This window comes from Phoenix dactylifera, unplaced genomic scaffold, assembly GCF_009389715.1.
Source record: "Phoenix dactylifera cultivar Barhee BC4 unplaced genomic scaffold, palm_55x_up_171113_PBpolish2nd_filt_p 000092F, whole genome shotgun sequence".
NCBI classification, from domain to species: Eukaryota; Viridiplantae; Streptophyta; class Magnoliopsida; order Arecales; family Arecaceae; genus Phoenix; species Phoenix dactylifera.
Genome location: NW_024067680.1, coordinates 577,278 through 698,163, shown reverse-complemented (window position 1 = coordinate 698,163; position 120,886 = coordinate 577,278). Strand labels below are relative to the sequence as shown.

Sequence of the window (120,886 nt, the reverse complement as noted above, 5' to 3'; positions counted from 1 at the left end):
ATGATAATATTATTTGTTGCCCAAGGTGACAACCCAAGAGGGGGGGTGAATTGGGTCTTTTAAAAACTTTTCAACTACTTATAATCTTTTAGAGTTAATTAAGCTAAGTTGTATGGATGCATAGTGGAATTTAAACTTAGCAAGAGTAAGATTCTAATCTAATCAACTATTAAGCAGCGGACTCAATAAAAGATTAGTCTAAGTTTGCCCAAGTATGCAATTCAATACAATGAGTCTTAATGTTGTTATATTGAATGAGACTTGATTAAGTAAATTGAATATGCTTGCAACTAAAAGATGCACGGAGAAGTGTTAAGCAAGCATAGTATCTAAGTAAGTAAGTGAGTGAGGAAGTTAGATAACAAAGAGCATCACAAACACAACAAAAGTATAGTGGTTCGATGCATCCCAGCACCTACATCCACTCCCCAAGACCTCTTGGGAATTTCACTATAATCCCTCAGATTACAGCCAGTTGTTTTACAAGCTCACAACCCAACTTTTTGTTTTGCAAGATCACAACGAACTCGGTCGGTTTTCACAGGCTCACCGACTAGAACCAACTGATTGTTTTCACGGGCTCACAATCCAACCCAGTTGGTTTTCCCAAAGGCTCACCAACCACAACCTTACAACGATTGTTTTTCGGGTTCACAATCAACCCAGTTGGTTTTCCCCAAAGGCTCACCAACCACAACCTTACAACGTTGGTTTTTTCTTTGGCTCACCAACAAACCTTAACACCGTTGGTTTTTCCTTTGGCTCACCAACAAACCTTAACCTCTTGATTCAATCCCTTGATTGAATCAAGTTACAAGATATTAGACTAAGAATTTAAAGCAAATACAAGCTTCTTAATTAAGCAAATGCAGCAAATATAAACAAATAGAGTAAAAAGAAGCCCTCAACCGAGTTTTGAAGATGAAGGAGCTCGGCTTCTTCTTTACTTGACCCTCTTCTGATTTGGCACGAAGTGGAGAATCACCGAGGCAGCACACGGATGGAGAGGAAGCTTTGGGATTCACTTGGATGCTCTTCTTCTCTCTATTTTACTTTGAATGGCCCTTTTGTGCTTATGGGAGATTTTTCTTGTAATCTCTTTGAAATCTCTTTCCTAAATGTTCTTTTCCACTTCCATATCATCTTCCCTAGCTCTCCTCTTGATTTTATAGCTTTAGATGGCGTGGAAACAAGAATCTAGCCGTTAGAGACGAAAATAGAGCCGTTGGACACAGTCTGTACCTCCTGACAATATTTCCGTTGGAATCGGAGTCGACTCGCGCGATCTGGAGTCGACTCGCCTGTTGCAGGAGTCGACTCGTGCTTGACTGGAGACGACTCGGCCACTGTTCCAAATTTGAATTAATGTGCATGCCTTGTCCTCGGGTCGACTCGGACCAAACTGGAGTCGACTCGCCAATAGCTGGAGACGACTCGGGCACTTGGGGGTCGGCTCATTCTCAGGAATCCAGAGGACATACTTTCTGATTTTCTTCCTCGAGTCGACTCGGCTCTCAGAGCTCGAAAACTGATCCTCTGTCTTTGGAGTTGAACTGCCTCAGAGTCGACTCGGACTTTGCGGGAGTCGACTCGGCTCTCAGTGTCCGAAATTGTCTCTCTGACTTTTTGCCTTGCTTTTCTCTGGGAGTCGACTCTTGCACAATTAGGAGTCGACTCGCCTGACTTCGGAGTCGACTCGTGGTCCTCTGGAGTCGGCTCGATTGCAGGGTCTAAAATTCTTTATTCTGTCTTTCCTCTATTACTCTTTTGAGTCGACTCGGAAACATTGGGAGTCGACTCGGCATGTATTGGAGCCGAGTCGACTCGAATTTTCGAGGAGTCGACTCGAGAACTATTCTTTTGAATTTTTCTTTAGAATTTGCTCCTCCAATTTGAATACTTTAAACTTGAAACTTGGGCCAATAAATTGTTGCTTTCTTCCAACTTTTCTTGAGAGCTTTGGAGGCCTTCTTGTATTCATCCAACTTGCTATGTTCCTTGCAAAATAAATATCTTTCTCCTTGCAACACAAACATTAGTATTTATACTTCAAAGTTTTGTGATCATCAAAATCAATCTTTAAATCAATCTTTGGGTCATCAGTCTTCCCCTTTTTGATGATGACAAAACTTGGAGTATATGCAATATAAAATATATTATGTTCTAGAAGTAATGCATAGCTAAGTTGTTTGAAGTGGAAAAAATATATATCTTTAAAATATACTTCATGATAATGCTTTTTAGATTTAATCTTAACATAATCAACACATAAAGCAATATGAGCATGTACTCAGATATTTCTCCCCCTTTTTGACAACATCAAAAAGGTTGTAAAATAATGAATCATTAAGCACAAGGTTAATGGTACTCAAATATTTCTTTTCCTTATAGTACTCTGATTTTCAGTTAATGCATGTTAAATTATTGCAAGTATGAATCATATAACTCAAGGCAATAATGTCAGAATAAGATTAATTAGCATAGATCATAGCCAATTAAGATGATTTCAGAGCACATTATGATGAGAGCACATCGAATGTGATTCTAAAGATAGTTTTCAAATCAAGTACAGGTGGAATCTTTCTTAAGTTAATTCAAGAAGTACCACAAATGATATTCAAGGAAAGCACGAATGGAAATCTAACCTCTTTTCAATAATAAGTATGAAAGCTTGTTCATTTAAGATCTTTTGCCCCAATATATTAAGTATTTTAGCAAAAAGAGAACAATTAAACTAATTTTTAGAGTATAAGAGCAATATATTAAGTATGATTGCAAAGTTCTTTTATGGTGTAAACATATTGTGGCATAAATACCAAAACATGAATTCATTCAATTTATGATATATCTTAGAGCATACATAAAATTCAAAGCTTTGAAGGTTCTTCTAAAGACTTTATTCCAAAAAAAAATATTTTGGTACATATAATAATGAATTGGCACAAGATTGAAGTTCTGAAGAATAAGCCAATAAGAACACATTAATGAATTCCAAAAAGAGGTTTTCTAAGAGATACTCAAGAGAATTAAACACATTATTCTCCCCCTTTTTCAATAAGTTAGAGGCTCTTAAGATCAACTGTTTGAATTGCAATTTGGTTCATGATATATGCATAAGATATATCAAACAAATAACAAGCCTCAAGGTGTATCATAAAGATTTTCAGATTTTAAATTTCAGATGATACATATTGGAGAGTATTAGGATCACTTTTCATTTAGTATTCTTTCTCTCTCTCCTTTAGTTATAGATTTATGCGATTAAGTTCCATAAGATCTCTCCTTCTGAAATTTTCTTTCTCCCCCTCAATTAATCATTCTATTTGAGAGTTTAGAATTTGAAGATAATGTTCAATAAAATTGTCAATCTCGAAAATATATTTTCTATAAGTTTCAGCTTATATTCATAAGACTCAATGTTTGAGATAAGACAACCTTTATAGAACTCATCTCAAGGTATAAACTTATTATATAATTAAAGCAAGTCTTGCAATATAAGGAGGTTCATCAAAATCAATCCATAAAAATCAAGGTATGCATCAAATTAAAGTAACTTTAGGATAAGATACTGAATATCTAAAGCTCCCCCTCAAAAGATGCATTCCTCTTTAATCATTCTTTTCTATTGTTGAATTTCAGAGTTTAATGATAAACGTGAATAAAACTGAAATTCTATGATATCGAGAATGTAGAGTAATCTAGCATTATTCAAAATTTGTAGCAATTACTCTTTCTTCAAGAACAAGTTATGTTTTCTCTTAATCTTAGAGAAAATATATAGAAATATTAATAAGAAAATGATTCATTTGAAGCTCAGTTTCTTTCAAAAGCATTTACATTTTCTTTCTTTTAAGAATCATTTGAGTGAGCTAAAATATTTCTAGCTTTAAGATCATTCACTCTATATATATATATATTGATGGAAGTCTTTAAGAATGTAGGAGAGAAAAAAAAGAAGAAAAAAAAAACATATAGATGATCATTGAGGTATATATATTTATAGAACTCAATTCCTTAATCATAGTTTTTCAGCAATGTATACATGAAACACAATAAATCTTTTTAATATCAAAATACAATCATATATTTAGAAATTTTTGTTTGCAATCAAGATCATTGAAAGACACATCATTTGGACTAATATTAGTACACTTTAAAGATAAGAAATGATATGTTTCGGATGCGTATCGGAGCAATCAACCAAGGCATCAAAATTAATTCTGTTTTTCTTAAATTAAGATTTTATTTAGAAATCATATTGAGTTTAAGCTTTTATACAAAATCAGATTCTGAATTTCATAAAGATTTTCAATAGAGGCTTTCAAAGTCATAATTTGAGATATGTATCTTCCACATTGTAGCTCATCTTAAATCATTATGATTGAAAACACATATTTCAAACATATAAGAGCATATTCAGAATATTTGTATTTATGTTGAGTTTTGGTAGAAATTAGAACATTATATACCAAGGTTAGGCAAGTTGAAAGATAAACAAAATCAATTCTTTTTTTTTGCCTAAATAGAGATATTCTTCTCTTTTCCTTTTTACAAATTTATTCAACTTTCAGATTTCAAAGATGATTGTGAATGACAAATCTGAAATTTCTTTCTATAATACCAAACAAAAATTTTATGTAGTATTTTACACATTCAATCAAATTGTCCAAGCATGGAGCATTACAAAATATTGAGAACCCATAATTCAAGACATCATGCCACATGCAAAATATATTATGTGTTAAGTCATGCATTAAAATATTAAGGACAAGCATGTCAAGGATCAAAATCAATTCTTTTCAAATAAACTCCCCCTATTTAAATATAATCTTGCATTGATTTCATCCTTAAAGTGTGTTTTCAAGTGATTAAAAAATTTGACTCGATTCTTCTTATATACTTTCATTTACTTTGTCTTTCATTTTTACTTTCTTATGCTCTATACTCTATTTGCTCCCTATCCGGTGGAGTTGGAAAGAGCACGAGGTACTACCACTAGCCTCCCTCTTGTGCCGTCCCTGATATACCCTACACCGAATAGTTGGGTCAAATAGTGCCGGGTACTACCACTAGCCTCCCCATTGGCACCATCCCTATGATGAGCAATATAGAAAGGTTAAAATGTTCACTTCAAACTCTCTCTGTTTAAGTGTAATTAATTACGGATTTTATCCCTTTCACAAGTCTCATAAATGTGCCAAATATATTATGCTTGTTTTGCTTTTCCTTAAGATTGAAGTGTTTGCCTTTACTTAGATTTTACTTCTCTTGAATAATATCCATTTTCTTTTCTTTATCTCTCTCTTTTTTTGTTATTCTCAAGTAATTTACATGAAAGAGCAGAATAAAGAAATAATCTTATGTATCATATAGATGTATATCATGCAAACAACATTTTCATTGTGCTCAAGGATTCATAACTTCTCACAAGTTATTTTTCATCAAAATTTTAAGCATATACTTGTGTATTTTATGGTTATGATATAGGCAAAGAAATAATTTAGTTTGGGCAAACCATGAAACACTTTCTAAAAGTATAAGTCAATCAATACATATATAGACATGATATCAAAAATTAATAATTAAAGAATTTAATCATGCCATAATAAGATTAAGTTATTGACTTTGCTCAATTAATTTATGAGAGAGGTATCTAAAATTACCTATTCATTTTATATTCTTCAAGCCAAACTAGATTTCTTATGTGTGAACTTTTGGCTGAAGAAGGTCCTCTCTCTTGTTTGCATGTGAATGTTTATTGTATCTTATGTGGAGGTGTCCTTCAAATTGAAATCTCTCATTTTCTTGCTCAAGGATCCTGCATTATTAACAAACTCCTTTTTTTTCCTGAAAGAGAGTCATTAGTTTCTTCAAGATACAAACCATTTATCCAACATATTTTTTAACTAGGTGACTCAAAATAAGATATGACAATAGTTGAATATTGAGTCACTTTACTCAAGAGATTGCCTAAATATAAGCAAGCACATATCACTTAAACTAAAGAGATAGTTTCATTAACCCAGATGGTTCAAGGACAAGCATGTGAGGCACTAGGAAGATTTATCAAGATCAAATCAATTTCTTGTTTTCAAAATCAATTTAGCTTAGATTCTATTTGCTTAAGATAATTATCAATAAGACATGTTAGCTAAGTTTTAATCAATTTATCTTAAACAGTTGTTTCTATCAAAATTCAGATTATGAATCATTAGGGTTAGATTGAAGTCTTGCACAAGTGCACATAATGAGCATACAATCTGGTCTACTAGCTGTATGATAAAATAATTATTCTATCATGCTTCAATACAGCTTTAAAACAATAGATCTACTTTGCTCACCCTTTTCAAATTCTACAAGATGGGGCCATAGACATACCTTCTTCATGCCAATCTTCTATAAGAGTTTTCTTGTGGACTAACTTTGGTCAATGAAGATCCCCTTTCTTGTTTGTCTTAATTTGGAGTTTGTGAGAAGATGTTAATTCATTCATCATACATATTTCAAACTCACCTTGCATGAGCTTAGTAAAATCTTCATATAACTCTTCATTAGTAGAACCAAAAATAATGTCATCAATGCATACCTTGAGCAAATAAGATATCACAAATTCTTCTTTTTGATGCATAGATTTATCACTATTACTTTTTGTTAAAAAAAAGGTTACTTAGGCTTTTATATCCTGCTTTTGATGCTTATTCCAAATTATGTATTGCTTTATCATATTTGTAATGAGTGTTTTCAAATATGGTGGTTATTTAACACATATCTTCTTTAATAAGCACCTAGGAGTGCATTCTACACATTCATTTGATAGAATATAAAGCTCATAAAGCAAGCAAATGATAATGGTGATCTTTACTTCTAATCATGCAAGAATTTCTTCAAGATCTATTTCATCTTTTCTTGATTTAGTCTTTTAGTAGTTATCAATTTTTCTTCATTAAGTCCATTTCTGAAAAACTCAATTTGGTTCTAATTATTAACAAGTTTTCAGATTGTTATATGTAAAAGATTAACCATATACATATATAATTTAATTTTAGTATCTTGATAATAAATCATTAGTCTCATAAAGAATAAAATGAATTGATATTTCTACAACTCGAATCTTTTCATTGAATGTTCTATATGTATTGCTTGATGAATGATATCCAAGGATAGAAATATCTTTATCAGGTTTGGCATTATTTTTATAAGAACATATCAAGCATAACGTGTACGACTGGAAAATATGAAAGATATGCAATAGTTCATTTTCTATTTTTCAGAAGAATAAAAGGAGTTTTCATCAAAAATAGATCTAATAGAAATCATATGTATGACAAGCAGTGATGATAGCTTTTAAAAATCATTTAAGTAGATGACTATCATACACAATTGTCTTTTTCATTTCTTCAAGAATTTTATTAACCCTATTTTACTTAAGGTGTCCTTGGTGCTGAAATAATTATTTTCTGTATAAACTTTATCAGGATTTTGGTTTTCAACACTGTGCCATGATACTCTTTATCTTCACAGTTTGAAAACTTTTTTCATTTGAAACACTTTTACAGGATTTAGCAAATACAGAAAATACTTCAATTTTATTTGCCAAGAACAAATCCAATGTAAGCTTTTGAAAACTTAGTGATGGAAACAACATCTTTAGATTTAGAGATTGATTCTTGTTTGTTTCCTTAGTTAACATGCATAGCAAACTTTGACCTTTCAGAAGATAATCTAAGTAAGCCAATGGCAAGGTCTCTTGAAATTAAGTACATACTAGCATGAGTTGATTTTATAGGCCAAAGATGGTTTCTTTAATCTTGGTATTCATAGTGCATATATTCAAAAGCATACCAAGTACACATTATTATGTCTATGATCAATAGAAGATAATGCCATGGACAAAAACTCTTAATCAAGCATATAGAGAATTCATAAAGTTATTTTTAATTAATTAATCATTTAGCAACTTATCCAATAGTGAGTAGAGCATACTATAAAATGAAGTGATTTGAATATATTTTCTTTTCATACCAAAAATATCACTTATATCACAAAAATGATTAATTCTTGCAAGTTATATTTTAATCAACTAATAAAGTAATTTCAATATGAGAGGATGCAAGAATTACTTATTTCATTATTTCTTTCATTTAAATCATTCTTCTTAATTACATTTTAAATTTAATTCTTTAACACATGTCTAGAGCACCCATTATTTAGAAAACATCTTTCATTAGAACCTTGGATAGCTAGACATACTTGCTGAAAAATAATCATATTTTCAACTTAGGAACCCAAGCTCTTTTGGGTCCTTATAGGTTAGCTATAATTATTTCTTTTGGAACCCATATTTTCTTAATAGCTATTTTGTCCATAAATTTACAGATTTTACGATTACAAGGGATGTATTTCTGTATCCTCTTGTTGAATTTAACAAACATAGATCTAACATAAGTAGTAGATAAACTTTCAGTTTTCTGTTTTTGCCTTTTAGGTTCATCAAATTTGTAATGTATAGATTTAGGAATAATAGAAGAGATTTTACTTAGCTTTTGTTCCTGTTTATCAGTATTATAAGAATCTGTTTTAGAATAATTAAAAACTGTTTTAACAAACATATTCTTCAAAGATTTTTGGGTGTACCAAGGTTGATATCCTAATCCAACTTTATCAAATTCAGCTCTTTGATTATTTATCATAAGGTTCAATTTTTCAGAGCTGAAGGTAAATCTTTCAACAACAGGTTTTAATTTGTCAACTTCTTTAGTTAATCTTCTGTTATCTTCTGAAAGTAATTCATTGTTTTTCTTAAGTTTATCATGGCTTTCAGTGAGAAGTTGATTTCTTTGATTTAGTTCTTGATTTTCTTTAATTAAGATTTCAGTTTTATTAGTTAGTTTCAGTTTTTCATCTATTAGAATTTAATTTTCATTCTTCAAGTTCTTGTTCTTACAAATAAGTTTCTTATATTCTAAATACAAATTAGAAAAGGCATCGTGAAGTTCATCAAATGTAAAATTGCTTTCAGTTTCAGCATGTACCTCATGTGCCATGAAGCATGGATTTGCAATATGATACTGCTCTTCTTCTACACATGATGTTTCAGATTTGCTAGTGCATTCATATTTGTCTTCAAGCATATTCCATATTTCTTTAGCAGTCATGCAAGAAGATATGCAATTAAACTCATTCCTATCTAATGCACAATATAATAGGTTCATGGCTTTTGAATTTTGTTAAACCATTTTCTCATTATGACTAGTGTTTGTGTGTGTTCCATTGACTATAATGCTCCATAAATTATAATCAAGTAATTGTATGAAAATGCGCATGCGTGCTTTCCAATGTGTATAGTTTATCCCATTAAATAGTGGAGGTGTATCAATTAATTGTCCTTCTCCTAGAAAACTATCTATTTGAGTTGTCATGATCTTTGGCTCTTGATCGTAAGATCAATAATTAATCTTAGAGCACCTGCTCTGATACCACTTGTTGCCCAAGATGACAACCCAAGAGGGGGGGTGAATTGGGTCTTTTAAAAATTTTTCAACTACTTATAATCTTTTAGAGTTAATTAAGCTAAGTTGTATGGATGCATAGTGGAATTTAAACTTAGCAAGAGTAAGATTCTAATCTAATCAACTATTAAGCAGCGGACTCAATAAAAGATTAGTCTAAGTTTGCCCAAGTATGCAATTCAATACAATGAGTCTTAATGTTGTTATATTGAATGAGACTTGATTAAGTAAATTGAATATGCTTGCAACTAAAAGATGCACGGAGAAGTGTTAAGCAAGCATAGTATCTAAGTAAGTAAGTGAGTGAGGAAGTTAGATAACAAAGAGCATCACAAACACAACAAAAGTATAGTGGTTCGGTGCATCCCAGTACCTACATCTACTCCCCAAGACCTCTTGAGAATTTCACTATAATCCCTCAGATTACAGCCGGTTGTTTTACAAGCTCACAACCCAACTTGTTGTTTTGCGAGATCACAACGAACTCGGTCGGTTTTCACAGGCTCACCGACTAGAACCAACTGATTGTTTTCACGGGCTCACAATCCAACCCAGTTGGTTTTCCCAAAGGCTCACCAACCACAACCTTACAACGATTGTTTTTCGGGTTCATAATCAATCCAGTTGGTTTTCCCCAAAGGCTCACCAACCACAACCTTACAACGTTGGTTTTTCCTTTGGCTCACCAACAAACCTTAACACCGTTGGTTTTTCCTTTGGCTCACCAACAAACCTTAACCTCTTGATTCAATCCCTTGATTGAATCAAGTTACAAGATATTAGACTAAGAATTTAAAGCAAATACAAGCTTCTTAACTAAGCAAATGTAGCAAATATAAACAAATAGAGTAAAGAGAAGCCCTCAACCGAGTTTTGAAGATGAAGGAGCTCGGCTTCTTCTTTACTTGACCCTCTTCTGATTTGGCACGAAGTGGAGAATCACCGAGGCAGCACACGGATGGAGAGGAAGCTTTGGAATTCACTTGGATGCTCTTCTTCTCTCTATTTTACTTTGAATGGCCCTTTTGTACTTATGGGAGATTTTCCTTGTAATCTCTTTGAAATCTCTTTCCTAAATGTTCTTTCCCACTTCCATACCATCTTCCCTAGCTTTCCTCTTAATTTTATAGCTTTAGATGGCGTGGAAACAAGAATCTAGCCGTTAGAGACGAAAATAGAGCCGTTAGACACAGTCTGTACCTCCTGACAATATTTCCGTTGCGATCGGAGTCGACTCGCGCGATCTGGAGTCGACTCGCCTGTTGCAGGAGTCGACTCGTGCTTGACTGGAGACGACTCGGCCACTGTTCCAAATTTGAATTAATGTGCATGCCTTGTCCTCGGGTCGACTCGGACCAAACTGGAGTCGACTCGCCAATAGCTGGAGACGACTCGGGCACTTGGGGGTCGGCTCATTCTCAGGAATCCAGAGGACATACTTTCTGATTTTCTTCCTCGAGTCGACTCGGATTCTCTTCGAGTCGACTCGGCTCTCAGAGCTCGAAAACTGATCCTCTGTCTTTGGAGTTGAACTGCCTCGGAGTCGACTCGGACTTTGCGGGAGTCGACTCGGCTCTCAGTGTCCGAAATTGTCTCTCTGACTTTTTGCCTTGCTTTTCTCTGGGAGTCGACTCTTGCACAATTAGGAGTCGACTCGCCTGACTTCGGAGTCGACTCGTGGTCCTCTGGAGTCGGCTCGATTGCAGGGTCTAAAATTCTTTGTTCTGTCTTTCCTCTATTACTCTTTTGAGTCGACTCGGAAATGTTGGGAGTCGACTCGGCATGTATCAGAGTCGACTCGAATTTTCGAGGAGTCGACTCGAGAACTATTCTTTTGAATTTTTCTTTAAAATTTGCTCCTCCAACTTGAATACTTTAAACTTGAAACTTGGGCCAATAAATTGTAGCTTTCTTCCAACTTTTCTTGAGAGCTTTGGAGGCCTTCTTGTATTCATCCAACTTGCTATGTTCCTTGCAAAATAAATATCTTTCTCCTTGCAACACAAACATTAGTATTTATACTTCAAGGTTTTGTGATTATCAAAATCAATCTTTAAATCAATCTTTGGGTCATCATTATTGTTGATGGATTATAGATTGAAAGCTTAGGTTACCGAGGGTCTATCTTCTTTATCTTCTCTCCCTTCTTTCCAGCATACTTTTTTATCTTAACGAATTGAGGTGGGGATTCACTCTACCTTTCTCTTGAAAAAAGAAAACAAATCTCACGAACTTGGTCGGTAGGATTTTAATTCGATGAGATTTACGCTATTATGACTTATTTCTTGACAAGATACTAAATATTTTATGGTAGTCATATCATAAGGACCTTCATGGATATACCATAACTATTTTGGTATGCCACTATATACTTGTATAGAAGTTATACTAATGATAGTTTGAAAATTTTATACTCATGGATAGAATGGTTATAACATCTTTATCGAGAAATTATTGCTTTCTCTACCCCATATAGGTTTTTCCCAAGCTTAAGTTCATTTATTTTACACATATTATCCTGCAAATTTGTAAATAGAAATATAATCAAAATGGTAATTATTATATACAACTTCTTTATGCTGGTTGTAGACTTGTATTACATGAATATTTAATGAGTACACCGTAAATTTAAGATGCCTGTACTTAAATGCATATGATGGGGTTAACTAAGTTTAGTAAATACTCAAATATGAGTAGTAGAGAAAGAATCATGATTTTTCTTACTCATCATAACACTTTATAATGCAATTGTTTAAAGTTGGGTCATGCTCGCTCCTGCGCTTGACACAGATTGTTTTTTCCAAGTGAAGTTTGACTCCAAAAATTATATATGTGCGTGTGTGCACATGCGTGTGCATGTGTGTGTGCAAAGCGCACACGCATATATGTGTGTGTATGTGTTATACCTTCCTATGTACTTCCCTTACTTGTCCCACTTTGAATCACTGCCAACTAAATAACAACTATTGAGATACGGGGAAGAGCTAGCTAAAAATGGCATTTCTAGTCTATTCCTATAAATTTGGAGAAACAAAAATGATAGAGAGGTGTGATGGTTAGAAGGCATACATATCCACCTCTAAGAATTAGGAGATATGGTATTCAATAGAATTGAATCCAAAAAATAAAAGAAATAAAATATACATATTGGTTTCTTATTTGGTTTGGCTAGTTCGTGATTTCTATTTCTCAATATTTCTAAATATTTAACCATATAAAATAGAACTTGTTTCAAGGATATAATAAAAATAATGAGAAAGTTTGCTTATCCGACTTTTTTTTTAATAAAGAAAACAATCAAGTATCAATTTAGAGTATCTTTCTGTCATTGAACTGCTATTACACTTATTCTACCTTCACATCTCTCAGCCTATAAGATTTATTATGATTTGCAATCACAAGAATGATGAACAAGGATTATTAAGTCTGCCATATGATTGTAGGTTTAGCTTATGATCAATTGAAGTATAATCATGGTCTTTATCACTTCCACTCTCTATAACCATCATTTTGTTGCTTGTTATTATAATGGTGGGGACTGCGGATGTTACTCATTAAAGTATGGATCAATAACAGTGGATAAATTTCACTTTTATAAATAGAAATATGCAGAAGCTGGAGCTTTTGGTTGCCCCTTAATATTTTTTATTATTTTAATAAAGATATATCATGTTGTTGTCGGTAAGGATTTTCTCACTCTCATGTAAGTGGGATTTCCAAATACTTGCAATAATGCCTACTGAATTAGGATTTCGTTGTTTTTCTCTTTGCAACTCATACAAATATGATATCCAATCAATTTGTGATTATTTACTCAATATTTTTTGGATGCAACATGAAGGGAAAAAAAAAATTTAAACTCACACGCTATATTGCAGTGATCATCACATAAAAGATAGAGAGAACGTGCATGATCCGTATTGTTTTACAATTACCATAAGCATCAAATATTTGTTGTTGAGTGCAGTCATTTAGCTTCACCAAAGCAGACCACCAGCCCAAAATACTTATACATCATTTCTTTCCCCTAGTACATTGATATTCATTTCTTTCATAAATCTTATCCTTCCTATTATCACCCAAATATAAATGCTATCTAATGTTAGATGATATAATGATCATATAAAAGCCTCTCTTATTATCTTTCACAATTAACTCCTAATAATCAGTTAATTATCTAGTCCAAGTAAGCACTTACTTACCTCATTGAGCAAGCACTAACTCAATAACCTAACAAATCATGCCATGCACTTAAGAATCTGGCCTTAACACACTGCATCTGCTGAGTTGCACAGTTCACTCCAAGCCCTGCTACTTTGGCCGCAATATAAATTGCCACCGAGATGCCACCTCTAAACCAACCAAAAGAATGGCGATTAAATAAATTCCAAGCTGCTGTACTTCTCATACAAACATCACGATTCCAAATCTATGTGACCATCATACCTCTCTTATCCTCTCTGCCGTGTAAACGCTCTCGCCCGACCTTCTAGTCCAACTGCCAACTGCCACCATTATTAAAAACGTCACAGCAAAGTACCAGCTCGCCTCACCGTACGTGAAAATACCACGGCCACGACTTCATTAAGTGGGCCAGGCTCAATAAGAAAATATTTTATCTTAAAATCTAATAAATTAATAATAATTATTTCAATTGTATTTTAATAATAAGTTGGTAAAACAAAATAATTATATATATATATATATATAATAATTTTAAAAATATGTAATATATTTGTATAGATTAATTGAGTTAGGATCAAAAAAGAAAAAAATTGATACTAATTGAATTCGAGCCAGACTTCTTTTTTTTCTAGTAAGATACAAGAAATTTAAAATCTGACAGAGAACTTTGAGTGGCATGTCTCTAAGGAAGGTACTTTTACCTATGAGTGACTGCATCTACCCACTCAGGAAGGAAGCGGAAGGGAACAGGAAAAGCACAGTAAAGGACGGGAAAGGATGAAGATCCCAAAATGGCGACGGACATGAAACCGATTTCTTAAATGCAGTTAAATCTGTATTGAAGTCCGAGCTGCCTGTCACCCACCGTCTTCCCCTGTTTCCTCCTCCTCTATTGTTGCCACCGCGAGAGATCGTCGTGAAGGGCGGAGGATCGACACGTTAACATATCTTCGGTGACGCGACACGAGCTGCGGTCTGGTGCTCCGCCGGAGAGGGAGCCGCTGCTCTATGGACTGAGGGGCGGAGTCGGGTCGCCCGTTTGGGAGGAGGTCGACGAGATGGCGGTAGAGAACGGAAGGGCGGGGGGGACGGCGGAGGGAAAAGGGTGGGGGCTGTGCCGGCTTCCCTTCTGGGGCGGCGGAGGCGTCGGCAGCAGCGGAGGGGGGTCGTCGTCGACGAACTCGTCGGCGTCGCTGACGCAGCACAGCCACCGGAGCTCGAGTAGGAGCCAGGTGGGGCAGGCGGGGCAGCCGGAGGCGGCGGGACCAGACGCCGGCCACCGTCACGCCGGTGGGAGCACGGTGAAGGCTGTGGCACGGTCGCTGCTGCCAACCCGGCGCCGCCTCCGGCTCGATCCGCCCACCAAGCTCTACTTCCCACGTGAGTATTTCGGTTTCTATCTTAATTTTCTATTTTCAAATTGCATCTTCGCTAGATTTTTCTCTCTTGTATACTCCTGTGGAAGTTGGGATTTTTTCGCCTGGATGTTGAGTAATTCGATTTTTTACTCGGGGAGCAGGATCTCTTGTGCTGGTTAGTGAGCTTGTTATGCGATTTAAACCCTCGTAGGGTTTTTCTTCTAAATTTCCTTCTTGTAACTAATGAGCTTCTTCAATTGACAAGCAATCGATGTTGGGTACTGAAAAGGTTTTGGTTTGAATTTTGTCATCAGAATTTCCAAATAGAGCATAGAATTACCGTTTTCTTTGTATACTGACCCCAAAAAATTTTATTTGGAAGGATTTGATGGGAGTTTTGGAAGTTGATTTATGGGTTGCTTATGAGAATTTGTGGAATTGGTTGCTTTAAAAATATCTATGAGGGGATTTCTGTCACTTTCTTAGTTAAATGGTGTGTAGATGTGTTTTAAGAGGTTTGCTGATCGTTTGGTGGACTGGTTTGCGTTATTTTCTCTTATTTAAGAATAAATTTCTCTCCCTTTATGCTTGCTAGATCAGTTCATTTTTTGTGTAGTTATTTGAAGTTTGGACATCTTAATGACTTTAGCCTTCAGGCCTTTCTGGCTTACAAAGTTAATTCTCTTTTTATTGGCATCACAATAACTCTATTGATGAGATGCAGGGGTTGGAATTATGTTGTTTTCTTGTCATTGTGATCGATTGATCGATACAATTTTGTCATATCTTAATTTAAAATTTGGAAAAAAAAATCTAAGAGAAAAGAGGAGAAAATTGATCAGTTCAAGGCTTTGAGGATGGAAGGGTAGATAAGCTTCTTTGAGAAAACATTAAAAAACATCAATAGAGAGCTGACATGTTTGGAAAGTAGAGCTAACATCCCAAATAACCTACCAATATTCATTGTTATCTTCCTAAAACATCATCAGTTAGAATAACATAAAAAAATAACTTACTGATGGGCATCATTCCATCTTCCTCTTGCATTCTTGGTCTTGAAGGGTTATGCATAGTTTCACATGCCTTTACATAGTTATCAACTTATCATCATTCTGAAGACATGCTCATACCAATGACAGTTTTGCTTTATATGGTCTCCAAAACTAAGCTTTTCATCATGGTTAAGGACTATGCCTTTTCTTTTGCCTTCTAACATCTCTGCAAATGTCAAATTTTTGGTCGGAGGCATGCTTCTTTTCTTTGGAGTCTACAAAACTGGATTTGTCATGAATAGGCTTTGAAATTGAGAATCAATTTGCACAGCCTCCTCTTGAAGCCAAGCCAGAAGAACATGCTTGCAAGAAATTCATAGGCTGAAGGACCTTTACCTTAACCATGATTTTATCTTGGAGATGGAACAATACAACTAACCAAAAATGATTCAGCTGGTCCCATCACTCTCCTGGACCGAGTTTGATATTCCAAAACATATTTCAGGTTGGCATAGCTTTGAGAGTATTCCTCTTGAATCTGCATAATTGAGATATATAGCATGGGTTGGAGACTGGGCTATGACCATAATAATCCCTCTCTAGGATGTTATTTTCTTGGTTGTTCCTTTTCCGTCTTTCCTGCTGGAAACTTACCATCAAATTTAGGAAACTCAGCTTTTTACTTTTTTGGGTTTGAATGGCAATTTCACCATATCCCACTCCATATTGGCCTTGGGAACTTGATACATCTAATGGTGGCATACCAGAAGATTCTTGGACTGCAACTTCTTGATTTTGATAAAGTTTCTTGAAGTGGGAAACGACTTTCACCTATCTCCAGAAGTTGACGTAGGTTCCAATCTTGACATCTATCCTTGCTTTCAGAACCGCAAGTTCATTCTCCATTAGTGCCAAGTACATTATCCCATTAACCAAAACGATGACTGGTATCAATTGATATGGCTAGAACTGCAAGTGGGTTGGATAGGGTCAGGAATTTGCTTGATCCTTATCCAGCTTGATATTAATTTTGGGTCTAATCCAATCTGACCTAGTTTGAAATTGAATTTTGATCGGGTCAAATTGACCTTTGTATTTTTCTGTCTCAATAGGAATACTGGGTTGAATTGGTTAGAGGTGGATCCAAATCCAAACCCATACTTCTGGGGTTGGGTTTGTGTTGGGGAAAATTTATTGAGGAATTGAACTGTTTGTGGTTTATTTACTTTTAATAATAAATTGCATTGCATATATTTTAATTTCCAATACCTACATGGTCATTGTAATAACGTTTGAATAATAACTACAAATAGTTCAATTTATAATTTCAAAACTTGTTAATCACAATAATAAGAGTAACAAATTTGTTGTGCCATAACCAACAAGCCTTATCACAACTATTTGGGGTTGGACCAAAAAAAAAGAATTACTTATTACATCATACCTGGTGGGACTCATGCCCCAATTACATGATGAGCAGACAGTTCTACACGTCGAAGAATTTGACCCTCAAACATCATTATCGTGCTACGTATATAATGTTTTTATGACATTTTTAGAGATAAAGGAACTTGGAAACTTAAAAGGTGTAAGTGGGTTTTTTGTAGACCCATAGACATAATTAATTTTATGTCATGAGAAGGCATGTATCATCACATGCTAAATGTGCTAAATTGATTGGTTGACTGCTGTCATAATTGATACATGACATAGTAAATGTGCCCAAATTATAGGATGGATTACCATGAGTGGTAATTCTGTCTTAGGTTCTGTTTTGTCAGTTTTGGTTTGCTTGGGGTGCTAAGTTATTCTAGTCCATGTACTTTCTAGGGTTGCATCGGGTCAGGTCAAAGCACGGAAGATGCAAACCTGACTCCAAATGGAAATGAGGCGTAGATTTAGACCCAACCCAACCCAACCTGTTGTTTCATATGGGTCAAGGTCTTGGTTGGATCTTGAAGACTCTAATTTCATTTTCAGCCCATACAGCCTTGTATCTTAATAAAAAGATGAAGAAATATAGAAAATAGTAGAGGATTGACCACTTTGAGGGGGTTGACACATCATAGTCACCAATATGAGAGGGGTCAACCTCCTCGAAAAATTTTCCTTTCATTATCCACTGAAGCAAGTTAAGGACCCTTGTTTAAAGAACGCACTGACCTAACAGACAAACAGGGTAGGGATGTAAAATAGAGAGCTAACACCCTAAATAATATATCATTGTCACATAATTACCTACCCAAATCTCATAATTATCTAAAATAGATTTAAAAGGAAAAAGAATTGCACACCACTGTTTCAGTTCATTATCCTGGTTTCATGAAATATCCTTAATTTTCTCCGTAGGTGAATTCTGGTTATTTTTGCAAATTTTAATATTTTTTAATTTTTATTGGTTGTACTCATGGTGTTTATTTTGTCATTTAGAATTTATTGCCTGGGAAATGAATCAAATGATATGAAGTTTTGGTTGATTCATTATCCATTGAAGATTTGGACTTGTAATTGCATTTACATAAATGAATTGAGGGCCTTTCCTTCTTAGAGTACCCCTTGAATGCCATATTTTGATTTACATGTTTCAGTCAATGCAGAAGATTGACTTTATTTTCTGCTAATATTCCTAGTTTAATTACAAAAGTAAATGAGATCTTGAGCTTAACTTTGCTTTTATCTCTGGTTTTTAGCTTTTCTTTTTGATGTTATAATTTCTTCGAAGGCTGCTAGTTATCAAAATTAAAACTTTGAAGGTATTCTATTGTTCTTTTTATTAACTGTTTTCCTTAAATTATATCTGTTGAAGATGAACCTGGTAAACAGGTTAGAAGTGCAGTCAGGATAAAGAATACGAGCAAATCTCATGTAGCATTTAAGGTGTGTATGGAAGTGCCGTAGTATTTGAACTTTCATAGAATCAATCATAGTCAACGCATGTCTTATCTTTTGGTAATTATTTGTTCTACTTTGGAAATTCTTTATCCACATTTTTTTATCATTTCTTTCTCGTACCCGCTAGCTAATATTTCCACTGAGAACTTTGGTTTTGATATTTTTTTCATTACATATTTTTTGTTGGCCAAATATTGACCAATGGAATGCTTGTTAGTTTCAAACAACTGCACCAAAGAGCTGTTTCATGCGTCCTCCTGGTGGTATACTTTCTCCTGGGGAGAGTATCATAGCAACTGGTAATCTTGTTTATGTGTTTGCTTTTTTTCCTTGATTTTTCCTCCAGAAAAAAGAAAATTCGAAATTAATTCTTATAGAATTTCTGCAATAGTGTTCTTATTCTTATTTCCATATTAAATGCTAGTCTTCAAGTTTGTGGAGCATCCAGAGAACAATGAAAAGCTGATGGATCAAAAGAGCAAGGTTAAGTTTAAGATTGTGAGTTTGAAGGTGAAAGGACCTATGGAATATGTACCAGAACTGGTGAGTCTGTTTCTTTTGATTACTTCCAATTTGACAAGGTCGGTCTAAGTTTCTTTCTTCAGAGCTTTTTTTAGCTTTGATTTCGAAAAGTTCTGGCAAAAAAGAAACACGTTGACCAAGACCAGCCCACTGATCAATTGTTCAATTTGACTGGTTTCAGCCAAATATGGATTGACCATGCCATTTCCAATTCAACATTGTTCAAATATTGGGTGAAATTCTAACTTTTTTTTTGCAGGACCAACTCCTTCAGAAGAACTTGACATGTTCCTCTAGGAACAAAGACATATCAGAAAGAAATATATAACCTATTTTAGCTTTGCCATTCAATTTGTTTTCTCAAATTTTTGAAGTTTTGATATTATAAGCTAACCCACCTTGGAATGTGTACATATCTTCTTCCAGTGGGTGGAAGAAATCATGGAGGAAAATAGTTTAGGTTCACTCACTTCATAATGTTGAGAATCACTAGAAAAATTGGCTCATAAACCTTGTGAAGATGAGAATATCCTTAATCTGTAAAGACAATTCTAAATGTGCTTGACTGAGGCTTTTGTTATTTGTCATTAACAGCTATAAAATATTCTAGTACACTTAGGGCTTGTTTAGTTCGTAGGAAGCATTTTTTCTTCTAAAAATATGATTCCTGGAAAGCAAATTCCTGAGAAAAGAATGCCTGAGAAAGTACTTTTGGCATGTTTGGTTGACAATGGAAAAGTCACGGATTTTCAGAGTGCTTACATTTGGTTGACCATCCACTTTCCTAAAAAGTTATGTATAATTTCTATTATATCCTTAATAAAAATTAGGTCTTTAATGCCTCTTTAATGCTGAAGGGCTTTTTTGGAAAAAGATAAAAATGGAGTGATTTCCGGCTCACGGGAAAGTAACTTTTTCATGTTTCTCATGGAAAAGATTTTCCCATAAAATGTGGAAATCATATTCTCATGGGAATACAACTTTTCCATCTCTCTTCTTTGAAAACTCCAACCAAATAAGATGCATCTCATTACTTTTTCATTGACCACACTTTCTCCTCTTCTTTTCCTGCGAACCAAACGAGCCCTTAAAGGCATATGGACCTTGTTTTAATTTAATGCATGGTGTTAACAGTGGCCATCTGCAATTGCCTAGCTAACAAATGATGACGAAATAGACCTGGTTAGCTATGGAAATCCTGAACTGCGAGAACAACCCTGAACTTGTTGCATTGAGATTATTTATGATGGGGACTGACATATATTACTGTGAAGCCACATTATTTAAATATTGTCAATGCATATTTTTTTGCATCACTATCCATTTGAAAGGAAGTGTCTGCAACAGTTTGATGAGCAGAAAGATCAAGTTGCAGTGGAGCAAATTCTGCGGGTTGTATTCTTGGATGTGGCACGTCCCAGTCCTGTAAGCCAATCTGCAGGCATCCTTTTTTCCAGCTCTTTTCATGCCTAAGATAGTGAATTACTTGCTTAATTATTTAACATATCAAGCAATGATGTACATTGTGATTGTTGCTGAAGCAAATGGAAAAACTGAAGCGTCAGCTTGCTGAGGCTGAGGCAGCACTTGAGGCCCGCAAGAAACCTCCAGAAGATGCGGGTCCTCGGATTGTTGGTGAAGGGCTTGTCATAGATGAATGGGTAAATTAATCTTCCACATTCATGCACGAGTGAGCTATCCTCTTCATCTGCTCTGAAGCTTTTCTGCTAATTTTTTGCTCCACTTCCCTTTTTATTCCTTTTCTCAGAAAGAACGAAGGGAAAAGTACCTTGCTCGGCAGCAGGTTCAAGGGGTTGATTCAGTGTAAAGTGCGGCTTGCTATTATTGTAACTTTGTAATCCTTTATTTTGGTTGAATCAAATAATTTAGTCATGCATTGTGGAAAAAGAATCTGCCATCATCCTTCACCCCTTCATTTTCAGGCTTGTCAGGGTGACTGTTTAAAGGTTCATTGGTGACAATAACAGGCTTACATGTCACGAACCTTTTGAGACATGTTGTGCTTGACTTAGGCTTATGTCCTATTTGTAGATATGGCTTTTTACTCTCTAAGAAATAAAAGCATTTTCTGTGGGAGGAACCAGCACCATGCACCCTCTTCTCTTTGTTATTTGAGTTTATGTATTATGTTCCTCGCTCAACTTGTTTTAGTTGATAGGAATATCTCTGTTGGAGGCCTTGTAATGATTATGGACACATGTAAATGTAATAGTGTTTCCCATCAGCTGTGTGCCATTATCTTGACAGATATTGTTCTAGGGGCACAAGAATGAGTTTTTAACATTTTTTAATGATTCATGTTTGTAAGTTGTCATAGACACTTGATTCATGTGTTTCTAATGTCCGCATATATTTGCTGTCTTAGACAATGTGATCAGAGTTCTTTAATTACCTTGACTTTAATTTTTTAAAATGGTTTACCAAATTGGTGATTTCTAATCACCAAATTTCAAGTGGTTCACTGTTAGTTTACTGTCTTCTTAGTGTTCTAATATTCTTTGTTGTTTTCTTTTCACCTTTTCTTAATTAAGTTCTAGGATATTCCTTGATGTTTCATCAGCTTCTGTTCACAACTGATTAATTATATTGGACCATCTTATTGGTATGTAAAATTTCTAACATCTTTATTTTAAATAGTTACTTGGTCACAACTGCAAATATAGGCTTCGAAAGTGATTCATAGAGCACAATCTGTACATTTGTAGCTAGACACATGGAATTATCTAGATTTGGACATTATGGTTCTATCTATAATTGACCTACCAGTTAAGATCTGTTTGTTGTTATTCTTTCTCCAGTACAAGAAAGGCTACTCCGGTTACTATTTAGTGCTATTGATTCTTGAGGTATTCAATTTCTGCTCAATTCTTAATTGCCTGCAGTATCGCATGATGCTTGATTTCTTTATATTGGTCGGCTCATTATGTGGCTCAATCTGTTTGTTCTTGTTATTATGATGCTATTTCTCTAACATATCTGTATGTTGCTTGCTTACCTACTTATTCATCTCTTAAAGTTCTTTTGCAATCTCAGTCATGCTTACAGTTTGTCATCTTGTCCTGCCAGGTAAGATATACTACTGTGAAACCTAACAAGATTGGGATCTAATCTTAGATTAGGAAGCAAAATTTAGATATGAAAATCATTTGTTTTGTTTTCTCTTCTGCCCTGGTTATTAAAAATAGATTGTTCGTTGTCAATATACCTAAAAAGATAGTTTTATCAGGAGAACAAAAAAATAAAGCCTCTAATATAGCAAATAGCCAAACAGCCGGTATTAGTTAGGAGTATATTTAGTTGGAGCAAGGAACTAGTTGTTTTGGCTATGATTTCTTTCATACTTGTTCTTGAATTAGCCCTGGTTGAATTAGCTGGAGTTTGAGCCTGAGAAGGTGCATTTGTTAGCCAAAATCCTGCATGGTAAAGTTGCTCATTGGCTGTAAGGAAGTAAACACAAGCAATAAATGCTTTCCCGGGAGGAAATCTCAGGAGATTAGTGGATCTTAATTACAGGGACCTTAGGGAAGGTTGATAAGAAATAGCTTGTCTGTGATCTTTTTTTTGAGTGCTCTGGTGATTTGCCTTCCATGGGAAACTTTTGAGGAGAGCCATCTAATTCCAAACCATGGTACTACTTGAATATGCCAACAGAGCAAGCTTTATTAGCAGACAAACAAGATGCATGCATCCATTGTTTCTGCCATCTGACGGATGCTGTGAAGACTAGTTACATGGTTGGAAAGCAACTGAAACCTTCAGCATAATTGTCAGAGAAAAGGTACATGAGTAATCCCATGTATGAGTTGAGCCATGCTATTTGAAGACTATGACATGAAAGAATAACAAAAAATTAAAGAGATGGAGGGTTATTTTAGGATCTTTCTGGCATGCATCATTATTTTTCTTTTACTTATAAGGGTTTAGTCTTTTTTCCATAATAAACTGTAGCTTTATGCAACACATGAAGATTAGAATAATAGAATCTCTTGATTATAGCTAATGTTAGGGAATGTCTGCTTTTCTGCATGAACGGTTCTTATGTTATATAACTCATAGGTATTGATAAGATACATTAATTACGGATAATTGAATATAGTTGCAAGGCCAATATAGGTAGGTTTAGGAAACTTTTTGTATGCACTAATAGCTGCTCTAAAGCATTTTCCATCAATTATTAGGTTTATGCTTTGATAGCTTGGATCTCAAAATCACAACCTTATCTTACTACTTGCTTCAAAAATTTTAGATTTTAAAAGCTGATTTTTTTTTTTGTAAATATTGATTGTTAAAATACTTTAAAAAAAACAAAAATCTCAACTGTCTTGTCAGTTCTTAAAGTAAAATCTAAATTTCATATAGAGAAATTTTCCAGATGTTATGCTACCACTAAAAAGAAGTTAATCAAAATTTCACTTTATGATTTAAGAAAATACAAAAATCTCAACTGTCTTGTCAGTTCTTGGAACCAAAGAGTAATGTCCTGTTAATGGTATCTAACTGTGTGAAAGGCTACTTGGGTTACCATTTAGTGCTATCGATTTTTGAGGTATTCAATTTCTACTCAATTCTTAATTGTCTGCAGTATCACATGAGGCTCGAGGCAAACCTTGTTTATATTTGGTAGGCTCATTATCCGTTTACCTTTGGTGCATTCACTCAAATCTATTTGTTCTTGTTATAATGTTTCTATTTCTCCCACATACCTAACTTTTGCTTGCTTACCTACTTATGCTCCTCTTAAAGTTCTTATGCTTATTGGAGACCTTAAACTCTATGCATCAAGTGGTAGGATAAGATTAACTTGGAATAATAATAGTCTTGGAATATCAATTTTAATAGTTCTAAAGAAGTAAAATTATGATATTTCGTTGGAAAAATTAGGGGAAAAGTGTATAGGGGTAGTCAATTGAACTACTACCTTATAAGGGCAGTCACTGTCATGATGTTTGTTACCAAAAAAATGTTTAAAATTGTAGTCCTCTTGTCAAATCAAAAATTATTATTTTTAAAAAAATGACTATATTTATAATAAAAAAATTATATTATATATATAGAAGTGGATTTGGCTATACTTGGCTAGATTTTTACTCATCCAATTAAATTCAGATCTAAGGTCAACTAGTGTTGAACCAGTAACACAACCATATCTACACCAGAGCTGGAGTGGATGTTGCTGCATCCCCTGGCGCTTAACTTTCGGAAAGTTCAATTGGAGTCATATAAAGTTATATTTTTCACTGGAAAGTTCTCTATGTTATTTAGAATCAAAGTGGAAGTAATCATATCATCATGGAAGACGAACAAATGGAGTCAGATTCTAGTTTGAAACGTTAGAAACCCTTGATTTTTTACTCAATGACGGTTGCTTTTCATGCTCCAAAAGATAGTGGATGATTTATCTCTTGCATACTTTAGATCAGACCAAGTGCGCACGATATTAAATAAAAAGGTTTTTTTGCATGGATACACCCCTACATATCGGATTTTGTATGAAATATCCTCTCAAAATTGATATTTGCATTGAATGACTCCGAAAGGTTATTTGTTATAAAGTAGCACTTAGCTGTGATACCAAACTGAGATCTACTCCATAAACTAATATTTTCAACATTAAGATACTTGAATACCTCCAAGCTAGCCTTCTTAATTTGATTGATGATATCGTCATATTGGACTTTTTTGTATGCCCTTGCAGCTCCCCATATCTTAATTTTAAGCCAGTGTCCTGGAAATTTTGTTTGAAAGTTTTTGTACAAGTGTCTCATGCATTTTCTATGTTCTGCTTGGGGGTATTTATGTTTTACTGTTTCTTCCGGTCCCTTTTGTTGATTTAATACAAGTATTAGACCTTTTGGCGTTTGAATTGACTCTTTAAGTGCCTCCAAAAATCAAGTTCAGCTATCACTATTTTCAGATTCTGCAACACCAAAAGCAACTGGAAACAAACTATTATTTCCATCAAATGATGTAGCAGCCATCATCACACCCTTGAATTTTCCCTTTAAGTGGCAACCATCTAAGCCTATAAAAGGCCTACAACTAGCTAAAAAGCTCATACTGTAAGCTCGTAGACAAATAAAGAAGCGATGGAAGTAATGCTTATCACCAACCACATCTAATTTTAGCTTTACTACACTACCCGGGTTTTTTTCTCAAAAGCTCCTCCTTGAAATCCTCCATTCTCTCAAAAGAATCTGCCCAATTACCATGAATCATGGACATGGCAAGCTCCTTTCCTTACCAAACTCTGTGGTATGGAAGCTTAAGATGATGGAATTGCAACAATCTTCTTCTTAGCTCAATAGGCGACAGGTGACCCACTTTTCATAGCCAACCAATAATCCTATCATATATCCAAAATTGTGTAGCCATCTTGCTGCCACATTTGTTTATAGATGAGCATGTATGAGGTTCCTTCAATTTTTTAACCTACACATACAAACAGAACAATATATTAATATGTGCAATATTTTTCAAGCATTATAATGAAAAACTAACATATTTCAACCGTAATATCTGAAATGTACGACAATCACATAATAGTGAAGCATGAAATCTCCAATTATAAGCTTTATTTTTGCAATTCACTGCCATTCTACCGGGCTCACTTTTGAGAATTCTTACGGCAAATTCATTCAATATAACATACTGACTCAATGCCACCTTGAACTGTTCTCAACTTGTATATTTTGCCCCTAAGGCTATGTTAGAATTCTCAATGTCCATCTCATATGTCTCTCCCTTGTAGTTTATGATATTTTCATCATCATCATCATCAAAATTACTATTATAAATACTGTGATAGCTACTCCCAGAACCATAAATTTCAGTATCTGTTTTCTGCTCCTCTTGAAATAAAGTTTTATCATTTATCCCAACATAGTCATTATATTCAATAGCAGTAGCTAAGATATCAATGCCTATTGTAGCTAGATGTTCACTTTCGTTTTGCCTTTGCTTCTCTCTTACTTTATCCACTTGAATTTCTTTCACTCTTTTAAATCCTTGTACTCCTCAAACAAACTTATCAATTTCAGCAAAGAAAAAAACAAACTCATCAATTTTTGATTTGTGTCTAATATCATGTAAGACTTAGGCGTTTAAATATCTAATTACAAACTAAATCTTTATGGTCTTTTCAAGCTTCAAATTGAATGTATGCAGTATATCATTATATAGGTCCTTGTAGTAATAACAGTCAACATTAACTAACCAGCTTTTTTGTATTCCAAAGTAGTACTTCATTCTTGTAGAATTCTTAATCTTCTTAAAATATCCTCCAAATTTCACCTTCAATTTGAATAGTTGTTGCTCCATTTAAGAACCTGTACATTGAATGAATAAATATGCACTATATAAATTGTAAGAGAGAGTGCTTATCAACCAAAACTATGCTAACAAAATAAAAGAAAAAAAAAGGAATAGTACATAAACATCATAGCCATACTATGTTTCAACAATCAAAAATGGGTGATACTTCACCTTTCTTACCATCTAATAAAATATATAGGTATGTGGTTTAGAAGTCAAAAAATAGAACTTCAATATAAGTTCACAGTGAGAAATAGGAATAAAATAAAATCAGCTACAACAATCATTATTATTCTTTTAACACTTACAATGATTTTTTTTTTGTTCAAATTAATAGGAAAAAAAGTATACATCGAGAAAGAAGAGAGGGCAAGATAATATTGAATTATGATGAACAGAGAGGAGAGATTCTTTGGGTCCACGACTAGTGCTTTTGGAGAGGGGAGATTTGGAAGTTGGGAGGACTATGGATTACGAAAACAGGGAGGAAGGAGATCGCAATCGCGAGCCGCGAGTTGGATCGCGATCGCTGTGAAGAAGGAGATCGCGATCGCGAGCCACGAGTTGGATTGCGATCGCTGTGAAGAAGGAGATCGCGATCGCGATCCCGCTCCCGGCTTGTGAAATTTTGAAATTACGTTTTTGTCCCGTCTTCTTCCCCTGCCCTTGGGATCGCGAAGGAGATCGCCCATGGGATCGCGAACACCCGCAGGGTCACGATCGTGATCCCGATAGCAGGGGAAGAAGACGGGACAAAAACGTAATTTCAAAATTTTATTTTATTTTAAATTAATATAAATATGATTTTTTTAACAGTGTTAAACAATCGTTATATTAAGGCATTTGTATAATAACAGTGTTTTATAAGGGTATAGATACAAATATAAATTTTAAAAAGTTATTCACGCAAATTTAAATATTCAGAAGGGTATCCATGCAAAAAAATCCTAAATAAAATAATGTAGAGATAACATCTTACTGCTATACCTATGGGAAACATTTATACTTGGTATCTCAAGCCTTTCCAATAGGGCAGTTCCTGGGTTAAATCTATTTTCAAAAGTTCGTCTCAGAAAAAAAAATCCTCTCGGAAAAATCTATCTTCAAAATTAGCAACTTTTTTATTATTATTATCTTTCTAGTGATCTAGGAATAGGAGGAAAGCCGGTGGATAAAATCTTCATGCTCATTTTACCCAATCTTTTTATACCAAGGAAATGTTTTTGTTTTTTTAAATTCTAGAATCACATCTGTTATCCGCATCATATAATATCATATCAGCTGCAGTATTGATCAAATTAGAGACCTTACGTTGGTGATACATCCTAGGGGAGTTCTTATTCTCCATGCATTAAGGATAGCAGCAAATGATTTGCCTACAGTGTGGATCGTATCCTCCTCTCTAAATAGACATAGACTTTGTGAATAGGCTTATGTCCATCGATAGCTCTTAGAGACTGTTAAGTACTCAACATCCAAAGATCTAGTTAGGAAGCCTTTTAACCTATTAGGACTCGTTTAGTTCGTGGGAAGAGGTGGGAGGAAAGTATGGTCAAAAAAAAAAAAAAGAAATACCTCATATTTGGCTGGAGTTTTTAAATAAGAGAGATAGAAAAATAGTATTATCAAGGAAAATAAGGTTTCATATTTCATGAGAAAGAGAAATTCATATGAGATATAAAAATATTCAATGCTCGCCGTCAGCAAATTGGGATAATTCTTTTTTCAAATATATCCTTAACCTTTTAGATAGAATGGATTAAGATTTTTATTAACGGCATAACAGGTACTTTATACAACTTTTCCAGAAAAATTAGATGCTCAACTAAACATAAGTCACATAGTAATGTGTCACTTTTTCATGGTCAACAAAAAATACAAAAATCATTTTTTCAAGCATTATATAGTCAAACATCAGCTTTTCAATAAAAATGTTTCAGTGAAAAAAAAATCTTTCCATGAAACAAATGAGTCCTTAATTAGTTTAAGCAATGCATGGACATATGAACATGATTACAACTGCAAATCATGGTAAAAAAATCTTTAAAAAGTAGCACATAAGTTTACTCCCAAATGGTATTCTTCTCAGTATTGACATGATAAATTTGATTTTTATCACTTTATGTTCACTCTCATCTCCCAACATTTTATAATTTTAAAAACCAATGCCTCCCAGTATCAACTGCGCAGCAACACCAAACACCATTTCCAAAACGGACATATGCACCAATCTCAGGCTTTTCCGCATCGCTTTCAGGAAAACAAGGTGTCTGATCCACCTTGGATCTTCTACTTGTCCAAGTTTCTGCCCCTTTTTCTTTCCTGAACCATTCCATATGGTCATGAAATATTTTAACTTATTTATTAATTCATCGGTTTAATAATATATTTTTTACTTGGGCCAATACATGATATTCTTGCTGCAAAGCTCCAAGTTGAGTATGAGCTTAAAAGAACTTAAACTGATCTAATACTTTCCTTTGTTATTGAACTTTTGACTCCTATAAAAAGATTCCACATGAACGAGCAGGGCGAGACAAAAATATAAAAAGATTTTTAGATTCAAACCCCACATCTCTCGCCAGTACATGCGCTCTGGAGATGACAATCTAATTTAAGAAACAATCTCTTAAAAAAGTTTGTTCAGAGCAGAAACAATCTCAGAAGTTTATAAACAAAAATCCATTATTTATCTTCTGCTTCACCGTTTACCTTTTGTTATAATTATTAAAACCTTTCTTGTTTCTTTTCCTTTTTAGCTTCCCAAATCTTTTATAGTGGACCTAAGCAAGTAGGTGCTTTTCATCTTAAGCATGTTTTTGGTCATAATACTTGCTCCCAACAAGAGTTTGTGCTACTAATTCACTCAATACATTGACATGCTTTACTGTTTTATTGGCATAACAGCAGGGACACGAATTCTCTCAGGATGAGAGTTAAAAAGGAATCATGAGAGAGAAGAAAAAGTTTCGACGAAAGAAGAGGAAGCTGAATTTCTGGTAATTGGTGTTGGTAGTTGAGAGTAGGTGCTGGATTTGCCACTTGCACCATGCACTTGTGAAACCAATAACGTCTGGTAATCCACTTGCATATATTCTTTATGTTTCTTTGTTTTCTGTGGAAATAAAACAATGAGGAATTATTAGTGTCTGGCTGCCTGGTGATTGAAAGCAGCTAATCCTACTTTCTGGTTGGCCCAAAACATCACTTTAGATGCAAATTTTCAGGGAATTCCAAACCTCATGAATCATGAAAATCAAATTTAATGTTTGTTACGTGCTTCAACTTGGAGCTCCAAATGCTAAACACAGCAACTCACTCTTTTCTCTCCAACAACAGATGTTAGAGAGGCAAAGCACACCATCATAGATTTTAGCAGACAAATAAAATGCACAGAAGACTGAACAGCTGAACTCTACATTTTATTCATCTGAAAAGCTCTTTAAATACACACAAAAGCATAACAAACTTCACTATTCAAGGACCTCTAATAGCACTAAATCATGACCACCATACCTCCTAAAACTAAGCCACAAAACCATAAACCAAGGACACTTAGTTACAGGCAGTCGACTCACTCAAAGACATTCAACCAACTCTAATAAGATGGGACACATAAGCCACTATGAGATGAATTTAACCCATAATTAAGTTTTGCATTAATCTTTAACAATATATATGTATCTATATATATATATATATGTGTGTGTGTGTGTGTGTGTGTGTGAACATCTAATAGAGATTTTAGGAAACCACATTCTAAGGGCATCCCTTACTTTCTAGAGCATAGCTAATTAATGACCTATAGTTGTAAAATCATAACCAGCTGGTTCTCTTGCAACACATAAATAATATCGAAATTCTTATTAATTTCTTGGTATTGTACAAAGGTTAAAATCATGATATACTATACTAGCCCGAACTAAATGGTATGGAGCATATCGTATCATATCGGTATCCAATATAAGTGGCGTATCGACATTCGGTACATCAAAAAAATTTCATACCGTATCGATACTGTGCCAGTGTGGCTACAGACCGTATGGCAAACTTTGCCCGAAATATATATTTTGACCATCATCCGCGCTCACAAAACCTATGGGCGGGCAACCAAACTGCCTTCAGCGCCTGGTTTTCTAGCCTCCTTTCTCCATCTCTCCTTGGAGGAGTTTTCAGGTGTCTCAATCACACATCATGATGTGCAGGTGAGAATGGCCCAAAGGTTCCAAAAGAGGGGGACCAAGAGAGATGAGACAAATATAGAGCAAGACGAAACAATGCATGCAGACCCATTTGCAATCTAGGTTTCAGTACTTCTACTCCATAAAAGAGAACAGAGAGAGATAAAATAAGGGCGGCCACCCATAGAACAAACAAGACAGAAAGCGACTGATCCCATCCTTCCTTCACTGGATAAATGAACCAATGGGTCTATTAATTGCTACTGGTTTTCCCTTGGAGAAACCACTGGCACTCGGGGCCGTAGGACCACACCCTCTCTTTCAACCTCCTTTGCCCACTTGAAGCCCTATTTAGCATATATATACTAAACCGTAACCTGGTAAAGTCCCTTATCAGCCAACGTTCTGCTAACCTTCATATCCAACATTGTCTTTGCTCTTCCTAAATCTTTCTGGAAAGATGAGGCTTGCTAATAAGGCATGCATAGCTGTGGCTCTGGGGGCTGCTCTTGAACTCAAAGATCAAGTGGTCATGCCAAGCTCCTCAGCCTTCGAGAGGGGTTGGTCGTCGACAGCACAAGTAAGACTCCTCCCAAACACTGACGGCAGCCCAGACAAGAAATGCGTGCCTAAAAAAATGAAGGCTATGGCTGCCGAGGAGTCATTTAGGATGGTTTTCTATTTGAGTTGCTGGGGACCTAACTGAGGTTCTCATGTATTCTAGGCTCATCTGAAACCATCTCCACATCCTCCATGTTATGAACTTATGATTCTTTTGGCACTGAAATGAGCATAGGATGCCTTGGGAGTGCCAAAGTGGTGGTGGCAAAGAAGCTTGTGATGCTTTGCAATATGTGAGCTCTAAATTACGAAATTTCTTCTTGGGATGGGGAGGATGTGCGTTAGCGAACGATCAGAGTTTCCTTTCGTAGACTTGATTGTGCATGTAAGATATATACAGCTCTAGCTATACTGTGAATTAAGTGAATGAAACGTACTGGAATCGTAGTTTGGAATTGAATGAATGGAGTGCACTTCATAACTAGTTAACTTCGAGTATATTATTTGTGGCATGATCTGCATGTGTTCTTTAGATTTTATAATCTATTTAGTGATATTGGAAACTTCTTAAATAGTGGCTATGAGAGTGTCTTCCATAAATATTGTCATGGATTATCAAAGACATGTATACGAGTGATAAAAAACGATGTTAGCAAAGTGTTCTCAGCTAGGGTTTGCATGAGGTCTGAGTGTAAGATGCATTATTTTGCAGTTGACTAATTTCATGGCAAAGAAGGGAGTGCTGCGCGCATGTGATTTAGGAGGCAGATGATTGGAATCATTAGCCATATGTTGTTACAGAAGAAATACTTTGCATAACCATGCTTTACAGCTGAAAGATGAGACTAGAATTAACTAAAAGCAGGTGATTTTTTATTTGGAGAGGGTGGAAGGTATTTAGTGGGTGATGATGGTTAGGAGAGGCCTTTACATGCTTCTTGCGGGATCGCTCTATAGTTTAGTAAGTGAAGCAAGAAAAAGGCCAGAGGCTTCAAGGGGTAGAGAGAGAGAATGAAACATGGGTGTGCTTTATTCTGTTCTGTTTTATGCGATCCTAGATTTTTTTTTTTGTTCCGAATAAATTATTTTCTCACAATTAAAATTATATCTATATATATATATATATGATAATTTAAAATAGTGTGAATTACTTTTCTTTTTTTTTTGCTTGTCCAATAAAAAGAACCCATCCCTGCAAATACATACTTCAATTTATCAAAGTAAAATCTTCTAACTAACATATTTTGCTTTTGAGCTGGTATACAACAAATTTTGTAGACTTAGTTACATGCTTATTCACTTATTCACAACTTATAGATATATGTATGTGTTTCCATATCTTTGTATATATCTATTTATGTAAACATTTCTTTTTTGTGTAGTTCTTTCAAAGTGAAAGTCAATATTTTTAATCATGATCTATGATATTTAAAATACCTAGAAGTCAATGATTACTTATTTTAGAGGTCTATAGCCTTTATAATGCATGAATCCAAATTATCTATCTTTTTTTCATGGTAAAAAATTTCCTTATTTTGATTTAAATATTTAGAAAATTGTACTTTTATCCCTTGATTTAACTCTCGTTCTATTCATACGTCATTTAGTTTAAAAAAATTTAAATGGATCCCTCAAGTTACTTGGTTGGCTCAATATCATCCTTCCATTCATCTTTATTAACATGGTCTGCAAGAATTGTATCATGCACCTATCACATGACATTCTTAAAATGTTTTAGGATCGAAATACCCATGATACAATGGAACTTTAAACCAAAGGATCAACATGGGTTAGAAAAAGAACTCTCCTTTTTTATATAAAATATATCCTAGCCTCCTTTAACCATGTCCTCCGCCTTGTTCATTTTTGCTGCTACTGCCTCCTCCGCTACCGCCACCATCCACTTCTTTTAGTTACCTCCATCCACCCCCACACCCAGCACCCTCCTCTCTTTCGAACACGCTAAATTCCTAATCAAGCAGTTTCGACCACTACTTTACCCTCTTCTGCTTCATCCTCGACCCCAATGTATTCTTTTAGGCATTAGTTCAATACTAAACTAGTGACATTATGCCATCTTGCATCATACAAGGAATTTCTACAAGATGATCATATATAACTGTCATCTTAATTAAAGAGGACAACAGCATTAAGATGGAGGAGTCTAATGGCAACCTCATGAGGATCCACAATATCACTGAATGACTAGCCAAAATGATAGAGATGATCGGCACGACAATGATACATGATCCACTAATTACATCTAGTAAGTGAGTTCTGAAGAAGATTTGGAACAGTATTTAAACCAGCCACAAAAGCTGTAAACCCCGGACCAGATGGACCGGCATGGACCAAAGTCGGCGGTCCATCTGGTGATTTCGGGAATAAGGCGGTGGAGAACGGCAGTTGTTGAGGCAGTTAAAACTGCCTAACAGCCGCGGTCTCCACCCCTCCGAGCTGGATGAGGAGCTACAAAAGCCCATGGAGTCACAAAGAACTCCATCAACCACATCTTACCTCCCTACTCACCTTCTTTCTTCTGTGCAAGGAGCCGGACCGAGAGCAGTAGCGCCGGAGGAGGGAGAATCTCCAGCGCGTCATCGCACTGCGCTGCCGGAGCAAGCACAGCAGCTCACCGGAACGCCTCACAGCTCCTCGGAGCTAGGTAAACCCTTAACTCATTCCCCATTCATGATCTACATGCTATTAGGTTAGATCTATTCTAGCTAGGAGATGATTAACAGAGGAATAGGGGTGGGAAGAAGATGAAGAGGAGGGAGGATAAAGGTTTATGCAATGATCGGCTGTGATCCGACATTGGCCGAGGACCTTTCTCCTTCATCCGATGGTGGCTTCCCCTTTCCATTAAAACCCTAGATCTAAAAATCCAAAGATGAACCTACCTCTCGATTCATGGGGAGGGTTCTCGGCTCGTGCAAGTCAGGTTCCCATGGGTGGAACCGGCTTGATCTAGACCGGAGGTGGTCGGAGCAGACGAGTCGAAGGGGGATCTTCCCGTTGTGGCCGTCGTGACACCGTCGGGCCGACCGCAGGTGTCGTCGTGCACCACCGGCTTCGGCCGGTTCTGCCGCTCCACGACGGGTGGCCGTGCTCCATCTCCTCCGTCGGAGGTGGAGGAGGAGAGCTCCCGGTTGGGCCGTGGCTGCTGCAGGTGGAACCACGGCCGCCGCCGGTGCCGCCGGTTGGCCGCAGCACCGCCGGCTTCGGGCCGGCCTCCTCCCGAGTGCCTTCCGGGCGCCTCCCGAGCTCGCCTCCTGGTTTCATGGGAGAAGAGGAGAAGAGGAAGAGGAGCTCGGGAAGGGAAGAAGAAAGAAAGGAAGAGAAGGTTCGGGAAGGGAAGAGAAGAAAGAAAAAGGAAAAGAAGAAAGAAAAGGAAAAAAAAAAGAAGGAAAAGTTCGGTGGGCCGAATTGGGCCTGATTTCGGGTTGGGCTGCAAATAAATTTGGCTCTGGGAACCCGAAACCGGGCTAGGCTCTGGCCTGAGCCCAATAATCTGGTCAGATCTGAACCAAAATGCTATTGGCTCAGACCTGAACCGGAAACTTGGGTCAGACTCGAATCAAAAATTGTTTAGACCAAAATCAGACATTGGGTCGACCCAAATTGATGATTTGAGTAGACCCAAATCAGAAATTGAACCAGGTTTGGGACCTAAGGGTGAAGTTGAGTCCTATAGATGAGTTGAAAAATGGTTAATTAAGAAAGATTGTAGATAAATAAAGTTGAACGTGAAATTGACAGGTAATTCAATGATGTTTTTAGGTAATTGAAGAATTGGCACTCAAAATTTAAAGTTGGTAGGCAATCTAAGGTAAGTAACCCTGATATAATCTTATGGTTGAATCAAATACTTGTTTATGAAATTGTATATGGTTATTTATGTTTTCATAAAATTAGGATCAAGCATGTGTTAGCAAATGATTACATGATTTTGGATAAATAGCATCTATCATGATCATTATTATATTATGTACCCATGATTATGATGTTATAGAAAGATGCATAGAAAAATAAAGTTTTCAGCATGATCATGAATTTTATTCAGTATGATGCCATTATTCACTTTCCAATGTATCGATGAGAAAAGATTTATGAAAAGCATGATATGTTTTAAAGAACTCTCAGATTGCTATGTACGACCCCCGCCAGTGGGTAACAGTAACTAGGCATACGACCCCAGCCAGTGGAAAAAAATAACTTGGCTTTACGACCCCCGCCAGTGGGTAATAGTAACTGGAAGATGACCCTGCAGTGGTAAAGGCCTTGCCGTGGGAATAAGAGCGGCCATAGCTACACTACCATCTGAGAGTATGAATTTCAAAGTATGGAATAATGGCAAAAGTTTTTATGATGCATATATGGCAAAAGTATTATGATGCATAACCATATTTATGAAATTGCATGAATGGACTTGCATAGTTTGATTACTGGTTTGATTATAGAAAATGCTTTCTGTATTAAATTTGTTTATTCTTCAAATATTGTGTTAGCATACAAAACACTATGCTTGATCCGATAAGATTATTCTTGTTTACTTACTGGGCTTTATAGCTCACACCATTTTAATTATGTCTTTACAGATGAATAGGAGATGCTAAGAACAAGGAGCGTAACATGCTCCAGGGTTATGGGAAAGACAAATGTTAAATATTGATATTGTTTTTAGAAGCTTTGTATGGATTTTAATACCTGAACATTTAATGACTTTCATGAATATAGTTCTTTAGTAATTGAAGTTTTAAAGTGGCTGCGTGTTATTGTACGCTTAATTTGGCAATAACATGGCCGTGTCATGAACCGAATTCGGGGCGTGACATTTAGTGGTATCAGAGCAATAAGTTTAACCATGATTTAAAAAAACTTTAAAATTAATCATGGGAATGGGTAGCTAAGTTAGCTTTCATATAATTGGAGTCACAGTAAGAACAATAATGATGTATATATATATATATTTATTATTATTATTATTATTATTATTATTATTATTTATAAATAATAATAATAATAAAAGAAAATTTATATATATATATATTTAAATACATATAATATGATGAAATGAATGATGATTAATACTATATTTTGATAGGTGACGATGAGTGATAGTGAGAATGAAGTATTGGCAAACTATAAAAGAAAAGGGGTGAAAGCATTATCCCAAGGAGGTACCAACATGCCAGCCGGGCCAGCTCCAAACGCTGTAGCCACCCAAACGGATCTTACTGGGGTATGCCAAGTTATGGCTCAGCTTCTTCAACAGCAACAGCAGATGCAACAATTGATGCAACAGCAAGTGCAGGCCGTTGTCCGACCTGCACAGTTTATGGACTCCTACTATGAACGGTTCCGGAGGTTGAATCCCCCTATGTTTGATGGTTGAGCCGATCCGTTGGCTGCTGAGACATGGATTCGGGGAATAGAAGAGATGTATGATGCTCTGCAGTTTCCTGAAGATGTCAAGGTTAGGTTGGCTATTCCAATGATGAGAGGAAATGCAAAGTTTTGGTGGACAACCATGAAAGCTGCAATTGGAAATGATGACAATATGCCAACTTAGAATGAATTCAAGAAAATGTTCTATGAACAATATTTTCCTAAGTCGCTAAGAAGGACTAAGGAAAATGAATTCTTATCTTTGAGGTAGAAAGATAATATGACCGTGCTTGAATATGCCAACAAGTTCAATGAACTGGGTCGGTTCTGTCCCCAATTTACGGAGGCTGAAGAGAGCAAGGCTAACAGGTTCGAGCAGGGCTTGAGGGATAAGATTCTATCCCGATTGTCAGTCCTGATCTTCACCAGTTATGGAGATGTCCTGGAGAGAGCACTGAAAGTAGAAGCAGATCTGAAGAGGTCAGAGAAAGAAAGAGGTGATCTGAAGAGGTCCAGGACAACTGGGGATCAGAGTGCAAGGCCAAGAAATTTTGGAGAAAATGCAAACAAAAAGAACAAATTTGGGGCCTGCAATTTCTGTGGCAAGCCACATGGTGGACTTTGCCTTAAAAAGATGGGAGCCTGCTTTAACTATGGTCAGATTGGGCATATTGCACGTGATTGTCAGCAAAAGAAGAATGACCCTAGGCCTATTGGATCAGGGGATCAGAAGCAGAAGGGGACTGCTCGGGTCTTTGCATTGACTCAGCAGGATGTCAGTGCAAGCGAAAGTGTGGTGACAGGTACTATCCCCATCAATACAGTTGATACATCTATATTATTTGATTCTGGCTCTACACATTCTTTTGTATCTATCAAATTCTCTAGCTCTTTATATTGCATACCTGAGAAATTAGTGGAGCCATTATATGTTGCTACACCCCTACAAAAAACAGTAATTGCTGACATTATCTTCAAGAAGTGCATAATTCAGTTAGGAGAAAGGGAGTTAGTGGCAGACTTAATACAGCTAGACATGCAAGATTTTGACATCATCTTGGGAATGGATTGGCTGTCCAAGTACCATGCTCATATAGACTGCTTCAGAAAGAGAGTAGTGTTCCATATACCAGGGGAGCTGGAATTTTTCTTTCAAGGCGATGCACCCAAGCAATGTAAGTCTTCTTTACATATTGTTTCTGCTATGTGTGCACGCAAAGCATTAAGAAAAGGGTGTCAAGCCTATCTAGCCTATGTCATAGATACTCGAATTGAGACAAGACTAGATGATATTCCTATTGTGGGAGAATACCCTGATGTTTTCCCTGATGACCTACCTGGACTGCCCCCTGATCGGGAGATTGATTTTAAGATTGATCTTGTACCGGGGGTTGGACCCATCTCCAAGCCCCCTTATCGGATGGCTCCGGCAGAGTTGAGAGAATTGAAAGCTCAGCTACAAGAACTTCTAGAGAAGAAGTTCATTCGGCCTAGTGTTTCCCCATGGGGAGCTCCGGTGTTATTTGTAAAGAAGAAGGACGGGAGCATGAGGATGTGTATTGACTATAGGGAGTTGAATAAAGTAATAGTGAAGAACAAGTATCCACTGCCTCGGATTGATGACCTATTTGATCAGTTGCAAGGGGCGCAAGTGTTCTCAAAGATAGACTTGCGATCCGGGTATCATCAACTGAAAATTCAAACAGAAGATGTGCCTAAAACAGCATTTCGGACTAGGTATGGCCATTATGAATTTTTGGTTATGCCTTTTGGATTAACCAATGCTCCTGCTGCCTTTATGGACCTGATGAACAGGGTCTTCAAGGAGTTTCTGGATCAGTTTGTTATTGTATTTATTGATGACATACTGGTTTATTCCAAGAGCAAGGAAGAGCATGAACATCATTTGAGGTTAGTGTTGCAAACTTTGCAAGAAAAGAAGTTACATGCCAAGCTGAGCAAATGTGAATTCTGGCTGGATAGCATTGCATTTCTTGGGCATGTGATCTCCAGAAATGGAATTTCAGTAGACTCAAAGAAAATTGAAGCGGTAGTGAACTGGCCTCGTTCTACTAATGTGACGGAGATCAGAAGCTTCTTAGGTCTGGCTGGATACTACAGAAGGTTTGTGGAGGGATTTTCCCGGATAGCCATTCCGTTGACTCGTTTGACTCAGAAACGAGCAAAGTACGATTGGAGCGGAGAGTGTGAGCCGAGTTTTTAGGAGTTGAAGCAGAAATTAGTATCTGCTCCTGTCCTCACCCTACCTAGTTCTGGAGGTTTCACCATCTTTAGTGATGCCTCCAAGAAAGGACTGGGTTGTGTTCTAATGCAAAATAAAAAAGTGGTGGCTTACGCCTCTAGACAGTTGAAGCCCTATGAGCAGAACTATCCAACACATGATCTGGAACTGGCAGCGGTAGTCTTTGCTCTGAAAATTTGGAGGCATTATTTGTATGGAGAACCATGTGAAGTCTTCACTGATCATAAAAGTTTGAAGTATATATTTACACAGAAAGAGCTTAACATGAGACAAAGAAGATGGCTTGAACTGTTGAAAGATTATGACCTAAGTATTAAATACCATCCAGGAAAGGCTAATGTAGTGGCTGACGCTCTCAGTAGAAAGTCTACAGTAGGCACCACAGCTCTGCTCACCACTCAGAAATAGATTATAAGAGATCTCGATAAGATGAATATCAAGGAGACTACTATGAGTATTGGGGGTATGCTGGCTTGTTTGATGGTGCAACCAACATTACTTGAAAGAATTAAGGTTGCCCAACAGACAGATGCTCATTTATGTCAGCTTAGAGAAGATGTAGAAATAGGGTTGCGACCCAAGCTCAGTACTCATCAGGATGGTACTCTTCGATTTGGTAGCCGTTTATGTGTACCAGATCATATCGAATTGAAGAGAAAAATTATGGAGGAAGCTCACCAGTCCCGCTTCTCCATCCATCCAGGTAGCACAAAAATGTACAGAGATCTGAGGGAGCATTTTTGGTGGAGTGGCATGAAAAGAGAAATAGCCGATTTTGTGGCTCGATGCTTGGTGTGTCAACAGGTGAAAGCCGAACATCAAAGGCCTGCAGGTTTGTTGGAACCATTGGAGATACCAAAATGGAAGTGGGAACATATCACTATGGATTTTGTTATTGGACTTCCCAAGACAGTTAAGAAGAATGATGCAGTGTGGGTGATTGTTGATCGTCTCACAAAGTCAGCTCACTTCTTACCTTTTAGGGTTGGCACTCCTCTTGAAAAGCTGACACTGAGATATATTGAGGAAGTTGTGCGCCTACATGGCATACCGGTTAGTATTGTATCTGATCGGGACCCACGATTTGTATCTAGATTCTGGAGGAGCTTTCAGAATGCTATGGGAATTGAATTGAGGCTCAGTACTGCTTATCATCCTCAGACTGATGGTCAGTCAGAGCGGACGATTCAGACTTTGGAGGATATGCTGAGGTCATGTGCTGTTGATCTTGGAGGTTGCTGGGATGATCATATAGCCCTGGTAGAATTTGCTTATAATAACAGCTATCATTCTAGCATCCAGATGGCACCTTACGAAGCCCTTTATGGAAGAAAGTGCAGATCTCCTGTACATTGGGATGAGGTTGGAGAGAAAAAGTTGTTGGGTCCTGAGTTAGTGCAGGTTACCAGAGAGAAGATTTTATTGATCAGAGAAAGGCTCAGAGCAGCTCAGGACAGACAGAAGAGTTGGGCAGACAAAAGAAGAAGAGAATTGGAATTCCAGGAGGGTGACTTTGTTTTCTTGAAAGTATCCCCCTTGAAGGGAGTTATGAGATTTGGAAGACATAGTAAGCTAAGTCCCCGCTACATTGGTCCCTTTGAAATTCTGAACAAGGTAGGAGAGGTTGCTTACAGATTAACTTTACCACCAGAGCTATCGAGTGTACACAATGTCTTTCATGTTTCTCTATTACGAAAGTATATTGCAGACCCCAGTTATGTAGTAGAGTATGAGCTAGTACTGGTTGAAAAGGATCTGACTTATGAAGAGTTTCCTCTACGCATCATTGATCACAAGGAGCAAGTTTTGAGACGGCGCACCATTTCCTATGTGAAGGTCCAGTGGAGTAACCATTCTGAAAGGGAAGCAACTTGGGAACTCGAAGACGAGATGCGTATGAGGTATCCACAGCTTTTTGTAGACTCAGGTACGTAAAATTTCGAGGACGAAATTTTTTTTAAGGAGGGAAGAATGTAAACCCCGGACCAGATGGACCGGCATGGACCAAAGTCGGCGGTCCATCTGGTGATTTCGGGAATAAGGTGGTGGAGAACGGCAGCTGTTGAGGCAGTTAAAACTGCCTAACAGCCGCGGTCCCCCACCCCTCCGAGCTGGATGAGGAGCTACAAAAGCCCATGGAGTCACAAAGAACTCCATCGACCACCTCTTACGTCCCTACTCACCTTCTTTCTTCTGTGCAAGGAGCCGGACCGAGAGCAGTAGCGCCGGAGGAGGGAGAATCTCCAGCGCATCATCGCACTGCGCTGCCGGAGCAAGCACAACAGCTCGCCGGAACGCCTCACAGCTCCTCGGAGCTAGGTAAACCCTTAACTCATTCCCCATTCATGATCTACATGCTATTAGGTTAGATCTATTCTAGCTAGGAGATGATTAACAGAGGAGTAGGGGTGGGAAGAAGATGAAGAGGAGGGAGGATAAAGGTTTATGCAATGATCGGCTGTGATCCGAAATTGGCCGAGGACCTTTCTCCTTCATCCGATGGTGGCTTCCCCTTTCCATTAAAACCCTAGATCTAAAAATCCAAAGATGAACCTACCTCTCGATTCATGGGGAGGGTTCTCGGCTCGTGCAAGTCAGGTTCCCATGGGTGGAACCGGCTTGATCTAGACCAGAGGTGGTCGGAGCAGACGAGTCGAAGGGGGATCTTCCCGTTGTGGCCGTCGTAACACCGTCGGGCCGACCGCAGGTGTCGTCGTGCACCACCGGCTTCGGCCGGTTCTGCTGCTCTGCAACGGGTGGCCATGCTCCATCTCCTCCGTCGGAGGTAGAGGAGGAGAGCTCCCGATTGGGCCGTGGCTGCTGCAGGTGGAACCACGGCCGCCGCCGGTGCCGCCGGTTGGCCGCAGCACCACCGGCTTCAGGCCGGCCTCCTCCCGAGTGCCTTCCGAGCGCCTCCCGAGCTCGCCTCCTGGTTTCATGGGAGAAGAGGAGAAGAGGAAGAGGAGCTCGGGAAGGGAAGAAGAAAGAAGGGAAGAGAAGGTTCGGGAAGGGAAGAGAAGAAAGAAAAAGGAAAAGAAGAAAGAAAAGAAAAAAAAAGAAGGAAAAGTTCGGTGGGCCGAATTGGGCCTGATTTCGAGTTGGGCTGCAAATAAATTTGGCTCTGGGAACCCGAAACCGGGCTAGGCTCTGGCCTGAGCCCAATAATCTGGTCAGATCTGAACCAAAATGCTATTGGCTCAGACCTGAACTAGAAACTTGGGTCAGACTCGAATCAAAAATTGTTTAGACCAAAATCAGATATTGGGTCAGACCCAAATTGATGATTTGAGTAGACCCAAATCAGAAATTGAACCAGGTTTGGGACCTAAGGGTGAAGTTGAGTCCTATAGATGAGTTGAAAAATGGTTAATTAAGAAAGATTGTAGATAAATAAAGTTGAACATGAAATTGACAGGTAATTCAATGATGTTTTTAGGTAATTGAAGAATTGGCACTCAAAATCTAAAGTTGGTGGGCAATCTAAGGTAAGTAACCCTGATATAATCTTATGGTTGAATCAAATACTTGTTTATGAAATTGTATATGGTTATTTATGTTTTCATAAAATTAGGATCAAGCATGTGTTAGCAAATGATTACATGATTTTGGATAAATAGCATCTATCATGATCATTATTATATTATGTACCCATGATTATGATGTTATAGAAAGATGCATAGAAAAATAAAGTTTTCAGCATGATCATGAATTTTATTCAGTATGATGCCATTATTCACTTTCCAATGTATCGATGAGAAAAGATTTATGAAAAGCATGATATGTTTTAAAGAACTCTCAGATTGCTATGTACGACCCCCGCCAGTGGGTAACAGTAACTAGGCATACGACCCCAGCCAGTGGAAAAAAATAACTTGGCTTTACGACCCCGCCAGTGGGTAATAGTAACTGGAAGATGACCCTGCAGTGGTAAAGGCCTTGCCGCGGGAATAAGAGCGGCCATAGCTACACTACCATCTGAGAGTATGAATTTCAAAGTATGGAATAATGGCAAAAGTTTTTATGATGCATATATGGCAAAAGTATTATGATGCATAACTATATTTTTGAAATTGCATGAATGGACTTGCATAGTTTGATTACTGGTTTGATTATAGAAAATGCTTTCTGTATTAAATTTGTTTGTTCTTCAAATATTGCATTAGCATACAAAACACTATGCTTGATCCGATAAGATTATTCTTGTTTACTTACTGGGCTTTATAGCTCACACCATGTTAATTATGTCTTTACAGATGAATAGGAGATGCTAGGAACAAGGAGCGTAACATGCTCCAGGGTTATGGGAAAGACAAATGTTAAATGTTGATATTGTTTTTAGAAGCTTTGTATGGATTTTAATACCTAAATATTTAATGACTTTCATGAATATAGTTCTTTAGTAATTAAAGTTTTAAAGTGGCTGCGTGTTATTGTACGCTTAATTTGGCAATAACACGGCCGTGTCATGAACCGAATTCGGGGCGTGACAAAAGCAATGTCTAAATCACCCTCGCTTTCTCATTTAGTAGTACAGAAAACAGCCATCGATGAGAATTCTGGGAACTAGTTAATCAGATTAATCAGCAACAAACAAATAGAAGAATCTACATAATTTAATAAAAAAAATCTAGATTGTGAATTCAATCTCACATTGCCTCCCCTCATTGAGGAGAAAGTGCAGTGGGAATGATAATATTACAGTCCAGTATAACTAGATAATGTTGGAAACCAAGAAGAATGGCCTATCTACAGCATCAGAAACAACAAAAACAATACCAAGATCAAATTAGCATTATCCCATCAGATCAATTTATGTCAGTGATAAAAAAAACATTTAGGAAATTGCAGATCAGTGTGGGCTCAAAAAGATTTTTTTTTAAAAGAGGCACATTGGTGGGATTTATGGAAAACATGTGACTTCTGAAACAAAAAATGGAAATAGAATTTGATGAAAGCACAGTTCATTATCGAAAGGTCTCTACAACCCTCAAATAACATAGAAGTATTTGGGATTTTGTGCCCAGAAAAAAGAGATACGCTTGATTTACAAAAAGAAGAAGGAATTACAGAAAAAAATAAGACCGAATTTTTTTCTTTTTCGGACTCCTGCTACCTTCGATTGCTGTAAGATATTTATAAAATAAAAATTTACAGATGAAGATAAAATAAAAGAAAAAAAAAGTTCGGCGTGCCTGAAATTTTTTTTATATTCTAGATTCATGTGGTTTTCCTCAGCGAGATTAAAAAAGAAAAAGTCCATCTAATATACTCGTGCTTGAATTTTTTTTTTTTTTGGAATTGTTTTCCTTTGTTCTTTGGATTCATATTGTTTTTTTTTTATTTAATTTTTTATGATTATTTTAATATTTTCTGAATTTTGAAAAAGGCTTTAATTTTTCTCTTCTTTTAGTTTAATATATGTCTAGAGCTAGAGATAAGATGGTTGACATAAATTGATATCTATTTTATATTATTGAACTTCCATTATATATCTAATAAATACGCGTTTATTTGGATCAGGGGAGAAAGTTGCGGAAATGCGTCTATCCTTTGACAAAATCCACTTATGCAATGCCTACTTGCGTGGCAATATATTTCAATATATTTTTTCCGCTTTGATTCCTCACATTTCTCGGGTGGAAAATAACAAACTATAATTCGTAAGCCATACGAGCGGGAGACGATCCGATCTCAAGCCCTTTCACCCTCTATCTTCCGTATTCCCATTGTAAAACAGTAGAAAATTCTCCGGAAAACTGAGAAAGAAACCCCAATCTCATTCGCGAATCGCGTTATGAATCCCAGGCAAACACCACCGGAGCCCGATCGCCATGCCGCGCCGTCTCCGGCGGCGGTGGCGGTGGCGGCCGCGCAGGCGATCCAGCCGTCCTCCCCGCGCTTCTTCTTCTCGGCTGCGGCGGCGGCGAGCCCGGGCTCCCACCGCCGGATCGCGATCGCCGTCGATCTGAGCAACGAGAGCGCCTACGCCGTGCGGTGGGCGGTCCAGAACTACCTGCGCCCTGGCGACGCTGTGATCCTCCTCCACGTCCGCCCCACCAGTGTACTCTATGGCGCCGACTGGGGCTCGATCGACCTCTCGGTCTCCGCCGCGGCGGCGGCCTCCGCTGAGGAGCCCGACTCCGAGGAGTCGCAGCAGAAGCTGGAGGATGACTTCGACACCTTCACGACCACCAAGGCCCAGGATCTGGCACAGCCCCTCGTGGAGGCTCAGATCCCTTTCAAGATCCACATCGTCAAGGACCACGACATGAAGGAGAGGCTCTGTCTCGAGGTGGAGAGGCTCGGCCTCAGCGCCGTCATCATGGGGAGCAGGGGGTTCGGGGCCTCCAAGAGAAGCAGCAAGAGCCGGCTTGGGAGTGTCAGTGACTACTGTGTCCACCACTGTGTGTGCCCTGTAGTGGTGGTACGTTACCCTGACGATGTGACCGGTGCGGGAACGGGGGCCAGGAGATCGTCGGTGGATGGTGGTGATGGGGCGGTGGGGAAGGATTTGGGGCTGCAGCCAGTGCCAGAGGAAGAGCATGAGCGCCCTGGTGCCACCCAAGGAAAGAAAGGTGATTCAATCATCCTTTTATCTTTTAAAATTTCCAATTTTATGTTTAGAGGTAAATTAAAGTCTGCTTGTTTAGGTATGGAAAGGTAAAAACTCGAGGATTTCAATGGTTTAGAATACATTTGAAGTCATTTGCGCATATTTACATGTATTTTGATATCTTGTAGTGGTGGGGCTTAAGAGGAGTTTTATCTTTAGAGGTTTGGGAGTGGGGTGTAAATTTGTTGGAATGTCTGATGGTGATGCTATTATTTGTTTATTATGGTATGTGTGATGTTCTGTTCAATGCTACTATCTTAAACATCAAGTGCAATTATCAACCATCAAGGATTATCCAAACTATTAATGGTCATTTTTATAAATCCCTTTTACAAGTCATACCTATTAAGGCTTCCCATAATGATCATAGCATTAGGATTCATCGTGTATATGTATGTTAAAATGCAACGAATCCTGTCTTCTCTGGAAACAGTGATTTTGTCTCAATATGACTGCTTTCATACCTTACTGGGTAGAATCTTAGTACACCCAAATATGCAGAACAGCTTTTTGTTTTTATGAATTTTTTGTTTCCTTCTAGAAAAGTTGATATTTTTTTAAAAAATAATTTTTTCTGTGGGGGAAATGGAATCTTCTTAGTAGTTTTGAACTATGCTTTCTTCAGATGAAGCGGCATGGCAACATGTGTATCAATTTTAAAATTTTCATTTTGAGATGTTTTGATCTTGAAGGTTCTTCTTTTTGTATGTTTAAAATATTTGTTAGTAAAATAGCAAGTAGACCTAGGGTACCATTAAGAGGACTTCACAAATCCCGCCAACTTTTTAATTCTTGGATTTGCTTTAAGAAGTGCACTAAAACTGACTTCTCATGGGTATTTTGATGTTGGCGAAATTCCTAAGTCATTTCTTTCATCATAACATTTCCCATGATTCCAGCTATCTCCTAACCAAGCGATTTACTTTCAGTGTAAATCATATCTCTTTTCTCCCTTTTTCCATAGGCCTATCCCAACTACTCAAATGGCCTACTCTCTCTTTCTGCTTCCCTCTCTAGAGCTTGACATTGGAACCATCAGAATGGTTTAATTTCTCTCAATATCTCTTTGCTTCATTCCATCTCCAAACCAGTGGTCACCTAAGGAAGGCTATGGATCAGAGGGAGTTCCGTGACTTCCTATCGCGGAACAGCCTAGTGGACCTAGGCTTTTTCGGATTGTGGTTCACTTGATGTAACAGTCAGTCCGGCGGTGCCGGGTTTGGGAGCGGCTGGATAGGGCCGTTGCATCCACTAATTGGCTCATCAGGTTTTCCTCTTATAGGGTTAGCCATCTTTTCCGATTTGCCTCAGATCATTGTCCACTAGTGATCTCGATGGCATCAAGCTCCAGTTATCATAGTCCCTTCCGCTTCGAGAAGGTTTGGTTGTCCTACCCTCAATCTTGGGACGTTGTTCGAGGGGCATGAAACTTGCCGATTTGGGGTGATGCCATGCAGAGGGTGTCACGCAAATTGGAGTTGACCAAGAGACGGCTGCGCCGTTGGAACTGTGGAGTTGTGGGCGATATTTTCAAGAAGCTGGAGGATGTGGAGGCCGCTATTGCCGACCTTCAAAGAAAAGAAGATTAGGTGGGTGTGCTCCCTGAGGCAGACATGTTAGGCCTCCGGGGGCTCCTGGCCACCCATCACTCGATCCTGCGACAACACGAGACTTTCTGGAGACAGAAGTCCAGGATCCAGTGGGTTAGAAAGGGTGACTGAAACACGAGTTTCTTTCATCGGTCCACAGTCATTAGAAGGCAGAGGAATATGATTCGGTCTCTGCGGGATGGGAGGGGTCTCCGGGCGGAGGGAGAACCGACGATCAGCCAGATCTTGCTTGATTTCTTTCGTTCTCGTTGGACGGAGGACAGAGGGGATGACATTGTTGGCTAGGTTCCGAGGGCCGCCTTGGGAGTTGGTGTTACAGAGAATGCGTTACTGGTTCGATCGGTGATGGAGAGGGAGGTGCGGGAGGCAGTCTGAGCCCTAGGAGAGGATAGGGCTTCTGGTTTAGATGGTTTTCCACCCTTCTTTTCTCGAAGATACTGGGCATCGTTCGGATAGCAGTGGTCGAAGCGATCCCGTGCTTCTTCAGTCGGACAGGGATGCCTGACGACTGGAAGGCCATGTTTGTCATGCTGATACCGAAGCATCAGGACGCTGCGGAACCGAGCCACTTTAAGCCCATTAGCTTGTGCATAACCTTATATAAAGTTATGACAAGATTATTGGTGGAATGGATGAAGCCTTTGTTGCCCGATATTATCTACCAGGAACAAGGAGCTTTTGTGGGAGGTAGGAGCATCTTCGATAATGTTATGTTGGCCCAAGAAATAATGTGTGGGATCTTCAGCGGGCTCCGAAGCGGCGAAGCCTGATGGCTGTCAAGCTGGACATGGAACGAACTTATGACATAATCAGGTGGAGCTTCATTCGACGAGCCTTGGAGAGTCTCGGTTTTCACGAGACCTAGATCGGTTGGGTGATGGGGTGCGTTCGAGGATCGAGGTTTTCCATCCTGGTCAACGGCACTCCCTCCCCCTTCTTCAAATCTACTATGAGGCTTTGGCAGGGATGCCCTTTATCCCCATACTTGTTTATCATTTGCTCTGATGTCTTGTCTCGAGCACTACGGACTGCGGGCGCCGCTGGAGAGCTGGAGGTTTACGTCTCTGCTTCAGGGGCCCAGACGATATCATACTTACTCTTTGCTGATGACTGTCTCCTCTTGATGAGGGCCCGAGTAGCGGATGCTCAGGCTCTCAGGAGGGTGTTGGCCGACTACTGTACTATGTCAGGGCAGAGAGTGAATGCCCAGAAGTCCACCATCTCCTTCAGCCCTAGTACAGTGCCTGAGGTTCGACGGAGGATCCGGAGGATTCTGGGGATGCCAGAGCAAGACGGAACCTGGACTTACCTGGGTGTACCGATCTCGGGTAAGAGATTGCGGGTATCTGAGTGCACCGGGCTGGTGCAACGAGTCCAGAGTAGGTTGGAGGGATGGCGAGCAGCGTCTCTATCTATGATGGGTAGATTGACGCTGATCAGATCTGTATTTGGCTCCATGCCCATCTATCTCATGGCGAACATGGTGGTGCCAAGGACAGTGCTACTGAAGATTGAGCGGTTACTTCAGGGCTTCCTATGGGGCTTGCATGGAGGTGGTCGAGGGTGCACTTGGTGGCATGAAAAGCATCTGCCGCCCATTTAGTGAGGGTGGCTTAGGGGTTTTGTCTCTTTGGAAGAGATGGGAGGTGCTCTTTGCCTGACATGCAGTTCGGTACCTTTGCAAGCTGCAGGGGCCCTGGAGTCGGATCATGGCTGCCTGCTATGGGAGAGGGGGCCTTGAGGTACCGGTCCGAGGCGGGCGCCGATGCTTCTTCCTGTGGCGAGAGATCGCGAGGTATTTGCCTACTACGATAGTACACACTAGATGGCTGATAGGCGATGGACGCAGTATTGATGTGGCTGGAGACTCGTGAGTCGATACCCTCCCTTTGCGGCTCTGGCCGACTATGGTTTGTGTTGAGGCAGGGGAGGGCCTGCGCGTATGTGATCTCCTTGTCCCTAGAGGGGCTACATGGGATGAGTCTAGGTTGGTTCAGCTCTTTGGAGGGCATCTGGCGGAGAGAGTCCGATCCCTTCCGCTATCAGGGTGCGCAGGTCCAGATGTGCGGGTCTGGAGCACCTCTACCAGGATCAGTGTCAGGGCGAGCGACCTTTCCTGCATCCTTCGGCAGCAGTATGAGCGTGGGCCAGATTGCTCCTGGATCTGGCGTTTGGGTCTCCACCCGAGGGTAGCATTGTTTCTCTAGAAGGTGGTTTGGGACCATCTTCCAACGAGAGCAGTACTGAGTGGACGGAGCCTGAGGATTCCTTCGGTGTGCGGGGACTGTGGTGTGGACGAGACAGTGGACCATGCCTTGTTTCAGTGTACATGGGCTAGGGCAACGTGGTGACTGGCAGGAATCTCGTGGGAGGTTCGGGGACGAAGGGAGTTGTTCTTGCATACCATGTGTCGATGCTCGGAGTCCCTACTACTGCGCCAGGAGGCGGCTCGAGCGATTTGCACGTCCTACCAGATTTGGCTGGCTAGGAACGCTCGAACCTTTGGTGAGCACAGTATGTTGCTTTGACTGGTAGTAGAGAGTGCCTGCGTACAGGCGGCGGAGCTCAGTCTCATCACACCTGTTGAAGGGACCTTGACAGCCTAGGACACCTGGGATTCCCTTTCCGCTTTGGCAGTTTTCTGCATGGTGTTTTTCACCTGGGAGCCCCCATCCCCGAGTTTCCTCAAGGTCAATTTTGACGGGTCTTCCTTGAATAGAGGTACATGGGGTGGTGTGGATTTTGTTATTCGGGACTCGTCTGCCAGGGTTGTGGCTGCTGGGGGCAGTCAACTCTTCGACACATCGGTTCTGGTTGCAGAGCTGCGGGCCGCTTGGGCGGGCCTTCGTCACGCCCGGTGTGTCTTACGGGCTAGTTCCATTGTCTTGGAGGGGGACTCGGCCACTATCATCAGTTGGATCTGGGGGGGCCCCTATGGGCAACAGTTGCGCCCACCCATTGCTGCGACACATCTGGGCTATGGTAAGGGATGGCGGGGTCTTTAAGGCCAAGGATGTGTTTCGTGAAGCTAATGGGGCTGCGGATTAGGTGGCTTCTTATATAGCTAGCCACTCCGGTACACTCTGTGGGCTGGTGACGGGGAGTTGCCCTTGGCACTCCGAGACATTCTGTTTTTTGACTTTATTGGGTGCGTCCGTACTCGTCAGGTATGATTCATCCGCCTTAACAAAAAAAATAAAAAAGGAAGGCTGTTCTTTTGCAGTCCCAATTGGAAGATGACCAATGCCTCTACTAAGCATCACATAATGGGGAGGAATGTGAGTTTAGTTAGGGGCTTGGCATGGTGGAATGATTATGCAGTGCATGGGGAGGTGAATGATGAAAGGTAAGGGGCATTAGTGGTGGGTGAAGTGAAAGGGATAGGAATGGTTGACAAAACCATTGAAAGTGGAGAGTGGGGATGGTGGAGCAAATGGGGGTGCAGATAACTAGATAAGATAGATATTATGGGGAGGTGTGGGTCTAACCTCTCATGGAGGAATAGATCATCTCCAAGATGAGCACTGTCAAGGACCATAACATGAAGGAGAGCCTTTGCCTTCAAGTGGAGAGGCTCAGCCTTAGCTTTATCATCATGTGAAGCAGGGTGTTTAAAGTCCTTAGGGATGAATACCAAAGTGGCAGTTAGTTGATAGGTGGAGAGATTCACCTTACTGGTTGTGATTTAAGCTCATGTAACTATGAAGCATGGATACCAATGTGTTATGGATACAACATGATACAAACACATGAATATAATAAATCTTGGAAAATAGAATACAATATGGCTATGATACGGCAATGGTGTATATGTGTGTATGTTTTGCATATATGTAACCAAGCATATATTAAGCATGGTGGATTATGAAGAGAATATAGCCCATACCATTCACAAACTCTATTGTTTACTCATCATTCAAATCAATAAACCATAATCTATGCTGGATACAATAATATCAACATCATAGACTCGAAAATTGACCATTCATTATTAAAAGCTAGATATTCATCAAAAGATGAAACAATTTAAAGCCCTCTCCCTCATCTCTAGAGGTATTAGGGAAGTATGTAGGGTGTATTTTGGAAGTAACCAAAGTGATTTTTTAAATATAACATATATCCTAAAAGTATCTAACAAGTATTTTATTCATTATGGAAATAACATGTCATTGAAGCAATATTTAAAAAACCAGTACCGAGTTTGTGTCAATTTTGAACTAAAACAATAGAGTATCAATATGACACCGATGTGGTGGGTAAGGACCAAAATGTTTAGTGTCAACAAGAATAAAATGGAACTAGCATGTACTGACTCCCGATACATACTGAGTATTGGCTTTCAGTATGGATATAGAGAACTCATACTTATCCAAGTGAGAATTGGTCTTACAACTATGCCAGTCCTATTTTCTTGTTAGAATGTATGAAACCGGCATGCTAATTTGGTAGTATTTCAACAACTGTTTTGAAGTATCTGTGCTTCCTAGCAGCATGTAATACAAAAATTCCTCTGGACTTGTAAACAATCTGGAAGAAGGGGAAAGATAATAACTTTTGATGTTGGGAGTTGTGTTCAACTTAAGGCACGAAAATAAGCCAAACAATTAGCTTTAGTTTGACATGTCCCTAAACATTATATATATACATATCTATACATATCTATACATATATATCTATATATATACACGTATATATATATGTATATGTATGTATCTACATCTACATCTATATATATATATATATATATATATATATGTACATATATATATATGTATGTATATGTATATATATATGTACATATATATATATATGTATGTATATGTATATATATATGTACATATATATATATATGTATGTATATGTATATATATATGTACATATATATATATATGTATGTATATGTATATATATATGTACATATATATATATATATGTATGTATATGTATATATATATGTACATATATATATATGTATGTATATGTATATATATATGTACATATATATATATGTATGTATATATATATATATGTACACATATATATATTGATGATCCGAGTTGTTGGATGTGATCTACTATCTTTAAGCTGCTTACATATGAACAATCATGTGATTTGAAGACCTTTAGCCTATGCATTAGGTGGTCAAAAATTAGATAGTTTAATTAACATGAATCAATACATGTCTTTTGACCACTTGATCCATTAGCTAGGGCTATCCAAATTACATGAATTTTGGTTTGTAACAGTTTAGAGGTAGTAGATCATATTCAACTGCTCAAACTATCAATGTGGGGCCCCCATCCTGGCCCTATATATGCATATACATATATGGATAATTTACAATCGTGTATACTTTGCAAATGAAGTAATAGAGATTATGGGACTTTTTTTTTTCTTTTTTATGATTCATATGCTTTTCATGTTAAGAAAAAAAATCAAATTATTATGTCACATGAGCAGATGAATGGTGGATGATGATGTACTTTCTGCTGTTAACTCATTTGCTTTAGCCTTGCCCAAGTTTGACCAATAGATTATGTGTCAGCTGCAACCAAGATGTAACAGAATGTAGTATTAATTATGCTCTGATTGATGTCATGAAGCTTATATCAGCTGATACAGGCCTAAATTGGCCAATATGTCCAGATGTTTTCCCATTTTATCTCATATTAATGGTACTAGATTTCATGAAGCTGTTTCACTTTTTTTGGTTTATGAATGACAAATTAAATTGAAATTTTCACAGGATATTTCATCCCCACAAAGTTTTCATGCTATTTTACTTTCTAAATAGTGTACTTGAATACTCCCAACTTCGGTTTTTTGATGGGTTGGACGCTTGAACATTTGGGCCACTTCATGACAGTAACACTTTATTCCTACTTTTGGTGCTTTTGTAAGTTTAGTATAACAATTTTTAATTATTTTATCAATATTTTTTTGGACTTAAGAAGCAATAGGTCCAGCTCGTTAATCATTGTATGTATGCATCTATTCATATTTGCAGGTGAATATGTAAGATGTAGACATGTTTCCCTGTTTGATGCTAAAGGGTTCCCATGTCGAACTCTTATAGACACTTGGATTCTTGCACCCATATCATATATCTGAGTAACATTAAGCTTTGGAACAATATTTTGTGTAGACAAGTCCTAAGAAATACTTTATTTTGGAGATATATTTGGGGGTTGATTGGTTTTTCAGTTTTGCAGAAAAGAAAAATTGATAACACAACCTAAAATGAAGTGAACTGAAGACAAACATTTTTTTAGTTGCTTTTTATATACATTAGTTGGAGGATAGATGAAGTTTTTTAAATTGGCATCCATGGAATGCCCAGGGTCCCAAAGATCATCATATCTTCTAACATGGGTTGCTGATTTGACACTTGTAATAGTGATGGACTCCTCAAAGATTGCTTCTTACAAAATCTCAATGTTTTTGTTGCAGTTTATCTTTGAACCAATTTCTCCTGCCATAGATTTTTAATATTGGAACGTATCCTACCTAACTGCAAAATTGGTCAGATGGAGGGGGTTCACATTTTTGGTTCACTATTTGAAGAATGATTTATATGCTCTACATGGATTATATGACAAATTCGGGGCACTTGGAGCTTTATATTCTTGAATTTCTTTTTGCGGACTTAGTGAGCATATTTAAAATCCTACCGATGTGCAATAGATTCTTGAAATGTTATTTGATGACCTCTTGAAATTGTATTTTTATTCTTTTTTACATTTGCAGAGTTGAAACTTGAAGTGGAAGTTGTCCATTGCATTGCAAGGGTTGAAATATGAAGATGAAATTATTCATTATATTGCAACCATATGTGATTTATATCTATTGTTGTGAAATTATTGTGCTTGAGTAACTCATGTTTGGGCATTATACATGGTTGACTAACCTTGTTTACTAATTTTTCTGTTTATTTATTAATTGATCATTTTCTACAATCAGTTCTTTGCAGTAAAAAATTTCCTAGAAATACAAATAAGGATTAGGCTCCAGTTAAATTGTTGCACAAGATGTACTATAGAGTTGCTAGTTTTATTAACAGAATGATGAATTATATTATGCCTAATAAAATAAATCTTGTATGGAATATGTGGAGTGGTGCTTTTAGGGTGTTATGTCGCCGATGCATTCTCAGTAAATTCAGGAAAGATCTAATAAACTAGATACAACACCTGATATGTTTTTCTTTTTTTTTTTATATAATGAATATGAAAAGGAGGATATGAGAATTTGAAAAGGATGCCCATAAACCTAATATTGATAGAGCAAGGAATCAGCATTCTGAAGAAGGTTTTGAGGGCTAAAGGAGAAAGCAATGGGGAATCAAATAAAATGGTATGGCCACAAGCAAAAAATTTGAAGCAGTTTTTATTAGGGATAGGTGCTTGGGGAAAAATGTATAAAGAGGAGGTGGAGACACCAGCTTACATGAATAGAACTTGTGATGAAAGATATGGAAAGTAGTGCGCGATTGAACCAAGGATAGTGCTTTAAACAATTGATTAGTGATTATGGATTCCCAGTTGTTATGCAGTGCTTAGACCCTCTTAATATCTATGGCATCATTAGATGAATATATGTGTGTTACGGAATGATAGATTAAATGCTCTGCCATCATTCATAGAAGTTATCACCTTGCTATAGGAATTACGTATGATTTTTCTCAATTAACTCGTGGAAATCATTTTTAGATTCTCAAGCATTTTTTTCTTCTGCCAGATGCTTGAGCCTGTGGCATGGCGCTTATAATTCCAGGTAAAAGGTTATGAGCTTTTCTCTAAATTACTGTATACAATAGCCTTGTTATTTTACTGCTTTGATTAATTGTTCTTTTTAATAAGTTTTCTTGCATATTTCTCAGAAGTTCCTATGACATCACTAGCTACTAATTGCTGCAGCTTAGTATTACCATTAGGACATCCAAAAGTTCATGTTGTAGGCTGTTTAGGTACTGAACTAATTATTTTGTCATTAATATTTACCTTAAGCACCTGCAAAACATGTTTAAGTTGTCATTAGCTTGTCAAGTTGTCTCTCCCATTTCATTTTGGTGAAAGAGTACCCTTAATTTTGGCTTCTTATCTTTTCTGAGCAATGACAGGACTTTCATTTAATGTTATTTACTTTGGAAAACAAAATATGGTAGAGGCAAAAGCTTCGTCAGTTTTAATCTGCTTCACCTTCACAGATGATTCCATACTGTTTATGGGTGGACAGGCCCCACCATGAAAATATGCTTCTCAATGGGGGTTGTCATGGAGGCGATGCTTTGCAATTAGGAAAGCCAAAATTGAAAACAAATTGACCAACAGAAACCCCATCTTTAAGATGGGAAAACACCAGCATTAAACAACCAAATTATATATAGACAATATGAACATGAGAAATACAAACAAAGACTGCCCAAAAGGATGTTTGAGCTTGTGGAGATAATACTAAAGAGAACATCTTTCGGTGCACCCATGAACCCAAGGCTGTTGGTCTGTGGTAAGACCATGAATTAAAGAAATAATAGCAATGAAATAACTATTGTTGTTGAGTAGCAATTAGGAGGTCAAAGGTCTGAGACCTTGTGGGATCTTGGCATGACTAAGAACTTCTAGCTGAAAATATTTGTAAGAACTATGTGAAAGTTAGGGCAAAGAAGAGGTAAACAAAAGTAGCTAGGTCAGTAGAATGATGATTACAATTTACAAGAAAGAGGAAATGAAAACTTACCATGAGATAGAGAAGATTCACTCCCTATTATTCATTGCTCGACACATGAGATGGATGAATCATGGTCCTGGATCAAATTTATCGAGAGCAAAAATTTGTTGGGATAGGTCAGCACGTTTTCTAATGGAAGAAACAAAAGAAATTTAAGTTGTGTTTGTGCTACAAAGGAGAGGCACACATATAGGTAGGGGAGGGTTGGAGTTTAGGTGGTTGCCATACTCCTTGATTGGCTCCTTTCAATTTGAGTGTGGTTCAGCCATGGGCCTAGAATAAAATTTTGTTGGGATTTGTTCTCACTTAATGTAGCCATGCGAGTGTCATTTGGCAACTAATGAACTAAGAGTGTGCAAAGCCCCAAATTATGACAAATGACATATTCAGATGCCATCATAAATATCAACCACATTTGCAATAATGCCATTGTTTGTACTTTTAAGGGCCAATTTATCCTAAATACTAGAATCATTTCTTCAATGCAATATTTCTTCTCGTACTATCAGGTGTTAGGATAATCATTCAGATGCAGATAAAACAGGCATAAAATAAATCAAAAGACTTAAGAGAATTAAGTTCAGAGGGACTGCTTTACCACCCAGTGACAAAGAATTGACCTTCTGTGATGTATGTACATTTCTTTGGGTTTAAAGCTTTGCAACATGAAGCTCAATTTCTTCTGCTCGACTTTCCTAAGTTCAAGGGTTAGAAAAAAAATAAGCAATATATTTTATAGAGTTATTGTGGCATCTACACTTATTTCAAATCCTTGTAGAAATAACCTGAAGAGATTTTGCATTTATTATTTTTAAATGCAATTAATTCAAAGTGTAGATAATTAGGTTAAATGCTTTCAGTTGCTGGATCTTACTGTACAGAAAATAAAGTGTATGTGTGGCAAGTTGACTATGTTTAAACTTGAAGGCCCAAAACTCCTCTATATGAAATAACCTTTTTACCAATCATACCCAGCTTTAAGAAATGAGATGAATACCTTTCCTCTAAGAACTCCTCTTAGAGGAAAGGTATTCATCTCATTTCTGAAAAGTATACATAGTCTTCTTTAGTTCTTGAGTCCTTTGTCTCCAATACCTTGTGCATTTCAAGAAATAATCTTTGATGATGAAAAAGTGTCAAGAAACCCAGAGCCACTCCCAATATCCTGCATCTAGGACCTTTTCCAAGCTTTTGAGGAGATTCATGGTTGCAGCCCAGCCTTTCTTTTCCCTTGTCCTCAGAGATAGAAGCAAGGTTTGGAAAATTGACCATATTGCGGTACATACTCCCATAGTGAATCATATCAGGGGCATCTTGTACTGTACTGTACCATGTTATTTCAGACCTTCATAACTCCTATGGTGGCATACCGTGGTATCTGTCGTACCTAACGTGACCAATATGCCCCTGTATCGTGCTAGTTCAAACATTGTATGGAAGGAACAGAACCCTACCAACCTTTAGACTAAATTGGCTAATTCCTCATTCCAAGAATAGATTAAGAGGGGATTTCACTCTCTTTAAGATGCTTCTTTAACCTCAACTTTGGTCTTACCAATAGTGGTGTCTTGTCTGTCTTAATCGTAGCATCAACTAAGAAGTCTCTTTTTCTGTCATTCTGTTAAGAATTGGAGTGGCTGCGCTGCCTTGTGGATGCATCCACAAGGGGAAAGAAGCTATTGGAATTCCATGACCAGCACTGCATGGAGGCTTCTTGAATTAGGGAGCATGTGAGCCTCAAAATGCTGATGATCTACCTGCTCATAGGATGAAAATATGTGTTTGGCGATATGGCATATATAGCAAATATCCTATACAAATCAAGACAATCTACTGCTGCCTTGTCATTACAGTTTAAAGGTTAAGCATGATCACAATCACCTAAGCTAATAGGGATTTGAAATATGTTTCTCGACCTGTGTCTTCAGTCAACTACTAGAGCAAGATAGAGACCAATCCTCTGAAGGCCTGATCTGTGATACTCTGTATTTTCAGATCAGATCTGAAAACATTAGGATAAGGTGTAGAAAACCTGCATGATGGGAAAGCAATGACACTCCAGAGGTGAAGGAACAAGTCTTGGGCTGAAGGAATTCAAGCAGAAGTTGAAAGAAAAGGAATAAAATGGAAGAACAAACAATCTGGAATGTCTATAAATCTCTCCAATACTAAACTGATGTAACCTCCAACTCTAATGAGAGATTACAGCGAAAGAAAATGGTCCAAATCTGATTTCGATTTGAATATGTATCAGCAGGAAATTGATGTCCAAACAGTGGGGTAAAATAGAGAGGAAAGACGTGGAGAATAGAGAGTAGAAAGGAGGATAAACAGGAAGGAGAATGGAAGAGGATGGGAAAGAAGACCTGCTATCACTTATTCTCACAAAAAAAGGATTTCCGTACACTACTAGTTTCCAGCTTCATATAGATCTATCTTAATAATTTCAGTCAACCAACTTTCTTTCTTCTGTTAGGACTTTAAAAGGAAACAAACATGACACAAGCGACTTGTAAAACCCCTAAAACCACAGCTGGCTTGCAATTCAATTACAAATAAGACTCCTAAAAAAGAATAGAAACCAAAGTATTGACTATGGACCCCGAACTGACCCGTATACTGTTCAGTGTACCATAGAGTGAATAGTAGCTAGGGTACTTTGGGGCTTATTTTGGTTTCAACATCCTAGGACTGCCTTATATTCCCTCTGATGTTGTTGCATGCCTCTCTTTTATCTTTTTCTTTGTGCTAAAAATCGAAATGCCCCCAGTGAAGTCACCATGGCAGTCATCTTGTCTAACTGTCATTATTTAAGGGGATTGTTCTTCCAGCCTTAACATGAGAGGATTAGGAAAATAAAATGTGAAAGAATTTCAACTGGAGTAACTGCATCAACTCACTTGATTTTTGGATAACTCATTTTAGTGGCCAAAACACAATTTGACCTGCAGAGTGAGACCTCAATCTTCGCTGTATGGGTTCTAGCACATTTTAGCCAACCTTCATTCTGTTCAAAGATTGAGCTAAAGTGGGCTTCGGGACACATTTAGGACCAGACAGTTATTACTTCTAGATACTTCTTGTGATCATCTTTTCAAAATCAGAAAAACTTAAATTGAGTTATGAAACTCTAAGGAATTCAGAGACCTGAAGTGGATGAGGTTTCATCACAAACTGGTAAAGCATTGTTTCTTCCAAGAAGCTTGTGTTTTAAGTATTTAAATTAATCTTTAGCAGTAACATAACATTCATCAAATTGGGCCGCAGAGCTAATGTCTGTCTCTTCTGAAAAAGGAGTGGTATACATCTTTTTTTATGGGGGCAACAGCAATTGAGAAGCAGTAGCATTTGAAGTTGAAAACAGTTGGAGAAAATAAAACCTGATACTTCATGACCAATCACTCCCGGTACCATCCCCATCCTTGCATAAATTCGGACAAGATATCCAGTTCATTGGTTACTTACTAGTTGCAGAGAGTAGGACGCTCTGTTATGAGTACAGTGATCAGACAAATATGTTATCTGTTGAATTAAATAAATGTCATTATCTTGATTTCCATTGTGAATCTAAACAATTTTGGATGTTTGTAAAGGCCTTTTTTGATTGTAAATGTAAGATTCCTGCTCCCACCTTTTTCCATTTGCTGACAAAGAAAGAAAGCACCCTTTTAGTGATATGGGCTCATCACTTTAGGGTATGTTTGGTTGCTTGGAAAAGCTATTGGTAAACTGAAGTTTTGCAAAAATTTGAGTTTCCAAGTGTTCAGATTATGGGAAAACTAAAACGATATATAGAAAATGTTTTTCTAAATTTATCTAGATTTTTTATTTTCCTTGGAAACCTTTTCCTTATTCCAAAGTTTCCTGCACATCCAAACCCTTAGAGAAGAGAGACAGAAAAATAACTGTCATAGTTCCGTCCTTAAATGGCTCAATCTCGGTTACTATATTCATCTTTCAGTTTGTCTGTAATTTTGGGCATTCCAGTGACCAAAGTAGATAAAGCTGACAGATCAAAAGCTGAGGACTTCGCCATAAATATGAAAGTGAGTACTTGCATGCCTAAAATGGATGTCTAATCAAATTATTTGAGGGGGTATTGATTCATTTTACTGAAGGTTAAATCCTAACAAAAAAATAACTGTCAAAGTTCCATCCTTAAATGGCTCAATCTTGGACACTATACTCATCTTCCAGTTTGTCTGTAATTTTAGGCATTCCAGTGACCAAAGTAGATAAAGCTGACATTCAAAACCGGAGGACCTTGCCATAAATATGAAAGTGAGTACTTGCATGCCTAAAATGGATGTCTAATCGAATTATTTGAGGGGGTATTGATTCATTTTACTGAAGGTTAAATCCTATAAACTCTCCAATATTTGTAAGTACCCTAAACCCTGAATTCCTAACTTAAGAAAATTGATTACTTCAGATTTCTTATGTGGTTTCAGTTCCTCCTCGAGATGTATCCTTTTCTAGTTCATTTTTCTACATTTTTTTTTGGGAACTATATTTCTACATTTCAGTATCATGAAACCTAACAGAGGTGGCAAACATGACATCTCTTGTGACCATCCATTTCAAGCTCTGGTTTCTACATTTCAATTCTATAAAAAATAAGAAGCGGCAACCATGCCATATCTTGTAATCAATCATCATATCATGCAGATTGTTCCTTGTAGATCTTTTTGTTTCTGATAGTTCATCATATGAAGAATAATACCTGCCTATCATCAACCATGCATGTGTTTAAATTGCGTATGTTACTGCAGAAGGTTTGCTTGTTTTCTCATGTTCTCGTATTGAACAAAGTTTCCTGCTAAATCTATTGCCAAGAATATCTCCTACTTGGATTTTCAAGATTTCCTTTGACCTTTGCTTTTGGATTTTTTATTTCCTTCCACATTAGGCTGAAATTTTATGCGGAGGATGTAAACTTTCCATGTTTCTCCATATATCATTTTCTCATTTATTGAACTGCTAGACCACCTAAGCTCTTGTAATTTAACAAGGGATACTGCCCTTGACCATGTCGACAACAACACCATATATGCTCTGCCACGAGGATCTTGCCACTGAATCAATCTCTTGTTTTGTGATATGATCTTGTATTCAGCTTAACAATGGAGAAAATCTGCAACCAAGCCCATGATACGGTAACAACAGTGAATGCCTTATTCTCCAATTATCAACAAATTTCCTTTGCCACCACAAAAAAACATCAAACAAAATTTAAGGCTTGGTAACAGGAGACAAACAACTCTCTGGGATCCTAAATCCCTTGCTCTTCTTCTCATGTCCAATCTTCTCCCCAGAAGAGGACCATCTTCCTCACTAGATGACCCATGAAGGAGCTCTGGTTCCAACATTTTCTAAAGCAATGAAAGTGTCACGAATCTTTTTTTTTTTTTTTGTTATTTTTAACTCGAGCATATGCTATTTGTACCAAACACTTATTTTTCCCTTTTGACATTAAATCTAATGCAAGATATTGGATTTTTTGTTTCGTTTTTTCAGAAGGTAGAAATGGGCCATCCTCAGCAAAAAATAAAATGGGGCAGCTGCCATGGCATTGGGAAGCTGGTTGAATCTTTTTATAGCGGGGATTCACTTTTTGTAATGGAACAGTGTTACTGATTGCTCTCTCTTGTTTATTTCTCATCTTCCATTAACTGAGTCATTGTTGAGCATATCGTATCCTTTGTGTTTCTTAGATTCTAACAGCTTGTCTCAAGGTTTTCCCTGCTTCTTTATCGAGTCATTTATGCTGCTGTATTTGTCCTTTCGTTTGCCGGACTCCCATCAAACTACCATGCCCATGTATTCGTGGTTCCTCTTCTTTAATTTATTAGGAGAGTGTCCTTCGAACCGTATCATGATGGCTAGCGCATGCAAGTCACCACTCCTAACGTGGCGCGCCCGTGAATGCTTCTGTTGGCTTTACATGGACTTTCGAGTCGAGGCGATGTGATTGAAACCACTTCCAAGTTGATGAGGTCTACATTGAGGGCACATGCACCAAATTCCCCCGCAGCTGCAAGCAGCACAATCCATCTAATGCACACATGCACAGATTCATTTGTTATTTTATTATACCATTTTGTAATAATTTAGAACCGGCTAATCGAAAAGTATTATTTGAATTTTTTAATTTTATATAAGTATTTAAAATTTATTTAATAAATAATCGATGTGGAACTAAATACACATCCATACGGATCATCATATTTACTATCTTAAATTCAAGTCTAATACTGTATGATTGTTGCTAAAAGAATCCATCAAACTGTGTACGAGCGGACAGAGGCAAGATACCCCCAAAAAAAAAAAAAAAAAAAAAAGTCAGCAAACACCCTGATCCAGTCTTTACCCTGTACACCATGCTGTCACACACAAAAAACAAACCGGGACGAGATCTTAACATTATAAGCAATCCACCCCCGCACGTGTTGAGTTAGCCGGTGGCCACACTTCGGTTAGCTCTGTCTGGGCGTTAGACTTTCAGCTCGTAAGAGAACCTGCATCACGCAAAATAAAATTTTAGATGAACATCTCCCCATCTAGCACTCGTCTTCAAGTACACTGGAGATGACAAATTTGATGCACTTGGTCGTGGGAATGCAGTGACGTGGAGCTTAACAAATGCATCCCTCCGGAGTTTTTGTTATGTAACAGACAGAATAAGACTCATGAAATCGATCCCAAGTGCTTAGTATAATTATGCAAATACTAGTTCATGCGCATGTAATGAGAGTCCCCCGAAGTTGTTTTACGGCTGTGATAACGCAAGAACCCTTATATAAAACTTGTAGTCTTTTGCTGGATGATGCTTTGGGAATATAAAGTGAATGTGTCATGAAATGCTGACATGATTAAAATCAGACATTACAACCCTTCCCCATGTGGGAATTGCAGAGGCATACAAGAGTATGCATTCACAAATTGTAGCAATCTGTAACCCAACCATGAATCTGACCTAGGAGAAGTGGGGCTATAATTGGATTTGTGTCATAAAAAAGGCCGACTCGATTAACCTGTGTCAAAATTGTCAGGTTTAGAATCCTCACAGAACTAACTTGGTTTGATATACTTAATGGCTGGGTCAAGTCCATGAAATTATCATCCAACCTGCTCGAGACCCATTTAACTAATGAAGGTTAAGATTATTGAAGTTATAGCAGTAATCCATGAACTAACACACTAACTTGACACAAAAGTTGACCCGAGATGACCGAGCTTAGGTCATTACAGACCCGACTCGACCCTACAAGTTCATTAAAAGGATTATATGAGGTTGTTTAATTAATATATGAATTCAAATTTAGACTTCCAACTTATTTAATAAATGGATTGGTTTGATTTGATTTTTTCCTAGTACGTACCTATCTCTCAAGTTGACACAACCTTAGCACGAAACGACCTCTTGTCACCAATAGATGGAGATCAAACACATTCATGCATAAAAGAAATAAAAAAGGGCACAATAAACATCAGGCAAATTATGTAAAAAATACAATAAAAAGAAACTTATTGCACATGATAAGAAGGTAGAGTCTTGCTAACTAGGGCCTGCTCCAATGGTGACATCTTGCAATGTAGCAACCAGAAATGGTGCTTTTGAATCTTGGACAGTTTGTCTCAAAAAAAATCTAAATGCAGGTAGTTATAGCATGAGTGTGTACCCCTTCCTCCAAGCAGGAGAGAGGGTAGAAAGGTATAATCGTAACGACAACACTGTTATGAAACAATGACACAAAATTTTGTATTTAGAAATTATTTAGCTAGGATTAGATTCTACCGGACGCTTGTCAGAGACATTTCTCACCATTTAAAAAGTCTTTGAATTAAGAAAAAAGGCATAAAATCATTATCTTCTCTCTTATGCATATTTTTTCATAAATAAATATATGAAATCTTATTATTTTTACAATAATTAATTATTCCTTTTTTTTCTACCGGAAGGATTTTGAGTGTTGAGTTTGTGACGTGACGATGCTCTCAAGACTGGCCAAATCTGGCCCTTCTAAATTCTACTGTTTTATATTTTCATGAAATATGACGAAAAAATAGCGAGATTGGTTGGAAGGCTCACGGTCTCATATCGGAGGACCACGGGAGGCGGTGGACACAAGATCGACGGCTCGATGATCTCCGCAGTCTCGGATCTCGAGGACGGCGGCGGCGGAGGTGTCGGCGGTCGGGCGGGCTCCTCCGTGCTGGTCTTTTCCGGGCGAACCGCCGGGTTGAGCCGGAGCCGGAGCCGGAGCCGAGCGAAGGTGTGCCGATTTCCTTCGGTCCTTGGAGGGGCGGTAGGAAGTGGCCTCGTCCTCGGCCGTGGCACCAGCCGGAGACCATGGCGCCCGAGCTTGAGCCAGAGCCAACGCGACGTAGCTCGGCGACGACGAGATGGTGGGTCCCTCCTGCGATAAGGCGTCAGGAAAATCTTCACCGTCAGATTGCGATTTAGGGAGAAATACATGTGGAGATTCCGGGAAAATTTAGGTTATTGGATCAAAAACAAAACTAAATTTCCGTACCCCATACCTGGCTTCTTCATGAGAACAAAAATAAACACATAAAATTTTGACTCCTCGAGATAATAAATGAAGAAATTTGTGGAAGAATAAGAGAATAAGCAGTCAAAGACAAATCAAAACAAAAAAAAAAAAGTCAATATCCATAGCTTCTAGATTACCATTATTTTAGAGCAAAAATATTTATATTTAAATTAGAGTGCAGATTGAAGAAATAAAAGAAAAATGCAATTTAAATTAATTTCCTTCTGTTTTCGAGCGATCATACAGGCTCAAAAAAAAACAAACAAACAAAAGAAAAGCGAAAGACACACATTACCATCATGTTGAAAGAAAACATTGATTGCTTTCTCTATTCATTTGTATTTTATTTTTGTCAAAATTATGATGATAAAATTTTTGGAGAGGAAGGACGGCTACCTGAGAAGCGAGCTCTGTAGCGTTCTCCCGCATCCTCTTCAAGAATCCATTACTGCTCCGGCTGGACGACTCCTCGCTCGTGGAAGAGCTCGCCGGCGGCGGCGGCAGCGGCGGCGACCACGGCACCACCTGGTTCTCTCCATCCTCCTCCTCTAATTCCTCTTCCTCGTCCTCAATTTCCTCCTCGTCCTCTTCCTCCTCCTCCTCTTCTTCTTCCGCCAATTCTCCATATCCACCTCCTCCTTCTCCTTCCTCTTCTTCTCCTCCACCGGCTTCATCGCGACCTATCTCCGGCGGCTGCTTCCCTCCGGCGAGGAGGCGGCTGCAGCGGTCGCAGATGGAGACGGTGGGGCCGAGGCGGGCACCGGCCGCCCGCCAAGGCGTGGGGGATTGGCAGGTGCGGCAGAGGAGGGTGCGGGAGTGGCGGGCGACGAGGAAGTTGGCGGCGTGGACTTTGGCGTCGCACTCCCAGCACAGACTCGCCTGGTCCGACTCGCAGTACATCCTCGCCTCCCGCTCGCACAGCTCGCATCCCTTCATCTCTCTCTCCCTTTCCTTCCTCCCCTGCTTTTCCCTCTTCTCCTGCAGTCTTATGGTAACCCGAAAAAATATGAATAGGCATCAATTGCCCCCATTTTATACCACTTCTCCTCGTGTCTTCCACCTACCTTAAGACCCGTGGTCTCCTCCAATTCTTAATTTTGAATCTCAAAGGTCTACTAGGATTTTTCCAATGTCAAAATTTGTGATTTATTATTTCCCCAATTTTGAAAATAATCATATTCGTAAAAAAAAAAATCATAGAATGTACATGCAATTTCATAAATTTTTAAATGTGAACGAAATTTCATGCGTTGAACCATTCAAATACACACTAAATATTATTTCCTAAAATAATATCTTGGTTTTTAAAATTATATGTACCAGAGTTCAACTTTGTTTGTGTGGTTATATTTTTTTCTTTATAAAATTATAATATTCTTTCTAATAATAATATGGTGATGGTGCGCTTCATGGAACTTGCATGATGAGGTAAACTTCATCTTATCCCGATTCTGATGGCTTTCGCTTGGATTTTTATTCCCTGGACACGTGTCTACTTTTCAGTCCTCTAAGCTCCCCGCCGTCTCTTTACGACTTTCGACTTTCGACTCGCTTCAACCTCAAGCTTTGGATATTTTCCCGCCATCGATTACGTGGCATCAGCTTTCCCTCTTTCCCACGTGGCGCGATTTCTGCCACTCGATGCTTAGAGCGGCTGCTGCTGCTCAATCTATGTCGCATCCAATAGCATATGTCAGGATTTAAAATAATATATCATTCGGTCTCTTCAATCTTGATGATAAAATAATATACAAGCGTTTAAAAGTAATAAAAGTTGGAAATATTATGCGGCTGAGAAACGCCGTCCCTCGTGGCGCGAGCAGGGCCACAACCGGAGCATTTGCGGGTGATCTGATCTCCGTGACTGCTGACGTGGACATACACGCGAAGATTCCACGTGGAGCCCATTTGCACTGCCTCCACCTCGCGGGTTATACCGGTAGAGATTTTTTTGTGATCAGATTACCTATAGGTAAGCTTAGCCTAGTGATAACCATGCTTATATTTTTAAATGAAATATTCATAATATAAATCTGAATATTGGGAAAGAGATGCCTACAACTGGGCTAATATTTAATAGATTGGGCTAACTAACCGACTTACAAACAAGTCCATTACTAGGGTTTCAACTTGTTTCTGGGTAAGTGCGAATTATAGAAATTTGGATTATATATGTGGTGCCGCATTGGTTTGGAAACTAATTAGCTAGTTGGGTCTTGTAATAATACTCTTCTATTATGTACTAGAGCAGTATGTGAAATGCACAGTGGATTACTACAGAGATGTAGAAGGGAGAAAGATATTTTCAGAAGTTTTCTTAGGATTTGTTTGGATGGTTGGCTCAAAATTTTATTTGATTAGTAGATCGAGCAAGTATAACCAGCAAAATTACAGAATTACAGATTAGGCTAGATCTATATTCGCAAATATTCAGAAATAATTTTAGAGTAGGCCGGTCTGAATCTTATAGAAAAAAAATCTACAGTGCGTTTTTGAAGAGTAGACTGTCTTGAATGGTTGAACCATGGAATTATAGTGAGTCACTTTCAATTTACGTCAATGCAAGGCCCTTCCTCAACTGCTTTTAGAAAGCTCCACCTTTGGCATTGATACGATGGCTATGGGCTTAGATGCCACATGAATAAGTTTTACTTGAATGGTCCCCTTTAGAATGGAATTTTCCTAGGGAGTGGACTATATCGAATCATTGATTCATGGAATTGGATTACAGTAAATCTCTTTCAATTTACATCAACACAAAGGCCTTCCCAAACTACTCATAGTTCCATCTTTGGCATGGAGACAACAGCTAAGGGCTTACATGTCATGTCGCATGAGTAAGCTTTGCCTGAATGGCCTCTTAATTATGTACCTAGCACATTGAACTCCTTGATGTTCTATCATTTTAAAATAGCTATTATATAGTTATGATCCCAGCAATCCAGGATCGATAGGCTATTACAAAAATTTTCTCAAACTACTCTAATTTAAAATCATGGGATTAGCGGACTTCTTCAGAATACCATAAATAAAGCATGGTGGTCCAAATGGGGTCTAGAGAACGAACGGCAGGTCTTGCTTGTGATACAAGGAGCAATTTCCAGCCACAAATCGATGGGAGTCCGATCATGAGGTCCGGAGGGTGCCAGAAATAAAGATCCGCAGCCTTCCGAATGGCGGGACCGTCAGATTACCTTTTGACGGTAACAGGACGTCGCGGCAGTAGTTGGGCGGTTGGTGGGCGGGAGGAAAACGAACGGCGGAGATCGCACGGAGGCCATACGAGATGGGGATGGGTCAGCCGACCGGGGCACATAAGGGTGGACCATTTTATTTAAAGTGTACAGCAGTGGACCCAAGATGGACCAGAGAAGGAGCGGGTTGGGGCGAGATGCATGCATGAGGAGGACTGGGCCCAGGCCCACGCTCTTTGGGGTCCACGCCGCCGGAGAACATATAAAGATGTGGACAATATGGAAAGATGGGTAGGCATGTGAAGTTAGCATGGGGCAGTAGATTAGGTGGGTCACCCACTGGGGCCCACTAAAGTTTGCTTGAGCCTTGGAATCTACCAATAATGACAAATAATCTATACATTAAAGATAGGGTGTTATATTTAATCTGCAGCGGCCGAAATTATTAGTTATTGGTGCATTTGAGAAGAGAAGATTGAGATGGAGGAGAAGATGGATAAGCTTTTGCACTGAAATTTTTTGGCATCATGAGCTAGATAAAATTATTGTTATATATCGTTTTGTCCAAGAGCTGTTGATGTTATCATGGCCTAGACTTTTAGTGTGCCGCCAGCAACATATTTAGTGGAAACAATTGGCCTAAGCTTATGAACTGCAAATTTAGAAATGATGCTGTATTGTTGATGAGATTGCAATGCAATTGGAACGCATTATGATTGTTTGATTTTTAGTTTGCTCTTTGCATCATAATATGATTTTATATTCAAAAATGAAATATCACTTGTGCTTCATGAGGGTAAATTATACCTTGCATATCTCGTGCACCATGCCAATTAGCTCGTTTTCTTCTTGTAAGCTAATCACCGAGATAAGCACATAATGCATGGAACCCATAAAAAGGAGACGAGTTGATTGGCATGATGGATGGCCATGTGGTGCATGTGGTGTAGAGTATAATTTCTTATTTTATGAGAGCTGTCCAAAGCCTTTTCTGTGAGAGATGGCTATATGACTATATTAGCAAAAGTAAAGATATGGTATCTTGATCGACTGCAAGTCACGAGTGATCTGTCTACCAAATATTCCTCTTGTAATCTTGAAATATTTTAAGAAGAGAAAATAATATTACAAATTGGTACGAGGAGATGGTTAAAAGATAACACCCAACATGTCAGATTTATCTACAAAGATGATTCTTTTCATGATCATTGATAGAATAAAACAAACCATTCCAAATTACTTCTCAGATAGCGCATGAAAATCATATGAAATGCATCTCTTAAAAAAAAAAATCATATTGCATCCGTAAATATACAGTTGGTAGAATCTGAATCTATCAATTGTTGTTGTAACTTGGATTAGACTAAAGATGGAACGCTAATGTTGCTCTCAAGGAGTCAAGGAGTTACAACTATGTCGAGCTCACTAAACTACTTTGAGAAACAAAATTTTCATGGTAAGCATGGTTTCTCGATTGGCTGTCTTTGTTTGAGATCTACCATTGCATTTTTTTTTCTTGGATCTTCCAGGTGAAAAATCATGCAATCTATTGAGAGAATGCATAACAATTTTGTAGTTGATCTTTTTTTTTGGAAAAAATTATATTGTCGATATGTAAGAAAAAAGAAAAAAAAATCTTGGGCACAACTACCCTGCTTGGACTAGCAGAGCCTAAGGCTGCCAATGGGCCAGGTTGACCCATGACCCGACCCGACCCGACCCGACCCGACTAGATCTGATCCGACCCGATTAGACCTTATTCGACCCATTTTAAAGGATTCGTGGGGCTGGATTGGATTCTAAAATTGGACCCATTCCATTTTCGGGGCCAGGTCTGAGTTTTCTGAATTCGGACCCGACCCAATTCATTTGAAATTTAAATAATTTTGGATTTCCAACCCTACGACTAGACTCGACCTGAACCTGCTAAATTATTTGGGCCCGCAGGCCGCAAGGGTTCAGGCCCAGCCGCCCAGCTAGGAACTTGCAACATAGAATACAACGACACATGCTACTACACTCTTAAAATCATTATTAGCCAGGTATGTGTTGGCTTCTATTGCTATGAGCTAAAATTTAGAAGAAGAAAATAGTTAATAGCCTATAACTCAGAAGACATTTTAACAATGGAAGTCTATTTTTTTGCGAAAAGAGTGCAATCTTTAGGAGGTAGCAGCATCACGATGCTACCCCATTTATTTAAATTGAACCAGAATGGATTTTGCTTACTAATGCATACTAATTGACCATTAGAATTGTTAGAATCGTAAACCCAGCTGGTTTACATTTCCACACCATCTCTGAATGGCATAGATCATAGTATTTCCTCTCTATTTCTCTACTTTTAAAAAAATGATCTTAAAATTATAGTAAACTCTCTAGTTTTCTGTAGTCTATCACGGGGTTTCCCATCTCATATTGTTGAAGCAATTTTTCTTTTAATACAACTAATAACTCTATGACATCATTGATGCCTCCATGTTCTATTGTTGACAACTAATAATTCTAAGCACTAACTATAGTCTCTTGGTCATGGTTTTGGAAACCTTCCAAGATCACCACGAAAATAGAAATACTAAACATATGAGGTCACATCACGAAAGAATGATTACTCACCCATAGAAGGAATGGAGGGAGTTGGCCGTGGATTATCATCACATTTGATGCTGAACAATGGAGAAAAGAAAGGGTGCTAAAGCATCAAGAAGAGTTAAGATGATGAGCAAGTCTAAGTTAAGATGGATGGAGAAAGAATGCTCGATAAAATAAAGCATATGAAAGATGGTTGTGATTCCATCTCAGAAGAGAAAGGAGGCACCTAAAGCTAGGAACAACTTGGGAAGGGAATGGAAGGACCAAGCTACTGATTTTAGAAAAACAAATATTTGCAGTGTAAGCAAAGTCATTAGAGTATTAGCTTATATTCTTACCTGGCTTCTGGACCCGACTTGGACCCAACTTAGACTTGAATTTTTTGGGTTGGGATCGGGTTATACATGGAGCCGACTAGACCCGAATAATCCATTGGGTCAAAAATTGTAACCGTGGACTCACCTGATCTTCTAGTGGGTTAAGTTTATGTCTAACATTAGGACCCAAATAAGAAACTGGGTTAGGTTTTGGTTACTCATGACCCAGTCCAACCCGGCCTATTTGCACCGCTAGTCATCAGCTATTTATGGTCGTTTGTGTTTGGCACGATGGCTATGATTGGGTCCTACTCAATCATGATCAATCACGACCGTTGCACCAAACATGAATAACCCTTGATTGGTTAACAAGCCTCTTCGGTCTAAGAATGAACCGAAAAGGATTCAGGTTCATAAAAGTGGATTTGTAAATGTTTAAGTTATTGGGTCATTCGGGTTTTACGAAATCTCTTATATGAATAGAGGAATATGAAAGTGGATTTGTATGTTTATTTGGCCATATGTTTAAGTTCCTATTTCTTATACTATATGGCAAGGATGGATTGGTGCACTACAACAAAAATAGAATTTTCTGACTGTTATGTGCTGACGCAAGAAAGAAACATCGGCAATTTGGTGAGCATGCCAAAATTTGCTGACGATTTTTAGTAGTATTGGTAGGGATGAAACTAAGATGACGCTAGTTAGTGTTGTTGAAACCAAATTGTAAGACGACGCTTCTAAGCATCGTCGGAAGCCAAAAAGGAAAAAGAGCAGACGACGCTTAAAAGCATCGTTGAAATCTAACTCACTAAACCCCCTACTTAACACTAACTTTTTTTTTAAACTCCTTAAATACTAACCTAAGACAATACTTGTAAGCGTCGTCGGACGCCACTTAGGCCAGACGATGCTTAAAAGTGTCCTCGGATGCCAACCCACTCCCTTCTTGGGCCAGACGACGCTTAAAAGCGTTGTCGGTCACCAACCCACTCCCCCACACTTGGGCTAGACAACACTTAAAAGCGTCGTCAGAATCCCATGGTCTAAACCCACCCTATAAAACACCAATCCCCTAGCCAAGTGATGGAAACCCTAGCTGCAGTCACAAAGAGAAAGAGAGGGAGAGAGAGAGAGAGAGAGAGAGAGAGAGAGAGAGAGAGAGAGGAGGAGGAGGAGGAGGAGGAGGGGAGCCGAAGAAAGTGCTATGGAGATCTAGACGCTGAGCTAGGAAAGGTCACCGACGACTTCGATGGGGTACTTGAGGTTGGGGTTGGGAAAGATGGAGAAGGAGGTGGCAGAGTCGTTAGGGGTGGAGTAGGGGAAGGGAGAGCCTCGGTGTGGATGCCGGGTGAGGTGGAGACGAGGATCTCTTGGTGGCAAAAGTCAATAAGGAGCTTCCAGGCATTGAGGTCGGCTTGCTTGTTGGGATCTTAGATGAAGGGGCGGAGCCGCTGCCTGCACTGGAGGATGCCATTGCAGTCCGAGGCGGAGGGCGCTGGGGCGAAGGCATCAGGCGGAGTCCCCATCGCCAAACCCCTCGCTTGGAAGAAGCTCCGAAAAATAGGAAGAAGCTCTGGAAGCCGAGAAGAAGCTCCGGAAGCTTGTTTGAGTGGGTTGTTTGCCCACTTGCATGTTTTTTTTTACTGTTTTTTGTATTTTTGTAGCATTCATCTCTAGTCCTATCCATTTTGTTATATATATATATGTATATATATATATATGTATGTATGTATGTATGTATGTATGTATCTCATTTCTTGCTTTCCTCTCATTTAGATATGTTGGCTTTTTTAATTTTTATATCACGTTAAGAGTTCCCCCCCTCATATGGTATTCAGTTGCTGCCTTTTGTAATTAAATTTCTTTCATTTTCTTTATTGTGGCTGTGACCGTGATGGATGGAATAGAAGAAGAAAAGAAATGAAAACGAGGATGCGAAAGAGATGGAAACCGGATTTGAGAGAACCATTGAATAGTCTCTCTAATTGTAATTTATAAAAAAAAAACATCATATAAATTGTAATTTGTAAAAGAAACATTGGTCATTTGTAAAAGAACCATTGATCCAAGCTTTTTTTTTGCCCCTAGAAAAATTAATTAGGCTTTTTCAATATTTTTTTAAAAAAACTCTAATGACGCTGTAAAGCATCGTTAGAATAAGTATTACCGACGCTTTAGAGCATTGACAAAGCTTCCGTTATCGCCGAGGCTCTTCAAAAGCGTCGTCAAAAAATTTTTCACTCTCACCTAGCCGATTGCAATGCTTTAGAAAGCATCAGCGCCAAAATTATCAATGCTTATAAACATCAGTACGGGCTTTAAAAAGCGCCAGAAAAGACAAGCTTTTTTGTAGTGGTGCAGCCTGCACAATTTATTGTCAAACATGGATTTAGTTGATTATGAGTTTGCTAGATCAGTTACTGTCTTTTATGTGAACAAAACATGTATCTTGAAATATTTTTCAATTCAAAAACGTGTCGAGAAAGGCTACATAGCTGTTTTTGAAGCTATACACTAGTGGATTTTAGATTACTTCAGACTAAAACATGGATTTTGTCTTCAAAGTTCTCTATAGATCCAAGGCATTCCCAAGCCATTCCCGCTTCAGGGGTCTTTGGAGGAGAGGTGGGGAAAGATGGTAGCACTCGTTATAAAGATCCAGGGCATCCTACTCCCTTGCTGGTGTCTCGGGAGCAGAGTGGAAATCTGATAGCAAGAGCCATTGGGTCCGGCCGGTGCACCAAACTTCCAATCCAGATTTAGTAATTCTAAAGATTGGGATTGTCTCTGGTTCCAACTTGGACCACTAGGAGTCCGTCTTCCGATCACGGCGTTATTGATTATCACTATGATTATGATCAGATAGGTGTCACAACCTAGGACCTCACCCAAAAAGCCTAGCCAGAATATATTATGTGGGCTCCTTGATCCTATATAAGTATCCAAGATCTATCTAGTGAATAACTAATATAGGACCAAACATATGTCCGCACAATCCTCACATACTCCCTCCGTCTAAGCCCTGAAGTCCTCATCAGGTTAAGGGTTCAAATTCACTCAAATCTAATCCCAAACACCATGATCGACTCGTGGTCTATCCCAATGGATTTTTGCTGCAGTGTCTCCCAGTCCACATTGGTTATGGATTGGATCTACCTCATACTATTTGTTATAACACAGGACTTCACCCAAAAAGACTAGCCAGAATGTATTATTTGGGCTTTTTGATCCTGTATAAATATCCAAAATCTATTCAGCGAATAACCGATATGAAACTAAATACATGCCTGCACGGTCTTCACAATAGGATCATTGCATCATATGAGGCAATGCACCAGTAGACTCCATATGGTCGCAGTCATCGTTTCAATTACGGATGGTTGTAATTGAAAGTCGAGCCCCCTCCACTCTAAGTCGGGATTGGAGAACATCTGCATCCTGAGTTTGAATTCTGATCCAAACGGTGGCTTTGTTCACTACACTGTATCCATGCCGAGACTACAGTCTAAAGGTCCATCCATCAAAGAAGATGCAGGTTGAGTGAATATGGTATAGACTAAGAGGACGAGAGCTATCGGCTTAGGACAAGGATTTTTATGAAGCAGAAGCTAAGGAGTAGCTAACTTGCGGTTACTACTACTCGATAAGCAAATGAATGGTAGTGCTATTCAGAATATATGAGTAGTGGAAGAAAGGTGCTCATGCATAGTAGGCCACGTAATACAAACTAACAAATAGTTTCACCTATCTTATACTACTATCTAGAACATATGGAAGGAGGTGGGGTAGTTGCACTTATCTTACCACTATCTATATCACTACTCAGAACATGGAAGAAGTGGTACAACTACTGGAGAATATAGAAGTAATATAAAGAAGATAACTACAACAACTAATAATAGTGGCCCATGTGGCACAAACTAGTGAGGACAACTATCAAAAGTCGAGTCACGGCATTTATCGCGGCATTTAATGGGAGCCACTTATAAGTATCAAATGATAATATCAAAAGAATTTTTTTTTGTCTATTTGGTTTCGGAATCGAAAAATGAATCTTTTGACCACGTTGCAAGTTGAGGTTGTGGTCTTAACATACTTTTTGAACTCTATACTTTAGTTTCGTAGTAGGGTTCTAATTTACTTGTAGTAGTAGCGGTAGAATACCTCGTAACATATGATATGATAGTAGTAAAAGCTCTTGAAGATCTAGACACCTGAACCTACGCTACTATCATTATTCTTTTTTTATTTGCTTTCGGTTAATTTGACGTTGGTGCATGCCTACGCATTTAGCTAACCTAGCTATCAGATTTGTTATCACTCCCCGCGCATGAGCAGACATCTCAATCTCTCTCTAGATAGAAGAGAGAGAGAGAGAGAGAGAGAGAGAGAGAGAGAGAGAGAGAGAGAGAGAGAGAGAGGAAACAACAGATATAATTTACCACAATACTCCCGACTAATGCTAAAAGAGATTTTGATGCAACTCGGATATGACTATCAAACAATCCAGAATTAATACAGTTGCCTTTGACCAAGTAGGCTATAATTGCTTACCCATGTTTTTTGAGCTAGATGCTTTGAACTAATCTTTTCTTCTATATTTTAATGGAAATATGTTGGCTATCAGGACCATCACATGCTAAATCCTCGGCATTCTAACAAGTTATCTCGGTTTTACACGTGATTTTCTTTTTCATTAACACCATTCCGTTTTCATTTTTATTCCCCTTATAGCATCTGCTATTTTGTGTTTTTCCATTATGAAATCCATTTATTAGAGACGGTTCCTATTGTAGGCATTCATTCCATGCATCACAAAAACAAGAATTTGGATTATGTGATTTTGAGTTTGAAGTTTTTCCTTTCTTTCTTTCTTTTCTATTTTTCTTTCTTTCTTTTCTTTGTGAGAGTAGGGAGATAGGCCCAAGCCTCCGACCTAGAGTATTATTCGTTTTGAAGGAAACGTGCAAACAAGGAAGAAGATTGTGCAAGAAAGAGCAATAAAAGAAGGAATAGAAACACTCAAAACAGAAAAAAAGGAAATATCAAAGCACAAAAGTAAACTTCCTCAGCCCACAGGTAACATGTTTCAAGCCCCTTTGAGCTAAACCATACCATCCAGCTCGGCAGCACGGCTTGCAGGTCTTGGGATAGGGCAGTGAGTAGACCTCTTCATGGGTTGAGCTTTGTTGAAAGGTCAACATGATTTACTTTAGACCTGGGCCCAACTAGGCTCAACTTTTCCTAGCTCAGACTTGGAGTTTTGGGCCGGGCCTTGGACTGTCTGATCCTATTTTAGACTGTAAAAAAATTAAAAATACTTAAAATACTTTTCTATATACAAATATGAATAATTAAATATTACCAGCAACCTATAACATTTCTATTATCTTATTAAGTACAAATATCAGTACATTAAATATAAGCAACAACGCAAGAAAAAATAAAAAATTCTGCAGGGCTAGTCTCAGGCTGGGCATTACTCCCGAAGCCCGAGCCTGGTTTGTTTACTTCGAGGCTGTTTTCAAGGCTCAGCCTGGCCAGAAGATTTTGTGATCAAGCGAGCTGGGCGGTTTGAGAAATCTTTTGAGACCTTCGAACGGGTATTTGTAATTTTCCAGTTAGTTGATTTTCTTAAGAGTTAATTTTCTCTAATCAAGGTTTTTTAAGGCCTCAGAAGGTTAATTTTCTCTCACAGAATCATGTAGTAATCAAATGCTATGATGCGCGCGATCAAATGCTATGATGCGCGCGTTACCAAATAATTGAAGGAGTTCAACAAAAACGACGTTCTGAGAGAAAACGTCGACAGCTGGGTTCGAACCTGCGCGGGCGAAGCCCAACAGATTTCAAGTCTGTCTCCTTAACCACTCGGACATATCGACGAATGCTTGCCGGGTGCTGTATAATATCTTCTAATTTTCAGAGAGCCATTATTGGGGCCATCTACCATGCAAACATACGTAGATAAGGAAAGAGAAAACAGGATAAAACAAAAGTGAACGGAATTTGTGCACCAAACTTAATTATGTAACATAATAGAGATTAGAGATGACTGCAAGCCTACAACCAGTCAGTGGAGCCTAAACAACAAAAGAAAAGGTTATCAGACCGCAAAAGATTTGAATGCCTCGAGAACTTCTTCCACCACCCTCTCAGACACTTCCATCAGCTCTGGGCTCAATCTGACCATGAGCACACAAAACTCCCTCTGGTCTAGAGCCCCATCTCCATCCAAGTCCCCCTCCCTCACCATGCCCATGAGCTCCTCATCCCCTAAGCCTGCCAGCCCCAACGCCACCGAGTTCCTCTTCAAGCTCTCAAAGGTGATGAGACCCCTTGCTGGATCCATCAACAGCTGGAAGCCTTTGCACAGCTCCTCCATCAGCCCCTCTGCTCCAAGTCGCTGAGCCATTGAAGGAAGAAAGTCTTCAAAGCTAAGGGGAGAGTCACTAGCCATGTTTCCAATGGAAATGAGAAGAGCAGGGAAGGAGACTTAAATAAGAGATTTAAGGGACCGGGTATCTCAAGGAAGTTGCCATGTATGGATGCCTTCCGGCAAAGGTACAGGCAAGGGTAAGCTTTTGAAAGGTGGTTGCTGGTTTTGGTTCAGAGGAGCTTAAATTTCCTGGCCCTTGCCTCCAAATACCGGACTTTTTCCTGGAAGCTGCATGGGGTTTTCCCGAGTTTGAGTAGTTTATGACTCCCAATAGGCCGACTTGTACGTAGATGTGCATCCTTCTTTTCTAAGTTCATGCCTTGGGCCTAAAGTATGTCTAAAGGGAAGAGAAAGTTTGTACCTCATGGGTTCCGGGAAGCTAGATTGATGGGTGGAATTTGAACCTAGGTCGTTGATATAACTTTTAAGAGACTTTGCCGACTTGATACAGCAATAGAGCTGAACATGATATGGTACTGGTACAATTGATTGTTCTTATTCAGACTGGTCCATTTAGAAAACTGTAGAAATAAGCTAAGAATTGCAGGTCTAGCCCACTAAACTTGTGGTTGCCCTAATCCTAACTCTATAATCGATCTGACCTGCATGATCTGTCAAATTTTGAATGGGTCAATGAGTCTCAATCAAGAAGCACATTCAATTGGGTTTCTTGTCAGCCTGGATCTTGGACTCTTACAACTTGCATCCTTGATGTCAAATGTTTGGGGGGGTGGAAACCGGTTGGGGAGACCGGATCCAACCCTTGTTCCAATTTAAACTCCAACCATGATTTTAATGGGTATCAAATACAGAATGAAACTCCAATATGAATCTTTTAAAATTGGTCCGGTCAAATCGTAAACAAAATGGCATGATCAAACGCAAACAGAACATACCAAATTTTCACGGCATAATCCATAGTTGGACCGGACCAATGCAGATTCGTGAAATTGGGACCCAAGAAAACTCACCTAGCCAAGTGTGTGATTTGGATTTGGATCTAAATCCAATAAGTTTAAATTTATTTTTGGTAAATAGGATGATTTAAATTATTCGAGTATAGATACTCTTGTGGGAGTTAGAAAATAAAATATTAACCGAAAAAACCTATAATGAAGATTCCATATGCTTTGCTGCATAAGATGCAATTTAACTGGGCAAGCTATTAACTTTCGAAACTTCAATTGATTCGCCAGCATCCCCTGTCTCCTTTCTTAATTTTTCCCATTCACCTTTTTAATATTCAGTTGAGCAAAAGAATGATTGATCTTCTTTTATGATATCAACCATTAGATCGTATTTTGTACAGATCTCAAAACACTTCAACCAAATAAGAAATGGGACTGGGATCTCGCTTGCCTCCCTTCCTTCCTCTCTCCATCCATTTTGTAATCTAGGTCATTGATTAGAGCTTCTGCTATCCTCTGCCTTTTAATTGCTGACATAGATACGACTCAGAGAGACAAATCATTCATTTGGAGACAGCTGTTTATTTTTTTCTTTTTAAATCCAACTTCCATCAATTAGCTGTTTGCAAGACAAGATATCTGAGAAGCGATTTCATCTTTTCTATTGCATTTATTTCCAGTTTTCACAAGTCTTTTTTTTTTTTGTGGATGGAACCAGACTTCACTTAGTCAAACCATAATTTCTTTTTCCTTAACATCCTTCGGCTACTTCTTTCCTTCCTCGCACTTATCTTGCTGTCCCCGAATATCATTTTCAAGTCGTTAAGATGACATCAGGACATAATCACAGAGATTTTAGTCAAAATTTGTATTCCTCAGGCCTTATGCCTATGGAATTGTTAAATATGGATAATCCAGCTTTATCGTTCTAAAGTCAACTGCTCTTCTAACTAACCTTTTATTGCCCTACAAGTTTGAAGTTTGACAAGTATATATAATTCTTTATTTGTAAGATTATAAAATTGTCATTTAGTGGACATTGTTATGGTTTGCTTTGCATATAGAATGTAGGTTCTTTTCAAATGCCACTTCTTGCATTTTATTGGAGAGTTTAACAGAAATACAGGGATTAATACTGTGCCAACTTCAAACTTCGTTTTGGAAACATCATGCACTTTTGTCTGTTGAAGTTGTTGAAGCATTTCTACAAACAAAGAGGTAATTTTCCTTTCTCACATAATTTAACCTCTACTGTTCATTCCATTTTCAACTGATATTGGTTATAACTGAAGAAGTCACCGACGAAGATCAACTTGAATGCGTGAGGTTTTTCTTCTCCCTACTGAGAATTGCTCAAAAAGATGAAGATTCTTTTTTTTCTTTTCTGGCCCCTCAAAAGCTTTGCCAACTGGGGCCTTAGCAGATTGATTTCTCAAAAATTCTTCCCTTTGGTGATTGATATACATTTCTAAATGATTCTCTCTCCTTTTTTCTTGTTTTTTTTTTTTGTGTGTTTGATGCTATCTCATGTAGGATTAATATTCGTTGAAGAAATTTTTGTTGACTTGGGTTTCACTTTTGTTAGTTTCTTTTATACATATATTCTCTGTTTGGGTTCAACATGATGTTTACTATTTGCAACAAGGTATGTTTGTGGAATGTGTTCAAACAAAAAAAAGAAAAATCTGGACAACCATGGTGCCTCTAGTTGCATGCAGTGTTCAGGTTCTGAAAGGAAGTAACTTTTTTTTTTTTTTTATGTGCCAAGAAAAAAAAAAGGAAGTAACTTTCTAATGGTTTCCTTGGAACACATCTTGATTTTGAATCAAAAGTAGATTAGTTCTGGTTATTCGAAAAGCTCATGGTGTTCGAAATATCTTTTCCTGTTACATACAGAAAATCATACTAATTGAATTGTTTCATCAACTAATGCTGTATATTTCTCAACCTTTTGTAATTTCCCATTTGATTGACATAATTATTTATGAAATTATCCTATTTGATATTTTTAAGGTATAAGGTGGAGAATAAGCCAATCATGCAAGTCGGCAAACAACAAAGAATATGGAACAGACCTGGATTCACCACTATTTGATTTTAACATGATAAAGGCAGCAACAAACAAATTTGCTACTGAAAATAAGCTTGGAGAAGGAGGATTTGGTCCAGTTTACAAGGTACTTCTCTTCTTCCTTCTTTTTACCCCCTTTCTTTGATCTTTAAATCAATGTGTTCAGCTTGGGTAAATTTTTAAACACATATATTCATAACTCCAGGGTAGACTTCCTGATGGACAAGAAATAGCAGTGAAAAAACTATCCAGAGGCTCGGGACAGGGCTTAAAAGAATTTGAGAATGAGGTGGAACTGATATTGAAACTCCAACACAGGAACCTAGTTAAGCTTTTGGGTTGCTGCACTCATGGAGAAGAGAAGCTTTTGATCTACGAGTTCATGCCCAACAAAAGCTTGGATGACTTTCTCTTTGGTTCGATTAATCACCATACTTGATTTCTAAACAAATTTAAAGAAATACATTATGTTTCACAAATCCTGGATGAGTAATTGCATTTAAGCTGATTTAATATAATTACTGAAGTAAATCTTCCCAACACTCCCTCCGAGACTGCAAATACAAGCCATTAGACAAAAAACTAATCAATATTCCAAGATGGAAGTTCTTTGAACTTTTTTTTTTATTCTCAAAATGTTCAAAGATGGCAATAAGCATATTTTAAACAGCTTCATTGCCAAAGGAATGCCCATATCATCTTAGCTGCAAATTGGTATATAGATTGTCAAGGATAATGAACAGGTAATGCTGTGCTAAAATGTTGATGTGCAATTAACTCTAGGTTGTCATTGGTAGATGCATTCTTGCATTTTTGAGGTTTGGAAAAAGAAAAATAGAATACTTTTCATTCATGAGATGTTGAGATAGATCAGAAATAAAAACTTCAGAAAAAAAAAAAAAAATCTTGATCATCAGTACCGTTTCCATTTTAAAAACTGATAGCACATTCTTTGAAAGTTACTGTAGGACAAATTACTACATAAGGTTTGAAACATGCCTTAATCTGCTATTGTAATTGTGATTAGAATAGTTTGTATAATCTAACACTGGATCTTTTGTGTCACTAACAAACTAATCAGATGCAATGAATAAAAGAATTTTAGATTGGGAAAAACGCTACAGCATTGTTGAAGGAATTGCACGAGGGCTTCTCTACCTTCATCGGGATTCTAGGTTGAAGATTATCCACCGAGATTTGAAAGCGAGCAACATTCTACTAGATGAAAAGTTCAATCCAAAAATATCTGACTTTGGAATGGCACGAATGTTTGGTGGGGATCAAATTCAAGCAACAACAAACAGAGTTGTTGGAACAATGTAAGTTATTAATCATTAGTACTATCAAGAAATGGTTTACATTTGGCATATGTAAGAGTATGTGTATATTATACCCATAAGTATGCTTGTGTATATAAACATATTATTTGCACTATAAAAGAGAATATTCTTTATTTGAACTAAGTTAATAGAAACCATATATAAATTATATGTTAAAACTACAAGGCAGAAATGCCACAAGAATATAGTCAGTTTGGTTTTACTTTCATAATTTGAAACAGATGGTCTATAAGTTTTGTTGGGTTCAAAACTCTCACAATGGTGTCATCATAATCTTAGAGTTTCAGATGTAACTTCAGGTATTGGTTCCTTTTCTAGAAAACTTTCATGCAACTAGTAATTATGATAATATGAATGTTAAGAATGTCTTCTATTCAAAAGAATGTTAGGTTCATGTCCTAGACACTAAATCATATGCTTAAAATGATGAAATGCAGTGGCTATATGTCCCCCGAATATGCTGTGGAAGGGAAAATTTCTGAGAAATCTGATGTTTTCAGCTTCGGTGTCTTACTTTTGGAGATAGTAAGCGGCAAGAGGAATAGTTATTTTGTTGATGGTGATCAAGCTCTTAACCTTTTGGGATATGTAAGTAATTACTCAGATTCACTGTTCTTAAGCTAGTTCCAATTATGTTTGATATATGGATTGATATTAACGTATTTACAAATTGAATATTTCACACTTCAGGCATGGACATTGTGGAAGGAAAACAGAGTCGAAGAGCTAATTGAGCCATCACTGGGGAACTCATTGTCTTATTCAGAAGTGCTCAAATGTATTCAAGTGGGACTACTGTGTGTTCAAGAAAACCCAACAGATAGACCAACCATTTCTTTGGTAGTCTCTATGCTAAGTAGTAATGCAAATCTTCCTTCTCCAAAACAAGCCGCATTCTTTGGAGGGAGAAGTCTAGAAGAGAGCAATGAAGCATGCTCTATAAATTATCTCAGTTACACTAATTTAGATTGCAGATAATTTATAAAGTAATACAAAATCTATAAACTTAACTCTAGAAGTATTATAATGATTGTGTGCCAAAACTCCAGCAACACGTTATATTGCTGCTGAAATCAATAAATGGCATCTTTGTTACAGCATGAAGACAGCAGTATTGTGAAGATTAAGCAGTTAATGGCACATGAATACTATATGCACTTCACCTATGAAAGCAATGGAACATGCATGTATTTGTAATTATGAGCAAGGTACCTGGTTAGTTTTGCTCAAGGATGTTTCCTTGGTATATGTGTTGGTGTTTGTAATTTTTTAAGTTTGTTGGAAGATGTCTATTGTAAGAATCCGTATGATATAATTGTTTTCTGCTGTTTTATTTCAGCATGGATGCATAGATGATCAGCTCACTCCCTAGTCTTGGTTCTTGTCTATCAGTTCATCCTTTCAATGAAGGTTGTTAGTACTTCCATTTTTGTTTTTTCTTAAACTATCAGAAACTCCTAACAGCAAATTGATGTGAATTACTTAAGTTACCGTTTTGTATGGAATATCACTGAACAAAGGGTAAAATTTGAATATTAAATGAGTATCTTCTACACCTTAATTTATCTTATTCTTGTTCTAAAATTTGTCAAGCCTTGTCACAAGTAGTGCAAGTCCTCTGCATATCCCATGATTTGCATGTCTGCTAAATGATCTCAAAACCTCAGTTGATTAAACTGTGCTATTTATTGCTTAGAAATCCAGCCTTTCAAGGTGAATGCAGTTTAGTCATGCCAATAACCTGAAGTGCAATAGGTTTGAATTGAGACCTCCAATATTAGGGACTAGCATCAGTAAATGGGCTTCGGCAATCTACTTTTATTCAATGACATGTGAAGTAAGAGAACCAATTCAAGAAGATTAACAAAAGACTGAGAAGGTCACTTTGAACAAGACGAAGTATAGCATCAGAAGCACGCGTTTGAGACTTTCTGATGACTTTCGTCAATGGTTCAATGGAAAACGAGATGTGAGACATACAGTTGGCTTCATATATGGAGCCATTTTACAAAGCTGATGAAATTGTGGTTAAAAATTGTGATTGTTTCCATGGCATGGGAATTGGTGGTTTAGACTTTAGACAAAACTACTTATGTGCAGTGTCTACAATAATATTCATGTTAACAGAAATTTAGTTGTTTCTATTGGAATAGAGGTTTAGGGAAAATTTCTCCTGTGGAAGCTCCATTGTATAGTATTGAATAGACATTTGATTGCCATGAATAAGTCTGTCTAAAAATTTCAGACAGCGTAACTCTTTGAAGGCATCTTGAAATGAAGAGGTGGCTCAAGGAGTGACTTGAATAGCAAAACAGAAGACTCAAAAAGCCATCGAGAGGCTGTTCAGAAAGTTGGGACTTACTGAATAAAAGTTGTATAAAAGAAAAATCAAATAGATATCTGGCTTCTATGCTTTGCATGTTCTTGAATAACTTCGAGCCTTTGAGATCTTCTCGGAAGCTGTCATCATCAACAAGAGCTTAAAAAAGAAGCGAACAATATGAATTTTCTGGAAGCTGGAAGAGGACTAGTTTATTAAGATTCTACTGCTCCTCTCCTTATTTTATGCTGACATATGACTTCAACAAAAATGTTCTAGCATCTTGTAAATCATCTCCTGGCAACTTTAGCCCTACTAAGAGTTCACAAATATTTAAGTCAATTGATATATCTTTGAACTGCAATATTTTGTGAAGCGTATCTAAAATTAATCTTTAGTCACAATGAATCATCATAGAGTGCAATGATGAATTGGTGAAGTCAAATCTTCTGATGCTGAGACTTACTAAATTATGCTCAGGCATGAAAATTGTTTGCCGCAAACGTGGATTACCAGGGCTTGAGGTCCTAGAATATCAAAACTAGTAGAGTTGTGCCTATAGTGGAGGAAGGAATAATTTCTAAGTCACTAAACTGCTTGCTTATCCAAACTTCAAAGAACAATTGGTGATGATTCTAGAGGGATATAACTTGTTGCTGCAAGATGTTGTTTTGTTGCCAAAGATTATGATAGCAACGATGTCAGTTACTGTGACAAGTTCTCTGGATTTTGGCAGCAGCATCCGAAAGTCACTGCTAAAAAGACATACTCTAGGGCCAGCTTCAGCAGCTATGTCAAGAATGTTGCAGCAGAAAGTATAATTCCAAACTAGTTAGGTTCGGCTACATGAATCATTGACCTCCCATTTGCTTGGTATAGGACCATACTGTCTAAAAGATATTGAGATATTAAATTCTTTCCTCACTACTTTATCTCCAGTGATTCCCATCTAACTCTACCCCTTTTCTTCCTTTTACATATATCAAATCACTCTTTTATATTAATGCATCCCTCAACCTATGTTGTACATATCCATCCTCTTAATTTATCTTCAACTGGTGCTACCTCCATTTTTTTTTATAAATGACTTTATTTCTTATTCTATCTTTTTTGTGCTACCACATATCTATCTCCACATTCTTATTTCGGCTATACTCATCTTACACATATATTTTTTCCTAGATGTCCACATCTTGTACCATAAAGTATAGTTCGTCATATGGTTGTCTTATTTTTCTTTCAATTTGGCAGGTATTTTATGATCACATAATGTACCAGTTGGCCTTTTTGTTGTTGCAATTAGAGGTTTAAGATAATCATTCAACTTGCTTTAATTCTATAAATACATCCCCTTCAATGTTTCCTTATGAATAGTTAATCTTAAATACCAAAAATAAGCACTCTTAGAAATCTTGTGATCCTCAATTTATCCACCACCTTTATCTCTATTTTTAATTTTATTAAAACTACATTCCATGTATTTTATCTTTGTGTTATTTAACCTAAAATTCTTAGATTCTAATGTACTCCTTCATAATTCTAGATTAGGATTACCCTGATCTTAAGTTTATCTACTAAGACTATATCATCCACAAGTATTACACACCAAGAAATATTGTCCTAAATATATTTACTAAGCTCATCCATAACTAGCATAAAAATGTAAGGACCTAAAGTAGATCCTTGGTATATCATGCATATCCTTAATTATATTAATATATCTAATAGAAACTTTTTTCTTTTCTAAAACCCATCATAAAAATTCTCCAAGAACTCTTCTGATACTTACCTCAATCCATGCTCAGTTACCCTCTCCTAAAATTTTGTAATATGACACATGAGTTTAACACCATGACATTTAGAACAAATTTTGAATATCACCTTTATTTTTGTAATATTTCTAATGGAAGCTTTTTTTTCTTTTCCAAATTCCATCATAAGGCTTCTTTATGGACTCTTCTGATACTTGTCTCAATCTATACTGCCAAAGTTCTATAGTATGTTGCATGAGTTTTATGACATGATAGTTAGAACTCTCTCTCCATTTCATATACCGTGATAGTCAGAACTATCTCCCAAAATTTCTATGCTAAATCACCCTCTCCTAAAATTTTATAGTTTGGCTTATGAGTTTAAGACCAAGAGAGTTAGAGCCCTTTCCCAAAGTTTCATAGTATGATTCATGAGTTTAATACCACAATAGTTAGAACCCTCTCCTAGTTACATTACATGGTTCATGAGTTTCATAGTATGACTCATGAGTTTAATACTGTATAGTTAGAACCGTCTCCTAGTTACATTACATGGTTCATGAGTTTAATACCATGAGGTGAGCTTTAATGCTTTCTTCTCTTCATTAGCGTTAAGCATTTGATGAGAGAGTTGCTTTAACGCGTTAATAAGGGTTTATTGCACCCACCTCATTCTCTTGACGTGATTAAGTAATTCTAGCATAGTAAATTGGCTTTCTTGACCATTTTGCTCATTCTATGCTAGCACTATTTTGATAGCATTATCATTGAAAGCAAGATATAGCTTAAGTTCAAGCTTGCCGTCAAATTCCGTATGGCCACAAGCTTGTTCCTCATCTACGTCAGAGTGGTGTGGAGACGTCCGGTCCATCCTCGTCTCTAGCTCTGACTGCATTGTGTGACTAGGTAGCTTTGGGAGGTAACGAGTGCTGCTTGTAGAATAGCATGTAAAAGAATTTTTTCTGCTCAGCAAATAAAGGCAAAGTCTAAGACTGAGGCGAGCTTACAGGCGTATCGGAAATAGAGGAGTGCGCTAGTTGGATCGGAGTATTAAATGCCTCTAACGGTCGAGATATTTCATAACCTATCTTAAATTGTAATCACCTGCCGAAGAAAGACCCTCTCCTCTCCCGGCCAGTTCAGCCTAGGGAGGTCGATCATGAATGCTACAGGTGTAGGAGCGATCCTAGTCAGGAAAGGTTAAGACGATGCCTTGCATATGGAGAGCAAGAGGGTGCTTATGCCGCCATAATTAGAACCCAAAGTTTCCATGCTTAATCATCCTTTCCTAAAGTTTCTTAGTGTAGCTCATAAGTTCAAGATCATGACATTTAGTATCCTCTCCGAAAGTTTTTATATCTAACCACTCTCTCTCAAAGTTTTATAGTATGACTTATGAGTTTAATACAATGATAGTTGGAGTCCAATTCTAATTTCATAGTATAGTTTCATGACTTTAATACCACTGTAGTTAGAACCTTTCCTAATGTTTCATAAAAATGACTTATAAGTTTAATGCTATGATAATTAGAAAACTTTTGAATATCACCATGATAGTTTGAACTAGTTCCTAGTTTCGCAGTATAGCTCATAAGTTCAATACCATGATAGTTAGAACAAACACCCATTTTCACAATATGGCTCATAAGTTCAATATAACCATAGAATAATTTTAAATATCACTTTTATCTTACAAACGCGTTTTGGATGGAAAACAAAACCGGGGAGGGGTGAAGGACGCTTGCATGAAGCCCCAGAACCGGACAATATCTGGAAAGGGAGCCCCGTGTTCCTCCCTCATGTGGTCCCTATGTGGGCACTGGGTGCCTCACGTGCCCCGCGCAGGCGGGGGCGTGACATTTGGTATCAGAGCCGAGGACGGCTCTTGTCTGATGGTGGGAAGGATATGAGGCCCAATAGTCCCACATCGGAAAGATTCGTTTCAGAGCCTGGCCATATGAGGCGGGTGTCTCCAAATCCTGCAGATGCGTTTTGGGTGGAAAACAAAACTGAGGGGTGAAGGACGCTTGCGTGAAGCCCCGGAACCGGACAATATCTAGCAGGGGAGCCTCGTGTTCCCCCCTCATGTGGCCCCCACGTGGGCATTGGGTGCCTCACGTGCTCCGCGCAGGCGAGGGCGTGACAGGTTGCATTTCTCAAATGGTTCAGCTTTGTGATCAAACATAAGTCCAGTGTGATGAATCGAGTAGTAGACGCACTCGGCCACTCACATATTCTACTTCGTACTCTATCAATAGAGGGACTGACTAGATAACTTGTCCAAAGAAGATGAAGATTCTGGAGCTATTCAAGCATGGAATACTTATAGCTTCAATTAAACAAATTATCTAGTTCTATTCTCCAATGCTTCACCAGATTTATTTGTTGTTGGTTCTTTCTCCTATCTTGCTACTCTATTGTCGGATAGATCTTCTTTCTACAAAGAGAAAGATCATAGTGTGCACTATTTTGGAATCATAGTGGGTTTCTTTTGCCTATGGTGTTCTGCATTTGGTTAAGCTCACTTCCTAAATCCTTAAACCATATGTTATGAACGATGAAATGTAGTGGCTACATGTCCTTTGAGGCTCTGAGTATTCCATGGAAGGGTAGTTTTCCAAGAAATCTGATGTGGCTTTGGTGATCTACTTTTAGAAATTATAAGCGGTAAAAGAAACAACTATTCTTGGTGATGAGAAAACTCTGTTAATCCGGTGCCCATTTACAAGAATTATTTGATCATTATTGGTGTTGTATCTCATTTTGAAAGGTCGGTCCCTTAACCTTCATGCTCTTTGGACAATTTGGAGCGTAGGAAGATTTAGTTGTCAATGAGAAGAGCTCAGAATCAACTTCTAGTGGCATGAATAGAACTCTGAGAATCTTCTTTAGAAGAAAATCCTCCAACAACACTGTTTCTCCAGAAAACACTCCGTACCTTCAAGGAGTTCTTTATCCTCATGCTACAATAAAATGATTGACAATTACATGATACTTTGGAATTCTTTGTCCCCCTTGATGACAACTGGGTCTCAATGAATTTATTGTAGCCTCCTATTTTCTTCTGTAAATAAATCCACCCTTGTAAATATTTCATCCCTGTAAACTCCCTATTTCTTTCATCAATAAAGCTGGGGGAAGTGCCTCACTTCCTCCATTACTTTTCAGAAAAAAGAAAGTTCTGAACCTTTTGGTGTATGTAAGTACATATTCAAGTAACTTCTCTTCATATGCAATGTTCCTTGCTTTCTGTAACTGAATTATCCACTGCACTAACAAACACCTTCCTCCCCACCCTGCCTTTTCTTTATTCTTATTTCCTTTAAGTTCCCTCTCTAAATTTTTTAGCAAAACTGAGTAGTTGAATTTGATTGAATCGGGCATGGACACTGGAAGGAAAACAGAGTTCTAGAGTCGATTGATCCATCATTAGGTGACTCGTGGTCTTACTCAAATGCATTGAAGTAGGGCTCGGATGTTTGCAAGGATTCCCAACAGATGAGTCATCCATGTCCCTGGTAGTCTCCATGCTTAGCAGTGCCGCAAATGTTCCAAATCCAAAACAGGATGCATTGTTTGGAAGGAGAAGTCACTCAAATTTCATTTCATCGATGGAAAGCAGTGAGACATGCTCTGCAAATGATCTCATGAGTACCATACTACAGTGCAGATAATGTGTGTACATAATAGAAATATATCAATTTGTCGTTCTATTATTGCAGCGGTGGATCAATGAAAGTTGAGCAACAACGAATAAATCTGGATTGAGATCAACATACGCCGAAACGATGTTATCTCCTGTGTGGGAAGAACCCAGATAGGAGTCATCTGAAGGATAAAATTTTTGACCATTATCTTCTCCACCTTTATCAAACTAGTATTTGGTAGGCTTCTTGTCAAGCATTGAACTTATCCTGACATTGAACTTATTTTTGAAAAAGATTTCTATTATATTTTTTATTCAGTTTTATTTTGATTTATTTTTGGGAGGTATGATAAAAATGGCATAATTGAGTTCAAATGCACAACTGACCCACCAATATTTTATTGGCAAAAGATTACTGGTTTTGAGCTTGTGCGAGCTATTAGCATGTTGCAGTTCTTGAAAGATGCAATGCTTGGTTGGGAATTTGGGAACCTTGGCAATATTTCTCGCAGGAGATGGTCTATCAGTTGTTTCTCACTACCTTGCCCTGGATAACAGAATTCAACAGTTTTCAGCCTTAGGGTACAAATGGGTTGGTCGAATCGGGTCATAAATGACCCGACTCAACCTGATTCCTTGTTCGGGTTCTAATGTTGGATCCATACCCAACCAAATAGAAGATCGGGCCAGGTTGGGTCCATGTATAACCCGATCCCAACCCAAAAAATTTGTAACTAGATTGGATTTGGGGTGGATCTGGGTTGGATCCCTGTACTTGTCATTCCCTATGCTTGGTGTTTTTTGTAAGGATTTTTTGCATGAATACCCTCCTAAATATTGGATTTTGCATGAATACCCTTCCAAAATTAATATTTGCATGTATACCCTCATAAAACACTTGTTTTGTTCTTCTACCTTTTTTTATTTTTGTTGTTGCATATGTACCCATTCATCTAATGACGTTAAAAAATTAATGGTTTCTGTTGCTGGAAACTGGATTCGGGGGCGACCGGTCCGCTGGGAAGGAGGAGCTCCAGCGAGAACTGGCGGGCGGCGATCCGTCGACGAGCGGCGTCCTCCGCGAGGGGCCTGCAAAAAGCCGGTGGCCGGGGTTTCCGGCGCCGGCCCTCCGATGCCTAAGTCAGAGGGGGCAAGTGTATTCAAAGGGAGAGAGTCCCCCCCAGAGATTTTTTTCCTTCCCTTTTATAGAAGGGTGCTGGATTACCTGTGATGTGATGGGACGAAGTTGCCGTACGGCTGGGCACGTCGCATGAATTGGTGCACGATCAAGTGAATTAATGCCTTGCCGTCGGAGAGGAGGTCGGGATCAGGGGGTTGTCAGGGTCGACTGGATGCAGCCGAGCTGATTTGCCGTGGAGGACTGTAGATTCGTAGATAACAGGCACCACGTGCATTAATTGTTGAGTAAGCCGGAGATACGCATTAATTGTGGAGTAAGCCAGAGGTCTGCGGAGGCTATGCGCATTAAATGCTAGGGGCGGTGGCAGGGCATGGTCTCTAATCGGACTACAGAATGATGTGGCCGCGGTAGGTGAGTGGCGAGGTCAGACTTCCGAAGTCGGGATCTCTGAAGTTGGGCGCCTGGCAGGGTGTCCGAGGTCGGTCATCCGAGGTCGGACGCTAGGTCGGGCGCCCGAGGTCGGGCGCTTTCGAGGTCACGTGCTGTCGATGTGCTCACGTGCTTTAGGGCGACTTAGATTCCCTAACACTAGCCCCCGACTTTCGAGTTCGAGCCGTTTTGCAAGCTCGGGCTCGAGAAGTAGTGGTTTTCATTGCACTAGTGGGGGCCAGTGAGTCTTAAATTATTTCGGCGTTCCGCGCGCTTCGGGGCGTCTTTAATGAGAGGAGAGGGGGCGACGCCCCTTCGTCCTTCGAGGTCGCTTCGTGTAGTCGGCTCATGATGGGGCTTCGGGATCTGACGGGACACTGCCTCGATTCTGTACTCGAGGCATCAGCCCAGAATAAATGCGCTGCTTCGGCTTTCGGAGTCGACACGTGGCACGATCTAGACGGGAGGCGAAATCCAGCCCTGCCGATCTAGGCCGTTAGAAGGGTCTATATAAACCCCTCAGTCTGGCCCTAAAAAAGGTCTCGCTTGGCTGCTTTTTCTTTTCCGCCGCTTCTATTCTCTCTTTTTTTTTCTCAGTCACAACAGAGCTTCCCCGGCAGTGTCCCGGAGTGATTTTCGGCGATCCCACTCGTAGGTTACCTCCCTGCGTTAGCTAGGGGGTTCTTTTTCTTCTTCCTTTTTGCTCTTCTTCATCTTCTTCCTCTTTTGTTGTTTTTCTTTCTTCTAAAATGGGCTTTGGTCCAAGTGAGGTCGGGTCTAGTCTGTCGGGGGAAGAGCTGGAACTGGTCCGCACCCGGTTCTTTTTCCGGCCCGGGTTTCATCTCAAAACTACGAGGCCGGAGGACAGGGTGACGCGACCGCCCCCAGGTCGGATCGGAGTGCATGTTGAGACGCTCTGGGCCGGCCTGCGGTTCCCCCTCCATGAGTTCGTGAACAACTTGCTGGTGAAGTACCAACTCGTCCCAGCACAGCTCGCACCGAACTCATGGAGGACCATTGTCGGATTTTTGTCCCTTTGCCTTGCGCACGGGATCCCGACTTCGGTGAGCGTCTTTCGCCGGTATTTTTTATTAAAGAGAAACCCGGCGGATGGAGAGTGGCTATACTTTGCCTTTCGGGGCGGTATGTCACTTTTTCGAGGTGCCCCTTCCTCTATCCATGAGTGGAAGGAGAAATTTTTCTTCCTTGCGTCCGAGGTGTCATGGGGATTCGACCCGAGGTGGGGACACCCCCGGCTGAAGGCCCTCAACAGGCTCTCCGAGCTCTCGGTGAGCGAGCAGAGGGTTCTCAACGCTCTGCAAGGCCTCGGAAAGGATATCAACCTGACCGACCTCCTAAGAGAGGAGGCCTTGGTGAACGTCGGTCTGAGTTCGGCGCGTCCCGAGGGTAAGAGCAGTCGCATTGTTCTGTCTTCACCCGTTTCTTTCCTTTTTCTCTTACTTAGAATTTTTCCTTCCTTTCTTTGTTTCAGACATTCCCCGCATGCCGACCAGTAACGCTTCTCTCTTCTCTCGGCTGAAAAGGAGGGCGGCCGAAGCTGGCGGGGCTATTCCCGAGCCCAGGAAGAAGGCCAGGCCGGCTGCTATTTCCGCCCCTGCCAAGGTGAGGGGTTCCGCGGCCGGAACATCGGGGTTTGCCCGGGACGGGGCTCCATCCGCCGAGCATATGAGCTCGGGTTCCGGGGGGGCGTTGGATTCGACGCCTTCAACATATCCCGCCCTCGTCTCCCAACGAGCAGGTCAGCCGGTTTTGCATCTACGGCGCTCGGGGCCCGAGCCGAGCAGGGGCCCCGGGGTTCTGAGCGCGTCCCATCCCGTTACCATGAGCTCGAGCGGGCCGAGTTCTTCGGGGCCGGAACATGCTTTGAAAAGGGATCGGCCGACCCGGAGTCTCCGATCCCGGAGGGCAGCTCGGCCTTCCGAGATGGTGATGTTGCGCGCACCATATTTCGCCGCGCAATGCTTCCGGCTGACCGGACCGAGTTCGCAACCCTCGGCCTCGAAAAAATTGTCGACCAGACGTACTGCAATACTGCTCGGGTAAGCTGCCTTCTTATTTTGTCTTTAGTCGTCGGCATTTTCTTCATTCCTACTTATTGTTATTTTTCCTGCAGCATATTCATGAAATATACACTCTGGTATTCATTGCCTCGGAATGCCAGAACGAGTCTCGGCGATTCCAAAAACAACTGGAATCAGCCGAGAAGAGGCTTGCTGAGTCGAGGCCGCGCTGGCGGAAGCCATCGCGCGGAGGGAGGCCACCGAGGCCGGGTGGCTAGCGATCGTCGACAAGCTCGAGGAGGAAAGGGCCGCGCATACTCTGGCGAGATCGGAGCTGCATGCCTCCGAGGCGCGTCTTGCGGAGGCGCGCTCTGAAGCAGCCGGCTATAAATACGAGGGCGGAGTTCTCCGCCTGAAGATCGAGCAGCTCGAGGCCCGAGAGAAGAAGGCACTCGAGCGAGCTGAAATGGCTGTGGAGCTCTTCAAGGAGTTGGAAGAGCTCCGCGACATGTTGGAGGAGGAGACCATGGACGGGTTCCTCTGGGGCTTCGAGAATTTTCGAAGGCAGATGGCTCGGTACTGCTCCCAGCTCGACCTTTCGGGGATCCATCCGAGGATGGTGATGGGCGCTGAGTCCGAGGACGACTTCCCTGCGATTCTTGCAGCCGAGGAGGAGCTCGCCGAGGCCGAAGCTGATATGGCCGATCAGGCGATGTCGGAGGCTCCTCCTGAGGAGGTTGCCGAGGGCGCTCCCGAGGCCTCTGGCGAGGCCCCAGCTGAGGCCGCTGCGGAGGGTTCCGAGCCAGCGCCCGCCGAAGTTTCTCAGGTTATTACCATAGATGACCCTAAGGGTGACACTGGTGCAGCCGCCGCTCCCTAGGACTTAGCTTTTCTTTTTGTTTTTTCCCTTTGTGAGTGAGATCGGCCTTCAAACTTGTTGTATGGCCGATCTCTGATTTTGTATTTCAGCCTTCAGATTTTTATTAATGAAAGAACTTTCTTTATGAATTCATGTCTACTTTTCTCTTCTTTGCGTAACGGATAGGCCTTTATTTTAATCGTTCGAGTTGATTCCCTCCTGGTGAATTCCTCTAAGTGCTGGAGCTCGACTAAACTCATGGACTCAGGTTTGGGTTATGTTTGCCAAACTATTAAGCTTAGGTCCGATAAAGAACCTTTAGGCGCCGGGCTCAAACCTTAGGAAGATTCACTAAGTCTTCGAGCTCGGATTCGGAGTTTGCCAGGCCCTTGAGCCTGGCTCCCAAATTTCTAAGGCACCGAGCTCGGGCCTCGGACCCCGAGAGGGGTTTTGCTGGGCTTTCAGATTCATCTTCCGGAGTATTCGACCAAGTTTTTGAGTTTTGCTTTTTCGGACGTAGGTTCACGGAAAGTTCTGGGGTCGGTCTCCGAGGAGACCGTGAATCAAAGTTAAGTTGCCGCTGGGGCCTTCGCGGTAGTTGGCCTCGAGCCCAGTCGAGGTACCGACAAGTGGAATAAAAATATATGGTGGGTGCCTTGGCACTCCCGAGCTCGACCAGAGCATCAAAGGTCAAGGTCATCGCCACAAACGGACGTTGACTTTTTGGTGTTTGGGTTTGGTTGGGCCCTCATTCAGAGGGGTTTGTGTGGGCTGAAATGGAGATCATAAATAAGGAAAGCATGCGCGGGGTTGATGGGACCTCGGCCTTGGGTCGATTCAGAAGGGCATTCCGATCTTGGTCGGTGAAAATCCTGAGGTTGATCGAGATCTTGCCGACGATTCATAAGCAAATGGATGTAATGGAGCAGGTGCTAAGTGGGATGTACCTCTTGCACCTTCGAAGTCGAGCGCCCCATGTTGAAGCAAGCCGCTCCGTTCCTCGGCCAGCTTTCAGAGGCATTTTTTGGCTTGGGATCCGCTTAAGGAACACCGGCATGCTGGGAGATGTCGCTGTCGTCGGAAATTTGCGTAGGTGTTATTCTGCTGTCGTCGTCAAATGTCACGGAGGACCGCGAAGGTACTACCCCGTCTTTCCGAGGTCGAGGGAGCCCGGGCTCGTTGTCGACCTAGTAATGCTTCCCGAGGTTGAGAGAGTTTGGGACTCAATGGTCGACATGCAGGGCATCCCAACCTTGGTCAAGGTATCGAGCATGAGGTCGAGGGAGATTGGGCTTGCTGTCGACCTGGTGATGCTTCCCGAGGTCGAGGGAGTTTGGGGCTCTACGGTCGACACGCGGGGCATCCCAACCTTGGTCGAGGTATCGAGCACGAGGTCGAGGGATATTGGGCTTGCTGTCGACCTGGTGATGCTTTCCGAGGTCGAGAGAGTTTGGGACTCTACGGTCGACATGCGGGGCATCCCAACCTTGGTCGAGGTATCGAGCACGAGGTCGAGGGAGATTGGGTTTGCTGTCGACCTGGTGACGCTTTTCGAGGTCGAGGAAGTTTGGGACTCTACGGTCGACACACAGGGCATCCCGACCTTAGTCGAGGGATCGTGCGCAAGGTCGAGGGGTCTGGGAACGCACTGTCGACCTACGACGCTTTCCGAGGTCGAGAAAGTTTGGGACTCTACGGTCAACACACGGAGCATCCCGACCTTGGTCGAGGGGGTGCTACGGGGGGCCGCGAAGGTACTACCCCATTGTTGATGTTGAGCGCCACGGAGGACCGTGAAGGCACTACCCCATCTTTCCGAGGCCGAGGGAGCTTGGGCTCACAGTCGACCCAGCGGGGCATCTCGACCTTAGTCGAGGAATCGTGCGCAAGGTCGAGGGGTCTGGGAACGCACTGTTGACCTGCGATGCTTTCCGAGGTCGAGAAAGTTTGGGACTCTACGGTCGACATACGGGGCATCTCGACCTTAGTTAAGGGATCGTGCGCAAAGTCGAGGGGTCTGGGAACGCACTGTCGACCTGCGACGCTTTCCGAGGTCGAGAAAGTTTGAGACTCTACGGTCGACGCACGGGGCATCCCGACCTTAGTCGGGATCTCTGAGGGGGATCGAGACCGAGCTCGATATCGACGCGGCGGGGCGTTCCAGGCTTGGCTGGGGCATCCGATCTTGGTTGGGGCATCCGAGCTGAGTCAAAAAATTTGAGGATCATAAATGCCCCAATATTAGGAGAAACATAACATGATCAAAGGAGAACTGTAGATGAATTATCGTAAGGAGGAGACGGGATTCATATTCCCGATCACCAGGGGCCCCTTAGGGTTTTACTGGTAATACATCCGTAGATTCTCGGAATTCCAGCTTCATGGGATGAGGGTTCCTTCGAGAGATTCCAGCTTGTATGTTCCGGGCCGCTGGGCTCGTGCAATCCGGTAAGATTCTTCCCAGTTCGGGGCTAGCTTCCCCTGCTCGGCTAGCTGAGAGGTTTCAGCTCTTCTGAGGACGAGATCCTCCACTTTGAAAAGCTTGGGCTTGACTTTGGAATTGTAGTACTGGGCCGTTTTCTACTGGTACCTTGCCATGTGGACTCGGGCGACCTCTCTTATCTCTTCAATGAGGTCCAAGTTGTTCCTGAGCTGAGAAAAATTAGAGTCAGCGTCGTAATGCTCCACCCTCGGGGAGGGGAAACCAATTTCCAAGGGGATAACAGCCTCTGTCCCATATGCCAGGTTGAAGGGGGTTTCGCCAGTGGATAGTCGGAACGTAGTCCGGTAGGCTAAGAGAACGTTGTACAAGTCCTCGACCTACTGTCCCTTAGATCGATCGAGCCTGGCTTTGAGCCCCTGCATAGTGGTACGATTTGTTACCTCGGTTTCTTCATTTGTTTGCGGATGGGCGACCGAGGTGAAGCGGTGGTCGATGCCGAGCTCGGAGCAGAATTCTCTAAAACGAATGTTGTCGAACTGGCGGCCGTTGTCAGATATGAGGATGCGGGGGAGTCCAAATCTACAGATGATCGACTTCCACACAAAGTCCCGCATTTTCTGCTCAGTAATCCGGGATACTGGTTCAGCATCGACCCACTTAGTAAAGTAGTTGATGGAGACAACCAAAAATTTTCTCTGTCCGGTTGCCAGGAGAAATGGCCCCAGGATGTCAATTCCCCACTGGGCGAATGGCCAGGGGGAACTGATCGAAGTCAGCGGGGCCGAAGGTCGGCGCTGGATATTGGCGTTCCGCTAGCATCGGTCGCACATTCGGACAAAGTCCATTGCGTCCTTTTGGAGTGTGGGCCAAAAGTATCCTTAGCGCAAGATTTTATGAGCCAGTGCTCGGCCTCCCAAATGGTTCCCGCATATCCCTTCGTGGACCTCTCGCATAGCATAGTCTGCCTCCGACGGGCGGAGGCATCTGAGGAGCGGAGAGGTGAAGGATTTTCGGTAAAGCTTGCCTTCATATAATATGAATTGGGAGGCTAGACGCCTGATTCGGCGAGCCTCGAGCTCATCATTGGGGAGGACTTCACTTTGTAAATAATTGACGAGCTCGTCCATCCAACTCGGCTCGGTGTCGATGTACAAGGTCGGCTCAGGCTCTTCTATGCTGGGTGTTTGGAGATATTCAAGCACCGTCGCTTTGGAAAGCTCGCTCATGCGGGAGGTCGCCAGCTTTGACAGTTGATCAGCCTTGAGGTTTTCCGTTCTGGGGATATGGTGAATGTTGAAGGAGCCTAGGGCGGATGTGAGGTCTCGCACCTTTTGGAGATATTTCTGCATTGACGGTTTCTTTGCTTCAAAATCTCCCAGAACCTGGCTCACGACCAGCTGGGAGTCACTGAAGACCTTCAGGTCTTCTGCCTTCAACTCCTTTGCCAGGTTAAGCCTGGCGATGAGCGCTTCGTACTCTACCTCGTTGTTCGAGGCCGGAAACTCGAGGCGTAGGGCCTGCTCTGCAACCATCCCATCTGGGCTGGTGAGGATACTACTACCCCCCGAGGTCGAGGAGCCGTCCACATATAGGACCCATGGCTGCCTCGGGGTCTCCTTTGTTGGCATGAGTGGGTGCTTGGGGTCGTCCGGCAAAGTGCACTCCACGATGAAATCGGTGAGTGCTTGGGCTTTGATCGCCGGTCTCGGATGGTATTCGAGGTCGAATTCCTCGAGCTCGACTGCCCACTTGGCAATCCTCCCAGCACGATCCGACCGCTGCAGAATCTGCTTCATTGGTTGGTCGGTCAGTATGGCCACAGTGTGGGCCTGGAAATAAGGTCGGATCCTCCGAGCCGAGGTGACCAAAGCAAAAATTGTTTTCTCCAGTCTGGAGTATTTGGTCTCAGCATCTCTCAGGACCCGACTAGCGTAGTACACTGGTCTTTGGAGCTTGTTCTCTTCTCGGACCAGGACCGAGCTTACCGCAACCGGGGAGACGGCCAGGTATAAGTAGAGGAGCTCACCCTGCTGGGGTTTGGTGAGTAACGGTGGAGAAGCAAGAAGGCGCCTGAGCTCCTCAAAAGCTCGCTGGCATTTCTTCAACCATAGGAAGTCTTTCGATCGCTTGAGGATTTTGAAGAATGGAAGGCACCGCTCGGCCGACCTGGAGACAAATCTCCCCAGAGCTGCGACCCGCCCAGTAAGTCGCTGTACCTCCTTGACCGTCTTCGGTGGCACCATCTCTTATAGCGCTCGGATCTTCTCAGGGTTTGCTTCGATTCCTCATAGGGTTACCACGAACCCCAGGAACTTGCTCGAGGTGACCCCAAAAGTGCACTTAGTAGGGTTGAGCTTCATTTGGTATTTCCTGAGGGTGGAGAATGCTTCGCTGAGGTCGGCCACATGGTCCTCCGTTGTCCGACTTTTCACCAGCATGTCATCCACATAGACCTCCATGTTTCGGCCTATTTGGTCTTTAAAGATTTGGCTGACCAACCTTTGGTATGTTGCTCCAGCATTTTTCAACCCGAAAGGCATCACTTTGTAACAGTAGGTGCCCCTGTCGGTGATGAAAGCCGTCTTCTCCTCGTCTTCTGGCGCCATTTGGATTTGATTGTATCCCGAGAAGGCGTCCATGAAGGTCAGCAACGGGTATCCCGAGGTGGAGTCGATGAGCTGGTCCATGTTGGGAAGTGGAAAGCTGTCCTTCGGGCAAGCTCTGTTCAAGTCGGTGTAGTCCACACATATGCGCCACTTTCCGTTTGATTTCTTCATAAGGACCACGTTGGCGAGCCAGTCTGGATAGGGACCTTCCGAATGAAGCCGGCGTCGAGGAGTTTGTCCACCTCCTCTGCCGCTGCTTGTTGTCGTTCCGGGGCGGAGCTCCATTTCTTCTGTCGCACAGGTCTGCAGGTCGGCTTCACTTGGACCGGTGGACCATGACCTCAGGATCGATTCCCGGCATGTCGGCGGGCGACCAGGCAAAGACATCCGTGTTGGATCGAAGGAACTCGACCAGTCGGTCTCTTTCGAAGGAGCTCAGGCCGAAGCCGACCTGCACGGTTAGCTCTGGGCAATTTTGTCTCAATGGAACTTGGGTAAGAAGCTCACCGAGCTCTGCCCGTTTCTTGTAGAGGTCGTCCCGCACCTCCAAAGTTTTGATGGGCAGCGCCTGACTTGACGCTAGGGTTGGCGTCTTGGCCGCTTGCTCTTCTTGGCTTGATGCTCTGGTTGGTTGCTTTGCTTTGTAGGTCGCTATGTAGCACCACTTAGCTACTGCCTGGTCCCTACGAACTTCGCCTACTCCTTGGTTGGTGGAGAACCGTACGAGCAAGTGACAGGTCGAGACCACAGCTCTGAAGGCATTAAGTCCTGGTCTTCCGAGAATGGCGTTGTAGGCCGAAGGCAGACAGACCACAAGAAAGTCCGTCCTCACAGTGTTTTCTCGGGGAGCGAGCCCAACTGTGATGAGGAAATTGATCTCGCCCTCTACCGGGACCGAGTCTCCGGTGAATCCGACCAGCGGAGCATTCATTCTTCGAAGCTGGCTTTTCGTTAACCCCATTTTTTGGTAAGCATGGTAGTACACAACATTAGCCGAGCTTCCATTATCAACTAGGACACGCTTTACATCAAACTTATTTACAATCATAGAGACGACCGCAGAGTCATCATGAGGAGTTTCAACTCCTTCCATGTCCTTGTCTGAGAATGAGATGGCCTCGGATGTGCGCGGGCGCTTCGGAGGAGTCTTTTCCTCGATTGGTTCTCCAGCCGAGCTTCCTTCCCCGATGGTGTTGATGGTGCCGGCGATAGGCCTATTATCATTTGGACCTTCGGGTTGTGCGGCGTCTTCTGCTGGCCTCCTTTCCTCACACTGGCCCCGTACGAACCGGTTGAGTACCCCGCGGCGGATGAGCTCCTCGATCTCATCTCGGAGCTAGAAGCAATCCTCCATGTCGTGGCCGTGGTCCCGATAGAAACGACAATACTTCCTAGGATTGTGCCAAGCTCCCGTGTCCCGCATCGGGGGTGGAGGTCGGAAATAGTCTCGACCTTCTATCTCCATAAGGACCTCTGCTCGAGGGGCATTCAGCGGGGTGTAGCTCTCATACCTCCCCGAGGGCACACGTGGCCGCGGTGGAGATCTCGGTCGAGACGGAGACCTTGGTCGTGGCTGTCCCCATTGCCGAGGAGGGCTCCTCAGCCAAGGCTGGTTCTTAGCTCGGCGGGGAGATCGGCTTCTTAGGCGGCCACGCTCCTCACGACGCTTCTTTGGCTTCTTTGAGGCCTGCTCGGTCGCGCCCTTTCTGGAGGCGATAGCCTCCTCGGCTTTCGCGTACTTCCGAGCCCGGGCCAGCATCTCTGTGAAGTCGGCGGAAAAGCTCTTCTCGATAGAGAAGAGGAATCTGTAGGAGCGAGCCCCAGTCTTTAGCGCCGACATAGCTATCGATTGGTCGAGCTCGCGAACCTCCTAAGTTGCAGTAGTGAAGCGGTCGAGGTATTCCCTGAGGGATTTCCCCTCCTTTTGCTTGACGTCCAGGAGAGAATCCGATGTCCGCCGCTGGCGCCGGCTAGCAGCGAAGTTGGTGGCGAACTGCCTGCCGAGCTGCTCAAAAGAGGAGACCGTGCTCGGCTTTAGTCCCGAGAACCAAAGCTGAGCCGATCTCCGCAGAGTTGCTGGGAAGGCCTTGCAGAGCACAGCCTCCGAAGACCCTTGCAATGCCATAAGGGCTCGGTAACTCTCCAAATGATCGAGAGGGTCGGTAGTCCCATTGTAGGGCTCCACTTGGGGCATTTTGAATCTGGGTGGGACCGGCTCATCCTCGATCTGGCGAAAGAAGGGGGACTTGGTGGTAAACTCAAAGTCGCCCTCGCGCCTTGCCTTTCTGCTGTGAAGCGCCTCAATCTGGCGCTCAAGGTTCTCGACCTTCTTGTCGAGCTCCCCAACCTGGGGGATTGCCACGGTAGTCTGCTCCGGCTCATGGTGGTCCGGGGCCGACTCGGCCTCCGAAAACTGTAGCCTTCTGTCTATGCTCCTCCCCGGCAATTCTCTCCGAGGAGACGCCTGGGCCGAGTCTTGGTGACAGCGTCGCTCTTCGTTGTTGGCCCTTGAGGAGCCGTGGAGGTTTTGGCCTTGGGGCACCGGTCCATTTGGGGGGAGCACTGGCTGGACTTGAGCCTGCGGAGGTGGCATAGGTGGGGCTTCCCCACGTTGCAGTCCTTGAACAGCGGCGGCCAAGGCCTGAACCTGCTGCACCAGGACGTTAAATTGTTCCGACTGGGCCTGGGGAGCTGGATCAGCCGGAGATGGCGAGTTCCGGACAGAGTGTTCGGGGCTTTGTGGGAGATACCGGGAGACATTAGAGGCTCCTTTACTTCTCAACTTCGTGGTCGCGACTCGGACCCTTCCTCTAGTGCCAACTGTTGCTGGAAACTGGACCCGGGGGCGACCGGTCCGTTGGCAAGGAGGAGCTCCGGCGAGAACTGGCGGGTGGCGATCCGTCGACGAGCGGCGTCCTCCACAAGGGGCCTGCAAAAAACCGGTGGCCGGGGTTTCCGACGCTGGCCCTCCGATGCCTAAGTCAGAGGGGGCAAGTGTATTCAAAGGGAGAGAGTCCCCCCCCAGAGATTTTTTTCTCCCCTTTTATAGAAGGGTGCTGGGTTACCTGTGATGTGATGGGAGGAAGTTGTCGTACGGCTGGGCACGTCGCATGAATTGGTGCACGATCAAGTGAATTAATACCTTGCCGTCGGAAAGGAGGTCGGGATCAGGGGGTTGTCAGGGTCGACTGGATGCAGCCGAGCTGATTTGCCATGGAGGACTGTAGATTCGTAGATAACAGGCGCCACGCGCATTAATTGTTGAGTAAGCAGGAGATACGCTTTAATTGTGGAGTAAGCCAGAGGTCTGCGGAGGCCATGCGCATTAAATGCTAGGGGCGGTGGCAGGGCATGGTCTCTGATCGGACTACAGAAGGATGTGGCCGTGGTAGGTGAGTGGCAAGGTCGGACTTTCAAAGTTGGGAGCTCTGAAGTTGGGCGCCTGGCAGGGTGTCCGAGGTCGGGCGCTAGGTCGGGCGCTTTCGAGGTCACGTGCTGTCGATGTGCTCACGTGCTTTAGGGCGACTTAGATTCCCCAACAGTTTCAAATTAAAATGACTAAAATACCCTTAATGGGTAGACATGCAATTAGATCACTATTCCAAAAGAAGGTAGGGACAATAGTGTAATTTTATAATTTTATTTTATTTTTAATTAATACAAATTTGATTTTTCTTAATGCCGTTAGAATAACCATTATATTAGGGGCATTTGTACAATAACAGAGTTTTACGAGGGTATACATGCAAATATCAATTTGGAAGGGTATCCATACAAAATTTGATATTTAGAAGGGTATCTATACAAAATGTTGGATCCATACTCAACCAAATAGAAGATCGGGCCGGGTTGGGTCCATGTATAACCCGATTCCATCCCAAAAACTTCGGATCTGGATCGGGTTTGGGTTGGATCCCTGTACTTGTCATTCTCTATGCTTGGTGTTTTTTGTAACAAGTGAAAACTATAGAAAGTAGGTTATGTAGGACCATACAAGTGAAAGTGTCTAAGTATCAAGGATTGATGCTATTACAACTAACCTAATATTGATAGGCTCAATCTTATTGGCTATAAGAAAATATTTTTGTTCATGTAAGCAATACTTTTTTTTTTTGTGGAGTGGAAAAGAATTGCATCTATGCTAATCCTCTTTACTCAACAGTGGTATCCCCAATTTGTTAGAATGCATCTGCTACTATTTTTTCTAAACATACTACTAGAAAAGCATACATGGGCCAATATGAGGAATATAGTTTTGATAATGACATATGGTGAAGTTCAACGACTGCAAAGAACTCATTATGAACCCATCTTTTTCCACATGGCAAGGTTTATACTCTATGTTGCCTTCATTACTCTGAACTTCCTCCTTAGGGGAACAGTGTTCCCATTTGATGTAACAAACCTAAGCTTTAACGTAATGTTCATGTCCTTCGATAATACACAAAAATAGTCTCTTCCATTTCTGTCATCCTTAAACACAAGAAGAGATTAAAGGAATAGAGATTTAGAGAACCTTAAGCACCCTACGGGCCCTAGCGGTATACCGGGTTTGCGTCGGGTCGGGTTATAGGGTAGGAAACCCAAAATTGCTCCAAAAATCAAGTGAGTCAGGTCTGGTCGGGTCGGGTTGGAATTTAGTAGATCCAAATCCAACTCGAAAAATAAAATTGGTCCAATTTTAGAACCTGACCCGGCCCCACGGGTCCTTTAAATCGGACCAGATTGGTCTAAACAAATCGGGCTGGGTTGGCTCATGGGTCAACCCAACCAATTTGCAGCCTTATTTGGCCCCATTCAGTCAAAGTCAAAGAAGTCTCAAACAAGTTTAAGTGACCTTCAACTAACTACTAGTCAAAAAATTAAGGCAAATTTTGTACATGCATGTTTTCTTTGTCTTTTTTTGAGGGTAGGATGTTTTCCTTTAGTCACAACACGTGTGTAGACTCTGTTGTGATAGGTACCTCAGGCTTTGTCATTCACCATGGCTTTGTGTTCAACATAATTTTTCATGAAATCTCATGCATCATGCTCCAGCCATGAAGTTTCTTGTCATGTGGACTTTCCGGGCACCCACCCATCAAGGCAGAATGGTTTTTTTTTTTTTTTCTCTATAGTCAATAACACATGGAAAGAAAGAGTACTAGAGTCAGCTTTTGACCTTTCTCGAGCTAGGGGTTGAGTATTCCACAAGGATGACTGATGCACTAAACTTTTTTTTAGACTGCAAATCAGCAAGTTGTTTGGTTTCTCCACAAATATGCCAGAGAGTCATACTTGGGGTATCCTTGAGAAGAAGACAAGCATCCATGAGAAGTGGGTCAGAGATAACGCAGATTAGCAAGCGATGCATATCCACCTGAAGGCATTCTCTTCTTTTTACCAGCCCTCCACCGAAATGGCAACTTCAGCATTCCTCCACATCAAAATAAATAAACAAACAAATATGAAAATTGATAGCAAGTCCCTTGGTGGACCTGGCTATAACTTTTAATCCCTGTTTTGTAGAACTATAAGAAATGGTCCAGGTTCTAGTGTTTGTTTAACTTCTAGTCCCCAAATGCTTTCTTAGGCCAAAAATACCCTTGAAATGGTGGTTACTTACCCCTGCCACCATCTGTAGCTTCTAACTTCTTGAATACTTCTGTTCCATCATATATCTCTTCTCGTTCTTCATCTATTAATCTTCCAAATGCTAGCTATTAACCACGTGCATGATTCTATTAAAACTATGCAAGTAGATATTAATTGTAACAATCCAGATCTCACTCAAAATAACTAGGCGAAATGTATTTTTTTAGGTTCCTTAGTCCTGTATAAGTACCCAAGATCTCCTGTTAAATAATCAATGTGGGGCTAAACGCACACCCACGTAGATTCTTATATACTTACCTAATTTAATCCCGGATCCTCAAATACTCTCAACATTTAAGCCCTGACGTCCTTATCGGGCTAAGGGTATAAATCCGTTCAAAAAATCTACTCACACTCACCACGATCCAGATCCGCTCTAATACCATTTGGTAACATCATAGGATCTCATTTAAAAAGACTAGCCGGAAGGTATTTTTTTTGGTTTCTTAATTCTGTATAAGTACCTAAGATCTCTCCAGCAAATAACCGATGTGGCACTAAACACACATCCGCGTGGATCCTTACATACTCTTTCTATTTAAGCCCGGATCCTCAAATTAATTGTGTGTAGGTTCATTTTATCTATGTACAACAAGATAGCGTGTGCAAGTTCATATTACCTTTGTGCAAGTAGACAGTAAATATGTGCATGTTTATATTATCTGCGTGCAGAAGAAAGTAAGTTTGTACATGTATAATTGTAGGAATATCCTCTTAATGTTATTTCATATTTTCTTAATGAACAAACTGAAATCAGAGGTGACATTTGCACTTTATAAGAGAAGATGAGAATGTAGAGGATGACAATTTCAATGTCGAAGATTGCTAGGGCTAAGCTTAGCTACCTAATATTACTTAGTCAATGGTGAGGATAACTTGAGAGAAGTAGAGGGTGCTGGCAAACCACTAGGTTAATTGCACACAATTAATATAAACATGCACACGCTTGCTGTCTACTTGCAGGCAGTAAATACACTTGCAAATAAATTAATTATGCAAAAAATAATGATAAGTTTATGCAAATTTGTATTACTTGAATTCATAAGGACCAATTTCAAATGATCTTAATAAGGGAGCTGATTTCCAATAAATGCTAGGGCAACTCAGCAAAAAGACACCTCTTGAAATATAACCAAATTAGAAAACCTTTGAGTTCTTGACACAGTTGACCTTGGGCCAAACCAATATACCTCTAATGATGTTGACCTGTAATTCAACCCAAGAAGGGAGAAGGGGGATGAATTGCATTCACAAAAATTTTATAATTATGTACAGCAGAAAAACAACCTTTTAATGTGTAAGTGAAGTGTTCTACGGTAAGTATGTGCAGGTATGAATTTTAAAGAATGAATATAGCAAATAAAAAGATGACAAGTACAACAAACACCAAGTTTTATAGTGGTTCAGCGCTGAACTCAGTATCTATGTCTACTCTCTAAGATATCTTTTTTGAAAATTTCATCATAATCTATCTCAACATAACAGCACACAGGAGCGGCCCAATGTATTTGGGGGCCTAAAGCTATTTTGTCTTTGAGGCCTTCTCTATAGTGGGCTGGCCTAAGACGAACTCACAGGAGGCCTTTTTCTTTCCATTTTGTCTTTAAGGCCTTTCCTGCGATGGGCCTTCTTTGGGCCGGAGCCTTAGACGACCGCCTAAGTCGCCTAAGAATTGGGCCGGCTCTGACAGCACAAGTGCTTTTTCCGAGCTCACAATCAAACCCAGTTGATTTTTACTAGAAATCAACCAAAACCAACCCATTCACAACCTTCCCTAGGCTTGATTACCTTTTTACAATCAAATTTCAGGCTTGAATAGACCATTCCCCAACTTTCAAGCTTGTTGAATTTGCCCACAACAAAAATAATGATTACAATCAATAAAACAGAAAAATTACACAATACCTCAATGAGCAAAATAAAAAATAGTTGAAGCCCAAGTTGAATTTTCTGGAGGCTTTTCAATGCTTGAATGCTTAACCTGAATGCTCAATTAATGTCTCTAAAGAGAGGGTGGCTGTAAGCTTTGAATGCTCTCTTGAATATCACTTGTTGTCATTCAGTATCTTTTTTTTTTTTCTTGATAATCTTAACAATTGCTTCACCAATTTGTTTGGAATGCATTTATATCTCAAGGAGTTGTTGAAGAGCTATTTCTAGCCATTGGAGGGATGAAAAGAGCTATTAAAGAAGAAATTTCTCCATTATGTACTAACAAGAAAATTAGTTGTTGAGACTGTGTCGCACAGAGGTGTTGACTCGTGGTCATCTAGAGTTGACTCGTGGAAGGCTCGGGTCGACTTATAAGAATCTTGAGTCGACTTCTAAAATGATTGTTTTTCACTACTTTCTATCTTTCACTTGCACTCATTCTGGGATCGACTCAATAGATTTTGGAGTCAACTCATGATCAGCAGAGGTGAACTCTTATGCTACTTGGGTTGACTTGTGGAATATCCATTTTACACTGCATTCTGTTTCACCCTATGGTAATTCTAGGGTTGACTCCACTAGTCTTTGGGTCGACCCTGATATCTTGAAATTTAATGCTCCTCTATTTTACCCTATGGTCTTCCAAGGGTTGGCTTCACTAATCTTAGGGTCGAGTCCTCAAATATAGATTTCCACAAGATCTTGTAAAATCTTCTCCAAATTTAAGTCACTTAAAGATCAATTTTTATTTCCTACATATTTTCACTTCCTACATATCTCGAAAAGCACAAGATTAGTGGACTTAAACTCAAATATTTTGTACTCATCGAAATCAAATTTTTTGGCCCAACAAATAATATTATTGGGGAGAAGGAAGAATTTCCTTTAACCCAGTCAACTTGGATATTATAAGTTAGAAAATAGAAAAAATTAGCAAAAATAGGGTCTAAGTCCCTTTTCTTCTTTTGGATATATGCAATAAAGGAATATTATTATCTCTAAATTTTTTTGGATGTGCATGGCTACTATTACATGCAAAACAATATACACACAATAATTAATATAGAAACAAACACCAAAATCCACTTATATTTATGCATGAGCAAACAATATACACACAATAATTAATATAGAATAATAATATTTTCTCCCAAAAAGTATCAAGTGTTGACTAAGGGTGGCAATTAGGTTGCGTCTGTTAGATGTATGCCCTAGAAGCCAATCTGGCTGACACATTGTTAGTTCGAGGGACATAATTTTGTACTTGACTATTTATTATTGAATAAATAAAAGGCATCTTTTTCATTCATATTATTTATGTGTCTATGAATCGTCCAAGAAATTAATAAGATGATGATACATATTTCCAAGAGTTGAGAATTTGAGCCATGTATCATTGGTGATTAATTTCTAAATGCTCCTGATTAATGAATCATCACGAGGACGGTGATTGATCCGATCAGTGCACAGATCACTTTCCTTCTGGATGGACGAGACTTGAGTCCACAGTGTAGGGACACTGAAGTGATAGTGCAGGTGCTTGTTAGAGAACAAGGGTACTGAGCGTGACCAAGACAAGAAGTCACTTGGATGTCTATCCATTCGTCAGTGACTTGCTTGATGTTGCAGTAGTATGACTGATCCTTTGACCTACAGTACTTCAGCTACTCACAGTGAGGTTATTGTAGTTTGACTACACGTATACATGGTCTCTAGTCATATGGGTCATTGTAGTGTAGATTGGCTGCGGTAAGTTCACTGTAGGAGTAGGGTATGCACTCACATGGAATCTATCGACCTTGATAGAAGAGGAGTGATCCTATGTGATTTGTTAGACTGAGTTCTAAGACCTTGGCCAGGGCAGTAATATAAAGTGGAGAAAGAGTTTTCTACTAACGAACTCGAGTCGAATAAATCTTGACATATGACAGACGAAGGGGTTTGACGAGTCATCCATGACCTCCGTTCTGTAGGGATCCACGATAGTAGGACTGTATCACATGATAACTGCACCTAGAGGTTCATCATTCTATTCTACTGGGTAGCCACTACATGCTGCTAGGTGTCACTGGTGGATGGTGGGACTCACAGGGATTATCTCGATGATCGATAAATCCTAATGAGTAGAGTTGGAATCGTTCCAATCCATTGAAAAGAGTTTTCAATGATATTGTGATAGAGATCATAATATATCTCACTACCAGTCAGAGTAGAACCTATAGGGTCACACACACTAGAAGTATTGACCGATTTGATGGTTGAATCGTGATTAGGAATCACAAGTAATCAATTAGATTGATATTCAGTTGAAGAAGGAACAAAGGAAATTAATTAATTGGACTTAAACACAAATCCTACTTCGAGTAGGATTCCTAGAGTCCTAATTGGATTAGGACTGGGAATCCTAGTTGGAGTAGGACTGGGATTCCTACTTGGAATAGGATTCCTACAATCCTAATTAGATTAGGAGTTTTGAATTAAAATTGGATTCCTACTTGGAGTAGGATTTCTAGAGTCCTAATCGGATTAGGACTTCGGATTCAAATTAAAGTCCTAATTGGATTAGGACTAAAATTAAATAAGTCCTAATTGGATTAGGGTTTCTTATGTCCTAATTAATTATTAATCTAATGAATCAACATGACTCCTAATTGGGTTAGGATTGAAGAGTTCAATTGAGTCATGGTTCACTCAAGTTCTAATTGGATTAGGACTAGTATAGTTTGAACCCAATTGATTCATGATTTGGTTAAACCCTAATTGGATTAGGGCTAAACCACATTAGGGGCTCCCAATCCTCATTAGATGAGGATTAGGTTAACCAAGTAAGAGGGGCATGGCCCCTCTCATCTACTTGGTGCGGCATGAAGAGAGGGGGCCGGCGCCCCCTCTTAGGAAACTAGTCTAGGGCTCCAAGTTGTAGGAGCCCTAGATGCTTTTTAAAGGGAGAAAGGGGGCCGGCGCCCTAAGCATTGAACTCCTCTCCTCCCAGCCGTGGCCACCCTCTCCCCTCTCCTTGTTTCAGCCGCAAGCAAGAAGAAAGTAAGAAGAAGCCTTGGCGGCCTCCTCCCCTTCCCTTCCTTCATCCAACGCAGGAAAAAGAAAGGCTGCAGTGAGGGCTTTGGTTCTTCTTCAAGATCCCTCCTTCTTCTTCCTCCTCTCAAGCACAATCAAGGGTTGATTGAAAGAGAGAAAATCAGCCATCCAAAGTTGTCTCTGCAAGGGAGCTAGCACCCCGGGGAGACAAGGAAGCTTTGATCGGTTTCTGCTTCGTGTGGATACCTGTAGAGGCCGGGCACTTGAACGGCTTCAAGCGAACCTTCATCCTAAACCACGAACTTCAGTTTGCAGGTGATCATCTACTCGCACAAGGTGAAGATCTGATCTTCTAAAGGTTTTAAAAGTTTTTAATCCTTATCTATTTACGAACGGTTTTTGAACAACGTTCATGCAATGAACGGTTGATCCCGCGCATGCCTCTTCCGCTGCATCTGAATTTTTTTAAATTTCAGCGGCATGATCGAGGTTTTCTATTAGTGGTATCAGAGCCTAGGCTTCGTAGATTAAGGTAAGGATTAATTATTAGTAGGCTTATTAGATCTGAAATTGAAAGATTATGCATGCTGAAAATTTTCTGCATGCAGATTTTTCTAGGGTACTGATTTTTGCATGCTGATTTTTATGTGATAAGATGATGATTCTAATTGCATTGTTAATGAGATTACAAAATTTAGAATCATGATTAGCATGATCAGCAACCTATGTCATGAGATAATCAGTTAGTTTTCAGATCTGAAAATTATAATTGCTGCATGTGGTGATGATCATAGGATTCAAACCCTTTGGTATCAATGTAATGACCTGCGATGTGATCTGTAATGTCATGTAATTTTTCAGATGCTTGCATGCATCTTATTTAATGTTTTGAGAGGCCTGCGTGCCTCCTAAAAGGAAGATGTAATTTATTTTTGTTTTTATTTTATATCTGGTTGTATTTCTGTGATGTGATGTACGTCAACGATCAAGTCGAAGATGATGCATGAGATGAGCAGGGGTCTAAGCGGTTGATGGCGATTGGATCAAGAGTTGGTCAAGGATCGAATCAAGGAGGCTTGGAACCAATTCAAGAGTTGAAGACCAGTTGATCGATTGACGTGCATGTGCTTGTAATACGACCTAACTAGAATCCATGATCATCACCTATTAAAAGTTTAGCTTTAATTATTGCTGCGATTATAACTGCCTGCAATGTGCCGTTTGCATGTGATGTGAATGAGAGTTGGGTAGATAGGTTTACATGTGATGTAGCAAACCCAATTGAGACCTAAATTAAAACCTCCTCAATCAAGTCGAGAGTGAACCGACATGAGCAAGTCATATTAGATTAATTGATCTAATTGGTGTCTAGGAAAGCATGAAAGGTAGTTACTTAATTAGGACCTTACTCTCTGAGTGAGGGGAGCCTCCTACCTGCTTACCTGGCCAATTGTTCGATTACCTCTTATGAAGAGCTCAAGTTGCAAACACTAAGACCTGATTAACCAATATTAAGTCAATAGGTCTTCCACTGTAGTAGAGCTGCTAAGGTCTTTCTGATGTTGATTTGTCTCGGCTGGATTACAGTGGTCAAGTTGCATCGGGGGGCTGGACCTCTCTATAGACATGAGATGTTGTAGGGTAAAGGTGGGGTTGGGCACCAATAACTGTTAGGTGAGGGCCCAATGACGACTTTATTCCTACGATTGTACGGTGGGTCTGACTTAACTAAGAAATGGGACCAATAACTGTTAGGTGAGGTTTTCATGGCTTAGAGACCAAGTTGCACTGCAACATGCTTGAGAAGCATTGTTACAAGAGTTGTACATTCATCAATCTATGTGTCACCAATAAGCTGTTAGGTGAGGTGGCATGTAAATCGGTGGGACCTGCAGTACCCACTAGAAACCCTAGTCGTGTGGGATTTCCGTTTTTCCTACCAGGGGGTGTGAGGAATTTGAGAAAATAGTGGGAGTTACATTTGTTCTAAAAGACCTTAGAACAGATTAGGATCAAGTACAAAAGTCTAACTAGAATCTTACTTCTCCTGCAGAATCATAATTGTCAGCTTCAAATCCTTTGACCCGTATTCTTGAGACCAACCGACTGACCGGAACCAATTACAAGGACTGGCTTAGAAACCTCAAAATTGTTTTGGACTGTGAGAAAATAGGCTACATACTCGATTCAGATATCCCCACACTACCAACACGTCCCTACTGATGTTCAGCGACAGATGCATCAAAAGTGGATGGATGATGACATTAGAGTTAAATGCTATATGATGGCATCCATGTCAAATGAACTCCAATGCCCATGTAAATATGAGACTGCTAGGGACATACTGGCACACCTGCAAGAGTTGTATGGTGAGCAGAGTCGCACAGCTCGTTTTGAAGTGTCCAAGAGGCTGCTTAAAGCAAAGATGCCGCGAGGGCAGTCTGTCCATGATCACGGTCTGACTATGATCAAGGACCTGAGGAGCTTGAGAAGCTCAGAATGAACATGCACAAGGAATTGCAAGTGGATTTGATCCTACAGTCACTTTCTGATTCATTTGTCAGTTTATAGTAAACTACCACATGAATAAGATTGAATGCACTAAGACTGAACTGATAAACATGTTGGTAACTGCTGAGGGAGCCTTGAAAGGTTCAAGGGGCAATGTCCTTGCTGCTGAGTTGACTTCTGGTTCCAAGAGAAAGTCTACTTGGAAGAAAAACGAAGCCTTGCTAAGAAGCAGAAGAAAGACAAGAAGCCAAAGAAGGAAGTTCAAAGAAAAAGGCTAATGACAAAGGAAAATGTTTCCACTGCAATGTCGACGGTCATTGGAAGAGAAACTGTCCTTCATATCTCGAGAGCCTGAAGAACCAAGATAGGTGACACACCTTCAAGAAGGTATAGACTTGCTCATAATTGAAACTAATCTAACGGTTTCTTCTACTTCTAGTTGGGTTATAGATTCTGGTTCTAGTGCTCATTTGTGCACTACCATGCAGGGTCTAAAGGAAAGTAGAGAGGCTGGCGGAAGGTGCAGTAACCCTTCGGGTTGGCAACGGGGCAAAAGTTGCTGCTGTGGCTGTGGGCACCTACCATCTGCGACTGCCGTCTGGTTTTAGTTTATTACTTAGAGACTGCTATTATGTACCTGCTGCTAGCAGAAATTTAATTTTTGTTTCATGTCTAGCACAGGAAGGTCATGTTTTTACATTTGACAAAGACTGTTGTTCTATTTATTTCAGAAATAAAATAGTCGCACGTGGTTTTATGATTGACAGTCTCTATCATTTACATATGGATGTATCTGTGAATGTTACCGAGCAAGAAGTGAGTGCCAAAGGATCCAAGAGATCTAAAAATGAGATAAATCTAAAGTATTTGTGGCACCTCAGGCTTGGCCATATAGGAGAAGACAGAAATAAACAAATTGAAGAAACATGAGCTTTTGGGCTCATTGACTTCCGAGTCATATTTTGATTTGTGAATTCTGCCTTCAAGGAAAGATGGCCAAATTATCCTTTGTAGGACACAGGGAGGTCCCACTGAAAATACTTACCCTAGTACACACTGATGTGTGTGGCCCATTCGATGTGCAGGCTAGGGGTTGTAATTTTTACTTCATTCTACCGATGATTACTCACGGTATGGGATATGTGTATGAGACACAAATATGAAACTTTTGAAAGGTTTCAAAATGCTTAGATATGAAGCAGAAAAAATAAAGCACAAAAAACTCATTAAGGTTCTTCGATCAGATCAAGAAAGTGAATACCTTAATGGAGAGTTCCGTGATTATCTCAAGGAGAATGGTATGTTTCATAATGGACTCCTCCTGGTACAACCTCAGCTCAATGGAGTGGTCAGAGAGGAGGAATCGGACTCCTATTGGATATGGTCCAGTCCATGATGAGCTTCACTGATTTACCCTTGTTTCTTTAGATAGATGCTCCCATTTTCAGCTATTTACTTGTTGAATAGAGTTCCCTCTAAATCCCTTCCTACCACACCGTATGAGATATAGCATGGTAAGAAACCAAGTCTTGGTCATCTCAAGATTTGAGGATGTCCGGCCCACGTCAAGAAACTACAGGCGGACAAGCTAGAGGCTAGGACCATAAGTGCTCGTTTTATATGATATCCTAAAGAGTCATTAGGATACAATTTTTACGTCTCAGAGGATCACAATATGTTTGTGAGCGTCATGCCATCTTCTTGGAAAAAATAGTTTATCCTTGATAGAGGCAGTGGAGGAAAATTGAGCTTGAAGAGAAAGTCTCTGAAAAGCAACGAGTCATGGATCCTATCAAAACCCATTCATACAGAGCCAGTACACGATGTCCCTCACCCACCTCGCAGATCTAGTAGGGTCTCCCATCCTCCCGATAGATACTTAGGTATACTAGAAGAGGATACCGAGGAAATGTTCCTAGTGGGAGATAGAGATCACATACAGGATCCCAAAACCTACAACGAGGCGATATCTGATATCGATTCCGAGAAATGGCTGGAAGCTATGAAGTCAGAGTTAGACTCCATGCATTCCAACCAAGTCTGGACCTTAGTAGATCCACCAGAAGGTATTGTACCTATTGGATGCAAATGGATCTACAAAAGAAGATAGGTTCGGATGGAGAGGTAGAGACCTATAAGGCAAGGCTTGTGGCGAAAGGGTATAGTCAACGCGAAGGCATTGACTATCAGGAGACCTTTTCACCTGTAGCCATGCTAAAATCCATCCGAACATTGCTTGCCATTGCAGCATTTCATGATTATGAAATCTGGCAGATGGATGTGAAAACTGCTTTCCTGAATGGATATCTTGATGAAGATATCTATATGGAACAGCCTTTGGGTTTCACTTCCAGTGATGGAGATCACAAGGTCTACAAGCTGCAAAGGTCCATCTATGGACTAAAGCAAGCATCTCGGAGTTGGAACACTCGTTTCGATGATGCAATCAAAACGTTTGATTTCATCAAAAACGAAGAGGAACCGTGTGTTTACAAAAAGGTTAGTGGGAGTGCTGTCGTTTTTCTCGTACTGTACGTAGATGACATTCTCCTGATTGGAAATGATATTCTCATGCTAACCTCAGTCAAGGTCAGGTTGTCAAAAAAGGTTCTCCATGAAAGACCTTGGGGATAGCATCCTATATTTTGGGAATAAGTCTATAGAGATAGATCTAAAAGGAATGCTTGGCCTATCACAGAAGATGTACATAGAGGAAGTGCTGAAAAGGTTCAGCATGGAAAAACTCTAAAGGGGTCTCTTACCCTAAGGCATGGAATTAATCTCTCCAAGAAAATGTGCCCCAACACATCTGAAGAGATTTCAACGCAATGAGCAAGATCCCCTATGCATCAGCAATAGGGAAGCCTCATGTATGCCATGCTATGTACATGACTTGATATAGTACATGCTGTGAATGTCACAGCATATGTCAATCAGATCCAGGCAAGAAGCACTGGATAGCTGTTGAAGAACAGTCTTAAGTACTTGAGAAGAACTAAGGAACATGTTCTTGGTCTTTGAGAGAAGATCAGAGTTGAAGGTAGAAGGATGCACACATATTGATGATAGAAAGTCTACATCAGAATATGTGCAATGGTGGTTCTGTAAATTGGAAGAGTTCAAAACAACCGATCATTATAGTTTCTACCTTAGAAGCTGATGTTAAAGCCGTATCTAAGGGTGCAGTGGAAATCTTCTGGTTAAAAGTTCATTGCAGAGTTAGGTGTAATGTCATTAGATGCCATAACACTTTACTGCGATAACATTGGCACCATAGCACTTGCTAAGGAGCCAAGGTCTCATCAAAGTTCCAAGCACATAGAGCGGCGCTTCCACCTCATACGCGGACTATGTGAGAAGAAATATGTAGAGGTGCAGAGAGTAGACTCCGCGGATAACGTGGCGGACCCATTCACTAAGCAGCTAAGTCAGCAGAAGACTGAAGCCCACCTTGAGAAGATGGGGCTTAGATATATGACTGATTGGCTTTAGTGCAAGTGGGAGATTATTAGATGTATGCCCTAGAAGCCAATCTGGCTGACACATTGTTAGTTCGAGGGACATAATTTGTACTTGACTATTTATTATTGAATAAATAAAAGGCATCTTTTTTATTCATATTATTTATGTGTCTATGAATCGTCCAAGAAATTAATAAGATGATGATACATATTCCCAAGAGTTGAGAATTTGAGCCATGTATCATTGGTGATTAATTTCTAAATGCTCCCTGATCAATGAATCATCACGAGGGACGGTGATTGATCCGATCAGTGCACAGATTACTTTCCTTCTGGATGGACGAGACTTGAGTCCACAGTGTTAGGACACTGAAGTGATAGTGCAAGTACTTGTTAGAGAGCAAGGGTACTGAGCGTGACCAAGACAAGAAGTCACTTGGATGTCTATCCATTCGTCAGTGACTTGGCTTGATGTTGCAGAGGTAGTATGACTGGTCCTTTTGACCTGCGGTGCTTCAGCTACTCACAGTGAGGTTATTGTAGTTTGACTACACATATACATGATCTCTAGTCATATGGGTCCTTGTAGTGTAGATTGGCTGCGGTAAGTTCACTGTAGGAGTAGGGTATGCACTCACATGGAATCTATCGACCTTGATAGAAGAGGAGTGATCCTATGTGATTTGTTAGACTGAGTTCTAAGACCTTGGCCAGGGCAGTAATAAAGTGGAGAAAGAGTTTTCCACTATCGAACTCGAGTCGAATAAATCTTGACATATGACAGACGATGGGGTTTGACGAGTTGTCCATGACCTCCGTCCTGTAGGGATCCACGATAGTAGGACTGTATCACATGTTAACTGCACCTAGAGGTTCATCATTCTATTCTACTGGGTAGCCACTACATGCTGCTAGGTGTCACTGGTGGATGGTGGGACTCAGGGATTATCTCGATGATCGATAAACCCTAATGAGTGAGTTGGAATCGTTCCAACCCATTGAAAGGAGTTTTCAATGATATTGTGATAGAGATCACAATATATCTCACTACCAGTCAGATAGAACCTATGGGGTCACACACACTAGAAGTATTGACCGATCCGATGGTTGAAATCGTGATTAGGAATCACAAGTAATCAATTGATTGATATTCAGTTGAAGAAGGAACAAAGGAATTAATTAATTGGACTTAAACACAAATCCTACTTCGGTAGGATTCCTAGAGTCCTAATTGGATTAGGACTGGGAATCCTAGTTGGAGTAGGACTGGGATTCCTACTTGGAATAGGATTCCTACAATCCTAATGAGATTAGGAGTTTTGAATTAAAATTGGATTCCTACTTGGAGTAGGATTCCTAGATCCTTCGGATTAGGACTTCGGATTCAAATAGAGTCCTAATTGGATTAGGACTAAAATTAAATATCCTAATTGGATTAGGTTTCTTAAGTCCTAATTAATTATTAATCTAATGAATCAACATGACTCCTAATTGGATTAGGATTGAAGAGTTCAATTGAGTCATGGTTCATTCAAGTTCTAATTGGATTAGGACTAGTATAGATTGAACCCAATTGATTATTTGGTTAACCTAATTGGATTAGGCTAAACACATAGGGGCCAAATCCTCTTAGAGAGGATTAGGTTAACCAAGTAAGAGGGGCATCAGCCCCTCTCATCTACTTGGTGCGGCATGAAGAGAGGGGGCCGGCGCCCCCTCTTGGAAATAGTCTAGGGCTCCTAATTGTAGGAGCCCTTGATGCTTTAAAGGAGAAGGGGGCCGGCGCCCTAGCATTGAACTCCTCTCTCCCAGCCGTGGCCACCCTCTCCCCTCTCCTTGGTTCAGCCGCAAGCAAGAAGAAAGAAGAGAAGCCTTGGCGGCCTCCTCCCTTCCCTTCCTTCATCCAACGCAGGAAAAGAAAGGCTGCAGAGGGCTTTGTTCTTCTTCTTCCTCCTTCTTCTTCCTCCTCTCAAGCACAATCAAGGGTTGATTGAAAGAGAGAAATCAGCCATCAAAGTGTCTCTGCAAGGGAGCTAGCACCCCGGGAGACAAGAAGCTTTGATCGGTTCTGCTTCGTGTGGATACCTGTAGAGGCCGGGCACTTGAACGGCTTCAAGCGAACCTTCATCCTAAACCACGAACTTCAGTTTGCAGGTGATCATCTACCCGCACAAGGTGAAGATCTAATCTTCTAAAGGTTTTAAAAGTTTTTAATCCTTATCTATCTACGAACGGTTTTTGAACAACGTTCATGCAATGAACGGTTGATCCCGCGCATGCCTTCCGCTGCATCTGAATTTTTTTAAATTTCAGCGGCATGATCGGGGTTTTCTATCAGGGTCGAATACAGGTCGCGTCGAATACAGGTCGGGTTAAAAATTTATCAACTCGAATATGACTCGTTTCTTAAATAGGTCAAAAGATTCATATCCAAATCTATTTTTTTCTAAACAGATAACTTGACCTGACCCACATAACCCATTTACTGAACAAGTCGAATCAAGTTAAATAGATTTAAACAAGTATATTTTTTGCAAGTTAAATGGATTTAAAATAAGTTGAGCATTTGGTTTAAATGGGTAAGTAGTTTTAAATGGGTTAAATATATCACAAACACATTGAACGAATTGGGTCATAATTTGTCTGAATTGTTAAATAGGCCAAAACATATTAGATGGGTCAGAGGCTTAAAGTTGGATTCGATCTATTTAATAAACGGGTCTAGATGGGTTGACCTATTTATAACCTAAAACCATTATGACAGTTTCGAACCTACCTAAAGCGGGCTAGTTGTCAATTAGATTGACGAGTAGGATGATAAGTTGCCACCTTTGGATTTGAGAGGATACAACATCAACACTCACACATACCAAAATTAGATAAAAATTATAAACAATCTTCCAATTTTTTCCCCTCATTTTTCTTCTTCTTCTTTTTTTTTTATGATGGCAGCCCTCTCTAGGGGTGCAAATAGGTTGGGTCGGACTAGGTCATGAGTGACCCCGAGCTAATCTGATTTCTTGTTCGGATTTTAATTTTAGACCTAGATCCAACCTAATAGAAGATCTGGTCGGCTCCATTGATCCACTAAGTATTTGGGTTGGATTGGGTCCATGTATAACTCGGACCCAATCTAAAAAATTCGAGTCTAGTTTGGGTTATACCCCATTTTCGTCCAAAATACAGCAATATAAGTTAGTTGTTGCGACCGATGTGCCGATGGTGTCGTGGCCGCGAGAGGGCTCAAGTTCTCCCTATGATAACCCACCCTGCCCTATATAAGTGACAAACAAAAGAGCCAGTGTTTCTTACGGTGACATCGCGAAACGTGCGGCCAAACTTCCCTCTCTCATCCGTTGCGGGCTCCAGATATCCATGCATCTCTTCCTGAATGGTTGGTGCAATGCCATGTTTATTCCGTGGGATGGAGAGGTAGATCAACTGCTACATTGTTTGCATATATAGTCTTCAATAGAGTAATGGCAACCTGCTTTCTTTTTATTAACCTTGAGCTTTCCTTTTCCTTTGGAAATATTCAACCCTGACGCCGTCGTTGGCTGCTGTCACGCTCGAGCATCTCATGATGTTTTGCAGATGGTTTAATCGTACTGCATCCCGAAGGACTCTCCTTTGGCCTTTCCATTATTTAAAAAATGTAAATTCTTTGCAAGTGATATATTATGTATCAATAATTATATGCTGCAGTTGTTGCTCAAAATGGATAATTATTATTGTAGATGTCAGGATCCGACATAATTTATCGTGCCCAGATCCGGCCCATGACACAACGGTATTCTTTCATATAGCATGATAAAATTTGTTCAATCCATTTGCTAATGAAAAAGAAATAAGTACAAGGCATCTAAAATCCAACATCAATGCCGCCCATCGTTAGCTATGCACTACTAGAACTCTTCTACAAAATCGCCAAACTTGCTAGCACGAACTCCAAGCCTGGACTATCTTCTGTCGCTACTGATCTTATTTGCCTAGCGAGAAAAATAAAATAAAGGTATATAAGCGATAAAACTCAGTAAGTAAACCTTTTACTATCTTACCAGATCGAGCATAAGTTTTTTCCATGGTAATACATCATTTAAAGAAAATAACATATATTATAAAATAAAACATTTCATAATACCTTATATTAAAATAAGTCATAAAGCCAATTATGCATACATAAATAATTAGTTATAAAATATAGTTTCTAGTGTATAGCATAAAATCATAAATTATTTATCATTGATCAAATTACTGCTCTCAGACTAAATGCTAAGGTCAGTATTATACCCGTGACAAGGTCGTAATCGACAAACACCAATTGCTATTACCTGTTGGTACGGTCGTATGCCAACTATTACTATTCATTGGCGGGGTTATATGCCAGGTACTATTATCCGTTGGCAGTCGTATGTCAACTACTATTATCTGCTAAAAAGGATCGTATGTCAACTACTATTATCCATTGGTAGAGTCATAAAAACTAAATATCGATCTACCCCACTTTTAGGATCATACATAGCTATTGGAGAGCCTTTTTGCCATAGTCATTAAAACAATGCTTTTAAATCATATTTCTTAAATCATACTTTCTTAACTCATATATGAAAAAACATTAAATATCTTTATAGAGTTCATATTCTATAAGCATTTAATAATACAATAATCATGAAATTATTTCTTTCATATCAAAAATACAATTTCATAAATATAGAATTCATAATTCATAAATAGTGTTTAACGGTAAAATAATCATAGATCCATTAATTCACATTAAATCAAGAGTTTTATAATATCGTGTGTTTGATCCTTAATTTTTAGAAAACACGATATCATCAACATTTAACATTATTTTTATATTTTCATAATAAAAAAAATAAAAAAGTTGAAAACTAGTAAGGAGTATAAGTTTTACTTATCTCTTTCGCCTTAAGCGGTCAAACTTCACCACACGATTCAGTTGACCCTATTAACAATATTAAATGCGAGATTAATTTCCATTTGAAATAAATAAGAAAAGAGACGGTTGGTCGGGTGACAGTGTTCGGTGGGCCTGGATGTTTCAGGCCGAGCAACTCGATCAACAAATTATAGGATATGGACTTGATCAGAGTTAAGGTTAATCAATATGATTCATCAATGAAGATTTCAAGAACATTTAATGAGCCGAGGTGGTCGGTTCATTAGGCAGTAGGAAAGCAGGATGGAACCAGGCTCCTTACTGGGGTCAACTTGGGTTCACAGATCAAGTCAACAGGGCCCGATACTGGGTTCCTTGGACATTCTAGAGGGAGAAAGTGGAGGGCGAATGGGTGCATCAAAAATGAGACCTCTCTCTCTCTTAATTTTATTTATTTATTTATTTATTTATTTATTATTATTATTATTATTATTATTTCTCGATTTTTTTCTTTTTCTTGTTTTTTTTCTTTTTTTCTTCTTCTTCTCTTTTCTTCTTTTCTTCTCTTCTTTTATTTTCCTTTTCTTCCTCCATTGCTCTCCCCTCTTTTCCTCACCGAAAGGGGAGAGGCAAGAGCC

The 120,886-nt window shown here is 39.9% G+C and overlaps 6 protein-coding genes, 1 long non-coding RNA gene and 1 other non-coding gene across 12 annotated transcripts; 4 read left to right on the top strand and 4 right to left on the bottom strand.

Annotated features, from left to right (window-relative positions):
• The first annotated feature begins 14,442 nt into the window (after positions 1 to 14,442).
• LOC103717317 (vesicle-associated protein 4-1-like) lies at positions 14,443 to 21,703 on the top strand. The gene is made up of 7 exons (XM_008805643.4): positions 14,443 to 15,074; positions 18,851 to 18,921; positions 19,154 to 19,235; positions 19,361 to 19,479; positions 20,806 to 20,883; positions 21,000 to 21,119; positions 21,227 to 21,703. The coding sequence occupies exons 1-7, from the start codon at positions 14,753 to 14,755 to the stop codon at positions 21,284 to 21,286; spliced, it is 852 nt and encodes a 283-aa protein (XP_008803865.1). The 5' UTR covers positions 14,443 to 14,752; the 3' UTR covers positions 21,287 to 21,703.
• A 7,621-nt stretch (positions 21,704 to 29,324) lies between these two features.
• Positions 29,325 to 34,879, bottom strand: LOC120104746. Its single transcript, XR_005507119.1, has 2 exons — positions 34,436 to 34,879; positions 29,325 to 29,905 (listed from the first exon to the last, which is right to left on the bottom strand). It is a non-coding gene; the product is annotated as an uncharacterized LOC120104746 (long non-coding RNA).
• Positions 31,802 to 62,454, top strand: LOC103717318 (universal stress protein PHOS32-like). Of its 4 annotated transcripts, none has more exons than XM_039116437.1 (5): positions 31,802 to 34,197; positions 35,316 to 35,364; positions 44,707 to 45,761; positions 55,147 to 55,182; positions 59,431 to 59,776. In XM_039116437.1, exons 3-4 carry the CDS (start codon positions 44,981 to 44,983, stop codon positions 55,152 to 55,154), a joined length of 789 nt encoding a protein of 262 aa, XP_038972365.1. In that variant the 5' UTR covers positions 31,802 to 34,197; positions 35,316 to 35,364; positions 44,707 to 44,980; the 3' UTR covers positions 55,155 to 55,182; positions 59,431 to 59,776. The 4 variants fall into 4 exon arrangements, with proteins under 4 accessions (XP_038972365.1, XP_038972364.1, XP_038972362.1 ...); XM_039116436.1 differs by having other exon boundaries at positions 59,404 to 59,776; XM_039116435.1 differs by lacking the exon at positions 59,431 to 59,776 and adding an exon at positions 61,654 to 62,454 and having other exon boundaries at positions 32,662 to 34,197.
• LOC120104745 lies at positions 36,605 to 39,162 on the top strand. The gene has a single exon (XM_039116433.1). The coding sequence runs from the start codon at positions 37,204 to 37,206 to the stop codon at positions 39,145 to 39,147; it is 1,944 nt and encodes a 647-aa protein (XP_038972361.1). The 5' UTR covers positions 36,605 to 37,203; the 3' UTR covers positions 39,148 to 39,162.
• On the bottom strand, positions 62,364 to 65,747 carry LOC103717319 (histone H3.v1-like). Its single transcript, XM_008805645.4, has 3 exons — positions 65,091 to 65,747; positions 64,229 to 64,556; positions 62,364 to 62,654 (listed from the first exon to the last, which is right to left on the bottom strand). Exons 1-2 carry the CDS (start codon positions 65,628 to 65,630, stop codon positions 64,233 to 64,235), a joined length of 864 nt encoding a protein of 287 aa, XP_008803867.2. The 5' UTR covers positions 65,631 to 65,747; the 3' UTR covers positions 62,364 to 62,654; positions 64,229 to 64,232.
• A 10,856-nt stretch (positions 65,748 to 76,603) lies between these two features.
• TRNAS-UGA lies at positions 76,604 to 76,685 on the bottom strand. The gene has a single exon. It is a non-coding gene; the product is annotated as a tRNA-Ser (tRNA).
• Positions 76,686 to 76,906: 221 nt separating this feature from the next.
• Positions 76,907 to 77,260, bottom strand: LOC103717320 (calcium-binding protein PBP1-like). Its single transcript, XM_008805646.4, has one exon. It carries the CDS (start codon positions 77,258 to 77,260, stop codon positions 76,907 to 76,909), a length of 354 nt encoding a protein of 117 aa, XP_008803868.3.
• An 865-nt stretch (positions 77,261 to 78,125) lies between these two features.
• On the top strand, positions 78,126 to 82,685 carry LOC103717321 (G-type lectin S-receptor-like serine/threonine-protein kinase At1g11330). Of its 2 annotated transcripts, none has more exons than XM_026808531.2 (6): positions 78,126 to 79,365; positions 80,161 to 80,324; positions 80,424 to 80,634; positions 81,300 to 81,537; positions 82,059 to 82,146; positions 82,249 to 82,685. In XM_026808531.2, exons 1-6 carry the CDS (start codon positions 79,317 to 79,319, stop codon positions 82,534 to 82,536), a joined length of 1,038 nt encoding a protein of 345 aa, XP_026664332.2. In that variant the 5' UTR covers positions 78,126 to 79,316; the 3' UTR covers positions 82,537 to 82,685. The 2 variants fall into 2 exon arrangements, with proteins under 2 accessions (XP_026664332.2, XP_017700716.2); XM_017845227.3 differs by having other exon boundaries at positions 78,530 to 79,365; positions 81,996 to 82,146.
• The last annotated feature ends 38,201 nt before the right edge of the window (positions 82,686 to 120,886 follow it).

Bases quoted from the DNA above. Each gene is read 5' to 3' on its own strand.
- LOC103717319 (XM_008805645.4), bottom strand. From the start codon at position 65,630: ATGAAGGGATGCGAGCTGTGCGAGCGGGAGGCGAGGATGTACTGCGAG. The intron at 64,557-65,090 runs GTAGCCGTCCTT...GCCTTATCGCAG, and splicing joins CTACAGAGCTCGCTTCTCAG to GAGGGACCCACCATCTCGTC.
- LOC103717321 (XM_017845227.3), top strand. From the start codon at position 79,317: ATGCACTTTTGTCTGTTGAAGTTGTTGAAGCATTTCTACAAACAAAGA. The intron at 80,325-80,423 runs GTACTTCTCTTC...TCATAACTCCAG, and splicing joins GATTTGGTCCAGTTTACAAG to GGTAGACTTCCTGATGGACA. The intron at 81,538-81,995 runs GTAAGTTATTAA...GATGAAATGCAG, and splicing joins AACAGAGTTGTTGGAACAAT to TGGCTATATGTCCCCCGAAT.
- LOC120104745 (XM_039116433.1), top strand. From the start codon at position 37,204: ATGACCGTGCTTGAATATGCCAACAAGTTCAATGAACTGGGTCGGTTC.
- LOC103717320 (XM_008805646.4), bottom strand. From the start codon at position 77,260: ATGGCTAGTGACTCTCCCCTTAGCTTTGAAGACTTTCTTCCTTCAATG.
- LOC103717318 (XM_039116434.1), top strand. From the start codon at position 44,981: ATGAATCCCAGGCAAACACCACCGGAGCCCGATCGCCATGCCGCGCCG.
- LOC103717317 (XM_008805643.4), top strand. From the start codon at position 14,753: ATGGCGGTAGAGAACGGAAGGGCGGGGGGGACGGCGGAGGGAAAAGGG. The intron at 19,236-19,360 runs GTAATCTTGTTT...ATTAAATGCTAG, and splicing joins GGAGAGTATCATAGCAACTG to TCTTCAAGTTTGTGGAGCAT. The intron at 21,120-21,226 runs GTAAATTAATCT...TCCTTTTCTCAG, and splicing joins GGCTTGTCATAGATGAATGG to AAAGAACGAAGGGAAAAGTA.